Raw genomic sequence first — 144179 nt, forward strand, 5'->3', positions numbered from 1 at the left:
TGTTTACACTGCCTATCCAAAAATAACAAATCGGGTATATATTAAGCATGCAGCGGAATGTTCTAACTTGATCAGAAGCTGCATTTAATTAGACATCACAAGTTGTCCAGTCCTGTGCTACACCACGTGTTTGAATTGAATGTGTGTTGCGATTATTCCCTTTTTTTCCTGGTGCTTTCTCATTCAGTCATCTTATGCATTAGAGCTAGAAAACTAACAAGTTAGAATTGCAGAGATGTTAACAAATGTGCTTTCCATTTAAAATGTACACTTGAAGAAACAATTCAGCTGAAAACTATTTTAACACTATTACATGCATAAAACATGTAGTATATGTAGTATATGCACATATGACAGATATGTATCAGGCTAAAGTATTTATCTACCAGATTTCTATAACTGCCTCATAAGAAGCGGCGTCCTGCAATAAAGATTTAAAACTATAAAACAAGTTAAACTATCATTATTAAAAAGTATAGCACACAAGAGATTAGATTAGCAAGGGATTCAGCTCAAAAACTCACTGGCTCCATGAAATACACACACACATGCGCGCACACACACACACACACACCCCAAGCACTGGCATTTTTGTGTTACTTGAACATTCAGAATGTGCAGATCTTTAGAAGAAATATCAGCTACATGTAACTTTTCCTCTTCTGGGTGTAGAATCCATGCACAATTTAATTGGGTTGAAAGATAAGGTGAGTGCTTTTCTGTACAGGTAGTCTTCAACTTATGACTACAATTGAGCCCAAAATTTCTGTTGCTAACTGTTCAGCGAGTTTTGTCCCATTTTACAACCTTTCTTGCCACAGTTATTAAGTGAGTCACTGCTTTGTTGTTAAGTTAGTAATACAGTTGTTAAGTGAATCTGGCTTCCCCATTGACTTTGTTTGTCAGAAGGTCATATAACTTTGAGACATTGCTAATGTTACGGTATCAGTCTTATTTAATAATAATATTTTCCTTGACAGTCCTGCTTGCTCCAGATGTTCTTCTGAACAAGGTCTCCCTCCAAAGTTATGGTGTCCAAATTCCAATTTTCAGGGGCCTAGTCTTGCGAAATGTTAGATCATCTCCCTCCTCTTCATGAAAGTTTGATTGCTTTTAAAGAGATTTTAAAAACTTTTTTTTTACTATTTGAGTAGTGAGTTAGCATAGAGCCGGGTTATTTCTCCCTATCTGGCTTTATGGCTTGGCGTTAAAGTTATGGACTAATTTCATTGGATGGACTTTTTAAATTACAGCAAGTTTTAATTTGTACTGTGCACAATAAGCATTAAGAATTGATAACCTGTGTTCTCCCACCCACCCCCAACTGAAATAAATACCATATTTTTCAGACTATAAGATGTGCTCCCCCCCCCCAAAAAAAGTGGATGGAAATGTCTGTGCATCTTATACAGCAAATATTGTGGTGGGGGAAGGGGAGTTGGTGTGGCACCAATCAGCCGGCGAACAGGTGATGGCGAATAGGCTGTGGCGGCAGTGAATGGGTGGCAGAGGCAGATTTTTTTCCTTGTTTTCCTCCTCTAAAGCTATAGTCCAGAGCATCTTATAGTCCGAAAAATATGGTATTTAGAATCATAAAAGCAAAATATAAATATATTCTGAATCAACCTCTGGATTGGAAGAATGGCTTCAAACAAAATGCCTAAAATTAATAGTGAGAAATAATCTGTTGAGATTTAACTCTGCTGTATCGTGAGAAACGATGCTGACATTGGCAGATCAAATAGGTGAAGAAACACTACGTTAATAATTATGCATGCAATCTAGAAGAGTGTTGATGTATTTATCCTGTTTTTCTTTTCAAACTGACCACTCAACCTGAGTAAAAGGAGAAATTTGCACAGCCTTTTGTAAACAAAGAGCTATTGGGGCCCGCCTTACAAGAAAAATAGCAAATGAACTCATGGATGACTCTTTGGCAGCCAGGGTCTGACAGCAAGGTTAACTTTAGAGTGCACTAAATAGCACTGCAAATATTCAGAAACCAAAATACTTCTGTAAACACGCTGCACTGGCCATGACAAGTAGTGAATGAGCATTTATAAAACACTTAAGTGTTGCAAAGCTGTTCAGCCTCCTTCAATTAAAAATAACAGGATCTGCAACCATTCTGGAAAACAGCAAAATGAAATAACTACTATCTTTAAAATTAAAAGTCAGATGTGTGGCAAAATGCTCCTAAGAAGAATGTTCACTGCTTAACATGTTAATTATTGCCTGTTGAGAAAAATGAAGGAAGGAAGATTGACACTATTTGGAAGATCTAGTTCAGAGACAGGGAATCTACAGCTCATTCTTGTACATGGCCCTATAGCTTGCCTTATAAGAAGAGACGGTTATGAACAACTATTCTCTGCCTATTTTAATTCTCAAGGAAATGGGTAGCCACCTTCACCATGCATTAACAGCTGGATCAAGGCATCAGCCTAAGAAACGTAAAAGATAAATTGGATATTAGAGTAAATGTATTCAGCTACTAGGTTTTCTGTCACCTAAACCAGTTTGTCTTCCTATAAATCTAGTTAAAGAAGATAAGGCGAGAATCTTTATTTTTGGCTGTAAAGGGCTGCAGACTTGAACATTAATTTTGGCAACACATTCCCCCCCCCTCGGGGATAGAAGTTAATTTCATATTAGTGATCTAGACCATGGTGATCAAATAGTCACCAGTGCCATATTTCAACACTACCCCCCCCCCCCAAAAAAAAATGTGCAGATGTTTTATGCTTGTACGATAATACTTTGCAAACTGCAATCCTGTCTTTTTTTCTCTGGGATCAGAGGAAAACATTACAGGTATAAATAAAAAGTAGTGGTCCTTTTTTTTCTTCTTTTCTCTCTTGGAGAAAAATGACTGCCTTGAAGGATTTTTGATCAGCCTCACTATTGTGAGCTGCCCAAAATCTCACAAAATTGATGTTGTAGAAATATTGTAAAATAAAATTAAATAATAAATTAATCAGGGATGGGGGCATTGATAAAGGGGAGGAGGTATACACACACACACACAAATATACACACATATACATATACTGTATGTACATACATACATACATACATACATACATACATACATACATACATACATAGCATTTAGAGATGTCCTGGAGTGCAATTGAACCCCTTCAAGTCAGATCATGTTTCCATTCTAGTTTACCTGGTTCCAGTGTTAACCAGATTGTTTTTATGCGGTGAAAAAAAATAATGGAAGAAGAAAATAAATTGTATCCAGTGTACTTTATTACTAGGTCTCTTTAAAATCAGAACAAATTTATAATTTATAATTCTAGTCCTATTGCAATCAGAAATTAACATTCATCAAATTTTATTCTGCATTGCAACAATACGTGTTGCTAAACACAGCGAGCTGGGTTATTCCCAAGTAGCTTGCAAATATATAGTATAATGGATTATGGAAGAGAGGATGGGTTCATTATTGCTGATATTATTAATTTTTTTAAAGGTAAGTACCTAAATATCTTTATATAGTAATATTCAATATTATCCTCAAAGCACAAAAAAGCAGCAGTTAAAATGATGTTCATATTATTGATTCCCTTCTTGAAGTAATCAATTGTGAAAATAAAATGTTTCTCAGTGAAGGAGTTCATTCAAATAATTTCAAAGGAGTGAATTCCAATTGAATTGTAATTGTTTCAATTATTGTTTATTTAAATCATGTCTTTTAATTATATTTGTTTATGTTGCATTTCTTTATAAGAACAGAGAGATAAGATAGCCTTAAAATATTAATATTAAGGAATATATTACAGTATTTAAAACAATCACTTCAATGAAAAATGCAGGAAATTACAGCAGAAAAAGACCTGCTCCATCAAGATTTGAAATATAAAATTGAACATTACCCAGACTCCTGGCTAAGATATTCCCTACTGTCTTTTTCACTGCAGGTGCCTACAGACAAATGGAACACGAGGTTGCCCCAATTGCCGGCGTTCATCAGTTAAACCTGGGTTTGTGTGATTTGCTGATGAACTGATGACCTAAGAAAATTCATGCAGTAGGTGTGAAAAGTTGGAGCACTGGAGCAGTTCTGTTACATGATCTAGAGATGAAACCCATCATATAGATACAAAATCTCCTACAGAATTGATGGAAAATGCAGGCCTAGATCTTTGTCATGCCTTTTCACAAAGTTGTCACACCTCTCCCAGGAATTCTGTATCCTCCTTTTTCAAAGGAGATACAATAAGCCACCTTTGCTCCTTCAACAATGTGTTTGCTTGATCTCAATTTGATTTTGATTTTAATTTTCTGCTTCTTTTGATAGCTTCTTTCAGGGCCAACTCTGACACTCATACTTCACTTCTTTTTATTCATTCCTCATGGGAAGTATACTGATCCTGCCTACATAATACTTCTTGGACTGGCACAGTATTGCTTTCTTGTAGGCATGTTGACAGCTACTCTTTTCCAGACATTGCTTGAAGTTACTTCAATTTAACATTCTGACTGATGTTTTTTCTTAATTTATTTTGTACCTAACAGCTGTTAATGCTTTAAAACAACTGTTAAGCCATTCATAATATGTCGTTTTCCATTTGCAAAGAACATTACCCAACTTGATGCTCTCCAAATGATTTCCAGAAATTTGGGTAGCCTGGGAATTGTGGGATTGAAAGTCCAAATTGTCTGGATTGGGCAACTGATTTTATGTCAGAGTCAAGAGACTGTGATGTCCCACCTGCCTCTCAGCAATGTAACTCTTTCAGTATGTCTCTATTTTCAGTGTACAGGATCCTTCAGTTCTTCTGAAAGTATCGGATACCTTTAGTTTGCTTACATTCTCACAGAACATTCAATTTCTGCATGGGAGTGGGGTGTGGGAGGAGCCTTATAGTGTCCCAGGGAATGTTTCTTGTCTTGTATTCCTTTCCCATCATCTTGTAATGTTTTATGGGTGTGATTGGTCCAATCATGGAATTGTGAGCAATATATTTATACTTTCTGTAAACTGTTTATACTGGAATAAATAAAATCATAGCCTAGAAGTCAGTGTTTTCTAAAGTTGTAGCTATGTTTTCATCTTTTAGAAACTGCAGAAAGAAAGAAAGAAAAAGATGTATATTGATTAAATATATATGTATGTTGTGGGGGATATATATGAGTGATGGTATGAGTCATCTGAAAAATGGCTCAAAGGCACTAGCAGAGAAAGATCAAGGACGGATACTTGTATGCCCAGGGCACGATCAAGATAAAGGCAGATTTAGAACCTACAATATTATAGGGAGCCAGAATAGTTCAAGCATAATATGTTGGAGGGATACAGGCAGATTTCAAGAAGCTGAATGTTGGAAGGAGCATGGGAAAGGGGCTTCAGCACGGGCTCAAGACAAGGAAGGAATATAAAGGAAATGAGAAGTATTAAAAGCAGAAGTAAAGTGAAGCAACTGGGATATAAAGGTCAAGGATATAAATAGGAGATAGAAAAGTAAAAATTACAGCTTTAGAGGGGAATACAAAATTAAAGAGAATGAAGAGTTAATAGACCATATATTACTTTTACCTAGTTTGATTCAAGTAAACCGTTGACCTCATAAATTAAGTTATCATTGTAGGCATATTAAGATAGAAATAAGATTATAGAGAAAATATAGAAATCAAAACTACAAAATTATATATTATAAAGAACAAATGTATGAAAGATAATAAAGTAAAAACTATGGAATGAGGTATGGAGTAATGATTAAAGTATAGCTGAAACGGTATAGCAAAAGTTCAAAGTTTTGCTTGGCAGATACTTGTCAATTTGTTGGAAATCCATCCCTACTATAGCTGGGTTGTGGATGAAGATCTGTCAACATATTTATACCAAGTTTACTCAGCACCAAACTGCTCTAACATGTCTAACAATACAAAATTCTCATTATTAGGAAAGTGGAAGAATAGAAATCAGCCACCACCTATAAAAAGCTTTGCCTCTTCTATAAGAAGCCACTGTCTTTGTTTTGCCTAAATTTGTCTAACCCTGAACTATAATAATCTTAGTAAGACTACCCTTATTTGTGATAAAGGGAACCTAGTAACTTGCACAAACATTGTAGAATATTTTCTAATTCCACAAAGGCAGCCATTTTGTTAATTTGACCTGACCATCTTTTTACTGATGAAGTGCAGTAGAAAAGCAAGTGATGTATATTAACTGTTAATTTGTTAATGGAAAAATGGAAACATAGTCCCCAATAGGAAATGCATTGATTTTGTGTTTAAGTATTTAATAAACATACTTTTTTACATAAACGGTCTACAGTCCTATAAGCAGTACCATTTTAAGATAAAATTATCAGTTTCTTTTAAACAGCTGAAAAATACTTTATAGAAACATAGATACCAATCTACTGTTCTCCAGGTTTATTAGGATTACAACCTGCAAGACAACTAAAAATACAAGCTTTCTTGATACAGTTCTATGGAAACATATTTACCCCTCTTATCTGGATTTTCCACATTTTTGCTACTAAATACTATCAGCTTCCTCTTGTTTCTACCAATATCAAAAGGGAATGAGAGTAAACAAAGTTTTGGTGCTTGTTTTCATATATTCGATAAAGTCATCAATTGTGTGTTATGTCCATGTAACAGAATAATCTTTACATTCAGTATTTAGTTGCACCACCTTTAGTTGGAGTAACTGCAACCAGATTCTTCTTGTAATTGGTAATCCCTCTTATGCATGCTTAATTTTACCATTACCCCAATACCAAATCATAGAAAAATATTAGTAGCATATATGATATTACTCATAGAAAAAAGTCAGTAGAGGAGACAGTAATTTTAAACAAATTCCTGATACAGTTCATAGTGATGAACTTAGCTGGGAAAGGAATTTGGTACAAACCTTGGTACTGTAGCATTCAAAGATAAGAATCCTATGATGCAGATAGATGTGGGAACAGTATACCATGGTCCAGTTACAATAGTTGAAAAGTTGAGCAGGAGTTGCAATGCCTATGCATTGCATATACACCTCTCAGGCATGAGATTTAATTTACGAGATCCTCCAGCTCTCCCTCCCTCTCTTTTTTTTTTTTTTTTTGTAGAGAGAGTGGTTTGTTATTTTAAAACTGAAGGCAAAACCCTGGGAAAACAATAAGCTGTTGTGTCTTTTTCATGAGGCTTTTGACAAACCAATGTCCAATGGCAGATATTGCACAAGATAGTCTGAGCTGGAAAGAAATGACAAATATTCTGTTTTTGAAAGCTCTGAAACAGCTGGAATTACCCTACAGAAACTCTTCTACTTCTTTTGCTGCATCTACTATTAGTTGTATCCCTGTATAAGTGTATTTTATAAAAGGCATGTCCTTGTATTCTCTTCTTTAACATTTTGTAATAACAGGATGGAGAAATTCTGCTTGCCATAGCACCACCTTGTGATCTACTGGGAGCATTAGATTTTTAACGGATTTCTTTTTTAAAAAACCAATTGTACCTGCAGCATCAAAAAGCCTTCAAAATTTAAAATATTTTATAGTGTTATTATTTTTTCTCTAGTAAGACTGAAGGGAATAGCCGAAATCTCTAACATTGTGGCCTATAGCTTTCACACTACTGTATAAATCCAAGAAATTCCATTAGATGAGTGATTTCATTTTTTCATTGGCAGTAAAGAATTACAGATTATCAGCCTTCCTCTCACCTAGCTAAACACACTTTCTGAAGTTAAAGGAGGTGGTGCTGCCTGATAAATGGTGGTCAAAGGAACCACCAAGGCACACTATGGCAAGGAGGCAAAGCTGATTTTACAAAACATTTCTTGATTTTGAACACATGCTGCAACAGCTAAAGATATCTGTGCGGGTATAAGATACAAGAACCAACAACAACGCCAAATTAAATTGACGGCATTCTTAGTCTAAATTGGGGGGGGGGGTGGGGGTGTTCAAACTTGGCAACTTTTAAGATGTGAGGACTTCAACTCCCAGAACTCCCCAGTTAGCATGTGGGAACCGTTTGCGAAAGAAAAAGGGTTTGAAAAATTGAAAACCGTGCATGAAATTTCAGACCAACACGGAAGTCGCGTTATCACGCCCGTGGTCCGCTCGCGCGGGTGGCGTTTTCTTCCGGGTAATGAGAAAATCGGCCTTCTGGGAAACCACCTGCCGACTCTGTATATTTTTTATCTCTACGGACTCAAGGCGGGCTTCCGCTCTTGCCCCTGACTAAGATGGCGGCGAGATCTCAGCCACGGCACAGAAAAATGCCACCCCTCTCGGCAAAATTGGACTCGGTCACGTGATCGGGACACCGCAACCGTGGCAGATTCGACAAGTAGCTCAAAGCTAACTGATTAAATTGAAAGGGCGGCGGCGGCCAACGTGGTGGCGACGCTAACAGGAAAAAAAAGTGTTGGTTTTCACGGCAGAGGAGAGAACCCTTGTTTTTCTCCAAGGTGTGGTATCTGCTCCCTGGAATTCAAAGGTCAGCTCTTCTCCTGAGGGAAAAAAATGGCGTCGGTTTGGGATGAGGCGGAGGTAAGGCAAGAGTGGAACGGCATTATTGCCGAGAATGTGGGGCCGGCGGGCAATATTGATAGTGAGAGCAGTCGCCTTGTGGTGGGGGGTGGGGGGGGGCTTGCAGAAATTCCCTCAGGGAGCGGGCCTGGCTGGGAAGGTCCGTGATCGGCAGAGCCCACCCGTTTGCCTTTTGCCATGACTGGCTGTTCTCTCTAGGATAGCATCGGGGAAGAGGTGTTGAAGATGTCCACGGAAGAGATCGTCCAGCGAACCCGCCTGCTGGATAGTGAGATCAAGGTCGGTTTAGCTGGGGTTTCCCGCCTTGGGAACCTGGGCTTAAAAGTTTCTCTTCTTTCTAGGGTGCCTACAAATTGTATTGACTGCCTTTGCGATTCGGGCCGTCTGGGTGTTTTATATCCCCCCCCCTCTCCCTTGCAAGGCTACACTCAGCATTCCCTTTCTTTTGCCCTGCTTTTGTAGAGAGAATGCTGAAAGCGAAAAACAAATTTTAAAAGAAACGGGCTAACCCAAAAGCGTTCCCGGCGCTTTGACTCTCTACAGCGGTGATGTCTGAGGAATTCTGGGAGTTGAAGTCCGTCCAAAGGGCTGAGGTTGAGAAACTCTTCTCCGGGGCAAAGCCTCCTGTGAGAAGGATGTGGCACTGATTCTTAAGCTGGCTTATTGGAGAGAAAGGATGCTTTAATTATAGCTTGATCACAGGCAGGTTTAGGCTTTTAAACTGTAAAGCTGCAAGGAAGGAAACAACAGCAAGGCAGTCCGGATGAGAGAACAAAAGATTCAAGATTGTAAACGCTAGAAATGGCAACTAGGAGATGCTCTGAGCCTTCTGGAGGTAGCCAAGTGACATGAAGGCAGTTTGGAGAGACTTCTCTCTCCAGCTTACCTTTGGTGTGGCACTGATTATAATTTCTGGTATGGTATAGCAGAACATAGTATGACCTCACAAATATCTAATGCCCCTGGCACTAGATATTTGTAAGGCCATGCCATATTCTCTAGGAATCTGTGTTAATATGGATTATGGCAGGCTGTAATAACCCATAGAGAAGAAAGAGCTGCTAAATTAAACCAATTTCATTGTACACAGGTTGTGCATTGACAATAAAGGTTTGAATTGTAATAACAACTGGCTGCAAAGGAATACATGGTATGCCAATGGATTGTTAGGTGACTAGTGGGATGGCAGCAGTGCTGGAACTGGTGGTGGAGGTGAGGTTTGGAGGAACTCTGCGTAAATCCTGGGTCAGTTTTATTACTTTTTTTTAAAATGCTGGTAAGCTGCATTTTTAATGCACGATGGGTTGCTTAATTATGTAATCTATTTAAAAGTCAGCCATTCAACCCAATTCTAAATTTGTTCACTGAGCTAATAGGTACAAAACTTAATTTGGTTCGTGGAAAGTTCACCCATTCTGGCATATTACCACAAACTGTATCTCCTATCTTTAGGCAATACTGTAGTAGTGTTATGGGTATGAAATAAAGTGCCCTTTTTGTGTTTCCCTTATTATCATATGAATGCATGATAGCCATATACTGATTCTCATGCAGTTTTCACAAGAGCTTGCTACACAATATTTTTAAAAATAATTGCTGATTTGTTTTTTCCTCAGAAAATGAATTCCACAAAACTGATTACCTCTATTAAAACCAAGTTATTTTGCTATTTCATTTTATTTTTGATTCATTTGGTTCCTAGCATTTTCCCCATTTTCATTATCTTCTTCCAGATTTGCAGGAAAGCTAATAAATGTTTTTAAAGAATTGTTCTGGATTTTCAGATCATGAAGAGTGAAGTACTGAGAGTAACTCATGAGCTACAAGCAATGAAAGACAAGATTAAAGAAAATAGTGAAAAGATCAAAGTGAATAAAACTCTGCCATACCTTGTATCCAATGTCATAGAGGTATGTTTCTTATAGCCTATAGCATCTATATTATAATTTTTGTATGTGAATTCCCTGAAAAAAAGAATAGGAAATGGGGAGTGCAAAATGAGATTTAAAAAGATGTCACTTTTTAATAATCTGACGATATTCTTTTTTGGTATAATTTTTCAGCTGCAATCCAAAAGATTTATGAAAGATGAGTGTAATTTCAGAGTAAGCATCTATAAATCAGTGATTACAATTAGGAATCCTGATTTTTTTAAAAAAGAACTCAAGAAAATGTTGGAAGAAATGATTCTTGAAGTGGGATGACAGGTGATGCTAAGTTGCAGATACAAGAGTCAAATTTGTTTCTATCTTGCTTACCTGGCTTTTTTCAGAGAAAGGTACATATAAAAATTACATATTTTTATAGTACAGGTAGGCTGTTATAGGTGAAGTTGATTCTGTAAACATTCGCCTTTCAGGAAGAAACAGGATCATTGCCACAATTTGCTTCTTAGGTGAAAATAAGTGATCTACTGCCTGATTACATCAACTTAAGATTTATAATTAGATGATTTTATTACTTTATAGTTTATTTTTCCATTTCTGTGAGGCTCCTGCTTTCCTCAACAAAAGAAAGCTGTCACTTTTTGAAGAGCTTGTAGGAGAACTTCTCATTAGACTGACTAAATATCTAGTGCCTTTGTCCACTGCTGTATATGACAGGAGTACACTGTGATAACATTATATGCTTGACTAATATAACCATGTTTGCATCTGATCTTTTTTCATCTTTAGCTGCTGGATGTTGACCCCAATGACCAGGAAGAAGATGGAGCAAATATTGATCTTGATTCACAAAGGAAGGGCAAGTGTGCTGTCATCAAAACCTCTACTCGACAGGTGAAAGCAGCATAACAAAGTACTTTTAATTACATAAACATATATTGCCTTATGTTGAATTTATATTTTAAAAATTATAAAATATAAATTATAAAATAAATAATTTGTCGTGAAAGCAGAAGCAGTGTGCTCTGTCCCATAGTTGGGTAGACCAGGTTGCCCTGATTGACCTGTCTTACCAGAAAAAACACTTGATATTGCCTTATATTAATAAGATCCACTTCAGTGTTGACCATTCCAACTGGCCGGGGCTCTCAACAATATGTACTACTTGACATCTTTCCCCCTAATGGTGTCTAGAATTCAATAAAATTTCTCGAACATGGAAAAAACAGTTGAGTGATACTCCTATATTGTTTGATTTGGTGAATCTCATGATAGTCGAAATTCATCTTCTCCAAGTGGAGGTCCTCCAGATAAACATCCTTAAGCTTCCAGATTTCTCAATAATGGCTATGCTTAAGAACTCTAAAGGTTATTTATCAGTGGTGGCGATCAGTGGTGGCAAACATATGACACGCATGCCAGAGGTGGCAGGCAGAGTCCTCTCTCTGGGCACACGTGCCATCACCCCAGCTCTGTTTCGTGTCTCTGCCGTGTATGCACGCACACCTCCTGCTGGCCAGCTGGTTTTTGGGTCTCTGCCATGCATGTGTGGGAGTTTGGGCACTCAGTGCCTAAAAGGTTTGCCGTCACTGGTCTAGAGGATGTCCAGCTTGAAGATTAGTCAGGATCATTGTGTAATCTGCTAAAAGCCTATCGTCTTCATGTTCCCACTCAAAAATGTATGAATTTAAGACATTTTTGAGAATAAGTTTTAAACTGAAATGTTCTATTTTGATTTCTGTGATTTTAAGGTTATGTGTTACATGTAGAATATATTTCAACCTCTTTGTGCCTAAAAAAGCAAAGTAGAAATAAATATTGTAATTAAGATAAACTACTTTGTTCTTAACAAGCAACTGCAGTTTTAATCCAGGACATCCTACATCTAAAGTGAAAATCACCCCTAGTTCACAAAATAAGGTATGCAAGCAATTCTGATAAGATTTAGGTCAAGCTGAAAGCATTTTTGTTGCCTCTTCTTCAACAGACTTACTTTTTGCCTGTGATTGGGTTAGTTGATGCTGAAAAGTTAAAGCCTGGAGATCTAGTGGTGAGTAGTTACTATGCTGCGTAAGAATGAATAACCAAATATATACCTTGATTTTAAAAACAAAGCAACTTCATAGATAACCCCACTGTTCCTTTGACTTTCACAGTATTTGTAAATTTGCTTATTAAGAAGAGGAAGCTGAGGGGCTTTTTAGTAAAATGTTTTATACTGTTTTTAGGGGGTCCCAGGGTGGGGGGGAGGGTTAATCAGACCGGGAGGACGGCCAGAGCCGGACAGACGGGTGAGTCCAGGAAGGACGGGGATGCGGTGGAGGGGGGGAATATAAAGGTCACGATAGCAGAGGGTTGTCCTATTACAACGGTCGCGGGGAGGAGGGGATGCGAGGACAGGATAAGATCCCAAGGTCGGTTGGGAGACCGTGGCTGCTGGTTACGCCCGGTCGCTTGTACCAACCCCTGCAGCCTAGGTGGACAAGTGCTACAGAGCCAGGGCCTGCGGCTGATGCTTTGCAACGCAAGGTCTGTCATCAACAAGGCCCCCCTCATTAATGAGTTGATCTCAGAGGGGGAGCTAGACCTTGCAGGGATAACGGAGACCTGGTTGGGCCACGAAGGTGGTTTACCCCTCGTGGAAATGTGCCCACCGGGTTTTCGAGCATTCCATCAGCCTCGGGCCCTGGGTAAGGGTGGTGGGGTGGCGGTGGTTATGCGGGAATGTTTAGAGCCGAGGGAGTTCACTGTTCCTCAGATACCCGGGTGTGAGTCCCTTGGTGTGAGTTGGGGCCCAGGGAGGCAGTGGGGCTTGCTGATTGTATACTTGGCTCCTCGCTATGCATCAGCAGCCCTGCCCGAGCTCCTCGAGCTAATCTCAGCGACGGCAGTTGAGACTCCCAGACTTCTGGTCATGGGGGACTTCAACTTGCCGTCAACGGGAGCGGCTTCCGAGGTGGCTCGGGAGTTCATGGCTTCCATGACGGCCATGGACCTGACCCAATTAGTGCAGGGCCCCACTCACGAAGGGGGCCACACACTGGACCTCATTTTTGTATCTGAACAGTGGACGAGTGATCTGGGAATAGGGGATTTAGTTATCACGCCCCTGTCATGGTCAGACCACTCATCCCTCCGGCTGGACTTCCCTGGCGCTATCCCCCACCGCGAGGAGGCGGAACCAGACTCTATAAACTGGTACCGCCCCAGGCACCTGATGGAATCTGATAGATTCCTGACGGAGCTTGGGCCAATACCTGTAGCCTTGTCCCGCTCCCGTTCCGAGGACCTAGTGACTGCCTGGAATAGGGCGACGACTGGGGCCTTGGACCGGGTTGCGCCGTTGCGACCTCTCCTGCGGCATCGACCCACCCGGGCTCCTTGGTTCACTGAGGAGCTCAGGGTGATGAAGCGCCACAGGAGACGTCTAGAGAGCAGGTGGAGATCCTCGCGCTCCGAATCTGACCGAACACAGGTAAGAGCCTATTTGCGGACTTACCTTGTGGCAATAAGAGCGGCCAAACGTAGACATTGTGCTGCTCTTATTGCGTCCGCGGATAACCGCCCTGCCGCCCTGTTTAGGGTGACTCGCTCCCTCTTATCGCAGGGGGCGCGGGAGACACCCTTACAGGGTAGAGCAGAGGAGTTTGGGGAATATCTTCAGGACAAAATCGATCAGATCCGGAGCGGGTGGACCTCCGTCAGTGGACCAGACGAGCCGCCAACAGCGAGTCTTGAGGGACCATTCTGGGAGGAGTTTGACTCTGTTGCCCCCGAGGATTTGGACAGGCTGCGTGGACGGCTGCGACCCACCACTTGTTTAACGGACCCGTGCCCCTCCTGGCTGGTACTGGCAGCCTGGGAGGTGACACGAGGCTGGCTCCTGGGCCTGGTGAGCGCCTCACTGAGTGAGGGATACTTACCAACCGCCTTGAAAGAGGCGGTGGTGAGACCCTTGCTCAAGAGGCCTGCGCTCGACCCAATGGAGCTAGCTAACTATCGTCCAGTCTCCAACCTCCCCTTTCTGGCGAAGGTTGTCGAGAATGTGGTGGCGCAGCAGCTCCCGCGACACCTAGACGAATCCGACTATCTAGACCCACGCCAGTCCGGCTTCCGACCCGGGCACAGCACTGAGACAGCCTTGGTCGCGTTGGTCGATGATCTCTGGAGGGCCAGAGATAGGGGTTGCTCCTCTATCCTGGTCCTATTAGACCTCTCGGCGGCTTTTGATACCATCGACCATGGTATCCTATTGCGCCGGTTGGAGGGGATGGGAGTCGGAGGCACCGTTTTGCGGTGGTTCGGCTCCTACCTCTCCGACCGGAAGCAATGTGTGTTGACAGGGGGGCAGAGATCGTCCCTGAGGCCACTCACTTGTGGGGTGCCACAGGGGTCGGTCCTCTCGCCTCTCCTGTTCAACGCATATGTGAAGCCGCTGGGTGAGATCATCCGTGGTTTTGGGGTTGAGTACCATCTTTACGCTGATGATACTCAGCTGTATATTTCAACCCCAAACCACCCCAACGAGGCTGTCGAAGTGATGTCCCGGTGTTTGGAAGCCGTCGGGGTCTGGATGGGGGACAACAGACTTAAACTCAACCCCTCCAAGACCGAGTGGCTGTGGTTACCGGCGCCTCGGTTCAGCCAGCTGACTCCATCGCTGGCCATAGGGGGCGAACAATTGTCCCCTGTGGAGCGGGCGCGCAATTTGGGCGTCCTCCTTGATGCCCGGCTGTCAATGGAGGACCATGTGGCAGCCGTGGCAAGGGGGGCGTTCCACCAGGTTCGCCTGGTGCGCCAATTGCGCCCCCTACTGGACCGGAGTGCCCTGCGCACGGTCACTCATGCGCTGGTGACGTCTCGCCTGGACTACTGCAATGCTCTCTACATGGGGCTTCCCTTGGGACGCGTCCGGAGACTGCAGCTAGTTCAGAACGCAGCCGCGCGGGTTATTATGGGAAGTACACGTTACTCCCACGTAACACCTCTCCTGCGCGAGCTGCACTGGCTACCTGTGGCCTTTCGGGTGCGTTTCAAGGTATTGATCACCATCTTTAAAGCGCTCCATGGCAGTGGACCTAGTTACCTGCAGGATCGCATCCTACCACACACGTCCCTGCGACCTATCCGCTCACACAGAGAGGGGCTCCTCCTGGTGCCGTCTGCTAGTCAATGCCAGCGGGCGACACCTAGGAGTAGATCCTTCTCTGTGATGGGCCCAACCCTCTGGAATGACCTCCCCCCTGACATTCGAACTACCACCGACCTCCGTTCCTTCCGGCAAAAGTTAAAGACTCACCTATTTCAATCAGCTGGCCTGGCACTTTCTTAGTTCTACCTCCCGGGGATTTATTCATTTTAATTGGGTTTGGGGTTTTAAAAAGTTTTTAATACACTATATACTATATTTAATATTTATTATTCTATGTACAGTCTTGCAACCTCCTCCACCTACATATTTAATTATTTAACTGTTTTGTATGTATTTTATAACGTATTTTAGTGACTGTACACCGCCCCGAGTCCCTTTCGGGAGAGGGGGCGGTCTATAAATATGAATAATAAATAAATAAATAAATATTCCAGTTAATCCTTATGACTGTGCAATATTTATTCAGTCCTTAGTAGACCTCTCTTGCAATGTGGTTGGGAAGTATGCTGATCAGTAGTTTCAAGTATGGCAGATAAATGAATTTGGATTGCAAACACCTATAGTTATTTAACAGAAAAACAGCCTAATATTGTTTTAATAATATATAATGTACTTTATATAAATTACCTTTTTGTTTTGTACCATCTACCACTATTGCTTTTCTCTCATCTCAAAGCTGTTTAGTGCCTTAAAACAAAAACAAAAAAAAAGCTTACAGCTTTTTCATTTTAATAGAATAAATTGATACAGTAATACTCATTGCATTTAATGTTCTGAAATAATAGCTTTAAGGGCAAATTTAATATTTCTCAAGCGACTGAGTATAATGTATTCTGCCCTCTTTTTTTCCTCCCCTGCTTTTTCATGTTACTGTAGTGAATCCATTTCGTGTATAATAGGAATAGAGTTCTCCGCCCTCTTAATAACTGCATGAGTAAAAGATGTGAGAAAATGGGGGAGAGGTAGAATTCAAAAAAGCATTTTTGTGGATTTTTGTTTGCAGGGAGTGAACAAAGACTCCTACCTGATTTTGGAAACCTTGCCCACAGAATACGACTCAAGGGTGAAAGCCATGGAAGTGGATGAGAGACCTACGGAACAATACAGTGATATTGGAGGGCTAGATAAACAAATCCAAGAGGTAACGAGAAGCTACTAATTCCGTTTATGTGGCTTAATATTTACAGAGCTTTGAAAACATTTTAGGTGTTTTAAAAATGTTAACCTGTTCTGCAATCAAGATTACAGAGCCAGCAGGGATTCAGCAGTTAAGAAGATGATTTCATTTACTTTTTGTTTCTACAGCTGGTAGAAGCGATAGTTCTGCCAATGAATCATAAAGAGAAGTTTGAAAACCTGGGAATCCAACCTCCTAAAGGGGTGCTGATGTATGGACCTCCAGGAACAGGAAAGACTCTCTTGGCCAGAGCTTGTGCTGCACAGACAAAGGTAAAACCGATGTGATTACTGAGGTCTTCTCTGAATTTATGAAATGCTTCAGAGTTTTTTTTTTTAATATTAATGACATTATACTGACAGTGAACCTATTCCTTCTAATTTTTAATTTAGTATTTACACTATTCTGTGTGTTTGATAGATTTCTAATAGCTCTGTTGTGGCCTTCGAAAATTTATTTTCTGCACTGGTTAGCTTTTCTTGGACTTTGGTCTCCAACGTTTTAAAATGGCTATAAAGAAACTGAATTTCAAACACAGGTACCAAGACAATGAGCCTAAAATAAGGAGTAGCAGTTGAAGGAACTGTAGGCGATTGCTTGAAGAAGAGGAGAGTAAAGGAAAACTTGTTAGCAGTCCATAAAAATCGTGTGACCAAAAAATGGACCTATTTTCTGTTTGAATTAAGAATAAGACAAGAACTAATCTGGGACTATTAACAAGAATTTATAGTTAGCGCTGTTAAGCAATGGAAATATTTGCTTAAAGCAGTGCTAGATTCCCTCTTGCCAGAAATTTGGGGAGCTGGATGGCTACCAGTGATTTAGTCATTTCCATATTGAACATGGGGCTGAACCAAATTACTCCCAACATATTGGAGATTACAAAATATTACCTTTAATATCATTTCTGTTGTTACCCAGCGTACTACAGTAAGGCAGAACATAGAGTACATATATCTTATTTCTTGCCTTGTTTTAGGCTACATTCTTGAAACTAGCTGGTCCACAATTGGTGCAGATGTTTATTGGTGACGGAGCCAAGTTGGTCCGAGATGCCTTTGCATTGGCCAAGGAGAAAGCACCTTCTATCATCTTTATCGATGAACTTGATGCCATTGGCACAAAGAGGTAAAAGCTGGATTCTTGCTCTACAAGTTTTGAGTTAGAGCCGGCATTCTTCATATATCCCAACTATGGCAATGGTGTTCCTTTAGAGACCGGTTCTTAATTAGTATCACCCCCAAATTCTTCAAGAATATATACTGTATACATTTTTTGACCTACAACTACCATGTGGTAGATAACAATTTTCAGAGGCTTATATATGCTATATGCTAGCTACTATAATAGTAAGATCGCATAATAATTGGGAATTCTTTGTTTATGAAATATAATGTGAGATTTGCAGTAAAGTCCAGTGCGAAGTGTACCTACTGAATAGCAACCACTTACAAGACAGTCCTGTTACTTCATTTTTAATCAGTCAATGTTCTGCAGCAACTCATTGAAATGCTTTTGGACTTTTTTTCAGGGGGCCAGATTCTCTCTTATTGGTTGCTCTTTGCTGCTATGTTCAAATTTGTTGTGGCTTAATGCTCTTGGATGGAAGAGCAAAATACAGAAAGGAACAGAAACTATTAAGAGTCACAGCATTTTTCCCTCTGTTCTCCAGCTGTAGCTCTATCTTGAAATCTAGATACCTGGATCCTTGTAACATCTACTTTGAGGTGGCAGAAGGCAGTGTTTGTTTTCTTTCTTATGGTTGCCAGTCATAATTCTAAATGCACGCTGGCAACAATCTATGCAAAATTAACTGTCTTTGGCTCAGTGGATGTCAACTGAAGGACAAAATTCTATGACCTCAGCTGCCTCAGCATAGAAGAATACAGCAGATTAAACCCCCTTCCTCAGTTAGTCCGTTACTGCTGATGCAGGAGGAAACAATATTTACATAAAAACATGGTATGTTAAGTGCATGGGCTTTGACAACATGAAATGGTTTTTTGTTATTACTTCAAAGTAGTATTTTAATTAAGTCTCTCTATGTATATATATATATTTCTACAGAAAATGGGTAATAAAGAATAAATCTTGTTTTCCCCACCAGATTTGATAGTGAAAAAGCTGGTGACCGTGAAGTACAAAGGACCATGTTGGAATTGCTTAATCAGCTTGATGGGTTTCAACCCAACACACAAGTCAAGGTAACTCTTGCCTGCCATTAATATAGGAAGCAATTTTGTGACCCACTAATATTTGTAAACAGTTATTACAGAGTAGCTTTAGAAATCAGACTGGCGACCAAGCTGAAGTTTTTTAATAGCTTTGAATATCATTATTTTAAAAATATTTTATTAGCCTATGGTGCAGGATGAACAGGGCTAGAATGTTAAATCTTGTTTTGAAGAGCGGGGAGCTTCTATGAAGTGAAAATATCTATACCATATCATAATTCATCCGGGGGTTATATGAAAGCTAAGGACTGCTCGCATCTGTTACCATAATTTAATAGTAGTATATAGAATCTGTGTCTTCCCAACTACAAAGTATGTCCTTTATCCAGGTGATTGCTGCAACCAATCGTGTTGATATCCTAGATCCTGCTTTGCTACGCTCGGGACGGTTAGACCGCAAGATTGAATTCCCAATGCCCAATGAAGAGGCCAGAGCCAGGATTATGCAGATTCATTCACGCAAAATGAATGTCAGGTATTAAACAGAAAGGGAATGTAACTCGGATTATGTTGGCTGCATAATGAATTATGGAATCATTTTTATTCAGAGTATTCCATAATTATCGTATTTTTTGCATTGTAAGACACCCCGGACCATAAGACACAAATTAGCTTTAGAGGAGGAAAACAAGGTAGGGAAAATCTGCCTCTGCTTCCCAGCATCCATCTGGTATTCATCTGGCTAGTGTCCTTGCAGCAAACAGCCTGGTCAGCTTCAGCACATTATCGTAGCCCCAGCACGTGGCTCAACAGAGCTCCGCCCACCAGCAGTCAATTCAGCTGAGCTGCTGAAATTTGCCTCCCATAATATCGCCAATCAGTTGTTCTAGGTGGCAGCAATAGTCGTTGCCCAGAACAGCTGATTGGTGGTATTACGGGAGGCCGATCCAACTGCCAATCAGCTGTCCGGTAAACTGAGCTGAGCTGCTGCCACCAGCATCCAGGGAGCAATGGAGCGTTCACCACTGCCACACCAATATTTGCTGTATAAGACACACAGATATTTCCACTCACTTTTTTGATGGGGGGGGAGAGTGCATCTTTTAGTGCAAAAAAGACAATAGCTACCTCTGAATATGGCATTAACTAAAAACTATTACACTTTTTCAGAATTTTAGCTATTTTGTTAAAAGCAAGCTTCTAATCTGTATCACTGTGAAGATAGTAGCAAAATATTACAATAATAAAAATTGAGATGCCACAACAAAGGTTGAATTTTAGATTCAGAGGTTAGATCAGGTCTTCATTTCTTGTCCTTCCCTATTTCTAGGAAAATGAAAATAAAGTAAGGGCAAATTGGTGTGGTTTATGTGGGTTATGTTCAATATTAAGTCTCATATCTTTTCCCACTGAGTTTTTTTTTAATGAAACTCTTGTTCTCTGCAGTCCTGATGTGAATTACGAAGAGCTGGCACGATGCACAGATGACTTCAATGGTGCACAGTGCAAGGCTGTGTGTGTGGAAGCGGTAAGTAGGTTTGGTCAGTTTCCATTGGAAGTCTGTTTCCCCCCCCTAACTGCTGACCTATGGAGACTTTATACAACAAAAGAGTTATAGTTTCTTATGTCAGCTATATTGCACTTTTGCTGAATGCTTTTTCCCCCTTTCTTTGGTCAGGGAATGATTGCCCTTCGGCACGGAGCAACAGAACTTACCCATGAAGATTACATGGAAGGAATTTTGGAGGTGCAGGCCAAGAAAAAAGCCAATTTGCAATATTATGCTTGATTTTTGCTCCGAAATTGAATATTAAAGCCTTGATACAAAAAGTTCAGAGTTGTAACTTTTGCAACTGAGTTCATTGTGTGAACTCCTTTCACTTATGAAAAAAATAAATTAATAAAAATGGTTCCTCTAACTGAGACGGCTGCTGTTATATTTAGTTGAAGATGGAAAACAAATATTAATTATGGAGGAAAGTCATGTATATGAAACTTCTTTCATTAATCTCTTTAAACACAAACATGTATCTGATCAATGTCATCTCTTGCTTTTGTGCTTGAATCTTTGATACACTTTCATTGTTAACAACTATAGCATTTCAGGTTTTACCTACAAGATTCTGAAGACACCTCTATATAAATTTTCAACTCAATACAAAATCTGCAAACCATCTGATATGAAACTATTTTGTTTTAACTCTGAGGTAAAACTTAGGGTTGTTGTTTTTTTCATTTAAATTGAAAGTGGGGAGCAATAAGGAGCCAAAGATTTCTGCAGGGATTGGGAATATCTCGATTTATATATATAAAGAGAGAGGATAACAGTCCTTGAAGTAGATACCATCTAGAACAAGAGATGTATCTATTTCTGTCACCACAGAACAAAATTTTCTCCTTTGTCATCCCTGTTTGGCTGTGGCCTGAAAAAGCAAATTGATGCCTGAGCATCCTCATTGGTAAAAATCAGAATTAATTGGACTTTTCTACAGTTTCTTTGATCTCATTTAGTACCCTTGTCCAAGGCTCAAACCATTTTTGTAGCTAGTTTCCTGCTTTGAATATGAATACACACACATGCATACACTTGATGATTTTTAATGTCATTTGCTATGTTAATTTGGTATATATTCATTGACATCTTTCATCTTTTATTTTGTTTGTGTATTGTTAAAAGATGTGTCCGTCCATCCCCCTCAGTTACATTAGTTTTCTATATGGATGAAAGTTTCTTTATTCATTTAGAGATTTTTTTAAAATTCTAATGTTCTCTCTGATGTGATTTGATAACGCATCCTCTTGAATTTGATAGCACTTTCTCGATTTGATGCACAATATACATTCTAACATCTATTGCATTTTTAAAGTGATATTCTGCAGGGGTGAAATTCAGCAGGTTCTGGAGAACCTGTAGCAGAATTTTTGAGTAGTTCAGAGAAGCTGCAAATACAACCCCTGGCTAGCCTCAAGAGTGGGGTGGGAATAGAGATTTTGCAATATCCTTCCTAGGAGTGAGGGGGGAATGGGGATTTTGCAGTATCCTTCACCTGGAGAGGGGTGGGAACGGAGATTTGGCAGTATCTTTCCCCTGCCACGCCCACCAAGCCATACCCACAGAACCGGCAGTAAAAAAAATTGAATTTCACCATTGATATTCTGGCAATTTGGAAACAACTGATCCTCTTGATTCTCCCTTTTTCTTGAACATTTTCTTTAAAATTTCTTCAATCCTTTTTGTTGTAGCTTTATGGGTGCCCTTTCCTATCAGTTCAATGACTTTTTGACAGGACCTTAATAATTCCTAAGTCCCTAGGGAGATTCTCAGTCATCCAGGTCATGGTTCTCTCAAACATGCTTTTCAAAAGGCAACTGGACTTCCTTGGATTTTTTTCCTTGAAAACAAACTGCAGAAGAGAAACGTTTTCAAGGAAAACACCAAGAAAATTCAATTGCTTCTAAGTCTACAATCATTCCTTCTATGTTTAATCCTTAAATTGTCTTTTAAGGGTATAAAGACATGTTTTTGTGATGGCTGGAACATGTTTTTAATAGATGTTTTTGTTGTGGAAGGGTGATTAGCAATAGCACTTAGACTTATATACCACTTCATAGTCCTTTGCAGCTCCTCTAAGCAGTTTACAGGGTCAGCATATGGCCCCCAACAATCTGGATCCTCATTTTACCCACCTGAGAAGGATGGAAGATTGAATCAATCTTGAGCCTGTCAGGATCGAACTGCTAGCAGTTGACAGAGCCTGCAATATGCATTCTAATCATGGTGGGCCACCATGGCTCTCTTAGATTAAAGTCTTCTTTTATAGGTGCCAGTTGAATTCCATTGCCTATCTGAAAATCATTCTTATTAGAAAAGCATTAATGCATGTTCTTTGGGAGCATCTTAAAGATAACAAATCTATAAGTTTATGTGAAAATGTTGATTTGTCGGAATATAAGTAGGCTGACAGCTTCCCATTAAATGGCCTCCAACGTATTACGGTAAAATCATTGTCAGTTCCTGCTTTCCTTCTGTTCACTTGTTACCTTGAAAGAGGCGGTGGTGAGACCCTTGCTCAAGAGGCCTTCGCTCGACCCAATGGAGCTAGCTAATTACCGTCCAGTCTCCAACCTCCCCTTCTTGGCGAAGGTTGTTGAGAATGTGGTGGCGCAGCAGCTCCCACGACACCTGGACGAATCCGACTATCTAGACCCACGCCAGTCCGGCTTCCGACCCGGGCACAGCACAGAGACAGCCTTGGTCGCGTTGGTTGATGATCTCTGGAGGACCAGAGATAGGGGTTGTTCCTCTATCTGGTCCTATTAGACCTCTCGGCGGCTTTTGATACCATCGACCATGGTATCCTATTGCGCCGGTTGGAGGGGATGGGAGTCGGAGGCACCGTTTTGCGGTGGTTCGGCTCCTACCTCTCCGACCGGAAGCAATGTGTGTTGACGGGGGCAGAGGTCGTCCCTGAGGCCACTCACTTGTGGTGTGCCACAGGGGTCGGTCCTCTCGCCTCTCCTGTTCAACGCATATGTGAAGCCGCTGGGTGAGATCATCCGTGGTTTTGGGGTTGAGTACCACCTGTATGCTGATGATACTCAGCTGTACATTTCAACCCCAAACCACCCCAACGAGGCTGTCGAAGTGATGTCCCGGTGTTTGGAAGCCGTCGGGGTCTGGATGGGGGACAACAGACTCAAACTCAACCCCTCCAAGACCGAGTGGCTGTGGGTACCGGCACCTCGATTCAGTCAGCTGACACCATCGCTGGCCATAGGGGGCGAACAACTGTCCCCTGTGGAGCGGGCGCGCAATTTGGGCGTCCTCCTTGATGCCCGGCTGTCAATGGAGGACCATGTGGCAGCTGTGGCAAGGGGGGCGTTCCACCAGGTTCGCCTGGTGCGCCAATTGCGCCCCCTACTGGACCGGAGTGCCCTGCGCACAGTCACTCATGCGCTGGTGACGTCTCGCCTGGACTACTGCAATGCCCTCTACATGGAGCTTCCCTTGGGACGCATCTGGAGACTGCAGTTAGTTCAGAACGCAGCCGCGCGGGTTATCATGGGGAGTACACGTTACTCCCACGTAACACCTCTCCTGCGCGAGCTGCACTGGCTACCTGTGGCCTTTCGGGTGCGTTTCAAGGTATTGATTACCATCTTTAAAGCGCTCCATGGCATAGGACCTAGTTATCTGCAGGATCGCATCCTACCACACACGTCCCTGCGACCTATCCGCTCACACAGGGAGGGACTCCTTCTGGTGCCGTCCGCTAGGCAATGCCAGCAGGCGACACCTAGGAGTAGGTCCTTCTCTGTGATGGGCCCAACCCTCTGGAATGACCTCCCCCCTGATATTCGCACTACCACCGACCTCCGTTCCTTCCGTCAAAAATTAAAGACTCACCTATTTCAATCAGCTGGCCTGGCACTCTCTTAGTTTTACCTCCTGGGGATATATTTTAATTGGGTTTGGGTATTTTAATTGGGGATGTTTTTAGGGTTTTTATGGTATATTTATTTCTTCTACAGCCTTATCTCCTCCACCCAAACGTATTTAACTGTTTTATATTATTGTATTTTTATCTGCATTTGGCTGTACACCGCCCCGAGTCCCTTTTTGGGAGAGGGGGCGGTTTAGAAATCCAAGAAATAAATAATAAATAAATATATGTAATTGGTAGACTATAGTTTTCTTACCTGGTCAGATAAATTATATAAAACATTAAGAGGGGAGGCTCCTTATTCTGCATCAGCTCCTTATTCTGCTGCAAATTGGTCCTGATTCCAAATGCTTGTTTACCTTGAGATTTGGTTCCCAGGACTGATACTTTTCATCCGATGATGCTTCCTTATTCCTGTAGAGATACTAAATAGGATGTAACAGGATTTTTGCTTTGCAGCTATAACACGTAGAAGAAATCTAAGGCCAGAGAATTGCTCTCCTTTTAACGTAACCAAGCCTTTTAATGTAATGCCTCTTGAAATGTACAACTTCCATTTAAAAATCACACTTGCCATGAATACATTAACTTTAGCACTGAGTAATTAATTACATGCCACTTCAAAATACAATGTAAACAGCCCTTCAACAAAGGGTTCGGTGCAGTCTTTGGGGGCAACAGTAAAGAAGTACAATGAGGGAAGACCAGGCCTTCCCTTCAGCACCATTGTTGATGTTCCTGAGTTAGGCTCAGCTTGCTAATCATCTGTATACTGTGGATCCTTCTCATGAGTTATGCCTCCTTATGTGTCACAAGAGAAAATGTCAGATTTTTAGGGTCTGTGCTCCTTTTTCCAAAACAAAGCTTCTTCTATATTTTGGAATCTTAGGTTGCCTTTCAGAGCAGCTACATGATTTGAAGAGTGGGCCTGGCTCCCTTGCTCACTTCACTTTCGGTGGGTTTTTTTCCTTTGAAAATGAACATAGGGTTCTTACATCAGTCAACAAGATTGTTGCAAGGGAGCAAAGGACCACATCAGATTTGTGCAACCCTTGAACTGGTTCCACAGTTTGGGTGATTACGTCATTGCAACTTGCCCCCTTGTGGAAATATTCTTTAAGCATCTGAAGGTCTAATACGCACTTTGCTCCAAGGTACTTAATGCATATTTGACTTGCAGAACTAACAAGATACAGATACTGAACAGCCTGGATTGAGAATATTTCCCTCTTGAATGTTTAAAGCCTTCATCTGGACCAAGTATTTCTTCAGGGTAATGGGTAATTCCAGCATTGGGTCTCTGCTCAAAAGAGAATCAGTTCTGAGACCGGACAGATTTTTTCCCCCTTGGCTTTCCCTTCTAATTGACCTTCCAGTTCTTGGAAATAAAACTCCTTGGCATCAAACAGAATTCACACTGGCTTCTGCTCCTAAGAAAAAGCCAACGCCATTTAAACGATCAACAGGTCTTATAGCACCACAAGCCTATTTAACAGAAAACTGCCTCGTAGAAAAAACAGGACTAAGAATTAACCCAGACGGTTGATGTGAATCAGAAACAGGCAGACAGAAGAATCACGGGCTGGCATTCCTCCAGGACTTTGCCAAAGCAAGAGAACCCCTTAGTTCCAACCTGGTTTGCAGATCTCAAAATGTCCACACTGTGTTCTGGTAACGGGCGGTGGGCCTAATAAGACTCGCTGGTATTCACATCACACAGCTCCATTTTCCTGTCTGGGTTTCTGTACAACAGTCCGAGGGGTGTTGAGAGAGGGAGCGAGGGTGCATAGGAATCCAGCCAACAGCGTCAGTCCTAGGCCGCCCCAAGCACAGAACATGGACCAGCCATAGCCATGGCTGATGTCCTCTGGTAATCCGTAAACGTACCGAGGGTAGCGAGACAACTCAAAATTTATCCCTGCCACGCACGTGCAAAGGGAAATGATGCAGCATGTCCCTGAAAAGGAGGAGAAGAGAGAGAGAAAAAACCAAGAGCAATGTGTAACATCTTTCCTGCCAAAGGCAGAATCAGGCCTGTGAAGCTGCCAGTTTTTATCTTTGTCAGCAGCCTAAAAAAATACAGAAATGAAATAACTTTCTTGTACAGGCAGATTCCTGATTTTTCCTCAGGCTCATTACTCTTTGATTCCTGTCCTTTCCTTGGCATGCAGCTGTCTTGACTGACTGGGCATTTTTACTGCTGTTTTGGATTCTTTGATCTTTACATTTTGAATATTTGTCTGCAAGGAGATCCACAGGGTATAGTCCCCAAAGTCAAAATGGCTGTGATGGCACAGTGGAAACCTGTGAGTGTGTTGCACATGCAGTGGATATTTAAATATAAGGTTAAGGCTCAATCACACTATTGCGGTTACCATTGACTTTTGGGACCATATTCTGCAGACACTCTTCTTGTCTGAACTCTTCTATCAACTGTTGTTCCTTTAAAGTCAGACTGCAGGTTAATCTGCCCACCCTAAAGCTGCACCAACAATGCACTCAGTAAAAGCACTGTAATATTCAGATTTTAGAGAATGACTCTGGGGATTACCATAAAAACTTTCAAGGAAAAAAGACATCTGACACAACTGCAGTGCTTCTCTTCTCCCTATAAGTAGCAATTTCATGAAAAGCCACTAACCTCTGTATCATCTAACAATCTAAATGCTAGTAATAGAGAAGGGGAACACACAGTATTTGTGGTATTACTCTTATTTTGGTAAATAGAAACATTCCTATATCTCAGTAGTTAGTAGTAGTATTTGTTGACATCAGTCCCATGTAGTTTTGGTCAGCTAAAACACCATTGATTTTTTAAAAAAATATTCATATGCTTTGATGTTATAAAACTCAAAGTGTACTGTACACATAAATATGGATTTGTGCTAATTTTAAAATTTATAGAAATAGGATTCTTTCGTTACTGCTTTGATCCATGCAATTTTGTTCCAACCTGAAATGCATGTCATCTGTTTCTAATTTTGTTATAAATCAATTGACACAGACAAATTATCTGGTGCTTTAATCATTTGTTTGTAATTACTTGCCAGGTAAATAAACACAATTCTTTTTGCAACAGTGGCCAAACATTGCTTCATTTTTCTATTAAGAGGTTTAATCCTGTCAATATGATAAGAGTAGGTAAGTAGGTAGATAGTTTAGTTTGCTTGTTCTCTTCCTTTTGAACTGTCAACTCTTTAACTGCCTCCTCCCCATAGTTGTGCTTTTAATAATCATCAGATTGTAATGTTTGTACTAAAGTAGTGAGTTAATTTCTAAATCAGTGACTATTGATAAGTATAAAAGTTTGGTTGTTTTTTATTTTATTAGTTTGTATTTTTAGTTTGTGCTTGCATTTTCTGGTTTTTTATTTTTTTAAAAAACAAACAAACATTGTTTTGTTCATCATTTTTAACTAAATTAAAATTTTACTTAAAGTTAGTGGGGGGAAATGAAGTTAAATTCAGACTCTCATGAACAAACCACAGTTTTTTTTTTACTTTTACTAAATTTGAAGTATGAGTTAAGGCAAAGGAGAGGCAATGAGAGGAGACTTTTTAATCAGTATTTTAAAAAGATAGTCTGTCTTCTGGCTATAATTCTACAATATTAAAAAAAACTCATTAGTTCAACTCGCGAGGTTTTTTTACAAGGGGATTCAATTGGTGAAAGGGCGAGGAACGCGATGAAACTGGAAAGGTAAGAGGTGCGCCTCACAGCCCAACACCGCCCACCTTGCCCCAATGATAAAGGCAGCCTGCCTGGTTCCCTTCCCTGCGATCCCTTTAGCGAGGGGTGGCAGATGGGGGGGGAGAAGTGAGACGCGTGTCCTAGCACTACCAGAGACTGACAGCTCCGTCGTGTTCCTCACCCTTTCGCTCATTGAATCCCCTTGTAAAAAAAATCTTGAGAGTTGAACTCATGAGGTTTTTTTTACAAGGGGATTCATTGGGCGAAAGGGTGAGGAATGCGACAGAGCTGGAAAGGTAAGAGGCGCGCCTCGCTTCTCTCCTCCCCACACCTGCCACCCCTCGTTAAAGGGATGGCGGGGAAGGGAACCAGGCAGGCTGCCTTTACCATTGAGGTGAGGTGGGCGGTGTTGGGCCGCGAGGCGCACCTTTTACCTTTCCAGTTCCGTCGCGTTTCTCGCCACTGTGTTCAGGGAAGCCCCTGGTTAAAAAAAAACCTTCTCACGATTTCAAGATGTTTAATTGAACTTGCAAGAAGGTTTTTTTTTACCAACCGCTTCCCTGAGCACAATTGCGAGGACCGCGACGGTGCTGGAAAGGTAAAAGGTGCGCCTCACTTCTCACCTGCCCCCAAAATAATAAGCCCTCCCCTATAATAAACCCAAGGCCATATTTCGTGGGGCAAAAGAAAATAAGACCCTGTCTTATTTTCGGGGAATACACGGTAGGTGAATATTATTTTGTTTGTTCATTCCTTTGAAAATTCTCAAAACATTTTAAAGTTGAGTTGGTCAAAAAAAAATTGAGTTTGTTTAAGTACCATAGAGTCAGAAATGACCGAATGATTGACAATGATGATACAAAGAATATCATTCCAACTTCCATGTTCTTTTCATCTATGCATTCCATTTCTCTGTTAAGGCAAAATACATAATACAAATGCCAGCATTATACCCAAAAATATTTTGAACAATAATCATTTAAAAATAATTACCTCCCATAAGGAAGAGAAGTCCAGCTACGTATTGCATGAGCTCATGCTGTTGACAGCAACCCAGCATGCCAATGATCCATCCAAAGAGGATTATGGACACCGCCATACCAATGAAGCCAGCTGTCATTCTCCGCAGGTCTGAAAGGAGGCATTGTTGGTTCATGGAAGAAAGAAGAGGGAGAACAGTAGAGGAAGAAAACCCACAGAGAGCCATGGGGACAACTTTAGGGCAGTCTTTTCAAAGCTGACACCCTCTAGATGTAGGTGGACTACAGCTGCAGTCTCAAAGACATTTTTTAAGCGGCAACTGGACTTTCCGTTTTTTCTTTGATGACATTTCACTTCTCATCCAAAAGCTCTGACTGGATGTTAGGGAATGGAAGGATTTATCCTCCTTGCAGATAGCTGGTCATTTACATTCTTTTAGTGAGTTGTTAAGGCCACCTGGATGTTTATCTGTATTGTCAGGCAAATGGGTGTGGCGCCTTCTTGGAACTGCTGAAGGGACTGTGTTGTAGACTGGAGATAGATGGTGTCCTATTCCCCCCCCCTCTCTGTTGAGAGAGGGCTGTTCAGTTTTGACATAGGTGGCCTCTTTGACCCCTCCTTCAAACCAGAGATCCTCTCTGTTCAAAATGTGGACTTTGCTGTCTTCAAAAGAGTGGCTTTTGTCTTTTCAATGCAGATGGACTGCTGAATCTTGTCCTGATGGGTTTGTTCTCCTATGTTGTGCTATGCATCTATGAAGTAGTTGTTTTGAAGACACCTATTTCCCTCATGATCCTGAGGACACAGATAAACCTCCAAATGGCCTTAACGACTCTCTAAAATAATGCAAGTGACCAGCAGTCTGCAAGGAGTATAAATCCTTCCATTCTCCACCATCCAGTTAGAACTGAAGAAGCTTCTTGGATGAGAAGTGAAATGCCTTCAAAGGAAAACCAGAAAGTCCAGTTACCTCTTCAAAAAGCACCTTTGGGACAACTATGATCTGGATGACTGAGAATCTCTATATACACTACAGCTATAGCTTGTGAAAGCCAATAAGCATTCTAATCCAGCACAAAGAGAAAAAACACCAAAGTGTGAAAAAGGCTGCGCTAGACATCAGCCATATAAGTTCTCCTTAGGACAGGATGTTGGTGGATTTTGAGAACCATATAAAGCAGTTAAGAAAGCAAACCAAGCAAGGCCTTAGCACTTCCTAAAATTATAAGGTCTCCTCTTAACGAAATCATTATCTTGCAAAGAAGGATTACGGTGACTATGTAAATCTGCCCCTCTGAAAATATTCTGTTTGTGAGTATTGTTCTGTTTTTCTGAGATCATCTATGAGTCTATGAATAGACAATTTCCTCGACTGTTCAAGCAATCGGGCAGTTCTGTAAGTGCAGAGTACAATGCAATGCAGAGCAATCAAGCTGTGGATATGGGATCATCTATGATTTGTTGCAAAAGACATTATGTCATGACGTAATACTGCCATAGTCTCAGAGGACATTACATTATGATGTACTGCTGCTACTGTCTCAATCTGATTGTCTCTTGACAAGAGCTCATAAGGATTCAAGAAGGTAAACAGACCAGGCAAATGGGAGAGGAATGATAGGAGTAGCCCAATAAATGATTGAGATTGTGGCAGGGAAGACATTGCTAGCTAAGGTTTTGCCGATCTTATGCTCTCCAGATATATTGGATTTCAATCACCATAAAGGATTTGTACTTGCAACAGGTTGTAGGAACAATTTTCTCTTAACTAAGGTAGATGATCCACTCAAATTTGAGTTCTAATGATTTTCTGATGAAATCTCTATTGTTTCCTTGGCAAAAATATTAAAAAATGAATTGCCTAGTCAGGGTAGAACTTCACTTTTGGCTTTTAAAAAAAATATACGGAGAGGGAAATATTGTAACAAGTCAAGTTGTGCCACACAAATGGATAAGATCAGAATTCTGATTTCTTTCCTTGGGAGAAGGAGGATTTTTTTTAAACCACATGGGTAAAGGCTATTTTAGAGTTTACATAATCATTTCTACAGGTTTCTTACTGCAAAATAGCAGGGAATCACACAGGTGCAATCAAATAAGGCTCTCTGGCTGCCAAAATGTTTTGGCAGAGCTGCATGACTCAGCCTCAAGTTCCCTTTCTGGTATAAGGTATAAAGTAAACTAACTTGAAATGAGGATCCCAGAGAAATAAGCTCTTGAACATTATACAATATGCATTGTAGGGGTATATCTGGCTTGAAAGTCAGGAACACTTGAACAAAAACATGCAAGATTCTTCCTGCAGCTTTCAATCCAGAATGAAGGATGTGCCATAATTTCCTCCAAATTGCTTTAACTCTTCAGAGCCTTTTGGATAGGGATAACTGCAGAGCAGGTAGATGTGCTCCATCTAGATAGGTGATTGCTTCTGAAGCTCTTTTGATTGCTTCCATTATATGATTAAAACTGTAATTCCCTACAACCATCTTTTTGAGGCTTTGCTTTCTGGTTGTTTTATATGTCAACATGTACTTTTTCAGCCATCTAAGAGTAACATATATTTATTTCAATCCTCTTCAACTGAATAATTGGAAATTCCGGGAAGAAATCTGGAAAGAAAGATGGTAAACGGCTGATTTAGTTCCTTGCTTCTGAAAGAATCTAAACTATTCCAATGCAAGAACTTGTTCCACTTACATTCACTTACTTCTTGCTGAGGTATTCAAATGTTAAATATGTAAACAAACCAGCAAACCATCCTTGAGCAAACATGAAATATGCTTGTTTTTGACATATATGTTAGTTTTTGGCACATACAGAAAGCTAAAACATCTGGTGCAAGAATATCTCTCTCACTGATGTGCTAATGTTCATGTCTATCTTTCTCCACAGCAGTGTTTCACAACCTTGGCAACTTGAAGATGTCTGGACTTCTGGGCATTCTCTGGCTGGGGAATTCTGGGAGTTGAAGTCCGGACATCTTCAAGTTGCCAAGGTTGAAAAACACTGCTCCACAGAAACAAAGCATGTATACATGATAGATAGATAAGATAGATAGATAGATAGATAGATAGATAGATAGATAGATAGATAGATAGATAGATAGATAGATAGATAGATAGATGATGGATGGATGGATGGATGGATGGATGGATGGATGATAGAGATAGATGATAGATAGATAGATAGATAGATAGATAGATAGATAGATAGAGAGATAGAGAGATAGAATAGATGATTGATAGATAAGATAGATGATTGATTGATATAGATAGATAGATAGATAGATAGATAGATAGATAGATGATAGATAGATAGATAGATAGATAGATAGATAGATAGATAGATAGATAGATAGATAGATAGATGATAGATAGATAGATGATAGATAGATGGATAGACAGACAGACAGACAGACAGACAGACAGATAGATAGATAGATGATAGATGGATGGATGGATAGATAGATAGATAGATGATAGATAGATAGATGATAGATGATAGATAGATAGATAGATAGATAGATAGATAGATAGATAGATAGATAGATAGATAGATAGATAGATAGATAGATGATAGATAGATAGATGATAGATAGAGAGATGGATGGATGATAGAGGGGGGGGGGTGGAGAGAATCCTAGGCGAGACCTGAGGATGATTCACCCAAATAGCCGTTTGGTTTTGATAATGCACATACAAGGATGTGCTTGGGACACTTACGGAGAGCATGCCATTCATCCTGGCGGATGGTATTGGTAACATTAATAGGCAAGTTGCGTGGCAGGGAAGATGATGTGTAATGATATTTCACAGCTGTGCATCGTTGAATGACTCCTGCAAAGACAAATTCAGTGTGCAGTTGGGGATTCTGTAGCTGAACAATGACATTTGTAACACTGCTTTCCCTTTACTGCCCATAAATCAGATTAAACTTCTTCTGTAGCTGAGAAACTAAATTAAGAAGTTACTGATTAGATCCATCCCGCCATTCTAAATCGTTATCTGTCTTAATTATAGTTTCTTTTTTTTGCATTTTTTTAGTTTATTGAAAAAAGATTAAAATACAAAACACCAATATTTTTTTTTTAAAAATCATAACAAAAAAAAGACATCAACAAAAAATTATCTTAAATACAATAACACACATATGCATAGTATCCTCCCTAACTGAATGCTGATTGGTACAGTACAACAATTTTGTTGTACTGAATGCTGATTGGTACAGTACAGCAATTTTGATTTCCTACGCCTTGAGAAACAGGCCAAACAAATTTTAAACTGTTAAACTACTAAACCTACTTACAAATTGTTAGCCTGTCATTGATAAACTATATTAATAACAAAGTAGTTAACAGAAAAAAAATATGGAACATATTATGCAAGAATATAAAAGAATATGAAAGTAATAAAAATTGTGAACAGTAATAGGAGAAAGACAAAGCTGAAATTCCAAAACCAATAAACTGTAATTGTAATCAGCTCATAGAAAATTTACTATGAACTCAGTCCCCTATCATGCAAAATATTAACCTTAATTACAGAGGTGGGTTGCAAATCCTGGCACTAATGGTTTGCTCGTGCTCGCGTGTGTGCACCCTGCAAGCACAGAAGCGTCCAGGTGGGTGGAGCCTCCCCCTGCCACCACTACCGGTTCACCTGATCTGGACCGAACTGGAAGCAACCCCCTCTGTCCTAGATCAAATAGCCAAGATTGTTTCTTTATACTATCTCTTATCAATTGTTGATTGAATAAAATCTCCAAAGCCAATCTATCTTCCCCCAAAATTCCAGATAAAACTGTTCCTCAATTAAATGTATTAAATCTGTTTCCCACTCTCCATCAAAACCCTTAAAGAAAAAACATTTGTACTTGTCAACCCAGAGAGTTCTCTGCTATTATATAAGTATTAAGCTTCTGGGAGATATACTGTATCGAGTCAGCTCTATAATTTCAGTGTGATGCCCAGGTGCTATAATGTCTGAGTCTATATTTCTTCCTAGATATTTTATGGCTAGGAAATCACATTTCTTCTTCTTGATGTTCTCCACCATCTGTGATATTTCCGTATCTGTTATGAACTATGGTGCTGGAGAAGACTCCTGAAAGCCCCTTGGACTGCAAGGCGACCAAACCGGTCAGTCCTAAGGAGATCAACCCTGACTGTTCTTTAGAAGGCCAGATGCTGAAGATGAAACTCAAGTACTTTGGCCACCTAGTGAGAAGGAAGGACTCACTGGAGAAGAGCCTAATACTGGTAAAGATTGAGAGCAAAAGAAGAAGGAGACGACAGAGAATGAGGTTGCTGAATGGAGTCATTGAAGCAGTAGGCGTGAGCTTAAATGGACTCCAGAGGATGGTAGAGGATAGGAAGGCCTGGAGGAATGTTGTCCATGGAGTCGCGATGGGTGAGACACGACTTCGCAACTAACAATACAAAAAACAATTTCCTCCCAACGAATCTGCTGCTTTAAAAACAAATTATTTTTGCTGGCTTAAAAAAAACTGCAATGTCTGTTTTTAAAAATTGTTTTGCACAAAGTTTATAAGTTCATAAAATCTTTTAGGGGGAAAAATCAACTAAGGATTGCATCTTCTAAGCCAGAGTCTGTTTTCCCCTTTGGATGTCAGCCTCCTCCTTCTGTCTGCAGTCTGAACTGTTGTTGGCTCAAAGCAGGGAGAGAGCAGGGAGGCAGTGAAAAGGAGAGGGAAGGAATTTTTGGGACATTTGATCCAAAATGTTTTTGCAAGTTAATAAAGTGCAAACCCAAAGTCACATGTGTCTTTCCATACAGAAGGCAAAAAGGAATGAGAAGGGTCAAATAAATCAAAGAAGGAAAACAGAAAGAATCCAGCTGGGGTTGAAATAAATCCGCATTAACATTTAAAAAGAAAAAGTTCAGAAAGTGAAAGTTGCAAGAACCAGCTTGCTTAGAATATGTCTGCTACAGTGGTGGGATTCAATTTTTTTTTACCACTGGTTCTGTGGGTGTGGCTTGGTGGACGTGGCATGGCTTGGTAGGCGTGGCAGGGGAAGGATACTACAAAATCTCCATTCCCTCCCTCCTCCAGGGGAAGGTTACTGAAAAATCCCCATTCCCTCCCGATCAGCTGGGACTCCGGAGGCAGAGAATAGATGGGGGCGGGCCCAGTCAGAGGTGGTATTTACCAGTTCTCTGAACTACTCAAAATTTCCGCTACCAGTTCTCCAGAACTGGTCAGAACCTGCTGAATACCACCTCTGGTCTGCTAGTCGAAAGAGGTGTAAAAGGCCCTTGACCTTTCAGCTACTCCCTCACCAGGAGTTGCAATCTTCAAAACTCCCCCTCCTGGGTTGGGTCCACAGCTGTCCAAAAGTCATCTTGGATCTTTCCTAAGAGACCCATCAAATCCAGGGGTTGCCAAAAAAAACAGCTCTGGCAGCAAACACAGCAGATTGTGGACAAGAGAAAGAAACTACACCCTACAGTAGCCATTGGGTCCAGTTAATTTTGGTTTCTTAAATATCCCATAATATCCAGTTTCATTAGTTATTATCAAGCCAGAATGGTTCAGAAGTATATACAGAACAGATTATATCCTATTATTTTTACATTACCTGAACCCAGTAGTATTTCTATATACTGTACACATAGTGCTTGACCACAGTTGGGACTATTACATATTTAGACAATTAAGTAAATTATGACCTCTTCACCCTGGTTATTAAGTGAATCACTGCAGTTGCTAAGTGAAGCATGCTAATGTTAAGTGAATCTGGCTTCGCCCATTGAATTTGCTGGTAGGAAGTTGGCTGGGAAGGTCACAAATGGCAATTCTATGACCCCAGAATGCTACAACTATGTAAATATATGCCAGGTCCCTGAATTTGGATCAATTGATCGTGGGAATGCTGCAATGGTCGTAAGTATAAATGTAAGGATGGGTTGTAAGGGACTTTTTTTTCACTGCTATTGTAACTTTGAACAGTCCCTAAATGAAAAGTTGTAAGTTGAGGACTACCTGTATACAAAGTTGATGTTGCCATTATGCTGCTCTATCCTCTAAAGAGGAACTATTGATATGCAATGGGCTAAGTTGTCAGTTGTGAATACATTGAGAGCAAAAAAGGAGGTCTGCTACTGAAGGAAAGAGCAGAATTCAAGAAGCTTTTGCATTAATATTGTGATTTCACTCTTGGGCACTTTTGAATGGAATTGAATTGAATACTATGTGACTTACAAAGGGCTTCTATTAAATCTGCCCACAAATAGCATTTTATAAGTTGTTTTGCACTAGATAATCATTAGGAAGCCAAACCACAGAATTGGCAATGCATGACTCTATTGTTAATCATGTCATTTCAGTACATTACACAATCCAGCTTTCCTCTTAGCACAATCTTTACTGGCTTTGGTAAGTCAAAGAAGATTGAAGCATCTAAAATTCTGGCATGAATTAATTCCTTATATTTGTTTTCCCAGCATTGTTTCTGATTGATATGTCATCACTTGTTTCAGTTACAACACAAGAGAAGATAATGTTTACCGGTCTGCTACTAGGGCTGTGCAAATACCTTGGGCCTGCTTCAGAACTCAGAACCAGAAAAAATCTGATTCCTAGTTCAGACCTGGAATGAACAACTCACCACCTCCAACTCCCCATGGCCAACTTGCTGCAGTCAACTCGCCATAGGACAACTCGCCATGGGACAAGAGTTCCACTAATATTGAAAAAATAGTGCAATAGAATCATTGCACTAGGAGAGTGCTGAAGGAGAGACAAAATGAAATGTGAATGATAAAAATTAAAATATTTTGAAATTATATTAAATAATTAAATTAAATTGTTGAATGGTCCCGCAGCAGGTTGTCTTGTGGTGAGCTGGCCATAGCAAGTTGACCTTGACAAGTTGGCTGCAGTGAGTTGGCTGTGGTGAGCTGGCCATAGCAAGTTGACCTTGACAAGTTGGCTGCAGTGAGTTGGCTGTGGTGAGCTGGCCATAGCAAGTTGACCTTGACACATTGGCTGCAGTGAGTTGGCTATGGTGAGCTGGCCATAGCAAGTTGACCTTGACACGTTGGCTGCAGTGAGTTGGCTGTGGTGAGCTGGCCATAGCAAGTTGACCTTGACACGTTGGCTGCAGTGAGTTGGCTGTGGTGAGCTGGCCATAGCAAGTTGACCTTGACACGTTGGCTGCAGTGAGTTGGCTGTGGTGAGCCGGCCATAGCAAGTTGACCTTGACACGTTGGCTGCAGTGAGTTGGCTGTGGTGAGCTGGCCATAGCAAGTTGACCTTGACAAGTTGTTTTGTGGTGAGTTGGCTGTGGTGAGCTGGCCATAGCAAGTTGACCTTGACACATTGGCTGCGGTGAGCTGGCCATAGCAAGTTGACCTTGACACGTTGGCTGCAGTGAGTTGGCTGTGGTGAGCTGGCCATAGCAAGTTGACCTTGACACGTTGGCTGCAGTGAGTTGGCTGTGGTGAGCTGGCCATAGCAAGTTGACCTTGACACGTTGGCTGCAGTGAGTTGGCTGTGGTGAGCTGGCCATAGCAAGTTGACCTTGACAAGTTGGCTGCAGTGAGTTGGCTGTGGTGAGCTGTCCCATTCCACCCTAAAACGATGGGCCCCAAACTCTCTTACCTGGTTCCAAAGTATGATTCTAACTTATTCAAATCATGAGATGTCCGATCTTTGCGAACTTAGAGAAATATCTGTTTAACGAACATTAGACTAAGCAGTTATTGCTTTTTTCAGTTGTAATAGAATGATGAAAATCAGTAAAAGGCATAATCGCTTTGCCTCTTTCTTTAAAGGTCTCAAAATTAATCTTTGCTGGCTTTTTACAAAGGGAAATTAGGACAGAAAATGGGTGTTTTATGTGTGAATAAGCGGCCTTTCCAAATGTGATTAAATTTTGGATGTGTGTTGATGACAATGCATTTTTATTAAACTAGATAATTTACGATCTGTTAAATTGTTTCAGAGATAATTCTTCACTCGATTCCTCAGCGCTTTTAACAATGGCACAACTTTCTAAAGTACTGTAAAAGTTCTTTAAAATTCAGGGAGATATTAAGAGATGCACCTGCTATGAAAGTCGCACAACCTGAACTGTATAGCCCAGTTCAAACATCAGCAGTCGACCACAGGAAATGTTTTATGAAATCGCGCCATAAAACGCTTAATGCTAATTTTTATGTCATAAAATATTTTATAACATTTGCTAAATTTCAATTCCACGGGAATTCATGGCTCCCAGATTTTGGATGCATTCTGTAAGTTAGCCCACTTAAGTTGCCTTTGCTGAAAAAAAATCTGCCCTATGAGGCATCACTTCTGCCAGTTAAAGGTTATAGATGCAAGAGTTTGAGTAGTATGTAGATATACTTAGTAAGAGTAACTCTTTCCATGCCCATGTAATGCAGCCCCATCACACAGCTATAAGCCTCAATCTCATCAACCTGGAATCCAATTAGAATTGTAGAGTTAGAAAAGGCCTTTGTACTATTGAGTTCTTCAGTGCAGGGATCCAAATCAAAGCATCCCAGATTGCTAGCTGCCCAAATTCTGCTTTTAAAAAGAAAATAACTTTTTCTCAGTTTCTGAAAACATCTACTTGTTTACAATAGGGTTCTTCCTACCATGTTTCTCCCCTCCCTTTTTTTTGGTTATTTTCTTGTAGCTTAAAGAAGACTCCTACATAGTTTTGTTGAATATTTTCTACTGATATTTGATTTCTTTTAAAAATGCTACTTCAGCAGCTTCCACTGTGATCCTCGGTGTTAGGGATGTAACCCTAAGCTTGGCTTGGCAATGTATATAAGCTATGATTGTAACAAATGTATCTGTTACTTTAAATGCTAGAGAGATGTAATTGGATTGTTACCTCAAGCAGCCATAAGAGGGAGCCAGAATGACTGTTAGCTCTCTGTTTGTTAGACGCTGATCAGTGTATTGTGAGGTACTATGGTTTGCTACTGTTAGCTGTTTTGTGTGCTAGACTGACTATTTGATAACTGAATGACTGAACCGTGTATGACTTGGACTGTTAACTGGACTCTGAATACCTCTATATTTCCACAGAGTAAACTACTATATTTTATACTATTCAGTGTCCCTGTATGCTGGTTTGTGTGTGTTCGTCCATACCACTCTCATTAAGCTTCTCTGCACACTCGCTCTCCTAACGGGGAACTTACTTACTTAACACTCGGGTCTCCTAAAATGGTGTCACAAGCGTGCTGACATCATCATATGTTTGACTCATGGATTTAAGTCACAGCATTTGTGTAAGGATGTCATGCCCTTCCTTTATCCCCTTCATCCCCTTAGAGGTGCCTCTCTGCTATTTAACCAACGTCTATAATCTCTTCTCTTTAGTTATCTTTCTGAAACTTCTTTGCAGTTCTCCAAGTCTGAATTTCAACCTAAACATGTCATGGTGCTTGGATACTACACAGAGAGATTAGTCTGGTTTCTACAGTTGTTAGGTACAATGTTATAATTGGTTCCATCCTCAACTGTGCAGAAAGAAGTAATAATTCTTGTGACAGTCTGTCTCTCTATTTTTCAAATTACAAGTTCTGGATAAAAGCAGAAGCACATTCTGTGTTTTAAAAGAAAACAATTCTCTGCTCTGGTGCTCTTTTTTGATTGACTTCAACAAAATCAGAGGATTTGGGACCTCAAAACATAAATATAACTGTATAACTTTTCTTGCAGTTATTCTTTGTTGAGATTTTCAAGTGTCTTCAGTGCTTCTGGTACAGAGATGTAATGGAGTACATCTTGTCTGAGGCCAGTGTTTCCCTTAAAATTATGATTTCCTATTTTGGATCCAAGGACCACTGGATCAGTACTCTGGTGGTCCCTATTTACAATGTCAAAATAAAAATAAGTATCAAAAATTATCAATATCCTGGGAGTTTTCTTATTCAAAAGTTTGAGGGATTTTAGGTCAAGCCACCAATATGTCATGAAGTTTAGCAACTTGCCATTGTTTCTGCTGTTTTTTAAAAAGTATTTTACTGCTTAACTGGGGATAATGCAGATGCTACTGGGGATATTGGCTGTAACATAAGTGTTATCTGCAATTTTAACTCTTAAATTTATTATTTACTGTGTATCAAATGCATATGATAGGCCTTAAACCTTACAGTGAGGGAGATAGTGGCTCAGCTGTTAAAAACGCTCAGCTTGTCAGATGGAAAGCTGACAGCCCGGGTTCAAGACCCTAGTGCTATCTGACAGGATGAGCCCTGGTACTTGCCTCAGCTCCTGCCCACCCAGCAGTTCGAAAGCATGCAAATGCAAGTAGATAAATAGGTACCACTTTGGTGGGAAGATAATACGTTCTGTGTGCCTTGGCATGTAGTCATGTTGGCCACATGACCACAATAATGTGTTCGGACAACGCTGGCTCCCTCAGCTAAGAAACGGAGATGAACACTGCCCCAAAATTACTGGAGAGGGGAAACCTTTACCTTTATCTTTATAAACCTTCCAGTGATGAGACCGTGATATGTGCAAAAGAAAAGCTGGGGATCAGTGCCTTATGAATTCAATTCTAGATCTATAACTAAGCAGACACGCTGATACTAAAATGACAGTAGCACATACGAGATGGCTCTGTCTGGGGTTTTCAACGCTCGGTAACATCATTACCCATAGGAACCTGGAGCTAAAAATAAATATAATATTCCCAGAACACTGAGAGGTTACTTCACAACTACATTATCTTATCACAAGACATGGATTAATCAATGCTGTTCACCAAACCTATCATTTTGTAGTATCAGGAAAGCAAACCCAGTCCACTCAACTGAAAACCACCCTTGCTCAATGTATATCATACATTATAAATACCATCTGTCTTTGAATTTTTTTATCACTCCCTGATACCCACTCTGATGTCTCTGTATGAAGGGATGTCACTTCATTTACACTGAAAACTTGGGATAGGGAAATTATTAATTATTAATCCTGACCCAGACATGTTCTTCTTCCTTTGGTCATACGTTCTACCTTAGCTTGTTTTTTTAACATTAAATCTGTGTTTATCAAATTGATATCTGTCAAAGAACTGTGATCTTTTTGACCCAAGAGTCAGTTAGCATTTGAATGGCAAGTGGCAGGACAGAGTTTGTTTCTATGTAAGAAAGAGAGAGAAAGACTAAAATAGATTAATTTGAAAATTGCAATGCAATTAAGTTGAATGAATACAGGTAGTCCTTAAATTATGACCACAATTAAGCTCAACATTTCCATTGCTAAGCAAGGCAGATGTTAAGTGAGTTTCACCTCATTGCCACAGTTGTTAAGTGAATCACTGCAATTGTTAAGCAAATCATGTTAATTTAATCAATGAAGGCAAACAGGACTCTCTATATAACAAGGGTGTATATTGACATGGTGGCTAAGATGCTGCGCTTGCCAATCAGAAGGTTGGCAGTTCAGCAGTTCGAATTCCTAGCCCCGCTTAACAGAGTGAGCTCCCATTACTTGTCCCAGCTTCTGCCAACCTAGCAGTTCGAAAGCAAGTAAAAAATGCAAGTAGAAAAATAGGGACCACTTTGGTGGGAAGGTAACAGCACTCCATGTGCCTTCGGCATTCAGTCATGCTGGCCACATGACTATGAAGACATCTTCGGACAGCACTGGCTCTTCGGCTTTGAAACGGAGATGAGCACTGCCCCCTAGAGATGGAAACGACTAGTATGCATGTGCTGGGGAACCTTTACCTTTACCTTATATTGAGTGAACCTGGTTTCCCCCACTGACATTGCTTGTTGGAAGTCAGTTGGAAAGGTTACAAATGTTGATCACATGACAGTGCAATGAGCGTAAATACATGTCAGTTGACAAATACCCGAATTTTAGTTATGTGATCATGGAGATGCTGCAATGGTCATAAGTGTGAAAAATGGTCATAGGACCATTTTTCCAGTGCTGTTGTAACTTTGAACGGTCACCAAATGAATGGTTGTGAGTCGAGAATACCATCTGTATTCTTCCCATATGTTTGATATTTTCCCCCTCCTGTCCTGTTTTAATCCATTCATTCTTTTACTGGGACCACAATGCTATTCCAATCCAATAGGATTCTGTTAAAATGTACAAAGTGGTAGTAACTACCAGAGGGTGCTGGGAGCTTCACCTAAGAAACTATCCTCAGTTCTGGGGTTTCCTTGATGGCAGCTAAAATTCGAAAACAGTAAATTTTAATTTCAAGGGTGGTACTGCAGGCTACATCAGCTGACTGCTAACTGCAGTTCAGCAGTTCAAATTTCACCAGCTCAAGGTTGACTCAGCCTTCCATCCTTCCTAGGTGGGTAAAATGAGGACCCAGATTGTTGGGGGGGCAATATGCTGACTCTGTAAACTGCTTTAGAGGGGGCTGTAAAAGCACTATGGAGTGGTATATTAATTCAAGTGCTATTACTATTGCTAAAAATTAACTCTTTTGAGTTCTAACCTAAAAGTGAAGTGTACTACCATTTTTTTAAAAAAAATGCGCCTTTAGTCAGCAGAAGTTGGTTTACTTCATATCACTCCGAAAACTGTTTCCTTTATGCCTACTGTGTGTGATGCATTGTGGACAGGGCTGTTTCTTAAAAGATTAAGCAGGGAAAGAATGAAAAAGAAAAAGCTGTAGCTTAGAGACCAGATACAAATTGTGAGATCGGGACTTTGCTGTGGGCATTCTGCCCCAAAAACCACAATGGCTAAAGTTATGTGATATTTTATTGGGAGGAGAGAATCTGAAGGCACGCTAGCCTCATAGGCTGGCAGCCTCCAAAATCTATTACCCAAAATGGAAGTTACAATCCAAAACAGAGTTAAGCTTAAGATGCTGGATTTAAGAGGTTTATACACACCTAATGTGATATTGGATTTTAGCTTTATTATATCCAATATGTGCATTAGCTTTGGCAGAGCCACAGTGGAGAGAGAGGGTGAACAAAAGAATTGGTTTTAAATTCCTTGAGATCATTGGTGGACACAAAAAGCTTTTAGCTAGAAGGGAGGAAGGCCTATCAATGAGAAGAAAATATTATGTAGGGGGAAATCAATTAATAAAATAAATGAATTGCCTTTCAGTGGATAAAATCAGCATGGAAACTTAACAAAGGCAGAAGATACATACTGTATGGGCGAGGATTAAATGCAGGAGAGCAGCTGATGGTTTTATAATAGATTCTGGAAACAGTATACTGCAGCTTTACTTTCGCTACAAAGGTAGGAACAGGAGAATCTTGACATTATTTAGCGCCACAGGGCTTAACAAAGGCAGTGTTTGACAAATCCCTTTCCCAAAGCACAAACAATCAAAAAAACAAGCAGACGGGAATAGGAAAGGGAAAATGGAGGCAGGAATAACTTGTGGCATACAGCATATTCTGTCAAATACTGACGTCTTGTATTTGTTTCCAGACGGAAAGATTTAAAGGGATGAATTTAGAGAAGGGATTCTAGAGATGCACTTGGGGTGGGTGTGTGGTATGCCAATTCCAAATTTAAGGGAAAGCAAAGGAGAGGCCATTCATTCTAGTCCCACCTTAGGTCCAAAGCCAGCTGGTTGACCCCGGACCAGCCTCCCTCTCCCAACCCTAGGAAGAATGAAGCAAGGTCAAACAATTTCAGAAATTATACCAAGAAATCTGCAAGGATTTGTCCAGGCAGGTGCCAGGAGGAAAAAATGGACCTGGAGGCACATACATCACAAAAGGAGAATAATATATGGCAAATATAATTGATGTTTACTGGAACTGGAATTCTTTTAACAATTATCTATGCTGGTGCAATGGTTAGAATGCAGTATTGCAGGCTAATTCAGCTCAATGACAGGAGTTTGATCTTGACTGACTCACCCTTCCATCCTTCCGAGGTCGGTAAAATGAGGACCCAGATTATTGGGGGCAAAATGCTGATTCTGTAAACTGCTTAGAGAGGGCTGTAAAGAACTGTGAAGCGGTATATAAGTCTAAGTGCTATTGCAATCTTTGGAGAAGTTTACCAAACTAGTTCCTGCAGGAGATTCTATGGTAGAACGTAATCATACTTAGTTCTTTCGTTGATATCATGTTAGAAGCACTTCATCCCCCACCTACTTTAATGAAATAGGACAGTGTGTTCTACACCAATCCCAGAGAGAATGACACCCACTCCAGCGTTGGTCCCAGAACACCTCAATTTCCTCTTCCACTCCAGTGGAATGGCACTAGTGGTTAAGTGTTCCAGAGGCTGCCCAATGGCATGAATTACCCCACCAGCGAAGCAATAGGCAAGCTGAATCAGAGGACTTTTCAAGTGGTTTCAACCAGCAATACCTTTGCACTCTGATCTGTTGTGAATTATTCCCAAAGCACCTCGTGCAGTTTTCTTCCATTTTTCTTTAGATTTAATATGTGCCACATAGTTTATTGTCCAATGGTGATTTTTATGGGTAAAAAGTTCTGGAAGTGGATGAAAAAGGCTAAAGAAAGTGTTGCCATCAGAATGAATGATAAGAAAACTGACATGGAATGAAGCTAAAGGGAAGAGACACTAGATGAAGTATTTTAGAGATTTGAATGGGAATTCTAAACAATTGAAATAAATATTATCAATGTTAGCATACAAGAAAAAAATGAATAAAGCAAAGTCCGAAATGCTGGCAGAATGTTGGAAAAAATGGTAAAGCTGCATGAGCAGAAGGTATAACAGGAGAACTGTTCAAATGCAGAAGTAAAAGAATAACAAAATGAAGTTGGAAGGGACCTTGGAGGTCCTCTTGTCAAACCCTCTGTTTAAGCAGGAAATCCTACACCATTTCAGACAAATGGTTGTCCAATCGCTTCTTTAAAACCTCCAGTGTTGGAGCACTCACAACTTCTGGAAGTTAGTCATTCTACTGATTAATTGTTCTAACTGTCAGGAAATTCTCCTTAGATCTAGGTTGCTTCTCTCCTTGATTAGTTTCCACCCATTGCTTCTTGTCCTTCCTTCAGGTGCTTTGGAGAATAGGTTGATTCTTTTATGTGGCAGCTGTTTAGACATTGGAACACTCCATGTTACCCCTAAGTCCTTCTTTTCCCTAGACTAGACATACCCAACTCCTGCAACTGTGGTATGGTATGCTTATGGAATTTAATTCCTTTAATGTCTGTGCATGAAGACTACATGGGTGCCTGACAATGCAGCTGTTGAGCCACAAAATAGCAAAGTGAAAAGTACACTTTTGAATCCATTTGTTAAATGTGCCTTGGAAAGTTTTTGGTAGAATTCTAATCAATGGACTATGAAATGTAATAACAAGGAAAATTTGGGAAATGTGATATGGCTTTATACAAGACTTTATAGCTTTAGGCAGATCCATTTTTTGCTCTTCAGAAGCTCATTAAGTACAGTAATATGTAACTATTGGTTTAGGGAAAAGATGTTTTTCATTGGTCTGGAATAGAAGGGTAGTTTCTGAACATGAGAAGAATCATACGATCCTACATGGAGTAAAGGGGAATAAATGGAACGCTTAGCAAATGATTGAAGTAGTTGTGCTTCACAGAAAAAATGGAGAGAACAATTGTGACTTATACACAAATGGATTAAAAACAAGAGCAAGGTGATGAAAGTGCATTTTTGTACGAAGTTGAAAGGAGAAGATTTCAGAAATTGTGGTTGAATGGAGTCCATTGGATCTTAAAAGAAAAAAGAAACAAGAGGTGTAAAGAACAAAAGGCCATGTACAATTAGTCCTCGACTTACAACCCCAACCAAGCCCAACATTTTCATTGCTAAGCAAAATCGTTGCTAAGTGAATTTTACCCCATTTTACGACTTTTCTTGCCACAGTTTTAAAGTGAATCATGGCAGTTGTTAAGTTGGCAACATGTTAGTAAATGAATCTGGCTTCTCCATTGACTTTGCTTGTCATAAGGTTGCAAAAGTTTATCACATATAACTCCAGGACCCAGCAAACCATCGTCAATGCATGCTGGTTGCCAAGGGTCCAATTTTTATCCCAAGACCAAGGAAAGGCTGTAACAGTCAGAAGCATAAAGAAGGAAGTCACTTTTTCTTTAGTACCATTGAAATTTCAGATGGTCACCAAAGAAATGGTTGAAACCAATGTGCAGCCATGCAAGTTCTCTGTCTATAATTGTTGTCTAAATTATTTATTTTTGTAATTATTATTTCAAATTTGTTTTTAGCTATTGTACATGCAGGTAGTTCTCTACTTAGGGCCATTCCTTTAACAACCATTTGAGGTTATGACAAGACATTAATATGACTCTCAACTGTTCTGAGCTTATAATCATTGCAGCTTCCCTGTGATCAAAATCTGGGCACATGGCAACTGCCTCCATTTACAATAGTTGCAGCATAACAGGGTCTTGTGATCAACACTGGTAATGTTCCCGGGGGGTCTATGACAATTTGCATTGGCCAACTCACTATGGCTACCTCGCCACAGCCAACTTGCCACGGCCAACTCGCTGCAGGACAACTTGCCATGGCCATCTTGCAACAGGAGAACTCACTGCAGGACAAGAGTTACACTAGTATCAAAGAAATAGTGGAAAGGAATCATTAAAGAAAGCAAAGTCAATGGAGGAGGCCAATTTGCTTAATGACTGTAGCAAAAAGTGTAGTAAAATCAGATGTGACTCTCTTCTCAACTGCATCACTTAGCGATGAAAGTTATGGTCCCAACAGTGGTCATAAGTCAAGAACTACCTGTAGTAATACTGAAGAGCAGGATATGTTTTTAGGAAGCAGAAGAATTATTCATTCTCCTTATCTGTAAGCTGTAGCACTTTTCAGAAATGTAAGGCGATCAAGTGAAATTTCTGATATTGTTTATATCAGAATAACATATTGTTATATTTATCATAACCAATCCATTATTTTTGCAATTTCCACAACTGTTTTATCTGAAGGATATCCTTTGGAAAAACTGTGTGATTCAGCGATTATCATAAGAAACTCAACAGTCTCAGACTTTGGCTCCTGAGTCAGTGATGTAGAAAAATGAAGATAACCGTTATCTCCTTTGAGTAGCAAAAGGCAATAGCTGTGCTTTATAAAAAGCTGTTGGGGGCATGTCAAAAATATCAGCATGGAGGAAAAAATGTTCTTTTTTTTTTAGTAAGATTGAATAGAAAAAACATTAAAGTTCAAAAATTAAAAGAAGAAATTAGACCGGTAGACACATCCATTACTATTTAACAGTCAGAACCAAATCGCTTAGTAACAAATGCCAGATGATACATCAAACATGTTTTGTTTAAGTCTCTACTACTTAGTCCTCTGGAAAAGGCCTACAGTTACGGTACATCTGGATTTAAAAATCAATAATGGCATCCACTATCATAATTGGGATTACTCCTTATAGCTAGACTATGCAGCTCAAGAACCCCTTCACTGGCCCCCAAGAGGGCCTGAAAGTGGGTGGGCCATTCATTTATTTAATTACCTATATGACATATATAGCCACTCAACTTGCAATTGTTATTCTTGGCCCCAAAATCAAAGAGGAAAAAATAATCCACAACGGTAAAACAATAAAAGGCATAGCACCACAAGTAGAATACAACAAAGGCCAATCCACAAACATATTCATCATCCCAAACCATTGCAGAATGGACTCACCCAACACCCTGGCACAATGTCCAGTAGAAAGACATATTTTCATGGCTTTACAGAAGGCTAACTAAAGCTTTGAATCTTGGGGAGTGTGCTATTCCAAAGAGCAGGTGCCTCACATGGCATTCCTTCATAGAAAGGACACAAACTATGCCTACCCAATAAGATTTTATGAGGTAAGTCATCAGAGATAAATGGTAGTCCAACCTGTGGTATGACAAATTTTATAGACAGTAACCAGTACCTCAAATTCATATATCACTACAATTGACCAGATGGGTAAACTAGAATTAATTAATTAATACACACACACACTCACACACACAAAGACACACACATGACTATCTAGATAGAAGCTTCATTCTTCACCAAATGTAACTTCTAGAATCTAGATAGTATTTAAGGGCAGCATTATGTACAAGTATTACAATAGTAGAAATAAGAAGTAACCAAGGCATGAGTAAACCTAAGTAGAGTCTCCTAAACTAGAAAAGGGTGGAATTTGTACTCAAGACAGATTGGTGCATAGGATGTATTTGCTCTTCGAACAAGATAACTGAATCTAACAGGCTTCTCAAATTGCATACCAGCACACTGGAGGAGTCTTATCCCATCCAAAATTAAAGTTGTAATATTCCCAGATTTGGGAATTATTATGTGGGTTTCCCCTCTTCATCAATCCTTTGGGAATGTTTAGTTTTTCTTGAGATATTGGAAGACCAACACCAAGTTCCTAGATTCCTAGATTCCTAGAGCACTATTGAAGAATGACAAACAGTAAATCCAACTGAGTAAATCCAACAGTAAGGCCCCTCATTAAAATTACATTGAATTAATAAAAGTGGCAAAACAGTTATTTTTCCACTCTTATTGTGTCCTATGACATCTGAGGAAATGGAGTGGCTTGAGGCTATTAATCCAGCTGTTTGTTTAATTAGATTCCCAGCCCTTGGGTTAGTTAAAGTCTCAGGAGACATGATACATGGTTGGATCTATGCAGTGTAAAATTTATATTTGAGAGAAGGAACAGTTGTGATTTCCTTGAAGGAGGTGATGATGTACACCCTCTTCAAGACGTTATTGATGGATCCAATGGTTATGAACATTTTCATCCAATTTCCAATCTTCCATTTTTAGATAAGGTTGTTGAGAAAATAAGAAGTCTACAACTTCTGAGGGCTCTTGAGCAAGTCTATTATCTAGACCCATTGAGCTCAGACCAACGCATACTATAATAGCAATATCACTTAAACTTATACACTGCTTCACAGTGCTTTTACAGCCCTCTCTAAGTGGTTTACAAAGTCAGCATATTGCCCCCAACAATCTGGGTCCTCATTTTACCGAACTTGGAAGGATGGAAGGCTCTGTCAACCTTGAGCTGGTGAGATTTGAACTGCCAAACTGCAGCTAGCAGTCAGTTGAAGTACCCTGCAGTGCTGCACTCTAACCATTGCACCACCTGCAGTGCCCTGCAGTGCTGCACTCTAACCATTGCTCTGTGATAAAGATCACACTTGTTGATAATCTCTGGTGAACCCATCCTCTCAGAGAGTTCTCTTTGACCTCTCAGTGTCTTTTAGTACCATTGATCATGGCATCCTATTGGACCAGCTATGGTGTTTGAAAATAGGAAGTACATGTTGTTGTGGTTCTCCTCCTTTCTTTGTGGCTGGTTACAGTCATGTTCATAGTTTGGGAGTGATCTAGCCCAAAGGGACCATGTTTGGAGGCAGGCTTTGGGCTCCACATAGTCATTACTACTGTTTAACAGCTATATGAGACTGAGTAATAGGACAGGGTCATAGAAAGTTGAGCCCTGCCACCTCATATCCTTTCTGGTTGATTAAAGACTCCTAGGAGACAGCATGTCATTGGGTCTAGTTGGTAGTGGTCCCTCCTTGTGGGAATGAACAATGCTGCCTGCTTTGAAGGAAGCTGCTATTTTCCCTCTCCGCAAAAGGTCATCACTGGATCTAACAATTATGGACAAGTTTCATCCCATTTCCAACCCCCCCCCTTTTTTTTTTCCAGGAAGGTTGTTGAAAAGTTGAAAAGCTCACTATAGCAAAGGCCCTGAAGGAAATGGATTGTCTGGACATCATTCAGGCCAGAGTATAGCACCAAGGTAACTTTTGGTAAAGGATTGTGTCTCTGTTCTGGCCCTTTTTAATTTATCAGTGACTTTCAATACCTTTGATACCAGTTCAAGGAGTTCGTAATGAGAGTCATTGTTTTTCAACAGTTCACTTTCTTTGTCTGAGGTTGGTTTGAATCAGAATTGATGGGTGAAGAGGTACAGTCCTAGGCCTCTGATCTGTAAGGTATCCCAAGGCACAACTCTGTCTCCACTTCTATGTAACATCTACATGAAACTGCTGGGTTAGGTCAAGCATCAGCACAACATTAGGTATCATCAATATGCTGATAATATTTCATTATACAGTACATCCCTTTCCTGGGCTGCTCAAAGGATGCCCTCTTACACTACCTGGATACTAGGAGAGCCTGGATGGGAGAAATAGGCTTCATCTTAACCTTAGGAAGATTGAATGGCTTTGGGTTTTAGGGTCTCCTGGATATAGAGAGTTTCCATAATTGAATCTGAAGAGTTCCAGTGAAGAGTGTACTCCCTCACACTTCACTGGAACACAATATAGGGGTCCTCCCTGTGTCTTGTAGTTTCTACCCGATCTAGCAGGATGGGGCATGCTCCAAGTCTTCTCTGTAGAATAGTGTTCTTTTATGGGATCTAGGAAACTTGCTGTCTTGTTGCTATGTCTGCCCTATAGAACAGTTGTGCCCTGAAGCTCCAGGTGCCCTGACTGTGTTGATTCTTTGGAAGGCCTAAAAATTTGGTTCTGCTATCAGTCCATAAGGCAAGGATGTTAATAGAATCAAGCTGGGGGTCTTTGCTTTGGCTGATGGAATAGATATGGGAGGGGCATATAAATTTGCATAATTAACAAGCAAATATAAAAAAATAAGCCACAGTGACTTGATTTTACTATCAGACTAAGCTTAAAACCTATTCTTCCCCATCCAAACTTCCAGAGCCTCCAGACATTGGATAGAGACCTTTATTGCACCCTTTCACTGGCCTAGGTAGAAATGTATCACTCATTAGCATAAAGGTTGACAATCTCTAACCCCATGCTGGTGTCACCCAATGATTTCAGGTAGATCTTAACTAAAAGCAGAGAGAGCATGGAGACCTAAGCCAAGTACAGGTCTAGGGCTAGATCTTTCCCCCATTAACACTAACTGGATCCAGCTCAGAGGAAGGAGAAGAACCACTGCAGCACAATGCCCCTAATTTCCAATTCTCAAGGTTGGTGTACAATTGATACTATTTTGACTCTTTTTTTTTTCAATTTTGGAAAACTTGTATTTTCACATGTTTTTGGAGTGAAAATTTAAGGTACCCACTGCATCTCTAAAACCTCTCAAACTTTCCCTAGTTTGCATTATTTTTCCATTCTGAGGGGGTGGGGGGGAGATTACTGAGCAAAGTGGCTACCATAAGGCTTTGCAAAAGGTTATGAATCATGTAGCCTCTGTCACAATATCATTAGCCATACCCCTTGGAGCCTCTCCCGGATCAAAGATGACTTTTATGTACCATAAAAGATATACTGTATAATACATGCTTAGGGTTTTGATCTGTTGCTCTAATGTTCAACACCAGAAGAGCAAGAAGAATTCTTTGAATAATCTCATTGCATAAATTCTGTGTTTATTGAGCAGAAAGAATATCTCCACCTAGTAGGGCAAATTAATCTCCTACAAATTCTCACATTCCTATATATGCATGAGTCAAGACACTATCATAGGCTAACTAACCTGTTACATACAAGAACATCACAAGCACCTGTCTTAACTATATTGGACAAAGTGGCCAATGCCTAGTCAGAGGAATAAATGGGTAGAAATCTGACATCAGACATGTCACTATTTAAAAAACATGAGGGAAGCCATCTGTGACTGATCTCAAAATTCTGCAGCAAAAGAATTATAATTATTTATTTCATTGTAAAATATCTGAGCCAGAATTAATTAAAATGATTAAACAAAGGGAACTCTCTAATGCCAGGATGTCTGCATGCCACATCCAGCAATTGTTTTCTGAATGGTTCCTATCAATAAGCAATTATCATTTTCTGCAACTCCTGTATTTCATTTCTCTCTGACTCCACAATTTAGTTTCTCTCTCCCCTCCAATTCACATAGACATGGCCCAGAGTTGTATTCTAGGGATTGGATGAGATTGATTGTATTCCATAACGTTTATGCAGTATTATTTGTATTAGCTGTATATGATGATAGAAGACACTGATTTTGATGTAATAGAAGGGTAATGTTTCCAGGGATATACTGAATCAAATAAGGGTTCCCAAATCTAAGCAGATGGAAGACGTTTTGGTAAGGGATGTGTTCATATGAAAAAAAAAATCAAATATGAAAAATCAAATCAGTTTATAATCCATCCAGCCCCAGCAGTGCTTCCCCAAATGCTGCAATCACCGAAAACCTTGCCAATCGTATCCACAATCGGTTGGCTCATCTGAAGTCACCAGAATTTGCACAGAGGACCACCGCAATTATTTTTTCATGTTCATAGCAACTCTATAGGTGACTAGGGGTGTGCATGCACATAGCAACCGAAAATTCTACAGTCTGAAACACTAGAAATCCGGAGCTAAGGAAGTAGACCCCTTTTATGAATCCTATACTTGCGAAGAGTCGGTTCTAAGGTGAGCTCTTCTTGAGCCTTCTAGCTACCATGTGATGAAAGAAAAGCTTCAGGACCTCAGGAACCTGATATTTCGAGGATAATCCGCGGGAGGAGGGACCAAGAGGGTACCCTCCAAATAAAGGACGGGGGGGGGGGGTCGTTATCACACCATAACCGAGCTCAACAGCTAAGCTACAAAGAGTGACACTTGGAGGCATTTCCCTCAGCGGTTCAGCACCCTGGCCAGCGACATTCCCGGGGCGCCTTAAAGAGTATAAACTGGAAGAGAAAGGCGCCCCCAAACCCCTCGCCCCGTCGCTCAGCCTGCCTAACCTGCCCACTGAACGGGGCGCGTCGCTCGCTCGTTGCCCTCCGCACCTTTACGGATAAGCTCCTCGCTCTCGGGTTCGAAGCCTGCGCGGTGACAGCGCCGCCACAAGCCGGAGACGGTAGAGTTGAAGCGGCGGCCGCACTGCGATTCCAAGGCAGCCGCAGCAACCGGGAGCCGAGCCGATGGCGGAGTCTGGCCGGCTACCAGGGCCCGAGGCGGTCGGGCGCGGAGTGGAAGATGCGGGCTGGGCGCTGACATGGAACCTGGCGGGTCGTTGCTATTGGCGTTGCGCTTGTGGCCGAAACCCCGGCAGCGCTCCCGGTGTCGCCGTGCGTCGGTCTCATACCAGGAGTCGGTGCCGATGGCCACGGTCAGCAGGGCCAGGGCGGCGGCGGCCAGCAGCAGCCCCGAGCAGCTCAGCGCCTGAGCCGCGGCCGCCATCTTCCCCGCGCCGCCGCGGCCGCCGCCGCCGCCGAGTCGCGCCGCCCGCCACTGCTGCTCCCCCTGCAGCCCGGCCGGGGGGCCACAGCGCCAGCCAGCCAGTCAGCCAGCCACCGGACCCGTTCCTCCCCACCCACCCCTGCAGGCTCTCGTGGCTTCCTTACCCCCCCCCCCGGCTTAAATTATGGGACCGGGTGGGATGGGACGGGACCAGCGCCAGGCTCCTTTTGCGCAAGACAGGGACGGGCTGGAGGAGCGAAAGAGAAATCCCCCTCCCCCGCCTTCTCTCCCACCCAAAAAAGTAGATTTCGGATCCGCGCTATTTCAACCCTGGGTGCGAGTTGTTCTTTAATAAATCTCGGAGTAGCCTTTATTCTATGTTTGAAATGACAATTTGCATATATGATCACTGACAGGATTCCAATCCTGGCCTCATGTTGCTGAAATCGAAATGGTGTGTAGGGGTGTGTGTGTGTATGTGTGTGTCCCAATGGTGTGTGACACACCGTCGTCAGAATTGCTACAAGCTGCTGACTTTGACCTCTGAGTATCAGGACCACAGACCTGTAGGATGTTTTGAATGGGAAAATATTCTGAAGGGGACTAAAAAATGGCTTCTTTCTCTTCATCTCACCATGTGCAAAGAACACCAAGGCCAGCTTCAGATAGCTTTGCCCTTCAGCTTGCTTGGCACCACCTTGCTGGTGTCCCATGTGCTGGGTTCTGTCTTTCCATTGAAGCACTCCTTTCCCATGGATACCAAAAAAAGCAACTCATAATAACCCACCTTTCTCCCTTTACATGTACTTTTCTTAAGGAGGGAGAATGGCTCTTTTGGAGGGAAGCAGAAAAGCTGTCCTTCAGAGCAACTAGGGAGTTGCAATGGGGGAGGGAGGAACAAAGCAGATGTTTTCATCAATAGGAACTGCACTCAAGCCCAGTGGAAACGGTTGAAGGGGCACCTGTCAGCCAGTTGCATCAATCCCTGCCTTCCTCAGTTGGGTCAGTCCTTGCTGCTCCATCAATAGCTTTTCTGGCTGAGTCATTGAAGATTTTGGAGTACTGAGGGTGGGGGGAGGAGGTTAGATTTCCTTCTTGAAGTCCATATCTACTAATTGCTCTTACCATTTTTTTTGCTTTAAAGACTTGAATAAGACATGGGTGGAGTATAACTCTGAAAAGCTTCTCCGTTGTTGTTCTTGGATTGAGCAAACCATAGGAGCAGGAATACTGGACCTCAAAATACCGCCATAAGTATGATGGGTAATAGGAAGAGGACACTGTTACAACATCACCCTGGCTGTGTAAAAGAAAATGGAGAGTCTCATGGACCGAAGGCTGGAAATTGGGAATACTTAAAATTATCAATGCTTTTTGATCTGGTTAATGCAGGGATCTGCAACCTTCAGCCTTTGAACTGCACGTTACCTCAGTCTCTCGCTGCCTTGTATTTAAAATTTAGCTGCAGCTTGGAGTTTTGGAAATGTGCCAGGTGCTGCTAAACAGGTGCTTTCAACAGTCAAAATAATTCTGTTGCTGCTTTTAATGGCAGCAGAACTACAGCACTCTGCTCCTGATTGTTGGGGGAGGGACTAGGGAATGAAAGCGTCATTGCTTCCACTTTCCTCCCAGGGAAAAAGGCTCAAAATGGAGCAAGAAATCAGTGATTTTTCAGCCATTGGAAGAGATGCTCTCCAGCGCAGGAAAAAACATAGGTGTGAGGAAAAAAGAAAAGTATGATATAGGTGTGTGTGTGTGTGTGTGTGTGTGTGTGTGTGTATGCATGTGTATAAATGAAAGCTGTCCATATGCAGGTGAACCTCCCAAGATCTAGGTACCTCCCCAATGGTTGCCCATTTTGGTCATCCCACTCAGGAAGAGGAGGGAGAGAAGGAGGAGGAGATATTATAAGGGATTATGACATTAAAAGGTACTGTATACAAAAAGTGGTTTCTCCCCCACCCACTTAAAATCTAAGTAATGGCAACAGTATTCTGACCAGACCAAAGTTTACTATCTTGGTATCTTGCAGTGACTGTTAAAAGTGCCTTGTCATTTCTGCTTACTGCCCCATACAGTATCTTCACATTGATTCCTATCACTAATTCTGTAAGATAGCCAGATGTCACTGCCATTGCTTTAAAGGATCAAGTCAGATGTCTTTATTTTCTTCCTTTTTGTTTCCTTTGTCTCACCAGGCTTAAGGTTGACTCAGCCTTCCATCCTTCCAAGATCAGTAAAATGAGGATCTGGATTGTTGGGAGCAATATGCTGACTCTATAAACCGTTTAGAGAGGCCTGTAAAGCACTGTGAAGTGGCATATAAGTCTAAATGCTATTGCTAAGTCAACGAAAACCAATCTAAAAAAATCAATTATTCAAAGAAATGGATGTTTGATCGTTTCATTTTCATGAGGAAGTTGCTCCAGGAATTGCAATGGCCCTTTTTGTAGTCCTGTATTTATGCAGTGATAATTGTCTGTGGCAATTATTTCATCCATCTGCATAGACAACTTTAAAAAAAATTAAAGACACAAGTCTAGAATATCAGTAAATTCCAAGTCTACCAGTCTGAATTTTCCCCCCATTCCTCATCTGGGCCATTCCTTCCAGTACAACATTGCAGGGATTGGAATCTCTGTGGAAATGCATCATCTATAACAATAATTCCTGTATAGGTAAACTTGCATATATGTGCTAGTTGTTCTCAACTCTAGGGGGCGGTGCTCATCTCTGTTTCAAAGCCGAAGAGCCAGTGCTGTCCGAAGACATCTCCGTGGTCATGTGGCCGCCATGATTAAATACCGAAGGCGCAAGGAACACTGTTACCTTCCCACCAAAGGTGGTTCCTATTTTTTTACTTGCATTTTTACATGCTTTCAAACTGCTAGGTTGGCAGAAGCTGGGACAAGTAGTGAACTTGAACCTGGGAACAGGAGCTCACTCTGTTAGGCCGCACTAGGGATTCAAACCGCCAAACTGCCAACCTTTCTGATCAGCAAGCTCAGAGTCTTAGCCAGTGAGCCACTATAATTCTGAAAAGAGAAACGACATCACCACCCTTGCAGCAAATAATACCAACCACTACTCTTTGGAGAGAATTCCTTTATATATTGCACTTCATTAGCTAGCCTTATGAATTCTATTGAGTGCATTTGCAATAAAAGCTTGTTTAACTGTTGTCATATAGAATAGCAACATCATAACAGAAACACTTAAGAGACAATTCTTGAAATATTCTGAAATTCCAGAGGATCTACTTCGTTTTTTGTAAAGGATGTGCTTGCAGATTTTAAAACTTCTGCATTTTTTCCGTTAGCGAAATGTTCAATAAACAGAGGCAGCCAATAGTTGAATTCAGGAAAAAAAGAGGGAAAAAACAGTATGTACAAAGCTATGTGCAATCCATCACGGTCGTTCCTCGTTCTCATTGAGAAGGATGGTTTATGGTGGATTCCACTGCACTAAAACTTGTAATAGCACCGATTGTTGTGAATGCTATGTTGTCTCTTTGCAACAAAAACTGGAGACCTTGCCAACAAATGTATCAATCAATGGTTATTAGCCATATTGGCTACATGGAATCTCTGCATTTAGAGGCTGAATGCCCAGGAATACTGGTTTCTAGAGAGCAATAATAAGAAGGCACCAATGTTTCCAACCATCTGGTTGCCTTCAGTGAGAAGCAATATATTCAGCTAAATGGATTTGATCTTCAGTGAGCTAGAGGGCAGGAATAAAATCAATGGACGAAAACGGAAGAGAAATAGATCTGAGTTACCCCAAAGAGAAAATGTCCAAATGGTAAAAAAAAAGTGTCCTGGTCAGCAATAGCAGCTTTGGGAAGCAGTCAATTTGTCCTTTTGAGATGGCCATCTATCAGAGATACGGTGGCACATTGGTAAAATAAAGTCCTTTTTGAAGAAAAAGGGCCACGTGTTATACAAAGTGAATTGGACCACACCACACAAAGGGTGAAAGCTAGGGAAACGGGAGAGATTTCATTAAAAAAAAAAAGATGTCTCTTTTTTTAAGGTTTGCTAAATAATCTCAAAATAGCAGTAAAGATGCCACCAACGTTTTTGGCAAGTGTAATTGGAGAGGACTGTAGGAGCTTCAAAAGCAGGGAAGGGACTGAACCACGACTCATGGCCTTAAATTGCCTGCTTCTTTTGAAGCAGAACAATTTTTATATCAGGAGAGATTTGGACTAAATTACATCCAATGAACTTTGCAATTTTGTGATCTAACCTAGCAGTGCTCTTTTTATATCCTGCATGGAAGAACACATGGAAACTGCATAAATTTCTGCAAACGTCTAATCAAAATCACTAGATCTCTTTAAAAATAAATAAAACTAAACAATAAATAAGCCTCATGTAAAGCAAGCTGATTTGATAGTTTTAAATGTAGAACGATTATCTTCACTGTTTCAGCCATGTAATTTTCGTTGTTATTAATAGACCCGCTTGTTTCTTTTAGAGTTAAATCCCAATAAAGTTAATCCCACTGGATAGTTTGGAATTATGTATACTATCTGACCACAAATACTGTTTGCTTCATCTCCGTTAAATCAAGAATTAAAATTAATGGATGTTGAGGGACTGCAACTCCCTTCAATACTCCAACATTACTGAAAATATTGAGGATCTGGAGAATATCATCACTTTCTATTAAAATGTTTAGCTTGTTTTGTCATTATAGATAGTCCTTGGCTTATGACAACAGCTGGGGTCAGAATTTCCATCATAAGTAGGTGCAGTCATATAGCAAATCATCACCTGACTGGACCCAATGTTATGATCATTTTAGTGTGGTCGTTAAGTGAAACACTCTTGTTAAACAAATCGGACAGTTGTTAAGCTAATCACATTGTGGATAAGTGAAACATTTTTTGTCAGAAACTGGCTGTAAAAATCACAACAATCACGTGACCAGAGAATGCTGCAACCAATTGCCAATGCAAACAGTGCACAAATTGCAATCATGTGCAAAGACAGAGTATAAATTACTTTTGCTCTGAGGCGTTATAACTTCAAACAAATGGTGTAAGTCAATGACTAATCAGTTCTTACTGGAAGAAATTCCAAAATAAGGCTCAGCTGAGACTCTGGCTTTTAAAAGGAGAGAAATGATCAGTTGTTGCTAGGGCGACCTGGCCTCGGCTGATCCAGGAGATCACTGGCCAATATCATACCAACTTGGATACAGCAATAGACCTGGCCTTTGCCTGAACATTCATAAAGTTTCTCATGACAAAATAAAGTCGTTAGTAAAGACAAGCAGGGAGATGGACGCTCAGCGGCTAAGATGCTGAGCTTGTCGATAAGAAAAGTTGGCAGTTTGGCGGTTCAAGTACCTAGTGCCACGTAACGGAGTGAGCTCCCATTACTTGTCCCAGCTTCTGCCAACCTAGCAGTTTGAAAGCATGTAAAAATGCAAGTAGAAGGTTACAGTGTTCTGTGTGCCTTTGGCGTTTAGTCATGCCGGCCACATGACCACGGAGATGTCTTCGGACAGCGCTGGCTCTTCGGCTTTGAAATGGAGATGAGCACCGCCTCCTAGAGTCAGGAACGACTAGCACATATTTGCGAGGGGAACCTTCACCTTTACCTTAGAGACAAGCAATGCAAAGAGCCGTTTCACTCATCCACACCACGAACACCTAAATTTGGCTGAACTGAGTTGAGGCTATGAGGAGGGAAGAGGAGCAAGCAGTGCAAGCATATGGCAGATTTAAGGCTGTTGGGATTCCGTTTTCATTTCAGCTCTCAGGATTTTCTCAATGCCTTCCTGGGTTTCAATTTAATCTATTCACCAGAACTCAGAGGCAAAGGATCGTTGCTTTCTAATTTCATTAATCTTGCCTACAATGGTTTTATAATAAATATTTTTTGTGCTATTCCACAGGATCTTGGCCGAGTTCAGATTAAGATGGTTACTTCTTCAAGGTTTTCCTCTTCCTGAAATAACCATCTTGAAACAGATCCCCAAGAAAGTGAGAGAGAAAAGAAAAAATTATTCACAATTAGCGAAGAAGCTATACCAGAAGGGGGTGTGGTTCAGATGGTTGATGCCTGAAGGCATGTTAATATTCTGGGAGGATACAAGAGTCAGAATTAACACAACCATAGAGGCTCAGGCCTTTATGGAAAAAAACAAAGCACTCCTAGATAAACCTGATGATTTGACACCAGATTTACAAGACACAGGAGGGGGCGGAGCCCTGCTGCCGGGGGGGGGGGGGGAGAAGGGGCTATACTAAGAAAACTCAGATCACAAAAATGAGTAAGAAAATCTGTTCGATGTTAATTGATTGGAATTATTATCTGAATCTACATGCTGAGAAATTTTTGTTATTTAGTACTGAATTTTATGTTTAAATGAATATTATGAGTACGGGGGGCAGGGACACCTCCTACATATTGTAACTGCCAAAATTTGTAATCCATTCCACCATCCCTTTCCTTTTTATTTTTTAAAAAACCAATAAAATTTTGTTCAAAAAAAAAAAAAAGGTTTTCCTCTTCCTAAAATGTTTGGAAGCCATTACTTTCAAATAAAGCCCAAAGCCTGCCATTTTTATTCCCCAAGAGTTTATGAGACTTAGGGGCAGGCGTAGGACAAAAATGCTAGACAAAACTAAAAGCTGATTTGCAGCTTTAAAATTAAAATTTATAAAGTCGGGTAGGTAGAGAGCCTGCCAAGCATTAAGGGCAGTTTCCATAAGCCCACCGATGCCAATAGGCCTCTGTGAACTTGATTTTCTTCTGCAATAAAACCTTGTCATTTTGAAGTGCTTTCAGAGACTGTCATGAATGAAACAGCAGAGGGACTTGTAACACACACAATCTCCCTCCCTCCCTCCCATTCTCTCCCATCCCTTCCTGTAAAGGAATGGCAGAGATACTATGCTACGAGTTGAGCTGCAATTGTTTTTCATCCAGCAGATGTGTAGCTATTACCAACCCATTCCTAGAGCATTCCCAAATCATCTTTTCATGTCTTTGTAACCCTAGTCCTCTGAAGGTTGAGCACCCTGGGGAAAGAGGGGTTTCTGCCATTGGATTTACTATCCCTCCTAACCTAGAGGTCTCTCCAAGAAAAATGCATGGTCCTTGGGACAACCTTCCGGAGATGCAGGACTACAGTGTCAGGCTCAAGAATATTTATCTTCATTGCAGTTTTATTCTGCTTCCCTTAAAAATATCTCACATGACAATAAACTGATTTAATCAATAAAAATAACAGAATAACGGAGTTGGACCAGACCTTAGAGATCTTCTAGTCCAACCCCTTACTCAGGCAGCAAATCCTATATCATTTCAGACAAATCATTGTCCAATCTCTTCTTTAAAATCTCCAGTGTTGGAGCACCTACAACTTCTGGAGGCAAGTTGTTTCACTGATTTAATTGTTCTCACTATCAGGAGATTTATCCTTAGTTCTCTCTTTGATAATCTTCAATCCGTTGCTCCTTGTCCTGCCTTCAGGTGCTTTGGAGAATAGATTGACTTCCTCTTCTTTGTTGCAGCGCCCTAGATATTGGAACACTGCTATCATGTCACCCCAGTACTTCTTTTCATTAAACCAGACATCAGTTCCTGCAACCATTCTTTACGTGTTTCAGCTTCCTGTCCCCTAATCATGTTGCTCTTCTCTGCATTCTTTCCTGAATCTCTACATCAACATAACAAAAGTATCTATTTAATTCTCTTTTAATGAAAGGTAAGTTTTAAAGTGAATGATCCTGTCTTCTCTTTATGATAAATATCTCAAGGGCTGAAAGGTGTATTCAACACCTTCTTAAAACTTTCAGTGGGAGACTGATTAGATCCCCAAGGGATAGAGAGATGGCCAACCTGCTTCTGGACCCCTAACCCTCCTGAGGCTACCAAGACTCCTCTTCCCGGTGAAACACACAGGTGAGTAGATTCAATCTGGAGGAGTCTGGGATCCAAGCCACATAAGACATAAATAGTATTTTGAATGTAAGCATAGCAAAAGGTTACTTCCTTAACTTTGTTCCAAACTGTTGCAAAACCAGAAATAGGACAAGCTTTAGCCACAGGAAGAATGGAAGATCAGAGGCAAATGCAGGTTTTGTTTTATGGGCTAATATAGCAGATTTTGCCTTCTGTAAGGAATAAATCCATAAAAGATGGCTGTTGACAGATCTATTTGGTCTTGATCCAGTGAAATCTGTATGTCCACAGGATATACAAGCCAGAAAATAGGTGCTAAAGATAGATAATGGGGATAGGATCTTTCAAAGTTCACTGGATGAAATATTGATGTGATCCAACACGTTTTTTCCCCTCCTTTATCATCTGCTTTTTATGAATTGTGATACAAATTCTCCCCAGAGCAATGGCTTATCTATCATACTTTAGTAGACATTGGACTCCTACAACTGGATTTTCTCCAGATATGTTGAACAGTAATTCAGAAGACTAAATTATATGGGAAGGGTAAATTATATGACCTTTTTCTTCGTTCCAACAATTTCCTCCTGTTTAAAAGCGAGATATATGCAAGAGCACAATGAAAGAGCAGAAGCCTATGTGTGAATAAAAGGCCACGTTCAGATTTTAAAATTTTAATCTCTATTGCCTCCATGTGAAACAGAAGAAGGGGAATGCACAAAAGCTAGTGCTAAATAATGCCCAAAGTGATAAGTATTGCAGAAATATTAACCGTCGTGCTTGTCTGTAGCATTGAGAGTTCATTCCAAATGCGGTAGAAACTTCTTCCTGTGGACTCTGCATGGCCACTTCAGGCAATGCTCCCCCAGTATCTGCAAATTCACTCCAGGCAGCCTGGGCTGCAAGCCAACAATAACAGCTCAGAGATTAATGAGTCAATGTCACCCACTTTGCATTCCTAAACAGTGAGCAGAAAATTCCTGCTGCAGCTTGCAGCCTACACCAGATGTAACCCTGATACCAACAGCATGATCTTCTATGTACTCTCTCATTCCGGGAATGCACTACTAGAGACTCTTAATAATGCCGGTTGGAATTTAAAGGGCAACAAGTGTTCTTGGAAAATATTAGCTAGAGGTGCACAAAAAAGGAATAGAACACACAAGGGATGAGTAGGAAAAGGTGCCCTTTTGGCACTCTGTACTGAGAACAATTGTTGGAGGAGACCAACTCTTCAGGCAGAGAGATTCATAAAAAGAGAGGGCGTTTCATTACGAGAGTCAATAAAACAGATTACCTGCATCTACTGTTGCTTTATGGAAGAATTGATCAAAATAAGTGAACGTCTTTCAGTGAGCCATCACAGTAACAACAAGAAAAAAAAAACCAGAGCTGTTACCCATTTGGACTTAAGGCTGCTACACCTATTGCATTTCTCTTTATGCTGCCCATGTGTGTTTCCTATCAAGTTCTTTCTTATCCACTGTAGAAGAACGTAGGTTTGTCTTACCTTTTAAATAGTTGCCAAATGAGTCAAAAGAAGAAGCTGCAGCCAAAAAGCTGCAGAACAAGACTAATCCTGCTACTTTTAAGCTACCTCATGGACAGAATAAATGAAAACCTTTTTCATTGAGTGCTACATTTGGAAGAAGGATATTGTTGGCCTTCTTAGGCTGTATCTTCTAGTTGTGGGGCCTGAGAAGTTTTTGGAGTTGAGCTCCATCGTCCCCCATTACTGGTGATATTCTAGTTTTGAGAAAAAGTGATGGCTAGAAATAGGGTTATTAAATAATCCACGTAGGCATTTCCAATGTAATTCCTGATTTCATAATAACAATGTATTGAAGAAGCCTAGGAAGGGCTCGGCTGAATCCAGTTAGATTTTCAGGTTACCCACCTTTAGAAGTAAGAAATCATCCATTCTAGAACCAGGTTAGGAAAACTGGATGCCTCTTCAGATGTTTTGGATCGCCAAACCAAGTCCCTTGCTAATGGCCATACTGGCTGGGAGAAATGGAAGCTGGTATCCCATACAGGTAGAGGGAATGAGATTATCTACCTCAAAAAAAGTGCAAAGATGCTTTTATGGGAAGGGAAGACCTCAAAGCAGCAGGAAACACGCTTCAGTCCCTCCTGTCTCCATTTTTAAAAGGATTTCAAACAGGAAAAGAACTGGAAAAAGCTCTCTAGCTAAAACAACGAAAAGTCTCCACCAGTCCAGAAATACTGAGCTAGATGGGGAAACATATGTCAAATCACAACCAAGCGTTTTGCTGCTGGTGACGTACTTGAGGCCAGGAGAGAGAAAAACAAACACACACATGTTTTGCCTGCATGCAATGCAGGGCTGCGATCTTGCTTTCTATTTCACTCTGGAGTTTTGTCCAAGTGATCCCAGAACACAGACTAGTCTAACAGGCACACCACCATCCGTTCCACCCAAAGAGGTCCTTCCCTTCCACTGCTGGTTTGTTTCCCCTTTCAATTATTATTATTATTATTATTATTATTATTATTTTAAAAAAAGACACCCTGACACTTCTAAAAAAAAACCAAAAAACAACCCTCATCTTTTCTCAAAAATTTTGGATGTCTAGCTTTGTGCCATTTAAGAAGAAAAAAGAAGGAAAGACGCTTCCTTTGTTCACAGCCCCTGAGCATCAGTCAGATCCGCAGGCACACGAGTTGTCCCTGACTCCTTTGTAACACTTCAGAGGGGAGGCAGCTTTGTGAAACAGCAGAAAAGAAGCCGGAGCCACTCAGTCGGTGGTGAAGGAGAAAAGCACCATGACAACGATGCCGGCGCAAAGGCAGAGGACTTGTTGCACGGAGTTCCTGCGCAAGGAAAGGAGAAGAGAAGGACAGGCATGAGATTAATTCCAGCCTCACCCACTTTTTTTTTTTAAATCTTTCCTGGACCTTCAAGGCAATCACTATAGAGTCACAGTATAGAGAACTGCAGATAAAAGCTTTTATTTATTTTTAACAAATGAGATTAGATTGTGGTACTTAAATGCTTGCATTTATAAAGGTAAAGGTTCCCCTCGCACATATGTGCTAGTCGTTCCAGACTCTAGGGGGCAGTGCTCATCAAAGCCCAAGAGCCAGCGCTGTCCGAAGACATTCTCCATGGTCATGTGGCCGCTCTGACTAAACGCCGAGGGCGCATAGAACGCTGTTACCTTCCCACCAAAGGTGGTTCCTATTTTTCTTCTTGCATTTTTACATGCTTTCGAACTGCTAGGTTGGCAGAAGCTGGGACAAGTAACGGGAGCTCACTCCATCACGCGGAGCTAGGGATTCGAACCGCCGAACTGCCAACCTTTCTGATCGACAAGCTCAGCATCTTAGCCACTGAGCCATCACGTCCTTGTATTTATACAATATGCTTAACTGCATTAGGTGAAGATCAAACAGATGCCTTTGAAATGCCAAGTTTTGGAGTTGGAGGGGAGTTGGGCTAGGACTTTCCATGTTGAATTAAACCCAGCCTTTTATTAAGAGTTTACGATTCAACATATTTTAACTAAGGGTTGATGATTCAAGGTTTATGGGAGGCTGGAAAATAGCTTAATTCAGTAAACCAGGTTAAATGTGCTGTATGAATACTTTCGCAGTGTTGGACTTAGACAGGGGAAACTGAGGTTCAAGTCTTCATTTGAACATGGACGTTCCTGGGTGACTGTAGTCTAGTCACACAGTGATGTAACATGTTGACTTCTGGGAGATGAAAAACCAAGATTGAAAAACACTGGTTCTTTCTCTCTTTATATATGTATGGATACACACACGGAGACACACACAGAGATTGATTGATTGATTGATTGATTTATAGAGGGATTTGAATTTATCAAATTCTCCTCAGGAAAGATCCACGTGTGTAGCAATCCTCAGCAGTGAAGGCAAAGGAATTTAATAGACCCTTCCTCATTTAAAAAAATATGTCATAAAAGCTTTTCTAGTCTTTGGGTTACTAGACTCCCTTTTGTTCCAGCTGTTCAAGCTTTGCTTCATTAAAAAAAAAACCAACCGTTAGAGCAACTCTTACCAAACATTCTTCTCCTCTAAGAGATCAGGCACCACATTCACCAAAGCAATGTACAGGAATCCTCCAGAGGTGAAAGGGAGAATCCAAGCGATGGTTTCCCCTGAAGAGATAATGAACAGCACGTTACGAACCAAGGGATGTCCATATTTCACATTCTATGTGAAGACATTGAGAGCTTCTGGAGGGAATGGAGCTTCCGAGACATCTGCTCTGCGTTTAAGTTTAGGTTTATTTGGATTTATATGCCGCCCTCTCCAAAAGGACTCAGGGCGGCGTACAACATTAAAAACACACATCACAAAAGTTAAAAAAAGATTAAACCCATTTCCAAAAAGACCAAACCGATTTTTTTTTAAAGAAACAATACATTTAAAATAAATTAAAATTAACATTAACAGGCCAGGCCGGCTTGCTGGAAAAGCCAACTTTTTAGGGCGCGTCGGAAGGACCGGAGGTCAGGGATTATGCGAAGCTCCGGGGGCAGCTCATTCCAGAGGGAAGGCGCTCCCACAGAGAAGGCTCTCCCCCTGGGGGTCGCTAGCCGACACTGCTTGGCCGACAGCAGCCTGAGGAGGCCAACTCTGTGGGATCGTACTGGACGGTGGGAGGCTACTGGTGGCAGTAAGTGGTCTCGCAGGTGCCCTGGGCCTAAGCCATGGAGTTTGAAGAACTTACCTGTCCCTTTTGGTGACTGAGCACAGATGGCAAAGCAGGCGCCCAGGATGCCCCCAAGAGCTGTAGAGAGTTGTAGCTTGGCTGCACTCCAGCGATCAAATCCAGCCCGGAGGAGAATGACAAAATCACCCACCTATAGATCGGGAAAACAGAATGTAGCATCCAGGAGTAAGATACCCAATCTGAAAATGGCTATGGTGGCTGCGGCGTGTTACTTAAGCTGTTGGTGGTTAAGGTGACTGCTTAAACCTGTGCTCCTGGGGTGGTGGTCGTGGTAATCAACCGTGGCTTAGTAATTTGTTTGTTATTTTTATTGAATAAGTAGGAAAACAACAGAAAAAGACTATACAGACAGTCCTTGACTTAAACAACCATTTGTTTAGAAACCATTTGAAGTTACAATGGCACTGAAAAAAACTGACTCATAATCAGTCCTCATACTTATGACCGTTACATCATTCCTAGGGTCAAGGCATCAAAAGTCAGGTGTTTGGCAACTGGAGCATATTTATGACGGTTGCAGCATCTCATGGTCACATGTTCACGCTTTGCGACCTTCCCTGCTGGCTTCTGACAAGCGAAGTCAATCGGGGAAGCCAGATTCACTTAATGACAGCATCACTCGCTTAACAACAGCAGTGACTCATTGAGCAATCGTGGCAAAACTGTCATAAAATTGGGTGCAACTCATTCAACAACTATCTTGCTTAGGAAGGGAACGTTGAGTTCAAATTGTGGTCATAAATCAAGTATTACATAGTAACCTAGTAATCCTTAACTCATCTATTCTGCTATTTATCTTTTTTTCCTGTTGTTGTGGTTGCTGTTAATATTATTACTGTGGCATAAGCTTTGCGCTAAGCGTGCCCTCCTATTTAATTAGCACTTAGAAGACAGAGAAAAAAGGAGAGAAAAAAAGAGAGGGACTACTGGAATGGTTTTTTCCATAAGGTTGATAATATTGATATTATGCCAATTGTCTCAAAGGTGCTTTTTCAAGAGGCAACTGGACTTTCTGGTTTTTCTTTGAAGATGTTTCGCTTCTCATCTAAGAAGCTTCTTCAGCTCTTCTTCATGCAGAAGATTATTATGCTGATTATGAATTTCCCCTTCCCCTCCAATTTATGGGATGAATTGCTCCACCAGCTACATATATCTCAGCCTAAGATTTACTGTGATAAGATAGGCTTGAAACATTTTAATAAATAAGTACAATTGAAGAAATTCCAAGATTTACAGCTGGGGGTAATTAATGACAAAGCCTAAGTTAAGATGCAGCGCATTGCATTTTCTCCAACATAAGAGTCCTTATGCATTGAAAAATCGGGATGTGGTATAGTCTAATACGTCTGGAGAGCACCAGATTGGGAACATGGTTTTTGCTTTATAGAAGATGGCACTTCTGATTGTTTAACAAGAAGCAATATTTACCGTCTGCTAACCTCATTTTGGAAAAAAAAGAAACAAAATGATCAGGATGTCTTCACACCCATTGGTGGCCTCTCCCCTCTCTTCCAATATTAGCGTTCATGCTGTTTTATGACAGAAGAAAAGATTTATCTGCTTTTGGCTTACATCAGTCTGCAAAGCTCTCTGGGTTGCCAACGTTTTGTATATGTACCCAGCTCAACATGAGCTCCGCTTCCCAGCACACATATTCCAGATGCACTCACCTCATGGGGTATTTCATGTAGAAGAATTGCCAGTGTTGTAAGGAGTCCAACCTAAAAAACCAAGGAGACACAACTAGCTACGAGAAGTTTTTATAGCTCAACAGGGTAGCAATAGCAGCAGTACATAGTTCTGAGACGATCTATGCAGTGGTGGGATTCAAATAATTTAACAACTCGTTCTCTGCCTTAATGACCAGCTGGGTAGGCAGGGCTTGGTGGTCATGTGACTGGGTGGGCATGGCCAACTCAATGTCACTCATGTTGATGAGCGCTTCACCTTAGCTGTTACAATGTAATAAGGGTTAATCAGAGTGGCAGTTTCTGTAAGCAGGGAATAAAGATTAGGCTAGAAACAACACCAGAATGTTTCCTTCCTGACTTCCTTACAGGATTAGCACTATAAAGTGGGGAAAAAAACAAAAGGAGATTTCTTCCAACAATTGGTTCTCCGAACTGCTCAGAAAGTTAACAACCGGTTCTCCCAAATAGGTGTGAACTGGCTGAATCCCACCACTGGATCTATGCAGCTTTAGCATTTAGAATACTTATAGGAAACATTCAAGTGGAATTTTGAGGCTTTGTTGTAAATATTAAAGAGGAACATAAAAAATTATGAAATTGTTTCCTAAATATCATACAGACTTTCTAAAAGAGTATGGATAGACAAATCTGCGGCCCATGACCTCACGTGGTCCTCCACCTTAAACAATAAAGCCTAAAGATTCCTTCTTCCAATTTTCCTACTGGCCAACTGATCCTTTTAATCAGCTACATAGCTAGCTGGCACAGATCACTAGTTTTCTGTTGCCATAATCAACAGGAAACTAAACAATCCAAACTTTGCCAGCCATGTGACTATTTGATCAGTTGACTGAGGGAATCAAATCCCGGATTTCCTGCTGCTGGCAATGCCATGGATCAAGTTCTCTGTTTATAGAGGAAGGAGAACGATGGAGAGGAAGGAGCTTAAGTGAATACTGCGTGTTTGATGGGTTGCACTAAGTGTATGCCAGTGACGTGCAGTCAGGGGAGGCAGGGGAGGCGGAGAATCACCACTCTCATCATGAAAATAAAAAAGAATTATTCCAGGAAGCCATGAAAGTGGCTGGGAGAGGCGCGCGGCTTGGTTTAGCCTCCCTGGACATCTCAGCAGCAGCCCCAAGTGTGCCGATCTCGCCATTTTTTACATCGGGCGAGCCCAGGATCCTTGCAAGGGGAATGGGACGTGTGCAGGAGGCTCCTCAGCTCCAGCCTCAATCAGCGCAGCCGCGGTCCCCTTCATCTTGCCTCAGGAAGGAGGGGAATGGGACCACGTGTGCAGGGGAAGGGGATCGCGGCTCTGCTAATCTGAGGCTGTGCGCTGAGGAGCCTCCTGCACACGTGGTCCCATTCCCCTTGCAAGGATCACGGGCTCGCCCAATGCAAAAAATGCCTGGGTACCGTGTTTCCCCGAAAATACAACCTGTCCCGCGCTCACTGACCTAGCGTTATCCCGAAAGCGCCAAGTTACAGGAGCCGGGGGTGGGGGGAGCGCTCACATTGCTTGCCGCCTTCGGTATACCGCTAGGTTGGCGAGTGGCGTTCTGTCCAGCCAGAGGGGAGAGTTGCCGGGCGGCTGCTCTCTTGTGAACTGGCTCCCGAAGAGCCGGGCACAGCCTCAGGGGCGAAGCAGCCATGAGGTAACTATGCTCATGAGCAGCTGCCCGGCAAATCCCCTCTCCAGCCGGGAAAAGCGCCATTCACGGACCTGAGCAGCCGCCCGGCAAATCCCCTCTCCAGCCGGGAAAAGCGCCATTCACCAAGCCCTTGCGCAGCTCTCCCAGGCCACCGCCGCTGGCTGCCGCCGCCCGCCGCCGCCCGCCACCCGCCGCCCGCCACCCGCCGCCGCCCCGCTCCACTCCGCACATAACTTCCAAACTCCAAAACTTCCAGCATCGCCCGCTCTAGGAGTGCTCTCTATGGTGGGCCGGCTGCTGGAAGACTCTCCGGAAAACTCTCTGTCCGGCAGCCGGCCCACCATAGAGAGCACTCCTAGAGCAGCCGATGCTGGAAGTTTTGGAGTTTGGAAGTTATGCGCGGAGCAGAGCGGGGCAGCGGCGGGCAGCAGCAGCCAGCGGCGGTGGCCTGGGAGAGCTGCGCAAGGGCTTGGTGAATGGCGCTTTTCCTGGCTGGAGAGGGGATTTGCGGGGCGGCTGCTCAGGTCAGTGAATGGCGCTTTTCCCGGGTGGAGAGGGGATTTGCGGGGCGGCTGCTCAGGTCAGTGAATGGCGCTTTTCCCGGCTGGAGAGGGGATTTGCTGGGCGGCTGCTCATGAGCATAGTTACCTGTTCTGACCCCCTCCTCTTGTATACCAAGACACTCCGACGCAAAGTCTCTTCAAAGATGTTTATTGACATACAGGTTCCACCTTGGCAGCAATCCAGCCTGCCAAGGTCAAGATAGCACTCTGGGCAGCAATCCAGCTACAGCGACACCCCTTGGCAGCAATCCAGCTACCAAGCTCCAGATAATCACCTTAGCAGCCAAGGTCCAGGGAACAGATTGACAGTAATCCAGGTAAAACCTTTAGCAGCAATCCAGCCTGCCAAAGTACGACACAGATCTGAGCTTCTCCAACTCCAATGATCAGTTGATTCCTGCAAAGGGTGTGTCCACAAGCAGTCCCTTTATAGTCTGGAGAGGAGTCTAATGATCAGCAGCTGAGAGCCATTACCTCCGGTAATTGCTCAATTGCTCCTTACGCCGGGTAGCACGTCGGTAACGAGCATCTAATAGCTCACTGCTGTCTGACTCACTGTCCTGTGACTCCTCTCCACTGCTCCAAGGCATGACATCAGGAGCCCCCTTCCTTTGGCTTTCACCACTGCTCCATGCCTCAGGCGCCCCCTGGTGGCCAACCAGCCTCTCTGCGCCCTGCTCAGCGTCGGAACCCTGTCCAGGGTCCCCCACCTCCTCTTGAGCCGACTCAGAGGACACCTCGCTGTCGGAGTCTGGTGGCAGCGGCACCGGCACCGGCTGGGCCACAACACTATCCCTCACCGCAGGGCCCTTCCCCCGGGCCTGACGCTCGGGATGCGGTCGGGAGGGAAAACGTCCATGATAGGCCCGCACCAAAGCTGGAGCATGCACAGCCGTCGCATCAGTCCAGGTCCCACCATCCGAGTCCTCGTCCGCCCAGTCGACCAAATACTGGAACCGACCCTTGAGCCATCTCGAGTCACGGATAAGGGTCACTCTGTGCGATGGCCGTGCGTGCGCCTCAGGCGACGACGGCAGGGGCGAAGAGGGACGTCGGAGAGGACAATCCGACCGCTCAGGGATCAGGAGCGAGCGATGGAACACCGGGTGTACTCGCATCGAGCGCGGGAGGGTCAGGCGATAGGCCACCGGATTGATAACGGCCTCCACAGGGAACGGCCCCAGATACCGGTGGTCCAACTTCCTCGAAGGCCGGTGGGACGGAAGATGCCGCGTGGACAACCACACGCGATCACCCACGGCCAATTCCGGCACCGCACGGCGAGACCTGTCCGCCACCCGCTTGTAATCCTCCTTCGCCTGATTCAAGTAGCGGCGCACCATCTGGTGAACCGCCTGAAGCTCAGAGAGGAAATCCTGCGCTGCGGGGACCGGAGAGTCCACGGGGGTGAGAGGGAAAAAACAAGGGTGGTACCCGACGTTCGCCATGAAAGGCGTCGTCCGTGTGGAGGAGTGCTGCGAGTTGTTGAACGCAAACTCCGCCACGGCGAGGTACTCCGCCCAATTGTTCTGCTGCTGGTTCACGAAGCAGCGCAGATATTGTTCCAGAATCCCAATCACCTTCTCCGTCCCTCCATCGGTTTCGGGATGGTGCGCCGAGGACAGACAAACTTGAACGTCAAGAGCGGCCATCAGCCCTTTCCAGAACTGGGCCGTGAATTGTGTACCACGATCAGAGACGACCCGGTCAGGTAGGCCGTGCAGCCGGAACACGTGCTGGAGGAACATGCGGGCGGTGGCGCGGGCTGTCGGCAATCTCCGGCAGGGGATGAAATGCGCCATCTTGGTGAGCATGTCCACCACCACTAGGACCGTAGTGAAACCAGACGACGGAGGCAGTTCCGTCAAGAAGTCCATGGACACGGCTCCCCAGGGTCTGTCCGGGGTCGGCAATGGCTGTAGCAAGCCTGGAGGAGCTCCCGTCGCTGATTTGGCCTGTCGACACTGCACACATGACGTGACGTACGTCTGCACGTCGTGTCGCAAGCGAGGCCACCAAAACGTACGGGAAACCAGGTGCAAAGTTTTGAACAGGCCAAAGTGTCCCGCTGCCGGAGTGTCATGACATTGGGAGAGAACCAATCCACGGAGCGGTCCTGCAGGCACGTAGAGCCGATCCCGATACCTCAAAAGGTCCTCGTCAAAGGTCCACGGGGATGTCGGCCCTACCTCTGCCCGCCGTTGTTCTACCCACTCGTCGTTTCGCTGCGCATTCCGTATCAACGACCGTAAATCCACGGGTTCCTGGATTGCAGCGAAGGACTCGACGGGTAGGACCGTCCGGGGGGGGCAGTGAGTCAGCAGGGTCTGAGTACTCCGGCTTTCTAGATAGGGCATCCGCCCTCTGGTTCAAGGCACTGGGGATATACGTGACCTTGAAGTGGAACCGGGCAAAAACCAGAGACCACCGGATCTGGCGCTGATTGAGCTTCCGGGCTGTTGTCAAAAACTCCAGATTCTGATGGTCTGTCCGGACTTCGACCTGATGCCTGGCCCCCTCCAGGTGATGTCGCCAGGCTTCGAACGCCACCTTGATAGCCAGCAACTCCTTCTCCCAGATGGTATAATTGCGCTCGGAAGGATTGAGTTTCCGAGAGTAATAGGCGCAAGGGAAAAGGGTGCCATCAGGGGCGTGAGCCTGCAATAACACCGCCCCCACCGCGATGTCGGACGCATCCGCCTCGACTACAAAGGGGCGATGGGGATCAGGGTGTTTCAAGATCGGCTCCTTTGTAAAAGCGCGCTTCAAGGCCACGAACGCTTGTTGTTCCGTGGACCCCCAGTGAAACGGCACTTTCTTTTGCAGGAGCCGAGTGAGGGGCGCGGTCAAGAAAGCAAAGCCGGGGATGAAGGACCGGTAGTAGTTGGCAAACCCGAGGAGTCTCTGAACATCTTTCATCCGTCGAGGAGATTGCCAACTTCGTAATGCCTCCACCTTGCCTGGCTCCATCGCAATTCCTTCAGGGGATATACGGTGCCCCAGGAACTCGATGGTGGTCTGCCAGAACTGACACTTCTCCAGCTTGGCAAACAAGCGATGCTTTCGAAGGCGCTGCAAGACCTGACGCAAGTGCTGTTGATGATCCTTCCGAGACGTAGAGTAGATCAAGATGTCGTCCAGGTAGATGACGACAAACTGATCCAAAAGGTCCCGAAAGATATCGTTCATAAAATGTTGGAAGACAGCTGGGGCATTGGTCAACCCGAACGGCATGACCGTATACTCAAAATGTCCGTATCGGGTGCCAAAAGCTGTCTTCCATTCGTCCCCCGCCCTGACTCGAACCAGATTGTAAGCTCCACGTAAGTCCAGTTTTGTAAACACCACGGCCTCCCGGAGCCGCTCCAACAACTTGGGAATCAGAGGCAACGGGTAGCGATTACGGATCGTGATGGCGTTCAAGCGCCGGTAATCGCAACAAAGTCTTAGATCCCCGGTCTTCTTTTTGACGAACAAAACCGGGGCAGACAAGGGCGAAGACGAAGGCTGGATAAAACCCCGGGCCAGGTTCTTGTCAAGGAAGTCCCGCAATGCGGCCAACTCCGGTTCAGACATGGAGTATAGGCGACCCGTCGGGAGTTTCGCATCAGGTACCAGGTCAATGGGACAGTCGTAAGGCCGGTGCGGTGGCAGTTGATCCGCCTCCTGCTTGCTAAACACGTCCGCGAACTCCGCTAAACCCGGCGGCACTGTCACCTCGGCCGAACTGGGCACCTGAGCCGCGCAAACATGACGGGTATGGTCCACGCATTGCAAGGACGGGAACGAAATGCGGTTCTGCGACCAGTAGATCTGGGGATCGTGCGCCCGCAGCCAAGCCAAGCCCAACACCACGGGGAAATGCAGACCCGAAGCCACGTAAAATTGAATGGCCTCCTCATGCTCCCCGAGGATCAGGCACAAAGGCTGCGTGGCGTTCTTGATGGGTCCAGACAGAAGCACCCGGCCGTCAATGGTCTCCACTCGCATCGGAGGGTCTACCGGGCACAGAGGGACGTGATATTTCGTGACAAACGCTGCATCCATAAAATTCGTGGTAGCCCCGGAATCGACCAAGGCATGGGCTGGAATTCCCTGCGGACTACCCGACAAGAGAATGTGCGCTGCAAGAATCAGATGTCGTGGAGGCCCCTCCGCCTCTGTTCCGGCCTGTGCCCGACCCGAAGTCTCCCTCAGATTGGGCCCCGCCCGTTTCCCGACACGTTGCTGAGGGGAGGCCGCAGTCCGCACAGCCGCCCTACCCTTTTTGGGGCAAACCAAAGCCAAGTGTCCAAAATCCCCACAGTAGAAACACAACCCCCCTGCACGCCGTCTGTCCATCTCCGTGCGCAACAAGCGGGGTTTGGCGGCACCCAACTCCATGGGCTCCTTCCGTGCAACTGCAGTCTCGTGAGGGACTGGCACCCTACTGGTCTCCTGGGACACGCGGCGAGGCCTCCGCCTCTGCAGCCGGGCATCTATCCGGAGGCACAAATGAACCAACGCATCGAACGTTGGAGGCCTGTCCACCCTCACAAGCTCGTCCTGCAGGCCATCTGATAGGCCGTCCTGGAAAGTGTCCATAAGGGCTGGCTCATTCCAAGCAGAGTCCTGACTAAGCAGCCGGAATTCGCTGACATAATCCTGCAAAGAACCACGCCCTTGGTGCAACTCTTTCAGGAGTCTGGTGGCTGTTTCCCCCTTAATGGGATCTTCAAACATCAGCCGGAGATGGTTACAAAAACCCTGAAAATCGTCCAGCAGGGGGCTCGGTTGGGAGAGCAATGGAGTGGCCCACCTCGCTGCTGTGCCTGAGAGCAAGCTGATGATAAATCCCACCTTCGTCCGGTCAGTGGGAAAGTCCTCCGCTCTCAAGCTGATAAACAGCTGGCATTGGCCCAGGAACGCTGCAAACATTGCTTGTTTGCCATCAAACTTGTCTGGTGTAGCCACTGGACATTTCCTCCTTGGCTGGAGGGGGTTTGCAAGCCCCTGGAGCTGAGAGACCTGACCAGCCAGCAAAGCAATCAGTTGAGCCAACTGGGCCATCTCAGCTTGTAGTTGCTCCATTGCAACTTAATGGAGTTTTGTTTGGGGCAGGAATCAATCTGTTCTGACCCCCTCCTCTTGTATACCAAGACACTCCGACGCAAAGTCTCTTCAAAGATGTTTATTGACATACAGGTTCCACCTTGGCAGCAATCCAGCCTGCCAAGGTCAAGATAGCACTCTGGGCAGCAATCCAGCTACAGCGACACCCCTTGGCAGCAATCCAGCTACCAAGCTCCAGATAATCACCTTAGCAGCCAAGGTCCAGGGAACAGATTGACAGTAATCCAGGTAAAACCTTTAGCAGCAATCCAGCCTGCCAAAGTACGACACAGATCTGAGCTTCTCCAACTCCAATGATCAGTTGATTCCTGCAAAGGGTGTGTCCACAAGCAGTCCCTTTATAGTCTGGAGAGGAGTCTAATGATCAGCAGCTGAGAGCCATTACCTCCGGTAATTGCTCAATTGCTCCTTACGCCGGGTAGCACGTCGGTAACGAGCATCTAATAGCTCACTGCTGTCTGACTCACTGTCCTGTGACTCCTCTCCACTGCTCCAAGGCATGACATCAGGAGCCCCCTTCCTTTGGCTTTCACCACTGCTCCATGCCTCAGGCGCCCCCTGGTGGCCAACCAGCCTCTCTGCGCCCTGCTCAGCGTCGGAACCCTGTCCAGGGTCCCCCACCTCCTCTTGAGCCGACTCAGAGGACACCTCGCTGTCGGAGTCTGGTGGCAGCGGCACCGGCACCGGCTGGGCCACAACAGTTACCTCATGGCTGCTTCGCCCCTGAGGCTGTGCCCGGCTCTTCGGGAGCCAGTTCACAAGAGAGCAGCCGCCTGGCAACTGTCCCCTCTGGCCGGACAGAACGCCACTCCCCAACCTAGCGGTATACCGAAGGCGGCAAGCAACGTGAGCGCTCCCCCCACCCCCAGCTCCTGTAACATGGCGCTTTCGGGATAACGCTAGGTCAGTGAGCACGGGACAGGTTGTATTTTCTGGGAAACACGGTACCCAGGCATTTTTTGCATCGGGTGAGCCCGGGATCCTTGCAAGGGGAATGGGACCACGTGTGCAGGCGGCTCCTCAGCGCACAGCCTCAGATTAGCAGAGCCGCAATCCCCTTCCCCTGCACACGTGGTCCCATTCCCCTCCTTCCTGAGGCAAGATGAAGGGGACCGCGGCTGCGCTGATTGAGGCTGGAGCTGAAGAAACTTCTCCGTTTGGGCTGCGCCCCTGCGATCGGAGCAACCACCTGGTTTGATGACGTCACCAGCCTCACCAGTCATAAACGTCACCGCACGTCACTGGTGTATGCATTACAATGAGTTTTCATGTTCCCCTGGTTTGGCCATCACATTCTTTCATGTTTATATATCATAAGCCGCTCAGATTTTATCTGGCATTGGATGGCATTGAAATCAAATGAATCATCATCATCATCATCCTATGTAATCTTGGTGACAAAAGTTATATTTATGTACATATGATTAAAATGTCAGAAAAGTCCATATAACAGTTAAGGCAGCTTACAAAATAAAAAATATATACTATAAAATGAATGAACAAAAAAAGCAATTAACCTAGCAAGCAAGTGACAAACAGTGCTGATCTTTTAAGAAAGGTATCATGTGAATCCTACATTTTGTAGCCAGACAGCCGTCTAATTGCCATACTTTACATTCATTTCAGTTCTTGGACACTTCTCAAGAGCAGACAAGTCAGCCTTCTCTGCTGCATCCCCACCAATGGAGTAGCATTACTCCATGATCTTCCCCTACATGTTCAACCTAGTTTGCCCTAAGAGTTCTTCCACTTGCATTTAAAACCCTCCTCCACTGTATTTCATTGGGAAGAAGGGGGCTCATCTGGGCCCCTCTCCTAATCTCACAGATCTGCCAAGGCTTTAACTCTGTTGGCCAAATGAAGGCAAGAAATTCCCCAAGCCTATTTATCAAACTCCTGGATCTATTAAGTGCTGGGTCAGACTATTTTAATTCTACGATGGTTTACAACAGCCATTAATCTAAACTGACCAGACTGTAATCTGTCCATGTGAATGGAATTAAAAAGTTCCTCCATTTTGGGATCATGGGAACCAATCAAATACCACACCTGCTATATGTCCTATATAAGTGCAGCCAGAAGAAATTGGGCTAGACCAAGGAACATGGTGGGCCTACGATCCTAAGCCATTCCTACTGCACAACTTCAGTGCGGACACTAAAGACTTTCAAAACAAGAAGTGTTGGATAGTCGTCTACCAGATATCGTTCTGATTTAGCTTAGAAAGAGAGATTGTTGTGCAACAAGGTGAACGATACACAACAGTATCCCTGCACCACCCAAGCCACAACCCAAAGGTAGCAATAAATATTCGATATAAGCAGACTGGATATTGGATAGAGATGGAATCTTTACTACATTTGTGTTAAGAGTAAAGGAAGCAATATATTTGGGGAATAGGGTCCAGGTCTTTTAAAACCATCTTCATGTTGTTAAAGGAGAGCCGGTCTCCTAAAGAAGTGAACAAGTCCCTTCGGGGAGAGGGGGCGGTCTATAAATCAAATAAACTTGAACTTGAACTTACCTTTCTGCTAACCAGGAAGCTAGCTGCCACTGCCAATCCATGTGTGAAATTATCTATGGTATTAGCCAAGAGATTGAGATATCCACTCATCTGCCCAGGGCAAAGGGAAGTGGCGAAGAAGAAGAACAAAAAGAAAGGAATTCAAAAGCTTTAGGGTTAACCAACATAGATAGCCATTTTCAGAAGCAAAGCAGAAAACGTGTGTTCCAGTCCTGGAATGATGTTTTGTATAATGTTGCTTACTCTAGATGAGCACAGCTTAATGACATTCCCAGATATAGTCCAGTTGTGTGGAAAGGCACATCTAGTCAAAACTGTATGTTTCAATGAATCCTGACGTTGACAGAGCCTGACACAACAGCTTCATGATATAAAGCTAAACACAATGTATTTTTATAAATTGGAATGAATATTTAGTACTTATGAGCTTTTGGCAACAATGAACATGGGAAGTGCAGATGAATAAACTACAGTTGATTCAGGGTTGCTTTTTTCTAACAGGAATGTTTTTAATAAGGCAAAAAAGGTGATCAATCTCTTCAGCCTGCAAGGAAATAAAGTCAACACCATAGAACAATATTCTGATCCTTCTAACCTCTTGAGTTGTGATTGTTTTCACTTCTACTTCCGACAACCGCTGGGTTTTTCCAAGCAGCTGTCTGAACATTTGAAAATGAAGCTGTTACAAAGCGGGAAAAAGGTATAAAAATATTGAACCAATTCCAGCTAGAAATTTCAAATGGGAGGGACAGTTAAGAAATGGGTATTCTGAAAAACAGAATCCATGTATCAACACAAACAACCTGTTTAAAAGTTCCGCTAAAACTGGAATAATTATCAGAGGTTTACAGCATTGCTTCTGCAACACTGATCTGCTTGGAAGGTTTGTCAGATTTCTGTCACTGTAGTTTTCTTTCAACTTTGTCATTAAAGTCAGGCAGAAGAAAACCTTAATCCAGGAAAATTTGGAACAAAGGGCTTTATAGGGATGAAATAAAAAGTGAATTGTTCAGTCACAACCACATAAGATGTACTCAGAGAAACATCTGAAGAAAAAAAGTTTCTTGGCCAACTATTACGTTCTGGGCTTATGTGGCAGAGAGCAGCACAAGAAATATTGTCCAGAGGGCATGGTTCCATCTAAATATCACCAGGTCCTAAAACTAACAACTCACTGTCAGCGAAGAAACTAAAGCTAAAAAGAAGTTGGATATTTCAACATGGTCTGAAATATAGGTCCAAAGTGACCATGAGTTATTTACAGGAAAGATAAAGCTTTTAGTAATGGCCTTCATGTTACCCAGACTTGAGCATTATGGAAAACCCTGTGAGGAGATTGTGGCATATCAGTTTTAGTGGCCTGCAGCTCTGCTCATGTGAGCCAGCCTTTGCAGTGAATAAAAGTGGGGAAGGGAGCTCAGTTTTTGCCACTGGGGTATCATTAATGGCTGATGTGCCAGTCTATTGTGGTGAGATGTTGAGACAGCAGTCCCATTGCCCCAGACTATTATATAGGTGTTGGGGAGGAGAGGTGGGGGAGGAGAGACCCTCCTCCTCCTCCCCTCCTTGTTGAGGGGCATACTGCTGATCTGGCTAAAAACTGGAAAGGGAGAAAAGGAGAGGAGAGAAGGAGAGAGAGGGAAAGTCTGTCCACAGAGTGAAAAGAGTGGCTGGACAGAAAAGTTGGAGAAATAAATTAAATGTCTGAAGCAGTTGTTGGCTTCTGAGTGGGAAGGGAGAAGAAAGGTCCAGGAGTGGCTTTCCTGAAAGAAAAGAAATGAAGGCCCTAGAGTTTTATCCAAGACCCTAGAATGAGAAGGCTGCAGGCAACAGTTCACCAAGGGAAAGGAGTGTATCAGCTGTCATGGAGAAACCGGCGTCTTTGGGAAAGGACTGAGCACCCCGAGAGAGGTTCTTTGCCTGATAAAGAAGCAGCAGGAGAATGTCAAGCCATGTTGAGTAAATTACAGCCCATTCCTTTCTTTTCCACTGTCTCTCTCCCTCTTATCAAACCCCAAAATGAGGAAAAGAATCAGAAAGAAAAGGGAAAGAGGAAGAGCTAGAGGGAGACTGTCTCTGGGAGGTAGACTTAGGAGGAAACCCAACACTGAGTCAACAGCGGGACTCAGCTGTAAATATTTGTTACAAATATTTGCCGTAAATAGTTTTTTTTAAAAGCAAAAAAGCTCCACTGTATTGCAAAAGAACAATACATCGCCAGTCCAAAAAGAATTCCCACCACACATTGACAGAGGCAGAACTAGGAAAAATCTGTAAGAGAAAAGTAGGGGGACATTCCAAAGGGGTACAGTAGAAAGATCCTTCATTGGCTACAGGAAACACGTAGAAGCTGTTATTCTTGCCAAAAGAGGCATTACAAAGTTCTGACTAAATGCCCAACTTCTGAAACTTGATTCACTTCTATCTTAGTCTGAATTGGGATCCTGCATATGAAGAGGAACTATGGTTTCAGGTCTGGGGGAAATTGTTGTGTTTACCTTTGTAGAGGTTGTGCCAGCTTTTGTTCATCTAGGGATCCATTGAATCATACAGCTGGATTAAGGTGCCTAAACTTTTGCATGCAATTGTATTCACCTATGAATATTTTCATTATATAATCCTTATGCCGGTCTATGACTGGAATAAAGATCCTTCATTTTTCTCTGAGTGTAAATTTGCATAATATAAATGTATTCGTGTTAATAAAGAAATGAATAAAGATCTGAATTTGAATGTGGGAACAAGGAGGCATGTTGCTTTGGAAACAGCAACACGGGATTAAATGATGGTCCCTAGAAACACACAAATACAAAATTCAGCAGATTCAGCATTACTGTGTTTTGACGGGCATAACTCTATATGCCCTGATAGTTCTCAACAGGAACACAGCATGTCTGACCGAGCTCCTTTCCCCTCAATTGGAAAGTGTATTTTTAAAAATACAGAGTCCCTGCACTGCAGGAAAGAGCATTGCTCTACTGATTGCAGAGTAAGAACATTGTTAGAATCCAGATACTGGCTGTTTATTAGGGCTGTGCAACAATCTGAATTCAAAGGAGCGGGGGAGGAATTTGGTATGTGTCCGCATGGGCATGTCACCTGTTTTGGAACATCTTTAAATCAAATGTGTATTTTGCTTCTTTGTGGAAATATCAGCAGGTATTACAAATCAACTTTCACCCTTTGAATCCAGATCACTTACTTAGTCCTATTCTCTCTCTAAATGTAGCATGATAAAGAATTAAATTTAAGGAGGATACGTGTGGGGACCAGGCATGTGGGGCACTGAGATGGGAGATGGAATCTTAGCTCAGTGGCAGAGGACATCTTTTGTATATGCAACATCTCAGATGCAATCCTGGGCATCTCCTATACAAGGAGGCAGAAAACAGAGAAGACTTCCACATGTGATAATGGGATATACAGGGTTGGGTGTCTTAATAATCTCAGTCAATATAAAGCAGCTCTATGTTTTATAGTACAAAGATTAACAAATGGAAAGTTTGCTTCTTTAGTTTTTCTTCTTTAGAATCCTGTCCCACTTGCTTATTTTCAGCAGGCCATGAACTTCTTTTGAGAGTTTTTTCTTCAAGTGGTCTATTTTATGGGCCATGGATCTCTAAAGGTAAAGGTAAAGGTTCCCCTTGCATATATGTGCTAGTCACTCCTGATTCTAGGGGTGGAGATGCTCATCTCCGTTTCTAAGCTGAAGAGCCAGCGGTGTCCGAAAATGTCTCCGTGGCCATGTGGCCGGCATGAGTAAACGCCGAAGGCACATGGAACGCTGTTTCCTTCCTGCCAAAGTGGTCCCTATTTTCCTACTTGCATTTTTTACGTGTTTTTGAACTGCTAAGTTGGCAGAAGCTGGGACAAGTAACGGGAGCTCACTCCGTTACGCAGCGCTAGGGATTCCAACCGCGGAACTGCTGACCTTTCTGATCGACAAACTCAGTGTCTTAGCCACTGAGCCACCGCGTTTCCTCTGGATCTCTAGAGACCATCAATAAATGTTTTACCTTGATTTTCTGAGTTGAAGATGAGAGTAAATGAGAAGACCCATTACAATGAGCAGGGCTGGACTTCTTTCTTTGGATTGGAGTGTTCGCATCTTGCGTAGATAAACTGCTGCCATTCAAGGTCCTTTCAGTAACTGGTTTGCAATTATTAATCTAAAATCATGGAGAAGTGGCTGAACTTTATCCGTGTCCATCAAACAATGGCTAAGAGATTTCTCGTATTTCTCTTTAAAACATCCCATTCGAAAGGCAACGCACAAGGCATCATTTTGAATATTTACTAGGTGAGAATGCAGCCACGCAAATTAAACACACATTTATATACTTGCTGTGGAAGCAAAATCAATATCATTTACTTCAGTCTCTCTTAACTCCACCCCAAAACACACACTTAAAAAAAGAACCATGAAAAATGGCTATTTTGAAATTTGCAAGACATGTATATACTAACGATAATGTAGGCTTTTGAATCCATTTCCAAAAAGGTGCTTCAAGTGCACAAGGGCATGTATGTAGCATCTGCCTGCAACTCTTTAAAAGCAACTGTGCCTTTCCATGGGACTGCCCTCCAAAGCTGCTACCTGATCCCAAGCAACAATGTGGGTACTTTGAAAGAACAGCAGACAGGTGCTACACCTGTATCCTTCTGCGCTGTAAAACCTATATTTGGTATTAAATCTGAAGCACCGCATAGCTATAAGATACACAGATACAACTTTCAGAAACTATATATTTGCACAGTACATGCTCAGTGCAGAAGCAGAGAGAGGTTAGAATTGGAAAAGAGTGAAATGCGATCCAGTACTTAGGGCTCTTCACTATTAGCAGAAGATTCCTGTGGGGCACAATAAATGAATGCCTTTCTTCTCCCCTATAGTTTGTATACACTGAATTCCTAACCTATGAAGGGAGCTTCAAAGAGACAGATGGGATAAAGTGTCATGCGGAGCAAAGAACAGCATATCGTGCCATATCTAAAGCAAACACAAGTGCTCCTTTCACAGTCCACTCACCAAGTTGGTGCTTCCTTGTTTTTCACTATCTGGGAACATCTTCTGCACGCTCAGGAAGGTCAGTAAGCCAATGATCACCCAGAGCCCCAGAAGCTTCTGCTGTTGGAAGCTCTGCCCTTCTCCTTGTAAGGGTGGGGAGAAGAAGTAGAGCAATCAGTTCCTACTGTACACCTAAAAATCACGGCTCCACAGGATGATTCTTCCAGCTCTAAGCATCCCCAAGGAAACTGATTCTGTAGAGGGCATGTTTCATTGCTCTATTGTCACCAAAGTTGGGTGCCAGAAAACAAAGAACAAAATCCTAAGGTTCCCACACTCCAGGTATCAAATAATGCAACTTAAAATATTTGCTATGATTCCTGCTAGCTAAAATACCCTCTTTTCACTAGGTTACCGCCTTCTGATTCATCAGAGAGTGTCTTGGTTTTAGGTCAAGGAAAAATAAAATATTTGGCACTCAGGAGTTGGGTAAGAAATTCATCTGTTGCAATATAGACCAATGAATTACAACTGAATTACAACGGGCCACAAAGTACCTGGGGCTGCAAGAATGGTCATAAATATAACACTGCATGGATTTGTACCATCCACGGGTAACCAACTGTCATTAGTCATAAGCCATATGGGTCTGCAGCTGTGAGGAGACCTGGTTTCCCTGCCCTACCCCCAATCATTATGATCAGTTGACCAGCAGAAAATGGACTCTGGTATAATTAATGGCAGGAAACTAGACCATCTGGTCCTAGCTGGTCAGTGATCACATGATCAGCTAGCTGGCAGGGATCAGGTTACTAATTTCCTATTAATAGCAGTAGGAAAACAACCATCTGCAATGGCTTGGTAGCAGGAGAGAGGCAAGATGCATTTGAAGGGTTTAACAAGTGGGTGGACTGAAGTATTATGCAAATATGGTCTCTGCCTCCAACCAATAAAGTGATAGAGGTAGTTCCTGCTTAGCATCAACAATTAAGGGCAACACTAAACACCTAAATTACTAAGTGGAAAATTATATAACTGCAACAGGCTTATAACTTCATTTCCCCTTTGGTCATTAGGTGAAAACATAATTTATGATTTTACTTCAGCCTTCTTTATTAACTATAATTAGCCAGTTATGAAACACATGTAAATGGCAACCAAATGATTGTGGGATGCTGCAACAGTCATAAATGTGAGGATTGATGAAAAAGCTATTTTTTTATAACCTCTTACATTTCAATAGTTGCTAAATGAGGCAACCTGTGAGACTTTTCAGGGTTGAAAAGTCAGTTCACACACAACTGGCAATTCTGAGTGCAAGAAGTGGATATACCTTGGCAATTCTGAGAGCAAGAAGTGGATATACCTTGGAAATTTTGCAGCAGAGCCAAAAATTATCTGTATAAAGAATTCCTGATTACATACTCAGAGTTGCAAACATAAAATACATCAATGGGCTTGAAAATTTTTATAATATTTTTTTTAAAAAAAATCAATAGATCAAAAGAAATCACAAAATCAAAATATCACTATTTTTGGCTTCTCAGATGTTGATATTATCCCATCATCCTCTGTTATTTTGATTAGTGATAAAGGAGTATGTTAGCTATAGTCTATTTCTGAGAACTAACACTGGAAATCACTACTTTTGAGTTTTGGTGTATATAACATTACAAAGGTAGCTTTTTTTCAACCAAAATGCCTAAGAATGAGGTATTTATAGATGCATTATTAACGCATTATTATATGATTAATATAATCTAGTGATAATATAGTATCCAGCATTATACTCTTGAAAAAAAATTGGTTTTCCCCTTTCTAAAAGTTAGATTGCAGTTAATCCCTTGAAATTATTTTTTTTAAAGCTAAGAGCCTGTAAGTTTGCATAACTCTGTTTCTTTCTGGCTACTACTATATATTCGTCTCTTTTTTTTCCTGGAACCTTCATCTATGTAATTTCTTGCCTGTCCAGGTTTTGCTACAGAGTGTTGATTTTGTTTTGAAAGCCTGAGTCCTAAAAGCTGTGTGTTTTATGCATTACACTTCGAACAAGACAAGGATTTATTGAATAAAGTACCATGTACAACTCTGGCTATAACCATGCATGTTCAAAGCTGAAAATTTAGCATCCAAGCCTTCTTAAATTATATGCACAGCAGGAAACCTGCAGCTTGCAATAGCTAATGCATCCTCCTGGCATACCCTGGAAAGTTTTCATATGGTACCTTTGAATAAATGGACTACAGTCAGCTTCAAGCTCTTGACTGTAGCCGAGCAAGCATGACAGGCAGACATGTGTGAGATGATGCCCAGAGGCCAGATAAGGAAAACAAATGGAGACACATTCCAGAAGAGTCGCTAGAGACGGGAGTTTTAAGAAAGGTAACCTCTGCAAATTCAAAGCAGACAGCAAATCAAGGACACTTGTTGCTCCTGGTGTACTACAGGGTCAGAAAATCCCACTTCTACTAATCAATCTATTAATTATAGGGCTTCACTTCCTCACCATCCAAGAGCGTTACAGCGCACAGAGGTTTTAGAAGTTGTGTTCAATTTGTCTATATTTTTCTTTATTACACCCACAGATATATGATGGCTGTGCCTGATTCTTTATCATACCAGGCCTTTCTATGATTGCAACCCCAGAAAATGAATCCATTCCAGAATCTATAACATTATCTTCGCAGATGGGATGAAATGGACTTGTCTCATTATCTTGATATAGGCCTGGGTGTTACCTGCAGCAGCACTACAAGTGTAGGCCCAGGCTTCTGGAAGCAGGTGGAGAAAGACATTACCCAGAAGCCCACCGACAGCAAAGCTCAACAGCTGCTTCATTCGATGCGATCCCTCTGAAAAACAAACGGCAGCCAGTCACTTCAGGGCTTGGTCTTATTCTGCTCCATAGGACAAGCCTGAGAGAGCATTTGAATAAAAAAAGATAGCTGCTATTTAATTAGCTCAGATCCACTGCTTCCAACAAAGCACTGATATACTTCACACCTCTAAATTGTGCCTGCCAGCTGGAAGACCTTGGCAACTGCACTTTTGAGAGCAGCAAAAGCTGCACGCTGGAAGGTTCCCACTGCCATCTGTGCTGGACCCAAACGAAAAAAAGCAGGGCAGTTGATGCCTGGCCCTTTGGCAAATAAACAGATTTGGGAAATTCTAAAGATCCAATCGCTTGCTAGAGAAGTTAATATATTGATTGATTTAACACCCACACTTATTTAAGAAGAACAGGCGTACAAAATATATACAAATACAAACAGACACACTGTCTGACAAAAACTGAAAAGCCACTGAGGTGTTTGGTTTTCTTGTGGTCAGTGAGGAGGAAGGCTTCAATATAGGAGTGGGCTTCAAAATTTTTAGCAAGGGGCTCTCTGCCCAGTGGGTATGGCCATGGTGGGTGTGGCCTAGTTGATCTCCTATACCACAGTGGGGAGGGGGCATTTTTGCCCTTCCTGGGCTCCGGAGGCCCTCCCTTCCTGAACTTCCGGTAGGCCCGTTTTTCGCCCTCCCTGAGCCCCCTTGCGCACCCTGCACCCAAAATGGGCCGCATGGAGACTCCTGGGAGGGGTGGGGCAGGGTGGGAGGGGCCAGCCAGGAGTGGGATTTGGGGGTTCTCCAAACTGCACAGAATCTTAGCTAGAGGTTCTTCCAATCCCCTGCGAACCCACAGCAGCCCACCCCTGCTTCAATCTTCTGTCTAATATTTTGGTCACTGCCATAACTACTGGAAATCAAATAGTACAAACTGCTGAAGTACATGCAAAATCACTTACTTATCTTCCTTTAAGTAAATAAGAGAGTTTCACTTCTTGGGTTGTGAACTTTTGGTTAAAAGGATAAAGCCCGATGGGTGAAGTCCAATGTGACTTTTAAACTATTCACTGAACAAAACATGAGGCCTCACCTTTAGCTATGAAGTTACTTTGCAAAAATGACAGAACTGATTATTCCTACATTTCGAGAAGGCCATAAAGAGCTTTAAACATACATGCTATCTCTGGTATTCACTGATTGGGGAGAACAGGCACAAATGATAGCCAAGACTAACAAGAATGCTTTGCTGAAGAGCTGACCTACCTTCTGATTTCCATGCTGCTCCCACCTCGAGAGGAACGAACAGTAGAGGAAGAACCCCACTCAATCCCACCATAACAGAGCCAATCAGAGAACAGATCCAGGCATCCAGGCGTTCTTCACTGAATACAGCTCCCCAGGACCCAGCATCTTTTTCACAGAGGGAGCTCGTCCCTGGGGTTGCAGGTCTCAGTGGAAGATCCTGGGCCTGACAGACGACATTAAGCAACAGGAAAAAGAGAATTCCATGGAGGAGCAACCTTTCCCCCATCGTGACTCTGTGGATTCAGCCTGGCTGGATAATCCCTGAAAGCAAGAGGGGAAAAAGATTAGCCACTCTATACCCAGGTTTATGTTTCTTTTCATATCAGTAAGTTGAAAATCACCTTTCTCACAGCATTCTCCTCGCTCCCGTTCAGATTACGTCTCTTTTTATTTCAAGGAGAGTAACGTTAATCCAGTTTTGTTGACTTTCAATAGGGAAATGTCACTCAGTGCAGTTCCTGACTGATTTGTTCTTATGTATGTAAGAGGTGAGCAAATAAAAATATTTGAGCTAATTTCTTGTGCCCTCACCTACAAGGCTAATTGAGGAGAGACACTGAGGGACTTTTAAAGATCCAAACGAATGAAGATCTCATCCCCATAATTAACACTTAACGACGATGTAAATGTGGGATTTACAAAATATTTAGATCAGGACTGCAATGAGGAAAGGCTACAAGATTAAGAGTGAATTATTTTATTTCATAAATAGATTTGAAAATAAACAGGGTGGGGCTCATCTACATTGATTTCCTTCTCAAAGGTAGTCATGCAATTGTTCACTATAACTGGGACTACACCTGATGGTCGGCAGTCAACAACAGTTGGCTTTGGAGGGTGAAGACTTAAGGGAGATTATGACAACAATGCTAGCTGATTATATTAAAAGAGATAAGCAACAGCTAAGGTGGGATATTGATCTGATATATAGAATTTATTTATTTATTTATTTATTTATTTATTAGCGTTTATATACCGCCCCCTCTCCCGAAAGGGACTCGGGGCGGTGTACAGTCCGTATCAAAATACAACAAATTAAAACATAGTAATAACTACATAAATACATGTATGAGAGGAGGATAAAATATGCCAAACTGTACAGCTAAATAAATAAATCGATACAAAAGTTTAAAATCCCAACGTCATATCAGGTTAAATTTAAAACACTATCCCTCTAAAAACCAGTAAGAATGTGTATGCCAGGAGGTAGACGTTATAAATTATGCCAGACCAGCCAGTCGGAACAGGTGTGTCTTCAGTTTCTGTCGGAAGGAGCGGAGGTCAGTAGTGGTTCTAATGTCGGGGGGGAGGTCATTCCAGAGGGTTGGGCCCATCACAGAGAAGGCCCTACTCCTCAGTGTCGCCCGTTGGCATTGCCTCGTGGACGGCACCAGGAGAAGGCCCTCCCTGTGAGAGCGAATTGGCCCCAAGGATGTATGTGGGAGGATGCGATCCCGCAGGTAACTAGGCCCTATGCCATGGAGCGCTTTAAAGATGGTGATCAGAACCTTGAAACGCACCCGAAAGACTACAGGCAGCCAGTGCAGCTCGCGCAGGAGAGGTGTTACGTGGGAGTACCTAGTACTCCCCATGACTACCCGCGCGGCTGCGTTCTGGACTAGCTGCAGTCATCGGGCGCGTCCCAAGGGAAGCCCCATGTAGAGAGAGTTACAGTAGTCCAGGCGAGACGTCACCAGTGCATGAGTGACTGTGCGTAGGGCATCACGGTCCAGAAGGGGGCGCAATTGGCGCACCAGGCGAACCTGGTGGAACGCCCCCCTTGCCACGGCTGCCACATGATCATCCATTGACAGCCGGGCATCTAGGAGGACGCCCAAATTGCGCGCCCGTTCCACAGGGGGCAATTGTTTGCCCCCTATGGCCAGTGATGGAATCAGCTGGCTGAACCGAGGTGCCGGTAGCCACAGCCACTCGGTCTTGGAGGGGTTGAGTTTGAGTCTGTTGTCCCCCATCCAGACCCCGACGGCTTCCAAACACCGGGACATCACTTCGACAGCCTCGTTGGGGTGGCTTGGGGTTGAGATGTACAACTGAGTATCATCAGCGTACAGATGGTACTCAACCCCAAAACCACGGATGATCTCACCCAGCGGCTTCACATATGCGTTGAACAAAAGGGGCGAGAGGACCGACCCCTGCGGCACCCCACAAGAGAGTGGCCTCGGGGTTGACCTCTGCCCCCCAGTCAACACATATTGCATCCGGCCGGAGAGGTAGGAGCCGAACCACTGTAAAACGGTGCCTCCGACTCCCATCCCCTCCAGCCGGCACAGTAGGATACCATGGTCGATGGTATCAAAAGCCGCTGAGAGGTCTAATAGGACCAGGATAGAGGAGCAACCTCTATCTCTGGCCCTCCAGAGATCATCCACCAACGCGACCAAGGCTGTCTCGGTGCTGTGCCCGGGTCGGAAGCCGGACTGGCATGGGTCTAGATATACGGATTCGTCGAGGCGACGTGGAAATTGCTGCACCACCACATTCTCAACAACCTTTGCTAAAAAGGGGAGGTTGGAGACTGGACGGTAATTAGCTAGCTCCGTTGGGTCAAGTGAAGGCCTCTTGAGCAGGGGCCTCACCACCGTCTCTTTCAAGGCAGTCGGTAAGGAACCCTCGCTCAATGAGGCGTTCCCCAGGCCCAGAAGCCAGCCTCACGTCACCTCCCAGGATGCCAGTACCAACCAGGAGGGGCACGGGTCCATTGAACATGTGGTGGGTCGCAGCCGTCCACGCAACCCGTCTAAATCCTCGGGGGCAACAGAGTCAAACTCCTCCCAGAGTGGGCTCACAAGACTCACTGATGACGGCTCGTCCGGTCCACTGGGGGGGGGCATCCGCTCCGGATCTGAGCGACTTTGTCCTGCAGGTATTCCCCAAACTCCTCTGCTCTTCCCTGCAAGGGTGCCTCCCGCGTCTCCTGCGACAGGAGAGAGCGGGTCACCCTAAACAGGGCGGCAGGGCGGTTATCCGCAGACGCAATGAGAGCGGCACAATGTCTACGTTTGGCCGTTCTCAATGCCACAAGGTAGGTCCGTAAATAGGCTCTTACCTGTGTTCGGTCAGATTCGGAACGTGAGGACCTCCACCTGCTCTCTAGACGTCTCCTATGGCGCTTCATCACCCTAAGCTCCTCGGTGTACCAGGGAGCCCGGGTGGGTCGCTGCCGTAGGAGAGATCGCAGAGGCGCAACCCGGTCCAAGGCCCCCGCCATCGCCCTATTCCAGACGTCGACTAGGTCCTCCGACCAAGCGCGGGTCAGGGCTACAGGTAAAGGCCCAAGCTCCGTCTGGAACCTGTCCGGTTCCATCAAGTGCTTGGGGCGGTACCAGCTTGAACAAACTGGCTCCGCCTCCTCGCGGTGGAGGGTAGTGCCAGGGAAGTCCAGCCGGAGACATGAGTGATCTGACCATGACAGGGGCGTAATCTCTAAATCCCCTATTCCCAGATCACTCGTCCACTGCTCAGATACAAAGACAAGGTCCAGTGTGTGGCCGCCTTCGTGTATGGGGCCCTGAATTAGTTGGGTCAGGCCCATGGCTGTCATGGAAGCCATGAACTCCCGAGCCACCTTGGACGCTGCTCCCGTCGACGGCAGGTTGAAATCCCCCATAACCAGAAGTTTGGGTATCTCAACCGCCATCTCCGAGACCAGCTCGAGGAGCTCGGGCAGGGCCGCTGACGTATAGTGAGGAGCCAAGTATACAATCAGCAGACCCCACTGCCTGCCTGGGCCCCATTTCATACCCAGCGACTCACACCCGGGTATCTGAGGAACAGTGAACTCCCTCGGCTCTAGACAATCCCGTATAACTACCGCCACCCCACCACCCTTACCCAGGGCCCGAGGCTGATGGAATGCACGGAAACCCGATGGGCACATTTCCACGAGGGGTAAACCACCCTCGTGACCCAACCAGGTCTCCGTTATCCCTGCAAGGTCCAGCTCCCCCTCCGAGATCAACTCGTTAATGAGGGGGGCCTTGTTGGTCACGGACCTTGCATTGCAGAGCATCAGCCTCAGGCCCTGGCTCTGTAGTTCCTGACCACCTAGGCTGCGGGGGTTGGTACAAACGACCGGGCGTAGCCAGCAGCCACGGTCTCCCAACCGACCTTGCGATCTTTTCTTGTCCTCGTATCCCCCCCTCCCCGCGACCGTTGTAATAAAACAACTCAGCATATGCTAGAACACACAATGTTCCAAGGGAAGTTCATTTTAAATTTTTTAGAAAGACCACAAGAGATGAGATTCTCAGAGTTCAAAGGGGGGAACCTTTAAGATATAAGGACAAAGAAATAACCATTCTGAAACAGATACCAAAAAGAATAAGAGATAAGAGGAAGAAATTCTTCTTTCTAACTAAAAAATTATATGAACAAAATATCTGGTTTAGGTGGTTAATTCCAGAAGGCTTGTTGATTTTCTGGGAGGGGGGTAGAGTGAGAATTAATACAGTAGTGGAGGCAGAAGCCTTCATGGAAAAACACAAGAACCTCCTAGATGAAACAAGAGACACTGCACAAGACATGAAGGGGGGAGGAGCCAGCCAACAGACAGGGGAGAAGAGACAGCAATGAGACTTAGGTCACAGAAATGATTTAAAAACACAGTGCAATTGTTAATATAATGAAATGGTTAGAAGTGATATAAAGTAGGATTGAAGATGTTAAAGAATTTGAAGTAAACCTAAACTGCTAATATGTATGTAATAATGATATTTTGATATATATAAAATAAGAGAGAGATGTAAGACTCCGGGGAAGTACCACCTTCCGTATGATGTAGCTGTCAAAATTTTTCTCCAAATTTATGTACCCTATTCCCCAAAATATTTGAAAAAAACAATAAATTTTTTTATTTAAAAAAAACAGTTGGCTTTGTAATCTATGTAGCAGAGTAACATATACCATACCCAAATCACCACAGAATTCTAATAGGGATAGCATTGGGGCATACTCATTCCCAAGTATTGTATGTGCTTGTCATCTGCGTAGGAAAACCCCTTACTTCTAAAGAAAGAACATTGGAAAAAAGAGGATATATGCCTTTGGATCAGCTGAGAAACCAATTGCCAGCTCCTCCCCTTCTTGAATGGATTCCATCTACCAGGCCTTAGGGCAGAACAGACATTGTTAGGAAGAGATATCCATTCTTCTGCTCCTTGAACTCTCAGCAATTTTCTATACTGTTCACCACGGGGTCCTTCTGAGTTGGCTCTGTAGATTGGGGATTGGGAGCAGCATTTTATCCCTATTTGTCTGGGGCCAGTTCCAGACAATGTTGATTAGGGAAATCATTCCCTAGGCCCCTCCTTTGTGGGGTTCAGCAGGGTTCTTCCCTCTTTCTCTCTCTCTTGCTCAACATACATGAAACTGTGGGGTGAGGTCATCCACTGGTTTGGGTTCCATTTCCCTTGGCATCCTTCAGTTTCAAAAGACTATAGTATTGTGCTCTGGAAAGTGGTCCTAAAGCAGCATCTGGTGTGGCTCAAAAGGCGAATTCGAGAGTGGCAATCCCTTCCACACTGAGGGCAGATACGTTCTCTCCACTGCCCAGCCCCCAGATTTCACTGGTTCTGGGACTGTCTCTTCGCCTCAGCCTGTCGAACAAGTGTCTCTTCGAATAGGAGAAGGCCATGCTGTGTCTTTAGCCTCCAAGCTGAACGATCAGGGGTCAAGGTTTCCCAGCTGTTAATGTCCACTCCCAGGGCCTTTAGATCCCTCAGGTTTGGGTTCAGTATCATCAGTAAATTGATTATCCTAAATCATACAATTCAACCCCCCGGTTGGCAGAATGAAGCTGTCAAGTTTCTGACCCAGTGTCTGAAGTCATGTAGGTTTAGATGGGGAGGAACTATTTCCCAACTCAGTTCTACCAAGATCGAATAGCTGTGAGTATTTGGGCCACCCAGATCTAGGAATATTCCATTTTTTGACCTTGGAGGGGGTAACATTTCTCCTTTCAACATTGGTGTGCAATCTAGGGATCTTTCTGGATTCACAGTTCCTGCTTAAAGGGGAGGTGGTAGCTCTGTCAGGAAGCCCTTTGCATATGGTGCATCATTTGAGTGCTTTCCTATATTGCAGGGTGCTTCAATCATTCATGCCCTTGTAGCATGACTCTGTCTACCTGAGGTTGTCCTTGAAGACCACCCAGAACCTTCAATTGGTCCAGAATGCAATGGTGCAAGTACTGTAATGCAATGTTCCCTCTAATTTTTTTTCAGTGTGAGCAGAAAAGTATAGTGTTTGAGCGGCACATTTTTATGCCTGAGCACCTTATTTATTTATTTATTTATTATTCATATTTATAGACCGCCCCCTCTCCCGGAAGGGACTCGGGGCGGTGTACAGTCACTAAAATACGTTATAAAATACATACAAAACAGTTAAATAATTAAATACGTACCTGAATTTTTTTCACAAATGTCACCTAAAACAACGAAATCAGTATTATTTGAAACTCAAAGTTATGTTTCTTCAAGGTACCCACTTAATTAAAAGTGTTATATAATGTCAGTATCACTTAACAACGCTCCTGCTTAGCAACCAAAATGTTGGCTCAGGAACTCTGGCATTTGAAGCACACAACTCTTAAAGCTGTCAAGTTACAAGACCCTTGCACCCCTAACCCTTTAGGAAAAAAAACTCCCAGGGGTCTTCAAACCTGACAGCTTTAAGACTTGTGGACTTCAACTCCCAGAATTCCTCCTCCAGTCATGTTGGCTCAGGAACTCTGGCATTGAAGTGCAAGTCTTAAAGCTGTCAAGTTGCAAGACCCTTTGCACCCCTAACCCTTTAGGAAACCCCCCCAGGGGTCTTCAAACTTGACAGCTTGAAGACTTGTGGACTTCAACTCCCAGAATTCCTCCTCCAGTCATGTTGGCTCAGGAACTCTGGCATTGAAGCATGCAAGTCTTAAAGCTGTCAAGTTGCAAGACCCTTGCACCCCTAACCCTTTAGAAAAAAAAACCCCAGGGTCTTCAAACCTGACAGCTTGAAGACTTGTGGACTTCAACTCCCAGAATTCCTCCTCCAGTCATGTTGCGGCGACGTCATCTGCGTGGATCCATCTTCGGCTTTTTTCACAGGGGGCAGGGCTGCTGCTGAAGATGCCGACGACGAGCCCCTGCCGCCACCAGAATAACAGCTGCCTCCTCCTCCTCCTCCACATTTGGAGTGAAGCCGCCAAAGCTCCCACTGGCGCCCCCCTCCACTCGGAGCACCGCGTTACCCCTGCTGCCTTCTCCGCCGCCGCCATGCTTTTGAGAAGCCATGAGGCCTTTTTCCCCTGCTCCCGCCCCCTCCGCCGCCTTCCTACTGGCTCCCGCGGCCTCATGGCTCCTCAAAAGCACAGCAGAGGAGGAGAGGGCAGGGGTAACGCGGGGCCCAGTTCAGCTGCTCCGAATGGAGGGGGAGGCGCCGCTGCCATGGGCAGGGGTGCCGGCGTGAGCTTTGGCGGCTTCACCTCTGCCGCAGCGTCGGGTGCTGTTAGAGGAGGAGGAGGCGGCAGCAGATATTCCGGTAGCGGCAGGGGCTTTACTTTAGCTGCAGCGCCGGGCGCAAGCAGCTAGGATTGGCCGCTCAAAAGGCAACCGACAAAAGCCACTTTCCCAGAGGGGGGGGCTGTTGGAAGAGGGAAGTTGTTGCCGTTCCCCGCTTGCCGCTTTCGGAGTCGTTTTGAGGCTGAAAGGGAGCAACTAACACGTGTCCTTGCCACAAAGTGTCATTGAAATGCAATATCTTCTGTGTCTTCTCCCCCCCCCCCCAAAATACCGAGGGCGATTTAAACAGATTAAGGCCGAAAGAGATAAAGCGAAAGTACAGTTTGTTAGCGAGTCACTCCCCCCCCCATGTCTTCCTCCTTAAAACCTGTAGCGGCAGGGGCTTTACTTTAGCTGCAGCGTCGGGCTCAAGCAGCTAGGATTGGCAGCCCACAGAGGACCTCCTCCCCGGGCTTGCTTTCCTGGCGTCAGTCGCCCCGCGCTCACCAAAACAAGTCCGGGGAGGTCCTTTGCGGGCGGCCAGTTCTAGCTGTCTGCAAAGGACCTCCCCAGCCTCCGGCGCCTGTGACAGCAGAAAGCACTGCGCGGCAGTTGGAAACTGCTGCGCGGTGTTTTCTTGCCACCTGCGCGGGCGCGCAGCCGCGCACCTTAGAGGGAACAGTGCTGTAATGGCTTGTCTTGTTATGCTCATGTAAGTATCTTTGTTTGCTCCCAGGTGTGATTCAAGTTCGTGGCTACTACCTATAAAGTTCTACATAGCATAAATAGGGAACTATGGTTAGTTGAGGGACTGTCTTTTCTCATAACATCTGTCCAGTTAATTCAAACTTGCGGGGTTGGTGCACTCCAGTGGTAGGTTACAACCGGTACGCCCCGGTACAGGTGTACCGGTGCCTGCCGGGAGCACGAGGCACCATTCCTATATGGTGCTCCATCCGCCTGCCCATGCTCCTTACCGGTATTTGAGGCTTTCGGGGCTTCCACGCATGCACATGGAGTGTACACCACCTGCTCGACACTCCGGTCACGGGCAATAATTACGCATGCATGCGCTGCACACACTCATGTGGTGGATGTCCGGCCCCATTGCACCGTACCGGTTGCAATGGGATCCGGAACTCACCACTGGTGCACTCCATGTTCCTTCAATTAAACAAGGTAACCTATTGAGACCCCAGAAGTGCACCTTTTCTTCAGCAGCGCCCACCCTCTGGAAGTCCCCCTCCCTCAGGTCCAGATGTCCAAATTCTGCTGTTGTTTAGAAGGGATGTGAATACCTAGCTCTTCATCCAGCCTCTGGCAAGGGTAGGTGAGACATTTAGCTTCATACCATCTTGTCTGGCATGTTTATCATCTTTTCTTTTTCATGTTTTATTGATTTTATTGTAATCTCTGATTGTTGAGAGATGCCCGGAGACTTTGAGAGTTGGACAGCATACAAGTTTAATAAATCATCATCATTATTATTACATTTTCAGCAGTTGCATTTACAGAAACGAAGAACACTACAGGATTTCTACAGATCTGTTGATATTCAAGCCAAATACATACTCTTCCGCTATGTATGCTACAATGGCCTCGCATGGCCAAATGGTCCCTTTAAACAATCAAACTAAGTCATGTTGGATTAGTCCTGTCTAGAAAGAAAATCAAAAATCCAATCCTTCCTCCCAAACGGTTTGAAAGGAACCCCAAAAACAGAAATAAAGCTATTACGTTAATGTCACAGCCCACACATATTTAGGACTTCCGGCTGACTATATCTGACATGCGGTATTAAACTGTTTCTTAGAGTGAATTTCTATGAGACACTCAAGTATTATTCCATTCAGCACATACAATCCTTCTATCAGCAGTGAATGGTCCCTTTCATTAAACTGCCTATGGGTGAAAGCCAACTGGTGTAGGCAAAACACTCTGCAACACAAAATGTGTAACCCTACCATTGGTCACAATTAAGCAATTGTCTTAAGGAGCAATCTGGGATAGCAATTTTTCAGCCATCCCTCTTTTGGAAGATATATGTGCCATTTGGATTCTCTCCTAAATTTGGTAGAGGATTCTGTTCTATGGCTGGAGTCAATTGTCAATTGGGTCACTTTTTATATATGGAATTTGATGTAAAAAAGATGTGGAGACTCTGGAAAGAGTGCAGAGAAGAGCAACAAAGATGATTAGGGGACTGGAGACTAAAACATATGAAGAACAGTTACAGGAACTGGGTATGTCTAGTTTAATAGAAAGAAGGACTAGGGGAGACATGATAGCAGTGTTCCAATATCTCAGGGGTTGCCACAAAGAAGAGGGAGTCAAACTATTTTCCGAGGCACCTGAGGGTAGAACAAGACGCAATGGGTGGAAACTAATCAAGGAGAGAAGCAACTTAGAAGTGAGGAGGAATTTCCTGACAGTTAGAACAATTAATCAGTGGAACAGCTTGCCTCCAGAAGTTGTGAATGCCCCAACACTGGAAGTCTTTAAGAAGATGTTGGATAGCCTTCTGTCTGAAACGGTATAGGGTTTCCTGCCTAGGCAGGGGGTTGGACTAGAAGACCTCCAAGGTCCCTTCCAACTCTACTATTGTATTGTATTGTAATTAACCTGAATATTCCTCTATATCTCTCAACATCAAAGTGGTAAAAGAGAAGTTAAGAAGCAGACTACTCCAGAGTTTATAATTAGGTTTTTGTTTTTGTTTTACTTTCAGGAGACCTCCCCCCCTCTCTCTCTCCCTCCCCCCTTTCTCTCATGCGCGCGCACACACACAACAATACATGGAAGTACTATATTTAGATGTCACACCCACAAGAAAGAAAGTGAACAAACGACCATTTGTAAAAGGATGCTAAAGTAGAATTTCTATTTACGGTACATGGACAGTACTAGGAGTTAAATCAAGTATATCTTATACTATATTCAAGTTTGTGATCTACTTAAGACTTCTCAAAAATATTAAATGATTATATTAAATATTAAATGAACATTTCGTTAAAACCATCAAAAGAATTCTAATAGCCTCAATACCGTGGGAGCATCGGAAATAACACAGTATTACCCGGATATATTACATCTGGGAGTTTGATTTTTATTATTGTTGTTGTTGCTGTTGTTACTGTCACATACCCTCGTGAATTTCTATTTGGGGAGCCAGAGCTGAGCCAAGCAGGGAATCCAGCCAGAGCCAAAAGGTGGTAAAAATATCTTTCTGAACCCTCCCTTTTTTCTTTTTGATCTCCTTCTTTTTCTTCCTCCCAAATAGCAGGCTGCAGGGAAGAGAGTGATATCTCTTATTATCAGCAGCATGAACCACTCTTAGGGTTTTGAAATTCCTGTAAATCAAAAAACAGTGTGTGGGTCTTATGTCTTAAATGTTTCTTTGCTTCCCACACAGAATTTGCTGCACGGACACTACCAAGATAAGTTGTTTTTGAGTCAGCTTCAAGTTATAGAGCTTTTTCTGTGTTACCATCAAGCTGTAGCCGGTAGTGACTTGGGAACATGAAGCAAGAGCAGTATGCTCTTCTATGTGGAGCAGGGCAAGAAAGATTTGACATCTACCAGCGGTGATGATAGCAAATTGGGACAACATCTCAAATTTATAATTGGGAAGCCCTTAATGAAAGGCCCACCTATCTCTTCTCTTATTGTGATCTCTACTGTTATATTTTTTGGTATTAAATAAAAACTAATTAAAGGGAAGTTGTACAGAAGTGTTGTATTCCTATTTTAACTATGCCTCTAATTACAACACAAAGAATCCTATATACATATATGCAGTCTATGGGCATCACACACGCATTTTCCTTTAAGATGAGATATCAAGGGAAACATCTTTAGAGCTCCTTGCAAGTCAAATAAATAGTTTCCAAAGGAGGGGGGAAATCACATATTCCTCTACAAATCATCAAGTTTCAGATGAGCAATTTCTGCCTGTCAATCAACTTAAGGAAAATTTGACTATATTTAACCCCGCCTGTGATTGCCCAGGGAAAAAGCTTGAATGCAAAAAACATACAGCCTCATGACCTGAGGACTCATTTGAGGTTATCCAGAAGCTGACTCAGAGCACATTCCACGTTGGAATTCCAAGGAAAGATTTGTCTCGGAGTTATGCTGAGATGACTGGCTGGGGAGCAGCTGTCTTCCTAAAGGCATATTATCTGTGGAAGACCTTAAGCAATAAACTGCAGGGTGTGAATAACTTCTCCAAGTCAATGAGAACAACATGTCACCGGAGAAACAACACTAGACGAGAAAACAATAACGTGGCTTTTATCCCTATATCTATTTGAATGATTTAAACAGCTTTTTCCCCCAGCCTAGTGTCCTTCAAACATTTTATGACTAAAACGTCTAGAATTCCTGAACTGCATAATTATAAGCTATTTTAAATATTCTTGCTTGGGACTATGTCACATTTGTCCCTCTGGCCAAGCAGGACATTTTCAGAGCTTGCCCTGCTCATCAAATTCAGAGATGGGAGGGTTCCAGATGTCATCGTTTTCCAAACTTTCTCATATTTTTCTGGTCCTTCCTCCATTTCTCCTTTTTTTTTAAATCCCAGAAATTTCACTAAGGAAGAAAAACAGAATAGCCACACAGTGTCTTCGAAATTGCTTGCAATGGCAGCTTTCTGTCCTCAGCTAAGCCTCTATCACTTTTGTGCATCCCAATTTCCTGGACATTATTATTGGAAATGTAAACTTGCACCATAAAGAGAAGAAGCAAAAGAAGAAGTAGTCCAGAATATTAATCACGAGGGAGATTCTTGGAGCTGCTGGGTGATACAATCAGAACTTCTCCCCTTGTTTCCTCCCTACTACATACACAGCTGAGAACAGGATGTCCATTAACATTTTTTCCAGCTGATCTCTTGTCCAACAAGCCATTCTGGAAAAAGAAAGAAATTATAGGCACTCTCCTCTGGAAGCCCATGGCTTGTCTATAATTATGCAAGTGCTTGCAGACAAAATGTCATCTTATTTTCTACAACGGAAATAGAAATAGCAATGAGCAAATTCATTCCCAGAGCTTTTTTTATAGTTCAGCAGCAAGCCCTGCAATTCTACTGAAAATCCTGATCTTCTGCCAACACCTACAGTTACAGAGCTTCCAATCATTGTAGCTGCACCACTGAGAGATTCAAAACATCCCCTCGGGATTTTCCATTCTCAGCATCTTCCCCTAATGACTACTGTATCCCATTCCCATGCAGCACTTCTAATCCTACAGGTGCACAGTCCGCCATCCTTTCTTAAATAAAAATGAAATGCATTACGATTTTAGATTACATTTGATCAAGCCCTTCCACTAATACATTGAGATCTGATCTGATCTAAACTGACAGCCTTTCCTTAAAAGTATCAGATGTCAATATTGCTCCATTTTAAAGTAGCATGTTTGATGTTATATACAGTTGGCAGGAATTTTATAGCCATGCAATTCAAATTTCTCATCAAGAAACAAAAACCTTTCTAATTTTACAGTATTGATTCTGTGATGTTTACTGTTTCTCTTCCTAGTTCTGCTAGTCACAGACTGACAAGTTCTGCCAGAAACCAACCACTGGAAATCTTATTAGATCCTTCATTAAGACAGATATTTTTCAAGATAAGCAATGTGATTTCAACCTCAAAGCCAAGAAACAAATGAAAACATTACAGAAACCAAATTCTCTATCCCATAAATTTTGTGTTTTGCTACACTTCTTCAGAATCATGCAAACAGAAACCACTATGTATTATCAGTATAATTTGATAGTCAGATAGCAATACATCTATGAACTCAAATTAGCTAACAAGAATCCACTTGCAATAGAGAGATCATTTCCCTAAACTATCTAGAATATCTAAGCAAGGATACCAATTCTTTTTTTTTCGGAATTTCTTGTTATAACCTTTTTGTAACCAATGCAATCAATCACTGTGGATAGTCCTATCTGTAACTCATGACAAACCCTCTTTAAAACCATCTACAATAAGTTATAAGTTTTCTAAGTTACAAATTGTGTACATAAAGGATTGTACTTTTCACTACTTGGAATACATTTTTAGTTTTAATGAAAACAGAAAAGGCATTATATCATTTTTTTTCTCAACATCTGCTTGATGCTAGGCTGCAGTCTTTTGGGAGGAAAAAAAAAGGAACAACAAAAAGCTGTTAATAATCTCCTTCCCTAGGTAACTGGATAAACTATATCAATTAGGCCTGGCTGGAAAAAAAAACTGAAGTATGTATCATTTCAACCTTTACATTTTCTTAATTGGCCAGGCTGGTACCATAAAGTTACAATACCAACACCACCTATGAATTGGTTCCTGTGTTTATCTAGTGTCATTCAGATGTACTGAACTATTATTCTTACAACTCCTATAAATAACATCCAGCTTTAGTCATACTAAATGGAACCTATAGATTTTGTATAATTCAGCAAAGAAATCACTATAGTGAGGAAAAATTGTGACATGCAATTAAACTGGATTCTGTCACTGACATTTGACATCACTGTTTTACTTCCCTGCTCCATTCCTATGTATATTTCACATTTCAGGGAATACTTTCGCTGCATCTGATGAAGTAGACTTTAGTCCATAAAAGGTTATAATACAACAAATTTGTGGCCTATTTCACTCTCTTACATCTGATAAGTCCTATAGTTCTAGATGATCAGACCTCATTAAACATCACAATATGAAATCCACTTGTTTTTCCAGTACAGCTGTTTTCATATCCCATACCATTAATTTACTTCTGAATGTATAAACTGTTGGACAGATTTGACAGGAGCAGCTGGCATGCTTAAAGTACTACTGATGTGAAATAAGGCAACAAAGATTGAATGTAAAATCAGATAGTAACTAAAATTAAGTAGGACTGATGTGAGAGGCAACATCACTGTGATAACTTTCATTTAAAACAGTTGTAGTTTTATCCGTAGGATAAGTTGTCTTTTTTTTCCTGGATACTGCTATCGACTGCCTGCTTTAAATGGCAAAGTAAATGGCTGCAAAGTTTGCATATCTTGATCTATCTTGATAATCTATGGTTCTGACTGGTCAAAACTTTGATAAATTGAGTCTTTGAGCTATTTTCTATCTGAAGATAAATTGGTGAGGTAGGAAGACAAATGTCCCAGCCCTTTTCCCACAGGGTTAGAGAGGAAGTTAACTCTAAAACATTCTGGAAGTCTACAAGGCTCGCCATCACAAAAGTCCTTCAAAAGCAACCGACCGGGCTTTTAATTAACCACAGGGATAATGAAAGTATGTGCAACAAGAGGAACGGATTAAACGTGGAAGACACGCAAGAGCCGCCTTAGCCCCAGGCATCAAGCGATTTAGCTGGTTTGCTGTTCTCTCCCCTGTGGCTGGGGCAGAGGGCATCTCTCGCAGCATCCTCATCAACTCCACGCCGGCGCGCGTATTGCCCTCAAATAGCCCCTTGGCCGGACCCGATCCAACCTTCAGCCCCCCAGGAGGAAAAGGGACGCTGTTTTCTCCCTTAGGGACGACTCCGACCTACGTTCTCCCGCCCACCCCACCCCCGAACAGGGCTATGAATGCATTACCGTCTGACACCCGGGAGCTCCAGATTGCCCCTGCCATCCAGCGCGCCTCTGCTCTGGACTCTCCCGCCCCTCCAGCCCCAGCTCCGCCTCCCAAACTTAGCCACGTCGGACACATCCCCCCTCGAATCCAGCCTCCCCACTCCGGCGGAGGCTTTAGCAGATGCACCACTTCCGACGTAGTTCCCGAAGGGGGGAACCCTAGGCGAGGCGCACTTTAGTATCTGAGCCGATGCTACAAGAGTAGAAAAAGCGATCGACGCTGGGAACGGGCGCTTTGCAAAACTTGCTGCCGTTCGTAGAGTTTGCTTTGTGAATCTGATCAGGGTTGTGATCCCGGTTTCCGCAGTGCGGGGCTCAGGAGACTTCAGCTTTTGGATTACACCCTCGTCCCCTCTCCCGCCGTGCTTATCTCGAGCCGGACAAGGATTTGGGGTTTTGCGCAACTCAGACGGGTGACGGGTTGGCGGCTGCGGTTAACGGCGGGGTTGCGCTCGCCTCCTTCTGCGGGACATCTTGGACAAAGAAGGCAGGGTTCCCTGGTTGGTGTGTTTGTTGCCCAGTGGGTCTTATCCTCACTTAGGAAGTTAAGGAAAATATTTCGCTATTTAAAGCAAAGGGGAAGCCGGGAAAGCTGGCAAGCCAGCATCACCTGTTCTCGAAACTAATGTACATTTTTCAGATGTTTGGATACCGGAGCAGTTGAATTATTTGAAATAGTCTGAAAGCAGGTGTGGCTTAGTGTTTATTGCTGGCTAAAGTTCTTGTTAAGACCCGGATAAAGTATATTTGTAACCGATAATAGACTTGCCCTGCAGTTATCTGGCATTTATTGAATGATAATTTGTGGAAATTTGGATGAGAACTCGGGTATCTCCTTCTTGCAGATGTGGGAAGCCCCCCCCCCCCAGGAGAATGAAATATTTTGGGGACTATTAAAAGAGGCAGAATATTGTATTTCCCCAAAGGGGAAGACAAAAAGCAGATGCAGTCCTTAATTTCTTAATAGACCCCAGCAGATATTTTGTGCACATTAAGAAAGATTGAGCCAGCCTATTCACAAGACAAAAGAAACACTTCTAGGTGATGGGATTGAGGACAGGACATAAAACAATACCTGCCCTTTAAGAAAGGCAGGCTAGAGGCAATAGATAACGGGGATAAAATCAGTTACAATGCCTGACAGGATTAGGTTCAGGAAGCTGATAATTAAGACCCATCTTTTACTTGGGGAAACAAGTAAAACCAATCAGATAATAAAAACATACAAAGCAAGCCTCCAGATTACAAAATGCTTTAAAAACTCTATAAAAGCCATGTAAAACCAAACCAATTGGTCAGCTGTCCCAGAACTGCACTCTCTATAGGTGTGTGCTGGTTCTGTTCCTCAATAAACTTTTTTCAATCAGCCTCCATGTTATTTCTTGCGTCTTTCTCCCAGCTTGTAACTGAACCAGGAGGATTTTCCTTCCAACACAGATGATGGCTGGATTTCAGTTCCCATAATCTTTCAAGAATGCTGCCTGGCATCACATTGAATAAAAGAACATGTTATAATGGAAAAATAAAATACTATATAGCACAATAAGTGCATTTTCTCCTTATTCTTTTTTTTTTAACTTTTTAATGATATTCCTACTGCCATAAGGATTTTCAAGTGTTGGAAGAAATGTCCTTCTGGGTTCGGTTCCAAGTGGGGAAAAAGACACTGGAGACATGGAGGCTGCTTGGAAAGATGGTTTTAATGGTGGACAGGACCACATGGCTTGAGTCCTGAACAGAAAATGTGACCACGTGCTTCAATGTTGGTGGAGAAGAGAAGGGAAGAGGCTGAAGAAGGTCTTGCAGGGCTTTTTGTTATCTGTTCAGCCCCACCTATCTGTTTCCTGTTCCTGTGTAAGAAATGTATTCTGATTGGTTGCCAGACTCCCATGGGCCCGTGCAAGGGCAATCCTCTAGGTTGAGTTTTGAATCCAGGTTTGGTTGAGTTCTCAGATGCCATGTGGTCAGTTGAGTAAAAGGCAATATTATCCTGCCTTAATCCCATCACTCTGGATCTGAAGAGGAGAACTCTTTATTATGTAAAGTGGACTAGCTTGGCCTTTAATGGCTCATGGACAAAAGGTGGGGGCAGGAAGCTGCAGGGAGAGTTACCTTGTCTTTTTGAAACATGTTTCTTTTCACATCCAGAGAAATATTCTGCCTTTTCAATATTTCCTAGGATATTTCATTTTTCTGGGGGAGGGCTGGGTGATAACTTCCTACACAAGTTATGTGATGAAAGGTAGATACTTAGGAAGTTGGAGGGCATAAGCTGGTTAAATGATTTGGTTAAGTAATCTATTAAAAATGTGCAGCTGGTTAAGTGATCTATTTAAAATTAGTTGAATGTAATGAGTCTGTATCAGATTAAACACATTGATTAATAGCTTGAAATACTCCTAATTCTAGCTTGTTACGAGGAGAAAGGTATGTTCAACCAGCAGCCTGATATGCTAGCAATGATTTTACCATCTCAGTGACCCATATCCTGTTAATCCCGTTTAGCCTCTCTAAGCTACAGGTACATAAAAGATTCCTTTCTCACTTCTCTCAGCACCATTAGTTAAATTAAACTGGAATGGCTTTACTTGTTGGAGCAACCTGAAGGGTTCCCCTCCCCCTACTACTAGTGTAGTAATCACAATAGAGCCTTCTTAGGAACAGTAGCCCATTTCTGAAATATTCTCAGTGAACACTGGCTAATCCACACACTATAAACGGACTCTTTACTGATAAATTTACAGGCATAACACCAAATGTAGATGACCCAGCTGAACCTAAGGGTGGGGTCAAATGTATCAACAGTTTGGAGTCCCTATATCCCCATAGGAGTCCTGCTTGAAGTTCATTGACTCTTATCTGGAATCAATTTGCCTTGACCTCTAGCAGAATAGATTTGTGTGTATAGGTTGCATGGAATAAATGCCTAATATCTTTAAACTCTCTCCTGGCTTCTGATTTCTAGCACCTGACACTAGACTACTAAACGCTTTTCTTTTGTTTATTTTTTTAAAAAAATGTTTTAATTGTATTATTGGTTTTTTTTCTATTGTGATCATTTTATTTAAGATATTTTTGGCCTACTGGTATAAACCACTGGAATCATCTGAGAGGAAAAGATCAGAAATAAATATTGTAATTTTTTTAATTTTAACTAATTTGATGTGCCTGGAGTCATTGAGATTCAGATGGCATACAAGTTTAATACATTGTGATGGTTGCATAGTCAACCAGATGTTTAGATTGGATTTTACAGAATAACACATTTGGAAGGGATCTAGTTCAACCCTCTGTTCAAGCAGGTGACTTTATATCATTTTGGACAAATGGCTGTCCAGTCTGTTCTGAAAAACGTGCAGTGATGAAGCCCCCACAACTTCTGAAGGCAAGCTGTTCCACTGATTAATTGTTCCACTGTCAGAAAATTTCTCCTTAGCTCTAGGTTGGTTCACTAGTTGATTAGTTTCCATCTATTGCTTCTTGTTCTGCTTTCAGATGCATTGGGGAGAATAATTGACCCCCTCTTCTTTGTGGCAGTCCCTCAAATATTGAGGCACTGCTATCATGTCACCCCTAATCCTTTCATTAGACTAGAAATAGATTTTTATCCACCTATAGAGTCCTTCCCAAGGACCTGGGATAGGCAGATGTTGTTTGATGATGTTAAAGGTATCATTGTAAGATGTAAGATGTTCCAAATAAAACTCTTTTGCAGTTGACTGATGACAATTTTGTCAATATGTATGGATGGTTGTTACTATCTTTTTTCCATTGAATTTAATGGCATAACATTCAGTGATCTCTTTCTGCCATGCCCTTGGGATGTTACCTTCATCTGCTACCCAACCAATCGCCAAACAGCCTTTAACTAACCATGTTCTCAACTTAAGGGATGAGATCAGCCTGGTATCTATTGACTCCTTTAGACTAATACAGGAATATCTTCTCTGAATGCTGGACACTGCTATCCTCCATGGGCATTCTTCTTTGGTTAATAGATGAATTGGCTTCTATCTAACTTTGCTCTCTTCCTTTACCCACTAGCTTTTCTAACCAATACCAATTTGTGGACCTGGGTAAGACCAATGAGCAGCTGACCAGCAGTGGTGGAGAGGAACTGCATAGTAAAGCAGAAAAGAGAAACGATTTTCTGTTTACCACTTAGAATCCTCATACAATTGTTAACTGTTTCTAGCACTTCCTATTCTTCCAGTTTTCCCAGCATGGGGATTCATTGCTAGGAACTTGTTCAAAGTATGGATCAAGATTTGATAAGATCTAAGGATCCGTCAAAACCTGTTTCCTCCTCAGCTTCATTCTTTGTTCAGAAGATTGCTAGGTGGTTTATTTTCTTACCAGCTGGTGATGCCTACTGAATAGGAAACCTTTTAACCCTTTTCTCTACTGTGTCTTTCGTGTAGGGTATAAGGACATTTCCATTTGTGTGGTAAGATAGAGATTCCGCAAAAGGGGCAGCAAATTTTATGCCAGTAAGCATGAAGGACTGATCCATGTCACTTTAATTGAGAGGAAGAGAAGGGTTTTTAAGAGGTGATGTATATTTACATTGTACCATGGAAGAGTCCCTGCTCTATGCCTTTCATTGACCCAGAGAGAAAGTTAAGAATTGTAACATCAGAGAATAACCACACAGAGGCACCATTTAGCTATACAGTTTGGTGTTTCTGGCCTTTCACACCTCCTTATATCTTTTTCTCTCTCCTTGAGGTCAAGAACTGTTGCACTTTTACAATTTGGACAAAAACATCCACACTCCCCTACCGTCCTGGCAAAAAATCCGAAAGGACGCATTCTATAAACGAGAGACACAAGTTTCTCACTCCTACTAAAAATAGATATATTTAGCTTTTCATTCATAATTTGGAAAGCATTGTTAGCTTTTAAAACTAATCAAAATTAAATTAAAACCACCTGGAAATTTAAAACACTATTGGGGAAAAAGTTTTACTCTTGTTTTTAATGAAAGCATATTTTGGATGATACTGTATATATGCACTGTCACCTCCCTGCGTAAGACTAAGTTGAATCTGCCATACCTAAAGATGAAAAGGGCATGTAAGGGGGATGGACAAGAGCCAGGAATCTAAAAGATCCCTTCAGGGAGGTAGTTAAAAAGGAATCGAGTCATTAAGGAAACAAAAGATAAAATGTCACCTGAACCAGACAAAGTTAGGCCTGGACACGTGGGGACTTCTCCCCCACATCAACACTTACCAGATTTGAAGATCATAAGGCAAGAGTAGCTCCCAGTATTGGGAACCAGCAAGACAAGAGTTTCTGCTCTCATCTATCCTTGGAGTTAAACATGTTGTTGCTGTTGTTAGTTGCGAAGTCGTGTCCGACCCATCATGACCCCATGGACAACGTTCCTCCAGGCCTTCCTGTCCTCTACCATCCTCTGGAGTCCATTTAAGCTCACGCTTACTGCTTTGGTGACTCCATATAGCTACCTCATTCTCTGTCATTCCATTCTTCTTTTGCCCTCAATCTTTCCCAGCCTTAGGCTCTTCTCCAGTGAGTCCTTCCTTCTCATTAGGTGGCCAAAGTATTTTTGAGTTTCATCTTCAGGATCTGGCCTTCTAAAGAGCAGTCAGGGTTGATCTCCTCTAGGACTGACCGGTTTGATCGCTTTGCAGTCTAAGGGACTCCGGGAGTCTTCTCCAGCAACATAGTTCAAAGGCCTCAATTCTTTGCCACTCAGCCTTTCTTATGATCCAACTTTCACAGCCATATATTGCAACTGGGAAAACCATAAACATAAGAAATCCCCAAACAAATTGAGAAGGTCATGGGTAAGTGTGGATGGGTGTGTGTATGTATGTATGAGAGTGAGAAAGAGCATTATAACCAGTGAAGCTTTGCTGTTACTTTAAGTTCACTGGGTCTTCATGTACCCCAAAGAACCGGTTGTGCCGTACTGTTTGGTTGAAAGTGATTTGAGGGAGCTGTTGATATATATAGATATAGATATAGATGATAGATAGATAGATAGATAGATAGATAGATAGATAGATAGATAGATAGATAGATAGATAGATGATAGATAGATAGATAGATAGATAGATAGATAGATAGATAGATGATAGATAGATAGATGATAGATAGATAGATAGATAGATAGATAGATGATAGATAGATAGATAGATGATAGATAGATAGATAGATAGATGATAGATAGCTAGATGATAGATAGATAGATAGATAGATAGATAGATAGATGATAGATAGATAGATAGAGACAGAGAGAGAGAGAGAGAGAGAGATGATAGATAGAAGATAGATAGATAGATAGATAGATGAGAGAGAGAGAGAGAGAGAGAGAGAGAGAGAGAGAGAGAGAGAGAGAGAGAATAAGTGACGATAAGCTGGACCTGGGTGTACATATAACACCTACCCCTCTGCAAAAAACCCAAGCTCTTGATACTTAAGGTTATACAATGGTGTGTTAATGCTTCCCACAAGTTTGCAATTTTTACTGAACATACTGTTCAAACATTGCTTTGGGTGTTTCTTCTATTGGGTAATGGCGAGAGGGCAAATTCCTGACTCAGCCCCAAGCAGCAGCAAAAAGAGGAACTCCACAGATGGGAAAATATTGCAACTTTAAATATTTTTAATGGGCAGGATCTGTACTGAGGCTCTTTTAATTTCTGAAGCATCACTTTGATTTTCTAGTATTTTTTTTAATGTAGCTGCTGCTTCCGAGGCAGATATATTAATGAAACCCTTGAATGTGTTTTGTTCTTAACATAAATTCACCTGTATCGGGATTTCCTTGCCTAGATGACATTGTCATGAATGAGATACCTGTATCTTTGAATAGATTTATCTGACAGAGAGTTCTGCTGGTAAGATTACATTGATGACAACAAGAACTGAGAATTGATGACAACAAAAAGGTGGAAAAGGAAAGAAGGTGGAAAGTCACACTATACAATTTATCTTTTTAATTCAAGCACATGGAGATATGCAGGTCTGTAAGTAGGAAAGACACTGCTAGTTCAGATTGCTCTTGTTCTTTTAAAGGCTGACACCTGCATACACACCTGCACAATTATGTAAGAATGTCAGTTTAAAAAAATAAAGATTGTATCATTATTCACATTATATGTGACTTTTATAGGGTGGTGAGACGTGGTGGCTTAGTGTTTAGAATGCAGTATTGCAGGCTAATTCTGCTGATTAACAGGTGTTTGATTCTCACTGGCTCAAGGTTGACTCGGCCTTCCATCCTTCTGAGGTCAGTAAAAGGAAGACCCAGATTGTTGGGGGCAAGAGGCTGACTCTGTAAATTCCTTAGAGAGGGCTGTAAAAGCACTACGAAGCAGTATATAAGTCTTAAGTGCTATTGCTATAGATGCCCAATGAAAATAACCCAAAATCTCATTAGCTTAGATTTCCTGCCTACATGTTACTATAATAATAATAATAATAATAATTTTATTTGATTAGCCGCACCCCTCTCCCGAAGGACTCGGGGCGGCGTACAATCAAGCAGATAAAAATACACATAAGACAAACATATATACAAAAACAGAGACATATACATATGTGCATGGAGGAGGATGGACTTAAGTGAAAGACAGTTAAAAAACACAATTTAAAATCCCCTAATAAAATTACCAAATTAAAAACCCATCAGGAGCGTTACTAAGTTATGGTCGAGCCAGGCCAGCTATTTGGAAAAGGTGGGTCTTGAGCTTGACACGGAAGGAGCGGAGGTCAGTAGTAGTCCTAATATCCGGGGGGAGGTCATTCCACAGGGCTGGGCCCGCCACAGAGAAGGCTCTGCTCCTAGGCGCCGCTCTCATCTATGCTTGGAGTGTTAAGATAAGAGATCCCAAAACGAATTGTACAACTTTAAAATTATTCCCATTGATAAACATTACAATGCCATTGGATTAGAAAAGTAGTGTAAGTAAAAAAAATGGGGTGTTGAGGAAGAAATAGCACTGAGAGCCCATGTTGGGGAGTAGGTAAGATGATTTGCTCTGTGTAGATTCTGGCAGGATCCCCATTGCAGAGTCTTCTAGTGTCATTCAGCATTATGCTGAAATAACGATGACTTTACTGTACTTCACCTCGGTAATAGCTGGGTGATGCTAGTTGGTGTCATAAATCATTCATAGGGTCCTGCCATCAAAGTCTTGGGATGTAATGAGTGGAAATTGGTCCTTAATTATTTTGCCACCTTATTGATAGATCCCAACTAGTTCTCCAATATTATGAGAATAGTCTCATTAAGAATTAAGACTCCTGGTTTGTTAAAATATAACATTTTACCATAATTGTAGCAATGACTGATAAGCAATTTCATTACGTCTTCTGATGTTTGAGCACTGATCACTTGGTAAATTTCTTGAAGAAGATTTCAATTTATGGTGAATTCACTTTTGCAAACCCATGAAATGAGGATGCTATCAGTGCTCAGCTGCACTTTTTTAGTTAGAATAGTTGAATATAAGACTGTGTAAGCATGGTTTAGAAATGATCCTGGCACCATAGTTTCAGTTCTGTTATCATGGATATGTCCCATAGAACTCTTCTTTTGAATTACATTTTTATTTGGCACTTATTTAAGTTCTGCTTTTTAGAATTACAGCCTCTCATGTTGTTTACAAATGTTGAAAACAATGTAATTTGCTTGCAATATACCAAAAAGCAATTAAAAGCCAGATAAATCCATTTGTCCCTATTGCATATTCTAAGCCTGTGTGCCTTCAAGTCAGTGTTGATTCATGGCAACTATCTGGACAATTCTCTGAAGTTTTCTTGGCAAGATTTCAGAAGCAGTTTGCCACTGCCTTCTTCCCAGGACTGAGAGGGTGGCCTGGTCCATGGTCACCCAGCCATCTTTGTGCCTATGGAGAGACTAGAACTCAGGATCTTGTTTCTTGCCTGTGCCTTAACTACTACACAAAATTGGCTTTATTCGAATAAAAGTGGGTAAATTAAAGATTACTAAACTGAATTCAACAAGTTTCTCATAGTTAGAATTCCAGAGGTGTGTATCTTGAAACCCATAAATCAATGCTTATGTATTAATCATTTGTCTTGGAGTCAAATCTGTGGAAGAGACTTGAGAGATTTGCTATGCCGAGATGCATCTGGCAAGGCAAGAGGTCTCTGGACAGAAGAGCTGAAATGCTTCAGGAGGAGTAAATAAGGGAACACCAAAAAATGGAGAAAATTCTACCCAAGGCAAATATGGGGAAGAATATGACCTCACGGCTATTTTGAATAAGAATTCAAGTTGAATCAATTTTGTAATCATGCTTATGTTTGCCTGTACAAATGTAAGCGTCTTCCTTTTCTCCATTCCTTCCTTCCCTCCCTCCTTCCTTTCTTCCTTGTTATCTTTGTAGCTTTCATTTTATACTCTTACAATTAATTGTAACATGAAATTTTTATTATTATGACAATCTGTGCCTGGTAATGAGTAATTGATTTCTACAATTACTCTACGTTCATGCTTTGAAAATTCAAGAATTTGTTACAATTTTTATCGCTTCTTGTAAATTCTGGCTCAGATTGTTCAAATATCAGTTTCTCCCCACTCTATCTCACACATACAAAATCTACTGTATTTCTTCCCAAAATAATCTAGTGATTTCACACCATGAAGGATACCCAGAGTTTCCCTCTGTGGTTAACTTGATTCTTATTAGTTCTAAAGCAATTTCATTTCTATAATTATGGCCTTCCACTAGAGAATAATTAAATGGTCTCTGTTTAATATTCATTTTAAGACCCATGTAACCTTGTGACTCTTACTCTTGGTTTCCTGGATGCAAGAGACCAAGGATTCACTGTAAACTGCTAGTTTGGGATTAATTAAGCAATCATTCTCCCCACCTCCAGGTGTTGACTTCCTTGCTGAATATATTTGGGGCAGGGAGGACTCCCCTGAGATAGTAGCTCTTCGGTAAAGAGTACTTGGGATAGCTCCACTTGAGGCTATCCCTTTTAGCTTCCAAAGTGGTCCAAAGTCCTCTTTTCTAATGAGAGCAACTTTTGCATCTCATTTGGAAACCAAGGACCCAGAGTATGGAGGAAGAATGGACAGGCAAATCAAGCCGAGTAATCCCACGGTCATTGAACCAGTTTTTGGTGCTTTCATCAGAAAAGAGGACTTTGGACCAAGGAGCAACAGGACTTTGGACCACTGTGCTTCATTAAGACCAGGGTCAACACAGCCGTCTACCAGGAGATTTTGGAGCACTTCATGCTTCCTTCCGCAGACGAGATTTATGGGGATGCTGACTTCATTTTCCAGCTGCCCACACTGCCAAAAGCACCAAAACCTGGTTCAATGACTGTGGGATTACTGTGCTTGATTGGCCAGCAAACTTGCCTAACCTGAACCCCATAGAGAATCTATAGGGCATTGCCAAGAGAAAGATAAGAGACATGAGACTGACCAATGCAGAAGAGCTGAAGGTCACTATTGAAGCATGCTGGTCTTCCATAACACCTCAGCAGTGCCACAGGCACTGATAGCTTCCATGCCACGCCGCATTGAGGCAGTAATTGCTGCAAAAGGGGCCCAAACCAAGTGCTGAGTACATATGCATGCTTATACTTTTCAGAGGTCCAATATTGTTCTATGTACAATCCTTGTTTTATTGATTGTATGTAATATTCTAATTTTCTGAGATGGTGGATTTGGGGTTTTCATGAGCTGTACGCCATAATTATCACAATTATGACAAATCACGGCTTGAGCTATCTTGCTTTGCATGTAATGAGTCTTATCTCATATATTAGTTTCACCTTTTAAGTTGCATTACTGAAATAAATGAACTTTTGCATGATATTCTAATTTTTTGAGTTTCACCTGTATGTTTTCTCATCTTATAAACTTGCCACTGATTAGAGACAACCTCCAGGAAGTTTCAGATGTATGTAACCCTGCCACTGGGAGGAGATGTATGTGTTGTTGGATTTCTTAGTGAGTTAAATTTACTATGGCAGATCCAAAGAAGCAGAAAATAGGATCTTAGGAACCAACAACTTGCTATGCAAAAGATGTCACTGATGTGATATTTGGATTATCTGACAATGGATCGTTCTATTTTCATGAAGATTCCTTAGAAAAGGCATATTATATCTTACAAAAACTGGGAGGGAAGTGATAGATGCCTCATTATCCTTATCAGGATAAAGAAGATGAGAAAATGTTCTCATCTTAAATGAGAACAAAAAACGGATGATGCAAAAGTACAGAACTGAATACAGAACTAGCCAAGGAGTGGAGCTAAGAAAGGAAGAAGCAGGAGGTGGAATTGGGACTCACAGCTTCTCAAATATGCCAGTAGGTGGTACTCAAAGCCTCAGGTGTTTCTATAATGCACAGAGTATATTTGCCTTGCAGGGAGAGCTACAGATCTCAAGTTAAGAATACAAATATGTTAGGCATTACTCAAACTTGATGGGCTGTTACTTGTAATTAGCCCAAAACATTAAAGGGCTACAGTGTATTGCAGAGATCCAAGAGAAAGGGTGCAAATGTTGCACTGCACATAAAGAAAAATATGCTTGCACAGAAATTCGGGAATTAGAACACTGAAATTCTGTTGAAAGTATTGGAGTCTGCCTAGAGGCCCACATTCTTCATTTTTATTAATGACCAAGATAATGAGATTGGTAGACTAGTTAAAACATTTGCAAACAAAACAAAAAAGGAAACCTGGACAACACTCAACATTACAGAATAAGATAGAATCTAAACTGAAAAACTGAAAGACTGGATTGAAAGGGGAGTCATATGAGGTATTATATTTCTGTCAGATATTGCATTAGAAATGTAGAGAGCAAACACAAGATGGGGAATTCATGACTCAGAAACACTGACAATAAGCTAAGTGACTCAACGGTGTAAGGCAGCTGTAAAAAGGCTAATACAATTCTGGGATGCATGAAAAGAAGCGCTCTAGCAATGTTGCACAGAGTTCTTATTCCCTTCTGCACTAATTAAGGATCACATTTCTAGAAGTATATTGACCAGTTGGAACAGGTCTGGAGCAAAAATGATGATCCAGAGAATTAGGACTTATCCTGGGAGGACAGGGTGAAGGGATGCTCAGTCTGGAGACAAAAAATCAGGGAGAAATATGTTAATCCCTGTTTACATATATGAAAGAAGTCATAAGAAAAATGGTAAGAAACTTCCCCCCCCCCATTGTCATAGAAACTAGGACCAGAAATAATGATATAAATTTGCAACTACCTAGATTCCCTTACTAATCACATGGTGCTTCCTGAAGGTCAATGCATCTCAGAGTAAGATCTGTTCATTAGAACATAGGTGGATAATTGTCAGGCCTGTAGTTATGTTCTTTTTAGGATCTTTGGCCTGCCACACTTTCTTATAATTTTCTATGCTGTTTCAATAGTGTAGTAGTTGGGAGGGGGGAATAGAAAGGAGTAGGATTGTAGAATGGATTGTTGACATTCTTTTGTAGAAGCCAAGGTTATCTTTTGTCTCAGCACCTCGACACCTGGCCGGAAGAAGATGGGTGTACATGCCAGCGTGGAAGATGATGATTGGAACATGTGATGGATTTGTGGGTGTGGGGAGAGATCATGAACTTTCAACTAGGTGAACTTACAGGATGTAATTCAGAGTTGAAATTTCCATAGCCGTGCTAACATGCCTGCGGAATAAATTGCACCTTAAAGGATGTTTTGCCTTGGACAATGATTTATTTCTGCATGGTATTTAGAACCCTAACATTATTTCAACTCTCTACTTTAAAATAATTCACTAGCTCCCTCCCCCTATCAAGGGGGAAGGGCTGGTGATGGAAGATCTGGTGATGGGGTCTCGGCATTCCCAATGCTGACCGGGACAGCATAAATATCAGCGAAGAATAAATGAGAAGCTTTTGGTGATAAGAAGCTGAGTGCGGAACTTCAAAGGCAATGGAATGATGCTTCCAGTTTAATTGCATCAAGAGGAATGCAGGAGGAGACACGACAAGACGAAGGAAGGTCGCAGAATACTTCTTCAGGAAAATTGTGAGTGCATGCTCCCCCTCCTTCCCCCCAGCTTGGAAACAAGGCTTGGAAAAAAAACAAAACCCTAGAACAGAGGTTTGGGCTCCTTCCAGACGGCAATAAATGAAATGACTTATCACCCTGCAACTAGATGGGAGAAAGATTCCCTTTCAAAATGGGAATTTCAAGGGAGGCAGGAAGAAGGGATTTTTCCAGCATCTGTCACTTGCAAGCCACCACAAATGGGGCTGCAACCAGTAAATGAAGCAAATTGGGCAGTAAATTGGGCTTTCCTCCCAGGACTTGGATGGAAGAGATGCTACTTACCAACTCCTTTGCCATCAGCATGGGGAAATGCTCCAAGCCAGCAGAAGGCACCTACTTGGCCCATAACTCATCCAAGCCAGCAAAGGGCACCTACTTGGCCCATAACTCCTCCAAGCCAGCAGGAGGGTCCTTGGCACGTAAAACCCCCTAGCCAGCCATCATTGGTTGAGCTGCAACCTGTGAAGCAGGCAACCCCGGGATGGGTCTTAACCCCAGGTCATGGATGGGAGGGATGCCAGTGGGCACCTGCCCTCCCTCAGCAGATGGCACCATGGCAGAAAGCTGGGCAGTGGCCAACCGAGGGATTGACCTCCCCACCGGTTCCAGTCTCCCCTGCAAGGCAGAAAAAGGTTCTTACCAGACCTTCCTACAGAGAAGAAATCTCCATGGAAGAAGGGATTACCAAACAGAGGCCTGCATTGTGGATGGCGGGAAAAGGTGCGCCTGCAAGGCCCCAAGTGGTTCTTACCCCACCTTCCTACAGAGTAGCAATCACCAACATGGAAGAAGGGATTACCAAAGCCAGGCCTGCAAGATGGGAAGCGGGACAAGGTGCATCTGCAATGCCCCAAAAGGTTCTTACTCCACCTTCCTACAGAGAAGCAATCTCCACCATGGAAGAAGGGTTTACCAAGGGGGCAGCTGCAAGTTGGAGAGCAAGGCAGTGTGATGAAACGGTTCCTGAGTTTAGAGATGTAACTAGGTTCCATTCCTCGTGGGGCCCAATTAAATGCCACCATTGTTGTCAACTTGGCCACAGAGCGTCAGAGTGCTTGGCTCCAGCCCCAATGCCACAAACGTGCGCACCAACCACCACGGCGGTAAAGAGAGGGTCCCAGATGCCACCACAGAAGAGTCATCTGGGCCAACAACCTCTGGAAGAGGATCCCCAACTTAAGGTGAGGAAGTGTCCTACCAAGGGGGAGGCCTCGGAAGAGGAAAAGGGCAGACATTCTCCGGAGGAGGATCCCCAACTTAAGGTGACAAAGAGTCCAACTAAGGGGGAGGCCTCGGAGGGGGAAAAGCCTAAACGACCTCTGGAAGAGGATCCCCAACTTATGGTGACAAAGAGTCCTACCAAGGGGGAGGCCTCGGAGGAGGGAATTGCCGAAGAACAAACGTGTGTACCAATTGCCACGGTGGTTAAGAGAGGGCCCCAGATGCCCGCACAGAAAAGTCAACTGGGCCAACAGCCTCTGGAAGAGGATCTCCAACTTAAAGTGACAAAGTGTCCTACCAAGGGGGAGGCCTCGGAAGAGGAAAAGGGCAAACAATCTCCAGAGGAGGATCCCCAACTGAAGGTGACAAAGAGTCCAATTAAGGGGGAGGCCTCGGAGGGGGAAATGCCCAACCGACCTCTGGAAGAGGACCCCCAACTTCAGGTGACGAAGAGTCCTACCAAGGGGGAGGCCTCGGAGGAGGAACAAGACCAGCCGTGGATGATTGGATCCAAGAGCCCAGAACCTACAGCACCTGCAGCAGAGAGCCCGAACCGGCCATGGGAAGAGGTCGCAATGGACTTCATCATGGAACTCCCAGACAGCAGTGGGCATAAAGTAATTTGGACTGTTATTGATTTGTTTTCTAAGCAGGCACACTTCATTGCTTGCTCAGGATTGCCATCCGCAAACGAATTAGCGAAAATGTTTGTGAAACACATTTATCGCCTGCACGGAGTACCCAAGAGGATCATTTCAGACCGCGGAGTCCAGTTCACAGCCAAGTTCTGGAGAGAGGTCCTGAGATCCATTGGGTCCACACAAGAACTGAGCTCAGAGGTTCGTCCCAGCATGAACGGTGCAGCAGAGGGAGCCAATGCGGTGGTGGAACAATACATCAGGTGTTTTGTGGACTATCAGCACGACAACTGGTCGGACTTGCTACCCTTCGCCGAAGTGGCGTACAACGATGCGGTCCACAGCAGCAGAGGATTAGCGGGTTTCCAGATTACCAGTGGCATGGAAGTTATTACCATGCCTGAGTTGCCTAGAGAACCTCCTTCTTTCATGTCTTTGAGTGAATGGATGGACATGCTAAAGAAAGGATGGGAGATTACGAAGAAGGCTCTAGCAGTTGCGGCAGATGCCTACCAGAAGCAAGATGATCAACATCGCTCGCTCCAAAACCCCTACCGTGTGGGGGACAATGTTTTTGTATCTACCAAATACATAAGATTAGAAATGCTTAGCAAGGAATTGGGTCCAAAATTTCTAGGTCCATTCCCAATAGTGAATATAGTTAACTCAGTTACAGTTCAACTCGGTCTACCCAGAAGTCTAGGGGAAATTGACCCAGAATTTCATTGTAGCTTGTTGAAACCAGTAATTGGGTCTAACAGAAGAGCATCCACCCAAGCTCAATCTCCTGTAGTGATGGAAGGGGAAACACAATCTGAGGTGGAAAAAATTGTAGATTTCAGGCTGAATAGGGGTTGCTTACAGTACTTAGTGCATTGGAAGGGTTACCCTTGGTCTGAAGCTAATTGGGTGAACAGTGGGAACCTAAAAGTGGAGAAGTTAGGAAAGCAAGTCAATGGGAAGTTTCCCGAGAAGTCAAGGGGTTACCCTGGGTGGAGAAAAGGTGGTTAATTTTGTTATGTTAACTTTTATGTTATTCTCTTTGCAGGAAACGTTTTTCTTTTGAGGAGAGGCCGCCTGTCAGGCCTGTATTTATGTTCTTTTTAGGATCTTTGGCCTGCCACACTTTCTTATAATTTTCTATGCTGTTTCAATAGTGTAGTAGTTGGGAGGGGGGAATAGAAAGGAGTAGGATTGTAGAATGGATTGTTGACATTCTTTTGTAGAAGCCAAGGTCATCTTTTGTCTCAGCACCTCGACACCTGGCCGGAAGAAGATGGGTGTACATGCCAGCGTGGAAGATGATGATTGGAACATGTGATGGATTTGTGGGTGTGGGGAGAGATCATGAACTTTCAACTAGGTGAACTTACAGGATGTAATTCAGAGTTGAAATTTCCATAGCCGTGCTAACATGCCTGCGGAATAAATTGCACCTTAAAGGTTGTTTTGCCTTGGACAATGATTTATTTCTGCATGGTATTTAGAACCCTAACAATAATCTTCCTACGAAGATTATGGCTTCTCCATCTCTGGAGATTTTTAAGAACAGTCTGAACAGACACCTCTCATGGATAGTTTTAATTTGTTTTTCTGCACATTATAGCTGTGTAGGGCCAGATGAATCTTGCAGTCCAGTCCAACTCCACAGTTCTAGGATTTTAGGATTTTGTGAAGGATTTCAATCACACAGAAAAGAGAGTGGTGGGCTTACTCTATTGCCCCAAAGAACAGGGCCAAAAGTAGTGGCTTAAACGAGAAGGATTTAAGATTCAAGCTAAACATCACCAGGAAGTTCTGATTGTATAAGCCATCATCCAGTGGAACAGGATGTAATATGAGATAGTCCAGTCTCCTTTTTTTAGGGCTATTTAAATTGAGACTATCTGGACATCTGTCAGAGAAGCTGCAATCGAACCTTCACCTGCAGGGGATTAGACCAAATGATGACTTCAGTATCTCCAAGTTTATGACTCTGTACTATAAAAAGCAAACATCTTTTTTCCCATATGCCTTCTTGAATTTGATTTAAAGCAGCACGGTACTCAAAAGATAATTTCCTTATGGTTGGAGTTGCCAGAACATTTGTTAGTGGGTAATATACAGAATATTCACCCGACTTAATGCATTTCTGGAGTGAGCAAACTCTACTTGGAAAGAATCCCAGTATGTCTTCTAAAGAAAATTTTTATTTCTTTGTGGTACTCAACAAGGTAATCATTTGTCTGAAAACCTATAAAATGTCAGTACTCATCATAAAATTCCTCATTTTTATGGAGTCTTTTTTCAGAGTAGTGGTTTCAGTCTGAGGAATTTTGATTGATTCGCTTTTTCTAGCTGCTGGGATAAATAAAAGTAAACAACCAATTCCTAATGCTGATTGGAAAAGTGATGTCATACTTAAAATGAATGGCAGTGCAGGAATGGAAGACGTTATATAAATTCTAATGTTGTGATTTGTAGGGGCAGAGCCATTTATGCAAATTACATGTGAATTTTGTGAGGTGTACATTAGGTTATTTCCCAGAATGGAATCACTGTGGGAAAATACACACAGCTTCATTAAGAACAGGGAGATAAAAATAGATGAGATTTGGAAGAAAAGGGGGGATTTTTCTCAGTAGCAAAATTGGCATAGCATCCTTTGAGGGGAAGAGAATTTGCAAGGGATCTGAAGAAATTTGGGATGATGTTGAACAGCTCACTGAAAATGTCAGCTCAGGGCATAGTTACTCTGGAGAAGACGAATACAGGGAAAGCACCACAACATAGAAACTGCCAACTGTGTCTTTCACACAAACCTGCGTCTAGTTGTAGAAATAGTACTCAACTTACAACAGTTCATTTAGTGAGTGTTCAAAGTTACAACCGCCCTGAAAAAAAGTGACTTATGACCATTTTTCACACTTAGGACCGCTGTGGCAGCCCCATAGTCACATGATCAGAATTCAGACACTTGGGAACTGGTTCATATGTAGGATGGTTGTAGTGTCCTGGGGTCACATGATCACCTTTTGTGATCTTCTGACAATCAAAGTCAATGGGGGAAGCCAGATTCACTTAGCAACCAGTGGTGGGTTGCAGGTGGTACGCCCCGGTATGGGCGTACCGGAGCCTGCCCGGAGCACCAGGTACTGTTCCGACACGTTGCTCTGGAGGGCCCACCAGCCCGCCCGAGCTCCTTACCTGTCTTTTAAAGCCTTCAGCGCCTCCGTGCAAGTGCATGGCGCATACAGCGCCTGCAGGACGCTCCACGGAGCAGCTGGAGCATTGCAGAGGCTTGCGGAGGCATTGCTGGCAGGTATGATGCATGCGCGTGCTGCACGCATCCATGTGGGCGCCGCCAGGCCCGTTCCAAACGTACCAGTTGGAATGGGATCCGGAACCCACCATTGTTAGCAACCATGTTACTAACCTAACAACTGCAGTGATTAACAAAAGTGGCAAGAAGGGTCATAAGATGGGGCTAAATTCATTTAACAAATGTCTCGCTTAGCAACATAGACTTTGGGTGCAGTTGTGGTGGTAAGTCAAGGACCTCCTGTTTTCCGTTCCTCGTTCTCTCCTTTTCCCAGGCAGATTTTTTTTAAAAAATGCTTTGGTGTTCTGATCAAATTCAGAGACAGACAGATACTCTGGCAGTGCTGGCCCAAGTTATGCCTCTTTTAGCCCTCTTGAGGCAACAGCTAGAGCTTAGGAGCCACCCTGGGAGAGCCACCTTGCAAGAGAGTAGGCTGGCTGTGCTGCTTTGACTCATCCCAGGCTGCAGTTCTGCAAGGCCCAGCAGAAAAGGAGAAGTCTGTGTCGGAAGGGGAGGGAGGGAGCCTGTCCCTTGGAACTCAAACAAGGGAATTTTAGTCTTACTCATCATATTATTTTTATATTTGGTTTTCAGATGTAAACCTCAAGGCTTCTGTCAGCGCATTAACTCTTGAGCTTTCGGCACTGCATCCAGTAGATGCCTACATTCCTCTTGCCATCTAAGGACTGTTAAGAAGAGCAATGACACTCTTATAATGGAAAATTAAGTCCCTTGTTGGGGTAGCTCCAGATCTCTTTCTTCGGGACAGCTCTTGTGTGGAATGGAGGTAAACACTTGTTTCCTAGCAATTGGGTGACAACATTTTGTCACTGGGGGACAAAAGTTGTTTTCCCCTCAGTCAGCTTAATATTGTGGAAAGAATGGTGTTTGGATGCCCAACTATGACCTTGCTCTGTGATCCATGAGTGGAGATTTGGTCTGAATTATCTATAATTATCTCAAAAATTATCAAACCATTCTTGAGTTTTGAACTTCAATAAAAGATCAGTACTCCACATTGGTTCACCCAAAAGTATGAATACCATAGCTTTTTTTAATATAAAAAAGTTTTTATTCATTCAGTACATTAAACCAGTCTCAAAACATGACCATGTGTGAACTCAGTCTAAAGTTTACAAAGCCTTAACTTTGTCCTTCTCAAATAATTGGTGCCCTCCAAATAAGTTGGCACTACAACGCTTAGAATTCAGAGCCAAGATGCAGGCTGGGAATTTTGAAAACTCTAATCTCAAGTTATTGAGAGAAACCAAAGGAAAGGAAGGCCTAAAGTTTCCACCATGGAAAGCCACCTCTTACAGTCTCTCACAACACTGAAAAAATCCCATGTGATTTGTCTGACAGGTTGTGTATTTTATTTATTTGTTTATTAATCCTTTATATAGCTGCTCATCTCACCAAAAGCAGCTCTTGCCACACAACAATCAGATAAAAGCAACAGACGTAAAAATAAAATAAAAAATATAAATATAAATACCCTATTTTTTCGGACTATAAGACGCACCGGTGTATAAGATGCACTAAGATTTCGAAGAGGTAAGCAAGAAAAAAAAGTTTTTGTCCTCCCCGGCTCCCAGGAGCACCCTGCAGGCTTCAGCGGGGCTGGGGGAAGGCAAAATCGTGTAGAAAACAGGCCATTTTCCACAAAACTTGAGCCATTTTTGCCTTCCCCCAGCCCCCTAAAGCCTGCAGAGTGCTGCTGTGGGTTGGGGGAAGGCAAAAATGCCTCCACTTTTGCAAAAAATGGGATGCGGGTGTGGGGCTTTGGAAGGTCAAAAATGATTGTATTCAGTGTATAAGATGCACCAACATTTCCATGCTCTTTTTGGGGGGGGGAGAAGGTGCATCTTATACTCTGAAAAATACGGGTACATGTTATGAAAAGCAAATGTACAAAACCAAGGTGAAGACAGGATACGATTGGCCACTTCAACAATGGAGCCATCTAAACACATCTCCGTTCTTCTGAGATCCCCAGGCCTGATGACATAACCAGGTCTTGAGGTCCTTCCAGAATATCAAAAGGAGTGGAAGTAATCTAATTTTAGGTGGAGGAAAATTTCATACTATGGGCACTGTGTCAAAGAAGGTGTGTCTCATGGGACACACCAAATGTAGATCCCTAGCTGATGGTACCCACACTTTGCCTTCTGTGCCAGATCTAATGGGGTAGGATGATGTGATTGGGGAAAGGCAGATAGCCTGTCAGATAGCCTCGTCCCATGCCACGAAGGGCTTTAAAGATTTAATCCAGCACTTTGAACTGGATCCAGAAGCAAACAGGCAACCAATGCAGTTTTCAAAGCAGAGGTGTAACATGCACTGTTCTATGAATGTATATACCATAACTGCCCGCGCCATTGCCCTGTGTACCAATAGAAGCTTCTGAACACTCTTGGAGGGCAGCATTCAAGGTTAATAGGTGTACACCAGACTCTTTTTCTCTTTAAGAGGTCTCAGGTGTCAAACTCATGTCGTCACATGCTGGCCCATGCCTGGTTTAGCGAAGGAGGAAAAAGTCGTGATCAATCGTCACAACGCGAGTTTGACATCCCTGCTTTAAGCAATGCTGGCAGTGCAATAAATAATTTCCTGAATTCCCACTTCTTTGAATTCAATAACAGTACATCTGGATAGGTGGGAAAAAGAGTTTTAAATAGCTCAAATTGTGATCTGTTGTGTTGATAGACAAGAACATCTCATAAATTGCACAGATTTTTTTTCCAAATGGGAAGGGATGTTGCTCGAAGATTCTGTGTAAATTAAGGTTTGCTGCTTTATCAGCACAGGACATGAAATAAATATAATCTAACCCCTTTCCAGGGTCTCCACATAATAAACATGAGTTGTGCCCCAGTTCTACAGATACTAATGACAGCAAAGTTAGACACAACTAAATTCTAACCCTAACCTGTTGTGGTCCAGCAGGATCCGGTTGAGCTGCTGATGGACTTGGATAGCGAGGAACCATATGAGTCTGCCCTGGACGATGTGGAGGACCCTGTGCAGGGTTCAGACTCAGAGCAGGGACCAGAGAGGCTGGTTGGCCACCAGGAGGCGCCTGAGGCATGGAGCAGTGGGGAGGATCAAAGGCAGTTTGTCCCTGATGCTAGATTGAGAAGGGCTGAGAAAGGGAAGCAGCAACTCCGTAGGCAGACTCACAGCAGATGATTAAGCACAGGTGGTTGTGGATTGGCCACTCCCAAGAGAGATTATAGGTGAGGCATTGGGAGGGGACATTTGCAGGAAACAACCGTTCGAATTAGTAGTTAAGAAAATCTATCTGTGTATTTAGCAGTGTCTGCTGGTTTGGACTATCTGCGTTGCTTCATTATCTGGGTTGCTCTATTGAACGTGAGTTGTCTGGGCCTTCAGCCAAAGGATTCATTAACTCAGTAATTAAAAAGTGGCAAACAGCCAAGCTTGTGTTCTGGTTTATTCACAGGCGTGGAGAGGGGGGTCAGAACACTAACCCTAACCTTTGATATCAAAAGTACACAAGCTTGAGTAACCTTTTTTTGCTTCTTTGTTTCATGACCTAAAAACTATTCTTATAACTATGAAAGAGTGACAGCAGTCATAGCAATGATCTGCAATGAATAATAAATGTTTTATGGAAAGGAAAATAGAGAATTGGCCTAACAGCTGGTTGAATATAAGTGACTCAAATGGTGTCATTACGCTGGCAGTCCAGGAAAAAATTAACTTGCCTGATATATTCATTCACATTAGCATTCTGATTGTGATTAGAAAGAAGATATCCTAAGCAAACATCCTAAGTAAATAATGTGTCTAAACAAATAGGTGCAACAAAAGATAAAACAAAAAAACTGCACATCAGATAAGACAAATGAAGTTTGGAATTTAGGACAGGGGTGGCCTTCAAAAATCTCAGCAACAGGCTCTCTGCCTGGTTGCTGGGTGGGTGTGGCCGTGGGGAGCGTGGCCTAGTTGGCCTCCTGCACCACGGTGGGGAGGGGCATTTCCTTGAACCTCTGGGAGGGTTAAAATTGCCGGGCTCTGGAGGCACTCTGGAAGCCGGAAGCAGGTCTGTTTCTCGCCTTCCAGAACTTCCAGGAGACCTGTTTTCCCCACTCCACGAGCCTCTGCGCAGGCCCTGTACTTACTTTGCATCCAAAATGGACCACTTGGAGACTCCTGGGAGGGGAGGGGTGGGAGGGGCCAGCCAGGGGTGGGATTTGGAGGTTCTCCAAACTGGCCATAACTTTTTGTTCTGACCCCCTCCTCTTGTATACCAAGACACTCCGACACAAAGTCTCTTCAAAGATGTTTATTGACATACAGGTTCCACCTTGGCAGCAATCCAGCCTGCCAAGGTCAAGATAGCACTCTGGGCAGCAATCCAGCTACAGCGACACCCCTTGGCAGCAATCCAGCTACCAAGCTCCAGATAATCACCTTAGCAGCCAAGGTCCAGGGAACAGATTGACAGTAATCCAGGTAAAACCTTTAGCAGCAATCCAGCCTGCCAAAGTACGACACAGATCTGAGCTTCTCCAACTCCAATGATCAGTTGATTCCTGCAAAGGGTGTGTCCACAAGCAGTCCCTTTATAGTCTGGAGAGGAGTCTAATGATCAGCAGCTGAGAGCCATTACCTCCGGTAATTGCTCAATTGCTCCTTACGCCGGGTAGCATGTCGGTAACGAGCATCTAATAGCTCACTGCTGTCTGACTCACTGTCCTGTGACTCCTCCCCACTGCTCCAAGGCATGACATCAGGAGCCCCCTTCCTTTGGCTTTCACCACTGCTCCATGCCTTAGGCGCCCCCTGGTGGCCAACCAGCCTCTCTGCGCCCTGCTCAGCGTCGGAACCCTGTCCAGGGTCCCCCACCTCCTCTTGAGCCGACTCAGAGGACACCTCGCTGTCGGAGTCTGGTGGCAGCGGCTGGGCCACAACACTATCCCTCACCGCAGGGCCCTTCCCCCGGGCCTGACGCTCGGGATGCGGTCGGGAGGGAAAACGTTCATGATAGGCCCGCACCAAAGCTGGAGCATGCACAGCCGTCGCATCGGTCCAGGTCCCACCGTCCGAGTCCTCGTCCGCCCAGTCGACCAAATACTGGAACCGACCCTTGAGCCATCTCGAGTCACGGATCCGGGTCACTCTGTGCGATGGCCGTGCGTGCACCTCAGGCGACGATGGCAGGGGCTAAGAGGGACGTCGGAGAGGACAATCCGACCGCTCAGGGATCAGGAGCGAGCGATGGAACACCGGGTGTACTCGCATCGAGCGCGGGAGGGTCAGGCGATAGGCCACCAGATTGATAACGGCCTCCACAGGGAACAGCCCCAGATACCGGTGGTCCAACTTCCTCGTAGGCCGGTGGGACGGAAGATGCCGCGTGGACAACCACACGCGATCACCCACGGCCAATTCCGGCACCGCACGGCGAGACCTGTCCGCCACCCACTTGTAATCCTCCTTCGCCTGATTCAAGTAGCGGCGCACCATCTGGTGAACCGCCTGAAGCTCAGAGAGGAAATCCTGCGCTGCGGGGACCGGAGAGTCCACGGGGGTGAGAGGGAAAAAACGAGGGTGGTACCCGACGTTCGCCATGAAAGGCGTCGTCCGTGTGGAGGAGTGCTGCGAGTTGTTGAACGCAAACTCCACCACGGCGAGGTACTCCGCCCAATTGTTCTGCTGCTGGTTCACGAAGCAGCGCAGATATTGTTCCAGAATCCCAATCACCTTCTCCGTCCCTCCATCGGTTTCGGGATGGTGCGCCGAGGACAGACAAACTTGAACGTCAAGAGCGGCCATCAGCCCTTTCCAGAACTGGGCCGTGAATTGTGTACCACGATCGGAGACGACCCGGTCAGGTAGGCCGTGCAGCCGGAACACGTGCTGGATGAACATGCGGGCGGTGGCGCGGGCTGTCGGCAATCTCCGGCAGGGGATGAAATGCGCCATCTTGGTGAGCATGTCCACCACCACTAGGACCGTAGTGAAACCGGACGACGGAGGCAGTTCCATCAAGAAGTCCATGGACACGGCTCCCCAGGGTCTGTCCGGGGTCGGCAATGGCTGTAGCAAGCCTGGAGGAGCTCCCGTCGCTGATTTGGCCTGTCGACACTGCACACATGACGTGACGTACGTCTGCACGTCGTGTCGCAGGCGAGGCCACCAAAACGTACGGGAAACCAGGTGCAAAGTTTTGAACAGGCCAAAGTGTCCCGCTGCCGGAGTGTCATGACATTGGGAGAGAACCAATCCACGGAGCGGTCCTGCAGGCACGTAGAGCCGATCCCAATACCTCAAAAGGTCCTCATCAAAGGTCCACGGGGATGTCGGCCCTACCTCTGCCCGCCGTTGTTCCACCCACTCGTCGTTTCGCTGCGCATTCCGTATCAACGACCGTAAATCCACGGGTTCCTGGATTGCAGCGAAGGACTCGACGGGTAGGACCGTCCGGGGGGGCAGTGAATCAGCAGGGTCTGAGAACTCCGGCTTTCTAGACAGGGCATCCGCCCTCTGGTTCAAGGCACTGGGGATATACGTGACCTTGAAGTGGAACCGGGCAAAAAACAGAGACCACCGGATCTGGCGCTGATTGAGCTTCCGCGCTGTTGTCAAAAACTCCAGATTCCGATGGTCTGTCTGGACTTCGACCTGATGCCTGGCCCCCTCCAGGTGATGTCGCCAGGCTTCGAACGCCGCCTTGATAGCCAGCAACTCCTTCTCCCAGATGGTATAATTGCGCTCGGAAGGATTGAGTTTCCGAGAGTAATAGGCGCAAGGGAAAAGGGTGCCATCAGGGGCGTGAGCCTGCAGTAACACCGCCCCCACCGCGATGTCGGACGCATCCGCCTCGACTACAAAGGGGCGATGGGGATCAGGGTGTTTCAAGATCGGCTCCTTTGTAAAAGCGCGCTTCAAGGCCACGAACGCTTGTTGTTCCGTGGACCCCCAGTGAAACGGCACTTTCTTTTGCAGGAGCCGAGTGAGGGGCGCGGTCAAGAAAGCAAAGCCGGGGATGAAGGACCGGCAGTAGTTGGCAAACCCGAGGAGTCTCTGAACGTCTTTCATCCGTCGAGGAGATTGCCAACTTCGTAATGCCTCCACCTTGCCTGGCTCCATCGCAATTCCTTCAGGGTATATACGGTGCCCCAGGAACTCGATGGTGGTCTGCCAGAACTGACACTTCTCCAGCTTGGCAAACAAGCGATGCTTTTGAAGGCGCTGCAAGACCTGACGCAAGTGCTGTTGATGATCCTTCCGAGACGTAGAGTAGATCAAGATGTCGTCCAGGTAGATGACGACAAACTGATCCAAAAGGTCCCGAAAGATATCGTTCATAAAATGTTGGAAGACAGCTGGGGCATTGGTCAACCCGAACGGCATGACCGTATACTCAAAATGTCCGTATCGGGTGCCAAAAGCTGTCTTCCATTCGTCCCCTGCCCTGACTCGAACCAGATTGTAAGCTCCACGTAAGTCCAGTTTTGTAAACACCACAGCCTCCCGGAGCCGCTCCAACAACTCGGGAATCAGAGGCAACGGGTAGCGATTACGGATCGTGATGGCGTTCAAGCGCCGGTAATCGCAACAAAGTCTTAGATCCCCGGTCTTCTTTTTGACGAACAAAACCGGGGCAGACAAGGGCGAAGACGAAGGCCGGATAAAACCCCGGGCCAGGTTCTTGTCAAGGAAGTCCCGCAATGCGGCCAACTCCGGTTCAGACATGGAGTATAGGCGGCCCGTCGGGAGTTTCACATCAGGTACCAGGTCAATGGGACAGTCGTAAGGCTGGTGCGGTGGCAGTTGATCCGCCTCCTGCTCGCTAAACACGTCCGCGAACTCCGCTAAATCCGGCGGCACTGTCACCTCGGCCGAACTGGGCACCTGAGCCGCGCAAACATGACGGGTATGGTCCACGCATTGCAAGGACGGGAACGAAATGCGGTTCTGCGACCAGTGGATCTGGGGATCGTGCGCCCGCAGCCAAGCCAAGCCCAACACCACGGGGAAATGCAGACCTGAAGCCACGTAAAATTGAATGGCCTCCTCATGCTCCCCGAGGATCAGGCACAAAGGCTGCGTGGCGTTCTTGATGGGCCCAGACAGAAGCACCCGGCCGTCAATGGTCTCCACTCGCATCGGAGTGTCTACCGGGCACAGAGGGACGTGATAGTTCGTGACAAACGCTGCATCCATAAAATTCGTGGTAGTCCCGGAATCGACCAAGGCATGGGCTGGAATTCCCTGCGGACTACCCGACAAGAGAATGTGCGCTGCAAGAATCAGATGTCGTGGAGGCCCCTCCGCCTCTGTTCCGGCCTGTGCCCGACCCGAAGTCTCCCTCAGATTGGGCCCCGCCCATTTCCCGACACGTTGCTGAGGGGAGGCCGCAGTCCGCACAGCCCCCCTACCCTTTTTGGGGCAAACCAAAGCCAAGTGTCCAAAATCCCCACAGTAGAAACACAACCCCCCTGCACGCCGTCTGTCCATCTCCGTGCGCAACAAGCGGGGTTTGGCAGCACCCAACTCCATGGGCTCCTCCCGTGCAACTGCAGTCTCGTGAGGGACCGGCACCCTACTGGTCTCCTGGGACACGCGGCGAGGCCTCCGCCTCTGCAGCCGGGCGTCTATCCGGAGGCAGAAATGAACCAACGCGTCGAACGTTGGAGGCCTGTCCACCCTCACAAGCTCGTCCTGCAGGCCATCTGATAGGCCGTCCTGGAAAGTGTCCATAAGGGCTGGCTCATTCCAAGCAGAGTCCTGACTAAGCAGCCGGAATTCGCTGACATAATCCTGCAAAGAACCACGCCCTTGGTGCAACTCTTTCAGGAGTCTGGTGGCTGTTTCCCCCTTAATGGGATCTTCAAACATCAGCCGGAGATGGTTACAAAAACCCTGAAAATCGTCCAGCAGGGGGCTCGGTTGGGAGAGCAATGGAGTGGCCCACCTCGCTGCTGTGCCTGAGAGCAAGCTGATGATAAATCCCACCTTCGTCCGGTCAGTGGGAAAGTCCTCCGCTCTCAAGCAGATAAACAGCTGGCATTGGCCCAGGAACGCTGCAAACATTGCTTGTTTGCCATCAAACTTGTCTGGTGTAGCCACTGGACATTTCCTCCTTGGCTGGAGGGGGTTTGCAAGCCCCTGGAGCTGAGAGACCTGACCAGCCAGCAAAGCAATCAGTTGAGCCAACTGGGCCGTCTCAGCTTGTAGGTGCTCCATTGCAACTTAATGGAGTTTTGTTTGGGGCAGGAATCAATCTGCGGCACCGGCTGGGCCACAACAACTTTTGCTACAGGTTCTTCCAAATCCAAGTGAACCCGTAGCAGCCCACCCCTGATTTGGGAGGATGTGTTTCATGCTCTTCCCAAATGGCTGTTGGGTGGTGGTGGTGGTGACCATGGTATAAAATATCCTTTACCTAGAAGGCAAATTGTTGAGTCTTGCTTGATTCTGTCTGTCATCAGGTTATCTTGACTTCTTTATGGGCAGAGGGCAGAGTTCTGAGGTCCCTTCACACCTATTTTACTTTTTAATTGGATTGGCGGTTGATTTCCCCAGGCTTATAATCCTGGGGGATTTCAATCTGCCTTCCATTGGCGAGACATCTGAGTCAGCTCAGGAGTTCATGGCTTCCATGACGGCTATGGACCTAACTCAGTTAATTCAAGACCCCACCCATAATAGGGGACACACGCTCGACCTGATTTTTGTCTCTGGACAATGGATGAATGATCTAGATTTAGGGGATATTTCTATTCAACCCTTGTCTGTCAGGGGAAGATTTATTTCACCCTGAACTAGACGAGGTCTTAGATCGGGGCTGTTTCCAACAGCATATTCTTTAAGGTGCGAAGAAAAAGAAATAAACATTCTGGAGAAACATATTCTAATTAATAAACAAACTTTAATACAAAAATAATAAATGGAAATAAAACAAATACTAACTAATTGTTACATTTTGATAAAAGAGTTCCGTCTCCCAGTTTCCTGGCAGCCGGACAAAGATCAGAAGGAAAGCTCTGGAATGTGTGAAGCATGCGCAGTACATCACTGTCAGATAAGAACTTATGACCTGCGCAATAACTCTTTCAGTTTAACTATTTAGTGTCAATTCAGTCAGTTCAGGCTAGCAAACAATTTAACGGAGTGACATTGTCAAGGTCTGATCATTTCCTCATCAGGCTTGACTTCCATACTGCTACCCCTCGCCGCAGGTAGGCGGAACTAACTAGATGGTTCCGCCCCAGGCGCCTGGTGGACCCTGAAAGGTTCCTGATGGAGCTTGGGACTTTTCCTGAATTCCTTGCTCACAACTCGACCGAAGCCCTAGTGGAAGCCTGGGATAGGGCGGCCACTGGGGCCTTGGATCGCGTTGTGCCTTTGCGGCCTCTGACCCAGTGTCGATCCCGGGTGGCTCCCTGGTTTACCAAGGAGCTCCGGGAGATGAAACACCAGAAAAGACGCCTAGAGAGTGGTTGGAGGGCCAGCCGGTCTGAATCTGATCAAACACTAGTAAGAATTCATATTAAATCCTACTTAGTGGCAATAAAAGTGGCAAAATGGCAACATTTTCCCGCTCTTATCACATCCTCAGATAACTGCCCAGCCACCCTGGTTAGGGTGACCCGCTCCTTACTTAACCAAGGAACTGGGAAAGACCCCTTGCAGGGTAGGGCTGAAGAATTTATTCAGTATCTGCAGGATAAAATCGCTCAGATACGGACAGGCTTGGACTCTGACTGGGTAGGTTCGGGCGAGTCGACGGGGATGAATCTTGTGGAGACAATCTGGGATGAGTTTGACCCTGTGACCCCCGAGGGCATGGACAGGATTATGGGGAGACTCAGTGCTGCCACTTGTGTGCTGGACCCATGTCCCTCTTGGTTAGTTTCGGCTTCCCGGGAGGTGACACAAGGCTGGCTCCAGGCGATTAGCAAGGCTTCATTGAGAGAGGAGTTCTTTCCCACCACCTTGAAGGAGGCGGTGGTGAGGCCCCTCCTTAAGAAGACTTCCCTGGACCCAGCTTCTTTTACCAACTATCGTCCGGTCTCCAACCTTCGCTTTGTAGCAAAGGTTGTTGAGAATGTGGTAGCACGTCAGCTTCCCCAGTACCTGGATGAAGCTGTCTACCTGGATCCATTTCAGTCGGGTTTCAGGCCCGGGTACAGCATGGATACGGCATTGGTCGTGTTGGTCGATGATCTCTGGCAGGCCCAGGACAGGGGCTGCTCCTCTGTCCTGGTCCTATTAGACCTCTCGGTGGCTTTCAATACCATCGACCATGGTATCCTACTGTGATGACTCAGGGGGTTGGGAGTGGGGGGCACCATTTTACAGTAGTTCTCCTCCTACCTGTCAGATCGGTCGCAGTTCATGTTGACTGGAGGGCAGAGATCGACCCCAAGCGTCGCTTGTGGGGTGCCCCAGGGGTCGGTTCTCTCAGCCCTCCTGTTCAACATATATATGAAACTGCTGGGCGAGATCATCCATGGTTTTGGGGTACGGTATCATCAATATGCTGGTGATACCCAACTTCTCATCTCTACCCCAAACCACCAGGGTACCTGCAAGACCACCTACTGCCACTAGTAGCCTCCCACCGTCCAGTACGATCTCACAGAGTTGGCCTCCTCAGGGTGTCATTGGCCAGACAGTGTCGACTAGCAACCCCCAGGGGGAGAGCCTTCTCTGTGGGAAGGCCTTCCCTCTGGAATGAGCTGCCCCCGGAGCTTCACATAATCCCCAACCTCCAGTCCTTCCGACGCACCCTAAAAAGTTGGCTTTTCCAGCAAGCCGGCCTGGCCTGTTAATTTTATCTAATTTTTAAAATGTTAGTGTTATATTAATTGGGTTTGTTTTTTGGATTGTTTCTAATTTCCTTTTAACTTTTGTAGTATGTGTTTTTTAATGCTGTATGCCGCCCTGAGTCCTTTGGGAGAAGGGCGGCATATAAATCCAATAAAACAATAAAGATAACTAATTTATTTGGGAGCTGAAGACATCTTTCAAAATAACACTCATCCTTGTGCCTCTGTTACAGCAAGCTACCTCCTTCCCATTTAATTGTTTTTTTTAAGGATTCTTTTAATCAAAAAGAAAATGAAGCAGCTTTGCAGGTGCTTCCTTCTGGTCAAAGAGAAAGATTAAAAGCAGGACAAGAAGCAGACTAGAAGAGATTTATTCCATGAATAAGAAGCAGAATGGCAAGTGTTTCCGTGCAACTTTAAAAGAAAAGCTGAAATGATTACGAATCAAGGAAATGTAGTTATGTCAGCTACAAGATGGGGGGAGCAGGCCTTTAAACAGAGATTTGAAACAAAATAAGAAGCCCGCATGGAGACTTCTGAAAGGGTGAGAGTCATATAATCAAAGTGATGAGGGAGAACATTTATTTTGCTATTGATATGATCTGAACAACCTGGAGCTAGCTGGAATTCTGGAGATATACACAGTGAGCCCCTGAAAGAAGTCGTTCAGATTCCAGCCTCTTTAGTTTCATTTCTTGTTGAAAACAGGAAAATCTTGAGCAGAAAGACATTATGTCAGATATTTCCTCTTACTACACACAAACAAAGAGGAAAAAGCAACCCGATTCAGAAAAAAATGGTTTACTGTCACATGCATTATCCTTAGGCTGATGTTCTTCAGTCTCTCCAGCACAGCTGTGATGAGAAGCGCACAAATGTTGTTGGACACAATCAGCAGGATCCATATGGTTTGGATTGGTTTAGTGGGACATTCAGTGTACATTCCTTAATGGTACTGAATCTGTCTTTGAAATGGGAATTGAAGTGGCCTCGGCCCTGCGTTCTATATTTGTATATAATTAGGCCAACCTAATCAGTGGTCATTTTCCCATTGGTCAAAACTCTTGCTTCAACTCCCTTCTCAGCTGTTGCACTCCTTACCCGTGTTTCTCATAGAGAATCAATATCTTCATCTTGCAGCTTACGTCCTCCAAATCCCCAAAGATGCTATAGCAGCAATATGCAATTATTGTATTACAATTATCATAACACTACTTCTATTAATAGTACTAATTCATATGCAATATGTAGTTATTGCATGTGGAAAAAGTGATGTTGCTGCAATGTTGCCAACATTTTATCTTAGCAGTGACAGAAAGGTACCTGGGAACCTCTGAGTTGAGATTTTATTTATTTATTTGCTTACTTATTTATTTATGTGTTTTACATTTCCCTTATGTATCTCCTCATTTATTTTTTTCAACCACCAGACAAATGCTGTCACAAATAAATAGAATAATAGAGTGCCCTAAAGCATCTGATAAATTGACCCCTTGCTGATGGTCTTAACCAGGGGTGTCCAAACTTGGGAACTTTAAGACTTGTGGACTTCAACTCCCAGGACTTCAGTTCCCCATGCTGGCTGGGTAATTCTGGGAGTTGAAGTCCACAAGTCTTAAAGTTCCCAAGTTTGGACACCCCTGGTCTTAACAGATGGAGTTTTGTTTTGTTTTCCAAAAGAATGTTTCCCAAGCAATCTTATTTATGCAAAAGTAGCTGATGCAAACCAGATGATACCTTTTTAATTCCACCAGTGGACATTAATGAAAGTGAGTTTAGCCTATATATAATTTCCAGTGACGTGCGGTGAGGTTTATATCTGGTGAGGCAGCAATTTTTTTAGACTTGTGGACTTCAACTCCCAGAATTCCACAGTCAGGCATGCTCAGTTGCGACCTGCCACCCTCCGCCCTGGGATTCGGCCACGGCACTGCCTGCCAGAGCTGCGCGGAATCCGGGGTGCGCTTGTTGGGCGAGGGCAGTGCAGATGGGGAGCGGACAGAGCGGAGGAAGCCTCCCCCCCCTCAAGTCTAGGGCAGCGAGTCATTCGATAGGAAACTTGACTCTTGGAAGGAATGACTCGGCTTGCCTCCTGCTTTGTCTCTCCTGCCTCTTCGCTTCTCCGTTCGGTCGTTGGGCGGCAGATCGAAAGCGGGAGCCAAGCTGGGTCATTCCTCCCAAAAGGCAAGTTTCCCATCGAATGACTCACTGCCCTGATGATGAGAGGTTAGGCTGTGCCTCACTTGCCTCACCTGACTGCACGACACTGCAGGACGTTTCTGATACAATGGCTGGATGCAGGACATCATCCAGCATTGGAACATTGGAACATGGTTCAACAGTCATTCTCTCAAAGTGATGGATTTCCACCTGTCCCTGACTTCCTCTTAAATATATTTTTATTGTTTTTACATTTAAAACAGTGCAGCGCTGCGAAGTCATAGTGACCATACAATCACATTATATACAGATAATCTCATCCAATAACTTTTAGCCTACTTAATACATTATCTATCCTTCTAATTAATCACATTATTTACAGTTTGTTCCAGTCTTGTCACCTTGTATTATACCAATAATAAAATCTATTCAAACTTCATAATATGCCGATTCCCCTTTATTTTTAGTTCAAGGGGGAGCTTATCTGCTTCTGCACAGGACAAAGTTTTCCTAAATATATCTAACTGATGGTGTATTTTCTTTTTGCCAATACTACACATAAATTATACGCGCCACAGTTAGTACATGTATAACAGAAGTGGGTTTCAGCCGGTCCTGTCCGGTACGGGTGTACCAGTGGTTGGTTCCAGCTCCTGTTGCAACTAATACGCTGTAGCGGGGCCGGGTGCCCACCATGTACATGTGTGCAGCGCATGCATACGTACCCACTGCCTGCGACGCTCCAGCTCCTTTGTGGAGCATCACGCAGGTGCCATACGCTCTGTGTGCGTGTGCAAATGCTTCAGTCTGCTCAAATAAAGGTAAGTGAGCAGGCGAGAGGATGGGCCCTTCAGAGTGCTGTATTGGAACGGTACCTGGTGCTCCCAGCAGGCACCAGTATGCCTGTACCGGGGTGTACCGGTTGTATCCCACCACTGCCGCATACCTGTTGGAAGAATTTTGTGTCCGTTCTCAAACCGGGGCCTTCGGAGGCCATGTACCTGAAGGGTCTCTCCCCTGGCCTGCCCCCCCACTCACTTCCCCGCCTACCCGCTCGCTGCTCACTCGCTCGCACCACCTGTCTGCACCATGCTTGCCCCACCCACCCACTTCTTTTGCACTTCTTGGGAGAGACATTCGTTCCCCCTTCAGAGAGCCTGTGTTGTGAGAGAGAAGGTGGCCTGGTTTGAACGCGAGCAGGCGGTTTAGTGGCCAGTGCCTCCTTCGCTTATTCAAGCGGGCAGAGAAAGAAAGGTGCTATCCTTCATCTTTGGTGGCAGGGGTGCTTTATCGCATGCCTCCTTTCTTTCTCCAATCACCCAAACGAGCGAAGGAGGCGCCGGCCCCAAAACCACCTGCCTGTGTTCAAACCAGCCCACCTCCTCTCTCCCGGCATCGGCTCTCTGGAGGGAGAGGGAAGATCCCTCCCAAGACCAGCTTCTTACCTTTCCTCCTGCAGCATCAATCCATAGAGGGAGGGCACGGACCGTTCAGCAGTGATGGGGAAATGGAGGCTTTTGTGCCAGCTTCCCAGCTGACAAAACAGAAATTTTCATGGCAGCAGCTGAAGCAGAATCCCAGGCAGTCAGTTCCGGCTCTCCCTTCCCCAAGCATGTCCCGTTGCTGCTTTGGTGAATCTGGTGCGGCGGCGATGGCAAGAAGCAGCTGCCAGTGATGTTCTCAGCAATGGCAAGAGCCACGCCACCATGCCAGATTCACCAAAAGAGGTGCCAGCAGCAATGGGATATGCTTGATCTCCCACCATTTTTTCCAACCATGATTGTATCATTTTCCAGTATCTTGTCCACCACATTTGATAAAAGGTGCCTGGTGTTTTTTTGCATTTCCAACAATTTAGGGCCAAATTTTTAAACATTTTGGAGAGCCGTGCTGGGGTAAGATGCCTTCTGTAGAACATCTTATACAGATTTTCTTTATAAGCCATGGCCACTGTTAGTTTCCAATTAAGTATCCAAAGTTTTTCCCATTTAGCCAATTCCACATTATAACCAAAAAAATTTGCCCAGGCGACCATAGTTTCTTTGACATGTTCTTCTTCAAGTTTATATTCCAGCAAAAATCTATACAGCGCTTTGATCAATCTATCTTCTGTCTCTATCAGAAGTTTATCTAATATTGTGTAATCTTTGGCAATACCTTCCTTTTTCCTATCCTGTGCAAACCTTGACTATCTCTGTAGATAAGATCACCATTCTAGTTGTACTCCTTGTGATGCCAATTCTAGTCTAGTTTTTATCTCCCCCTGTTTGTTCAATAACTCTTTGTATGTGACAATTGTTTCCATGTTAATTAAATTTGGGTGTATGTATGCTTCCATTATGGATCGCCAAATGGGTATTTCAGTATAGTGGTCGTGTTTAATTTTATTCCATACTAATAACAGGGACTGTCTGATGTACTGTCTATAAAAATACTTATGTGCAGAATTTTTTTCATACCATAGAAAGGTATGCTATCCTGCTTGGAGGTCATGACCTTCCAATTTGAGTAATCTTTTATTTCTCAACATTATCCATTCTTTTAACCATGTTAAAATGGCCGCAGTATAACAAAGTTTCCAATCCGGTATGCCAAAGCCTCCTTTTTTCTTAGTATCTTGCATGATTCAAAATCTTTAAAAAAACCTTTTTTTAATTTAATGGGAATGTTCTGCAACAGAAAAAGAAATGTTGGTAGTACATTCATCTTTATGACTTGCAATCTTACCTATCAGGGACAATTGTAGGTTTTTCCATCTTTCTAAGTCTTGCTTCGTTTTATTGATCAAATTAATATAGTTGTGGACACACAACTCACTGATAAATGTATACATAGATATTTCACTTTTTTGACAATTTGAATACCTGATTTCTTTGTTAACTCCTTTTTCAATTCGGGTGTCATATTTTTAACCAACATTTTAGTCTTTGTCATATTTATCTTTAGACCTGCTATTTCCCATACTCGGTAAATTCCTCAATAAGTTTCATACCAGACTTTAAAGGATCCTCTAACATGAAAACTAAATCATCCGCGAAAGCCTGTAAATTAAACTGTTCCTTTTTAATTTCTAGTCCCTTTATCTGTTTCTCTTTATGCACATTCCTAGCTAAAACTTCTAGGGTTAATAAGAACAGCAGTGGGGATAGGGGACCTGTCCCCTATTTCCTATGAAACTAAAAAGAAAAAGGATTCATGAGAAGAAAGATCAGGTGGTGTAGGAAAGATTCATATGCAAGTGAGATCCAAGATGATCTCTCTCCAGTCATTCTCTTTGTAATAAACACGTACTGAAAACCTAAGAGGTTTTAAAAGGAATTAGTGAAGAATTGGTTCAGCTAGGCAGATAGTATTGATTTCACTGGGAATTTTGTGATGAGATTACTGCCTTCCTTATTTTACCTATATTTCCATTTCTTCAGTTAAACTCTTTTTTATATGTGGGCATTTGGCTTAATTAGTTTTATATGGGAATGAATGAATTAAATGTTTCCAAGTCCAAGACTGAACCTACCAAACCTTGTTTCGCTGTTTCTTCAAAGTTTAGTAGGTTCTATATTTCTGGGCTTTGAACCAGAAGATCAGACTACCATCCTTTCTATTTTCCCAGAAAGGAGCTAAAAAAAGATTTGGATAAGGATTCCTCAATGGACAGAGGGTCAGAAAGTTCACTATGATTTATGACAGTATTTCATAATTACTTTTTACTAGGAAACTCTTGAGAAAAGATCTGTCCACCCAAATGCAAGAGTAAGGCGTTTATAACAAATGAACATAATAAATGCACTACAAATCAAAATTGGGAGAGATCGCTAGTAGTGCATTTTATTCCCCCCCTCCCCCGTTGTTCTTGGTTCTTTGCCTCTATCTACTGGCCAGTTACCAGGAAAGAGAGTGTCCAAAGCATTCTCTGTGTTTCAAAATGGCAGAACTAATGATGATTAGAAGTCAATTTCAAAGTGCTTTTTGAAGAACTAATGGGGGCCAAATCTGTGGCATGAAAATGTCTGATTCTCTTATATATTCAAAGTTTCTGAAGCCATTTCTGGACTTCCAGGAAAGAAACAGCAAAGTGAAAATGGCTCTGCTAAAAACAGAATAGACAATGTAACCCAGTGAAGAGGCAGCAAGCAGACCAGTTATTCATAATTCCTCTCAGGACAAGGCGGGGACTTGAGATCACCCAAAAGTGCTCCATACAATTACTTTTCGTGAGAAAACTGAAAGATGTTGGTCTCTGATGGCTTTAGAACTCTGGGAAATGAGGGAATAGTCATCTTTTCACACAAACCATAGCCGGCATCTTCAAAAGGACATTGGATTTGCATACTTTCTTTTCTAATTACTTTTGGGTATATTTTTTATTGCTTTTCAGTTATTAGGAACGTTTGGATCAATAAGATTTATAGCACTGGTGGTTGATTCAATCCTTAGGATTTAAGAAGTTTTAAACACAATTTTGAAAATTTAAGTTTTGTTATAAAAGAGGAACAAGTTATATCTGATAAGATTGAGGCTAATTTGAAAGTGGATTTAAAAACGAGAGGCTAGGAGAATGGAAAGGAAAATGATATTACATTGGACATATGAAAGAAGCCAGATGATGTCCTATTAATGAAAAAAGATATACAAATAACAAATCAAGAGAGTAAGTGGATAGTTTTCCTATATTGGATTTAAAAAAAGGCCTGTTAATAAGAACAGAGGGTCAAGTCAAGTAATTTAACTGTTGACTGGTAAATCAGAACTTGGCCATTACTGAAATACCATAAGGTAGGGAGCTGAATGGGTGGGGAAAAATATTAAATCACAAAATGATCGGGGTGTGGTGGGAGATTCAAACTTCCTGTGTATTTCTTCCCTACTTCAGACTGGCTTACATATCATTCCTTCTCTCTCTTCTACTTTTCTTCTGAACAAATTTGCTAACCAAAATAAACTCTATCAAGAGGTGAAAAAATTAGTGCAAGTAAGAGTTGTATGCGTGGGCAAATAATTCTATTCTCCAGTCCTTCTGTCTTAAATGTCTCTCTCCTTGTGCTACAATTCATTCAGACCCAGTTGCTTCCCCTGGGAAAATAAAAAGTTAATTTTAGACCTTGCTGAAATTGAACAAGCACAATAAGGAAATTATAGTTCAATAATTAGCAGAAAATATGTTCTAAATTCCAAATTAGTCCTATAATAATGACAATAAATTGCACCATTTCAACATAAATAAGCTGTAAAATTCTTATTCAAGACTGTTCCAATAAAACTTTCATGTCACCATCAGTATGCTGACATGCCATAATGACAGACATGCATTATTCAGTACCACTAGTGTTAGATTGGGTGAACGGATGAGACAGGACTCAGGCTTCAGTGACAAACAACAGCTCTTTATTAGACAACTATTTACAAATCCAGCATTGGCCTGTCTGACAGCTAGCCCTTTTAGCTGTCAGAAGGCTCAGTCAATCAGCTTTGAGTATTCTCCCCCTGGAATGGAGGACCTTGATGGACCCTATTTCTCTGCTGTCAATATGTAACACCTATGGCTCTTAAACACCTATGGCTCCTAAAACAAACTGGATTAGCTCATTATATTATAGTGAGCTAATCCAGTTTGTAATGAACTTTGCTTTTAACCTTTTACAAATATAGGTAAAAACCAGCCAAAATTAGGCAGAAGCCACACCATTCATTGCCAGTGGAAATTCTCCATTCATCGCTTCAATCATATCCTCCTCATTCCTTCAACCCTTGCTCCACACAAAAGGAGCAGAAGGAAGAAACCAAGCTAGCTGGCCCTTTGCATGGCCCTGCATCCCTTGCCGAAGGAAAAAAGAAAATCAAGAACTCCAGTTTATTTCACCCCTTTAAGACAAGCCAATGTTTTTCTTATTGGAACTCCATCTGAAGCTGCCTGGAGGAAGAACTAGGCAAGAGTCATAGGCTTCCATTTCTAGCTGCAATGACACAAAAATGTCAAACAAATTCATAGTGACATCATGGTACAAGCTCCAAGCTTCAGTACTTGAATCACAATAACATACACAAAGCAGGCTAAGGGCAGAGGTTTGCGTTATGATGTCATAGCACACTTTTTAAAAAAAAGATTTACCCCACTCTTTGTCTCATCTTGGAGATGCTTAGACCCAAAGTCCTTTTCTCAGAATAGGCCACCCACAGGTCACCCACCAACTATGTGGAGCTGGACTGTTGCAAAAAGAAATACTACTTTTTAATGATTTGGGTTACACCACAGCAGGAAATAAATCAGCTCAGCTGCCAAAGTTAGCCAACATCATAGGAACATAGAAGTGTGTCCCTGCTTTTAAACTTTCCTGAAGTCATCATGTGAAAATATCTGGAGATTAGGAAGAGGTAAGAATGGCCTCTAGTTTATTCAGGTAGGGATTCCTAATGTACAAAATGCTAAATCATAAACTTCAGGTAGCAATTTGATTTGCTGTGTTAATTGTGGTTAAGCCAAAACCAACCAATCAACCACATGAAGGCTTAAGATGATGGCCCAGTTCACACATGCTAAGATGTAATGTGGTTTGTTTGGTTTTCACTTAGTTATTTTCATTTGTAAAGCACTGTGCAGGGCTGAACAAGAGGCACACATTCTCAGGAATCCTCCCAACTTTCACCCTCAAAGATTAATCCAGTCTATATTTCAAAGACGAATATTTTAATCTATGGCACTACGTTTTGAAGAAAGAACATAACAAAATGTATATACTGTCATAAAACACATTTGGAAATGTATTTCTAAATGAATACTGGTAGATGTATATTCCATTAATTCAGATTTTTGTACAGCTTTATTAAAAAGGCAGTTGCATAGGTACAGGTCTATCCACTCTTTCATTCATTCATATATACACACACACATACATACATACATACATACATGCATACATGTATGTGCTGTGCTCTGTGCGTGTGTGCCCGTGTGTGGGCGTGTGTAATGGATTATGATAGGATGCATCTAAAGAACATTCAGATGTATTGTGACTTAAATGGATTAGAAAGTGTTCAGTTAGAGGCTGACCTCTTGCACATTGATCTTTTCTACATAATAAATCTGTTTATCTTTACAGTATGTCAACACTCCTTGTTTTTGTTGAAAGGAAAGGGACCACTAGGATTATATTTTTAGAATGTCACAAGGAAATCATGAGTTACTTGACAGCTACTGTATATGCCTGGGAAAGTTGCTAAGACAGTGCACAAAACCCTGAAGTCCGTTGTACTTTCTTTTCTCATTCTTCTTTTTGGTTTTGCAGTAGACTTTCTTGCTGATACATACGTCCGTCTGTTTATGAATGTTTGCTCCAACTTTCAGAGGTAAGAGTATGAAACTGCTCAAGCTTTTCTGTTTTCATCCTAAGCAGAAGTAATTTGTTTCTGTGGTTTCAAGGAGAAACATTTGAACATCAAAGAGATGAGACTGAGCAGGTGGTAAAGCTAAATGAAAATATGAAAAATTCTTTGTATGGTAAGAATTTCAGAATACCTTTGGAACATAACCATCTTGCTGTATTGGTGCTGTTGCAATAGACCGTATGGTAGGAAACCTCTGACCATGCTTTCAAATGCTATGATTTCATGAGATCAGCTGGCCTTCATGCAACTACATTGTCGCTGTTATCATTACCATCATCATAATCATCACTAATTTTGTCATCCCAAAGACTTAGAACAAAGATTGGAGCTATCTCTGGGGCATAATTGTCCTAGTTCAAGTTATATATACTTTTTTTTTTTTACTTTTCATGCCTTGATATTCAAAATGGGTGACATCTGGTTCTTGGTGCAAGATGAGGAAGATCAAAAGACCTGGTTTTTATTACATAATAACTCCTATTTAAGGGACCACAGTGTGATTTAGCAAAAAGCAATGCATTTTGTACAGGCCATTGTAGTTTCAAACATAGGCAATTTAATTCTCCCCAACCCCCTCTGACAATGCAGCAAGAAATAATGGCAAGTCCAATATCCCCATCCCACATTTTAGGAGGAAGTTGGTATTTATCAATGGTGAATCTACACATATAATGGGAAGAAATTGTATGTTTCTCATAATAGATTAAGTTTCTTTTGTTCCAGATCAGAGTTAAGTCTAAGATGGCCTCAGTGTGATCAGTTCACCTCTTGCATCACTGCCTTATAAATAGCACAAGTTGTTAAATTGTGATTGATTATTTGCCATAAGTTCAGTACCAGCTCCTAGCAACTGTATAGAAAGGCTTCTCAAGATGGCCCTTCGGGTCTTCCAAGGTGATCAAGCTCATCCACCTTACTGCTGTTTGAGATGTTCATGGGAATGGTAAATTATGTGTTGTTATAATAAATGGTAATCATGGTAAATTATGTGTCCAGATTCATTCCTACTCTTCAGAACAGAGGATTTTCTTTAGACCTATGAAAAACAACAGACACTGACTTATTCACACTGCATGATAAATAGTATGCTGTGATAATAACATTTCAAATTAAGAGGACTTGTTAGAACAAACAACTATAAAACAACCCAACATTTTCTTCACTATACAAGGCGTATCACAAGTTCTGATCATAGATCATAGATCACAGATCACAATTTATAAGCATTGTTTAAAAATATTGCCACATGTGATGGGTTTGAACATGTGACATCAAATTCCTAATGCCCACAATCAAATGAACTTGCAGTGAATGGTGCTAAGGATAGTCAAGACCTTCTTAAGAAGGCCTAGAGATGCTGAAGAAGATCCTTGTCTTGCAATGTAGGAAGTCCCAGCTGAACTTTTGTAAGAGACACTTGGTGGCATCTTTCCCCATTACAAATTCATGGAAATCCTATGAGGATCTGCAGTGTAGAGCAAAATACACACAATTTTCATCACAATGACAGAGTTGTGTCTCTTTATCCACTCTTACCAAATGGTGATATCAGAGCAGAAAGTCCAAAATGTATGTATGTATTTAATGTACTTATTTATCAGATTTATACACTGCCTATATCACTTAAGTGACTTCAGGTGATTTACCAGAGGCATTAAGCCAAGTAACATTGTAAAGTTCTCCATAATCCTATGAAGTCAAAATAGAATCAGAACAGGCTCTTTGAAGACCCCTTCTCCCAACTTTACACAAAAGAAAGAACCAAATGGTCCAAAGCATTTTAAGCAGAAACCTGAGAACAACAATTATTGATTGAAAGTAATGAAGGATATCTAGATGTTACTATACATGTTAATAGAGTGGACATGTAATCAAAAAGTCAAACAACCAATGTTTCAAAAATTGAACCTGTCCACCTTATGAAGAAAAATAATATGTTCCTTGCACTATATCTTTTTTGTTACACATCAGAACCGAATCCAACCCAGTCCTTATAAACAAGTCTGCTGACCTCTTGTGTCGTTGCTTTCTCATAAATGAAAAAATACACATTCCAGTCATGTATATTTTGATGCTAACTAAAAGGACTCAAATCCTAGTCACTTTAGGGACAAATCCATGAAGTTTTCTAGAGAGCATCTAAGAGTTTTTATTTACTAGCAGTGTTTAGCAGCCTTGGTATAGTAATGGATAAGCTGCCAGCATAATATCTGAATCACTGCACTGTCTTCTGTGTTTTGTTGGTGCCATATGTTTTGCCATTAAAAAAAAGGAAAGACATGATTGCTTCAATTATGGCTGGATGGATTGATTAATGGGCTGCAACATCATAGATATAGGAATTAAAACTAATTCCTAAACTAAAGGTGCCAAGCCATTCCAAGGATTTTGCAAATAAATAAAATGTTACTTTCAAGATGGTGATGGGGCAGATTAATATATTATTAAAGAAGAAAGCAGATTGAGCAGAAATTATGTGGTATGGGCTGAATCTTATCCCCAACTGTTCTTAATTATGTACAGTTCTGTTTTTTTTTTAATTCTTTCTACCAGAACACTATCGAAATAACCATGGAGAGTAATGCAAGGACTGCAGCCTACATGAAATGAGGAAAGCACAATAGGCATAATCACGAGATTTATAGAATTTGTGGCTTGGGTCATCTGGTTGCTCCATTGACTATTCACAATGACTTTCCTGTGACACTTAGGCAATTAGGTAAAGTAAACAAACATTGTCAGTGTTGGAGAGATGGAACAAGAGGATGGGAATTGTCAGGAGGAAGGTCCACCACCCTTCTTAACAGTCTAGCCATGGGAAGGACCTTGGACATATGTTAGGAAAAGGACAGACATCTTTGCATCATCAATGTCAGATTCCTCTCCTTCCCTTTCTTCATTGTAGAATGATGTTATGCAGTTCTAGAACCCAGCAGAGAGCCAGAGGAAGTTGTACAACAAAACTTTGTCAATTCTGGTTCCCATATAGGCACCTCTTGTCTCCCTT

At 43.1% G+C, this 144179-nt stretch overlaps 4 protein-coding genes across 5 annotated transcripts in view; 2 read left to right on the top strand and 2 right to left on the bottom strand.

Moving 5' to 3' along the window:
• RAPSN (receptor associated protein of the synapse) overlaps nt 1-6206 on the top strand; it is a 20005-nt gene extending 13799 nt beyond the window's left edge. Inside the window, exon 8 of one of the 2 annotated variants that reach the window (XM_081937732.1) lies at nt 3930-6206. In XM_081937732.1, the coding sequence (XP_081793858.1) occupies nt 3930-4002 (73 nt within the window). In that variant the 3' untranslated portion in view covers nt 4003-6206. The remainder of the gene's footprint in view (nt 1-3929) is intronic. The other variant, XM_081937733.1, reaches the window with a different exon arrangement.
• Nucleotides 6207-8242: 2036 nt separating this feature from the next.
• PSMC3 (proteasome 26S subunit, ATPase 3) lies at nt 8243-20824 on the top strand. Its single transcript, XM_081937730.1, has 12 exons — nt 8243-8516; nt 8715-8795; nt 10301-10426; nt 11192-11296; nt 12390-12452; nt 16558-16695; nt 16860-17003; nt 17711-17859; nt 18839-18935; nt 19295-19440; nt 20352-20433; nt 20584-20824. The coding sequence occupies exons 1-12, from the start codon at nt 8490-8492 to the stop codon at nt 20692-20694; spliced, it is 1269 nt and encodes a 422-aa protein (XP_081793856.1). The 5' UTR covers nt 8243-8489; the 3' UTR covers nt 20695-20824.
• Nucleotides 20825-24851: 4027 nt separating this feature from the next.
• Nucleotides 24852-53240, bottom strand: LOC309384172 (transmembrane protein 178B-like). Its single transcript, XM_081937383.1, has 4 exons — nt 52740-53240; nt 32743-32856; nt 29033-29170; nt 24852-26306 (listed from the first exon to the last, which is right to left on the bottom strand). The coding sequence occupies exons 1-4, from the start codon at nt 53131-53133 to the stop codon at nt 26062-26064; spliced, it is 891 nt and encodes a 296-aa protein (XP_081793509.1). The 5' UTR covers nt 53134-53240; the 3' UTR covers nt 24852-26061.
• Nucleotides 53241-62356: 9116 nt separating this feature from the next.
• SLC39A13 (solute carrier family 39 member 13) lies at nt 62357-101638 on the bottom strand. The gene is made up of 10 exons (XM_081939096.1): nt 101562-101638; nt 86430-86732; nt 85076-85189; nt 82359-82480; nt 81346-81498; nt 77330-77419; nt 67455-67505; nt 65782-65914; nt 65107-65206; nt 62357-63893 (listed from the first exon to the last, which is right to left on the bottom strand). The coding sequence occupies exons 2-10, from the start codon at nt 86695-86697 to the stop codon at nt 63818-63820; spliced, it is 1107 nt and encodes a 368-aa protein (XP_081795222.1). The 5' UTR covers nt 86698-86732; nt 101562-101638; the 3' UTR covers nt 62357-63817.
• Between the last annotated feature and the right edge of the window lie 42541 nt (nt 101639-144179).

This window comes from Natrix helvetica (genome assembly GCF_964273705.1).
Source record: "Natrix helvetica genome assembly, chromosome: 1".
Taxonomy (NCBI): Eukaryota; Metazoa; Chordata; class Lepidosauria; order Squamata; family Natricidae; genus Natrix; species Natrix helvetica.

Bases quoted from the DNA above. Each gene is read 5' to 3' on its own strand.
- PSMC3 (XM_081937730.1), top strand. From the start codon at position 8,490: ATGGCGTCGGTTTGGGATGAGGCGGAG. The intron at 8,796-10,300 runs GTCGGTTTAGCT...CTGGATTTTCAG, and splicing joins TGCTGGATAGTGAGATCAAG to ATCATGAAGAGTGAAGTACT. The intron at 17,860-18,838 runs GTAAAAGCTGGA...TTTCCCCACCAG, and splicing joins GATGCCATTGGCACAAAGAG to ATTTGATAGTGAAAAAGCTG.
- LOC309384172 (XM_081937383.1), bottom strand. From the start codon at position 53,133: ATGGCGGCCGCGGCTCAGGCGCTGAGCTGCTCGGGGCTGCTGCTGGCC. The intron at 29,171-32,742 runs GTAAGTGTCCCA...GCCTCCTTTCAG, and splicing joins GGATGAATGGCATGCTCTCC to ACCTGCGGAGAATGACAGCT. The intron at 26,307-29,032 runs GTAATTATTTTT...CCTCCTTTTCAG, and splicing joins ACTTCTCTTCCTTATGGGAG to GGACATGCTGCATCATTTCC.
- SLC39A13 (XM_081939096.1), bottom strand. From the start codon at position 86,697: ATGGGGGAAAGGTTGCTCCTCCATGGAATTCTCTTTTTCCTGTTGCTT. The intron at 82,481-85,075 runs GTAACACCCAGG...CACCCTTACAAG, and splicing joins CACTTGTAGTGCTGCTGCAG to GAGAAGGGCAGAGCTTCCAA. The intron at 81,499-82,358 runs GTGAGTGGACTG...CCATGATTTTAG, and splicing joins AACAAGGAAGCACCAACTTG to ATTAATAATTGCAAACCAGT.